The sequence below is a fragment of the Sarcophilus harrisii genome, chromosome 1 (genome assembly GCF_902635505.1).
Source record: "Sarcophilus harrisii chromosome 1, mSarHar1.11, whole genome shotgun sequence".
NCBI classification, from domain to species: Eukaryota; Metazoa; Chordata; class Mammalia; order Dasyuromorphia; family Dasyuridae; genus Sarcophilus; species Sarcophilus harrisii.
Genome location: NC_045426.1, coordinates 458516288 through 458643326, shown reverse-complemented (window position 1 = coordinate 458643326; position 127039 = coordinate 458516288). Strand labels below are relative to the sequence as shown.

At 34.9% G+C, this 127039-nt stretch overlaps 2 protein-coding genes and 1 non-coding gene across 4 annotated transcripts; 1 reads left to right on the top strand and 2 right to left on the bottom strand.

Moving 5' to 3' along the window:
• Window positions 1-20842: 20842 nt before the first annotated feature.
• LOC111719023 lies at window positions 20843-20912 on the top strand. Its single transcript, XR_002769340.1, has one exon. It is a non-coding gene; the product is annotated as a small nucleolar RNA U2-30 (small nucleolar RNA).
• Window positions 20913-40393: 19481 nt separating this feature from the next.
• Window positions 40394-80385, bottom strand: GGH (gamma-glutamyl hydrolase). Of its 2 annotated transcripts, XM_023495993.2 has the most exons (10): window positions 80336-80385; window positions 61838-62085; window positions 59265-59379; window positions 52008-52058; window positions 48534-48618; window positions 46950-47088; window positions 46305-46411; window positions 46115-46205; window positions 42465-42602; window positions 40394-40588 (listed from the first exon to the last, which is right to left on the bottom strand). In XM_023495993.2, exons 2-10 carry the CDS (start codon window positions 61938-61940, stop codon window positions 40467-40469), a joined length of 951 nt encoding a protein of 316 aa, XP_023351761.1. In that variant the 5' UTR covers window positions 61941-62085; window positions 80336-80385; the 3' UTR covers window positions 40394-40466. The 2 variants fall into 2 exon arrangements, with proteins under 2 accessions (XP_023351761.1, XP_023351762.1); XM_023495994.2 differs by lacking the exons at window positions 61838-62085; window positions 80336-80385 and adding an exon at window positions 60670-60858 and having other exon boundaries at window positions 40400-40588.
• On the bottom strand, window positions 80331-121064 carry TTPA (alpha tocopherol transfer protein). Its single transcript, XM_003759744.4, has 5 exons — window positions 120159-121064; window positions 95292-95445; window positions 84450-84643; window positions 82825-82935; window positions 80331-80575 (listed from the first exon to the last, which is right to left on the bottom strand). Exons 1-5 carry the CDS (start codon window positions 120363-120365, stop codon window positions 80402-80404), a joined length of 840 nt encoding a protein of 279 aa, XP_003759792.1. The 5' UTR covers window positions 120366-121064; the 3' UTR covers window positions 80331-80401.
• Between the last annotated feature and the right edge of the window lie 5975 nt (window positions 121065-127039).

Here is a 127039-nt window from a genome sequence, read left to right as displayed (position 1 = left end):
AGAAATTGAGAAGGAACATAACAGGAAGCATTCTAAACCTGTAAATGGTGAATATTTGAATATACCAAATTATTTTCCTGTTTGCAATTAAGTACTTCATTTAAAATAAATATTGGCCTTGCTCTTCCTTCTTGTCCATATCTTTTGTGGCCAAGAAAATTTCCTGTCTCTGAGCTTGAGCTGGGTAATACTGGGCATATTTTATAATCTTTCTGAGGGAGATCCCCATCTCTGAGTGCAAGTACCCACCTCTTTCCTCATGAGAGTGCATTTCATTAAGACCCTTCCCACTGAGCTAAACCAGGCTTCTGCATTAACTCATTTCATTTTTAACCCTTTTAAATAGTATTTTTTTCCAATTAGATATAAAAACAGTATTCAACATAATCTCTATCAGCCTTAGTTCTTATAAAATGAGGACAATAATACCCATAGTACCAAAATGTCAAAGCATTGTTGTGAAGTTCTTATGAGGCAGTGGACAGAAAGTACTTTGTAAATGTTAAGGCAAATTATAGAGGTTAGCTATCATTTGTCCTACATTTGATACATGCTGTATGACCCTGGACAAGAAACTTTACTTATAAGTACTCTAAGCCAGAACTGGCAAACATTAACAAATTAATAAAAATTCAGTAGAACATAGATAATGTTGACATGCAGTTTTCCAAGGCAATATGCAGCCACAGAGATCTGAAAGTGTGGTTTGATGCTCCCAGTTTCTATTTGATTTGGACACCACTATTCTAAGTAATTGTCTTACACTTTGAGTTACTGAGAAAGTATTGACCTGGCATTGGTACTGGGAGTTTTGTGGGGAATTTCCTATATCAATAAAATCAGTCCCTTTCTCTATCCCTGTCCTATCATTTGTCATAGTCCATTCTTCGACTTTAAGACCAGAAGAAGGGTCAATCAATATAGAAAGTAATAATCTCCTACTTGGCTAGAGTAAGTAAGTTAAGGCATTATGACTTGACTGAAAACACCCAAGGGGCATAAAAGAGGCAGGTATAATGAAGAAAAAGAAATCAGTCAATCCACTGACTTCTTTACCTTGTGGCTAGCATTGATACCTACAAACTAGGTCAGCCGACAGTACCCAGCTCCCCTCATTTCCCCCTTCGCCCTCTCCCTTCACATACACACACACACACACACCCTGTTCCCTTTTATTGGAGAATTCTCACCTTCTAAGAGTGAAGGGAAAAGTGTAGGAAAGGGAAACAACCTGTGATAACAACACAGAGCCTCAGGCTCAGGCCCCAATAAGTCCTCACTCCGTTATTTAGAGTGCTCTGGATTCAGGAATAGTTCAGGAATCAGAGCTGATTCAGGTATGTCACAGGGAAGACATATTTCTGGCCATGGATAGGACGTAAATGAGTGCTGTTAAGCCTTTTAAAGGAACCAAAGTTCCTAAGAGAGTAAACCGGATTAATCCACATTAAAATTTAACTGGAAAATATTTAAACAAAAAATGCAACATAATATATATATATATGTGTGTGTAATATATATGGATGATATGAATTTTGGTGTTTTTCATTTCTATTTGAATTTAACATCACTGATGTGATGCAGATAACATATTGGGCTGAGAAAGACTAGGCCAAAAAAACAAGAAGTATTTCCAAATATTTTTCTTTTTCTTCTCTAAATCTAAATCATCTCTAAAACTTTTCTCTGCTACATTAACATGAGTATCTGGCTAAGAGTAAAATTGATATCCAAACTAACTAGATGACTTGAAGAACTAGAATCCTGCATAGAACCATAGAACTATCTTTTTAATTGAAAGTTCACTTAGTAATCATTTTTGTGGGTAGTGTTCTGGACAAGAGTTAGGAGGAGCTGAGTTAGAATCCTGCCTCTGGCATTTACTAATTGTGTGACAATAAGGTGACATATAGGTGAAGGGGAAGGGAACAAACATTTATGAAGCTTCTATTATTTGCCAGGTGCTTTACAATTTTTGCCTCATTTGATCCTTCCAACAACTTTAGCTGCTCATATTATCCCCATTTTGCAGTTGAGGAAACTGGGGCAGACAGAGGTTAGGATTTTCATAACTAGACAGGATTCTATCCACTGTACCACCTAGCTGCCTATCATGATCTATATGATCATGTAGATAATATAATCATAGATTCATATCCAAAAAGAATCTTATAGCTCATTGGGCAAAATTATCTCTTGTACAAATGAGCAAACAGATCCAGAGAGGTTAAATGATTTGTGCAGCTTATAAGTGCCTGATAAAAAAATCAAAGTTTCAGTTTCCTGATCTTTAAAATTAAAAGTTTGTATCTGATAACATGTGAGTCCATTGCAGCTATTTTATTATTCTTATTTTATAGAAGAGGAAACTAATCCCCAGGAAGGGTAAGTGACCTTCAGAACCAGGAAAGGTCACCCAGTTTTACCAATATTAGATAATTGATCTCCTAATTTCTATTCAAGAGCTCTTTCTAGTATGGCTTAATTAGAATAAATTACCAAATGAAGGATGTTTGATACCATTAAAGAAGTTTACTCTCAACTCTTTATAATCAATACTTTTGCTTCCTGGTTGTCTGATTTTTAGGGGAGAGGGAGAAGAGTCAAAGAGAAAGAGACAAAAACAAAATAGAGAATGATCACTAGACAGAAACTGAGAAATAGAGGGAAAGATAAGATAGATAGAAAGACAGTGTAGTTTGTTGGATCCTGCTATCTTCCTTATAATCCTTAGCAGCATATTTTCTCATCTTTTCCTTCCCCTAGAACAGAAATTAAGCCAGTTCTCATTTCTAGAGTAGTGGAAAGTTGAAACCATAGTTTAAGTGATTTGGTTTAATTTCAAGGTCCTACACATACTAAAATTTTCTGTCAGCTCTAAATCTCACTTTCCTCAACTGTAAAATGGGAATAATACTTGCATGACCTACTTCTCAATGTTATTATCTACAGAGTACTCTGCAAACTCTCATCATACTCTCACGGAGCAATGAGCTATATATAATACAGCAGAAACAAATGCTTTTTTGCTTCATAGCTCTAGAAGTCTTTTGAAACACCCAGTGTGGTATAGTTTATTGTTCTGAAATCTGTTTTGTCCATGCTCATACTTCTCTATGTTAGAATTAAACACAGGCCTCTTCTAACTCCAAATGTATCACTTTTCTGAAAAATAAATCCCTTTAGGCCATCCACAGGCTCCTGCCACAACTTTAAGTCCCCTTATCCCTTCAAACACACACCTTCACGTCTTTTTCCCTATACATTAAGCCTTAAAGGACTAGAGAAGATTTTGTGGTTAGTCTTTCTCCTTCTAGAGATCAACTTCTTTTTATAATAATAATAACATTTATAGAGTGCCTTAAATTTTACAAAATTATTTACACATATTATCTCATTTGATCCTCACAACAATTCTGTGAGGTAGGTGCTATTTTTTGTCCATATTCTGTAAATAAAGAAACTGAGGTTTGGAAATAATAAGTGACTTCCCAGGGTCACAAAATTATTGAGTGTCTGATTCAGGATTTGAACTCAGGTCTTAAAGATACTAGGTCCAACACTTTTTATACTATACCACTTGGCTTATATATTAGTGCTGTTATCTTCATTATTACCATTTGTCCAAGTCCCTTTTTCCTTCCACTGCATGATGATACAACCGTTACCATTAATGACAAGGCTAGTTAAAGAATAATCCTTAATGATACTATATTTTCTATCAGACCAAGATTAGGAGGGAATGGAAGATCAATCACAGAATCACAGCATTTCAGACTTCAAAAGATCCTCAGTCACCATCTAGTCTTAATAAATACCTGGGAAAGCTTCCCTACTACCACATATCCAACAAATGATTATGTAGTAAAGATCACTCTGGGAGCTTGAAGACTACCCAATGAGTAAGAATCCTCTACCTCCAACTGAATCCCAGATACAGTAACTCAATTGTTAGGAAATTCTCCCTAAAATATCACCTAAATTCACCTCTTTACTTCTTCTACCCGTTGTTTCTAGTCCTATCCCTGAGACCAAGTAGAAAATTAATTTCCTTCCATAAAACACTTAATCCTCTGAGCTCTCACTTCCCCTGAGCTTCTTCAACTAAACCCCCTCAATTTCTTCAACTACTTTTCATTTGATGTGAATTCTTGGACCAAACTGATTGCCTATCCCTGGTTGCTCTGCACCTTCTCAATTTCCTTCTAAATTATATCATCTAGATTAAACACCAGATAAGGACAGAGTAAAGAAAAACTATCATTTCTCTATTTCTAAAGACTTTGACTATCAGTATAGCCATGATCTCAAACCTAAATCCTTACAGTTTCCATTCATCCACCAAGGTATTAGCAGGATACAAACGTCCTTAACTTGAGTCCATCTTTGTCCACAACCTATGTCACTTCTCCCAATCTTCCAATCATTTTAATCTTTTGGTCATTATCACAACCAGGGCTTATATAATCAATCTATAATAATAATATCTTAATTTCAATTAATTATATTTTTAATTTATAAAGTACTTTCCTTCCAAATCCCCTATAAGGTAAGAAATTTGAATAGTATTAACCATATTTTTCAACTGAAGAAAAAACAGTGTCTCTAAGAGATCAAGAGATTTGCCCAATAGAGTGCTATGCATGGAGTCAGGAAGACTCATTTTCAGGAGTTCAAATCCTACCTCAGACAATTACTGGTCACTTAAGCCTTTTTAACTCAGTTTCCTCATCTATAAAAGAGAAGGAGAAGGAAATGGCAAATCACTCTATTATCTTTTCCACAAAACCCCAAACGGGGTCATGAGCAGTCAAAAACTACTGAAAAACATTCCTCCCCATCATTGTTCTGAGACTTTTGTTTTTTCCCTCAGATTTCCCATACCAATCTCTCCACAGAAGGCTTTACTCCATATTTTGTTGAGAAAATAGAGGCCATTTCCTATGAGCTTCCTCTTCTCCCTTTCTCTGCATTTGAAAAATCCTTGACATCACCTCCCCCCCATTTTCTCCTTTAGTTTCTGATGATGAGTTAGGTCTTCTCCTCATCTGAAAATAATCTAGGGTTCACGTCACTTTACTGTGTTTAATCCTCACAACTCTGTAAGATATAAAAGGTGCTATTATTAGTCTTATTTTAAAATAAGGAAACTGGTGCTCAGAGAGATTAAATAACTTACCCAGATCACACAGTTAGTGTCTGAATAGGGATTTGAAGCCAAATCTCCTTGACTCTAAATCTAGTATGCTATCTATTTTCATGTTCAGTTATTCCTATTATATAATCCCAATTAGGCTAATAGGAATTATTGGTACTGGTTATTATTGCTTTTTCTATTAATTTCATCTCATTTTATTAATATCTATTGCAGTATGTCCTTCTTAACACCCATGCCTCTTTTGTAAACCATTATATGTTTGTAAGAAAAAGAAAGAAACAAGGAAGGAAAGAAGGAAGGAAGGAAGGAAGGAAGGAAGGAAGGAAGGAAGGAAGGAAGGAAGGAAGGAAGGAAGGAAGGAAAGAAAGAAGGAAGGAAGGAAGGAAGGAAGAAAGAGAAAATTTGTCTCATTCTTAGTTCATTTATTTGGACTATTTGGCCCATATCTTGATTTCCTTGGTATAGGGAACTTCCAATAAGGAAACTCACTGCACCAAATGCAGGTCAGTATGTTCTCTGGGTCTTACAATCTTATAGCATTGCTTGGGGCACCAACAGTTAAGTGACTTGCCTAGGACCACAACCAGTATTTGTTGAAGAAAAATTTGAAATCAGGTCTTCCTCTATTATTATGTCAAGCTTCCCCTCGGAAGTTTTAATAGGTCTTTTGAAGCCATGTTGCCAATTTTTTATGATGTTAAAGAAATGAATGTCTATATTTACTTTGTTATCAGACAAAATAATAATAATAATAATACTTTGCATTTTATGGTACTTTATAGTTTTCAAAAAGTTTTCTCATAAATTATTGAATTTAAACTTTTTAACTTCTCACTAAGGGTGAGAGTAAGCAAAGATTATCATCCCCAATTTACAAGTAAAGAAATTAAGGTATAGGAAAGTTAAAAATGGCTTTACCAGTTAAAAGTAGACTCAACCAATAACCCAGCTTAACTCTTGGTCCAGTAATCTTCCCCCTAGAGCATACTATCAAAGATAATTTAAAATGGCATTGATTCTTTAGGGCATAAGCAAAACTCTGACCCTTACCAGTTTTTGGCAACACAACCTAAATCTCAGGACACCAAAGTTTTAGTTGTTTGTTTTGTTTTTTATTGATAATGGTAAAATTCATCCCCAATTTACAAGTAAAGAAATTAAGGTATAGGAAAGTTAAAAATGGCTTTACCAGTTAAAAGTAGACTCAACCAATAACCCAGCTTAACTCTTGGTCCAGTAATCTTCCCCCTAGAGCATACTATCAAAGATAATTTAAAATGGCATTGATTCTTTAGGGCATAAGCAAAACTCTGACCCTTACCAGTTTTTGGCAACACAACCTAAATCTCAGGACACCAAAGTTTTAGTTGTTTGTTTTGTTTTTTATTGATAATGGTAAAATTAATAACAACTAGTATGAACACTTCAATTAGTTATTTTGGATTGACTATGGATACACCCTGATGGAAAAAGATAGAGAAGCTTTATATGGGGGAACCAAAGCATCTAATTATTCCCTAGAAACTGAAATCTATTGAGTAAACTGTGAAAATCTCTTTATGCTATTAGATTTAAAAAGGCTTAGTTTTAAAAGTTGACATTCATATGTCACATTAATACATATCAGAAAGGGTCGTGAGTTTTGTGGTTATAGCAATGCAGCTGACAGGTTGAACTCCAGAATTGTGTTTCATTTTTTTTCCCTTCATTTCATTCAGGGTCCATCAGCATCCTTGATTTTATTCTGCCTGAATTTCCCAATGCAGAATCTTTAAATGAAACATGGTACAGCATAATAATTCCTACCTCTTGGGGAAATCTAAGATTCCATTTGAGAGATGCTAGAAGCACAGAGCATTATTAGTAACAGAGATTCCTGTTGAATGAATATACATTCATTCTTCTAAGGCAAAGGTTGAAAAATGAAATTGCTACATAACTCAATGGGAATTTACCAGCTAACATTTCAAAATACTTTCAGGATCTTAGGGGGATTGGGGGAAAAACAAAGGTGAAAAGGATTAATATCTTCATCAATTCTTGCTGCAATGTGTCTGGAAAAGAATAATGGGATACAGTCTTCATTCTTTGTTTAGGAAGTGCGGATGAGAATTCCCACAGATATGTCTAGAAGATACCATGGATATCCTCCCATTTGTAGAAAAGTGGTGAAAAAAAAATTGGTGATATATTTGTATCTTCCCGTCCTCTATTTACTTTCATTTTTCACTATATTCTGACAAGCTTGGGTATCTAATATCTTACTCCAAGCATTTTGAAAAACCAAAATCAAAGATTTAAGAGACTATATAGAAGTAACTATAAGAAAAGAAACAAAGCAATTATTAAAAAGCAGACACAAAACCCCTAAAATTTATGAAGAGTTTCATATGCATTGTACCATTTTAGACACAAAATAACCCTGTAAAATATTTAATATTCTAATATTCCTGTTTTATACATGAGGAAACCAAGGTTCAGAGAAGTCTAGTTGACTTGTCTATGGTCTCACAATTTGTAATCAGATCTACTTCACTCCAAGGCAAGTATTTCTTTATGCTGCCTCTCTCATTGATGAGAGGCAAATAATCCTATAGACTTCAATGGACACAATAAGTGATATTGATAACAATGACCCTGAGTCTTGAGGAAAAGATTTATTCATTTACTATGTCTGGCATCCTTTGTTTAACAGTAAGGGGCAGGAAGTAGACCAACCCTGGAGTCCAGATGATTTAAGTTTAAATCCTGTCTCTGACACATGCTGGTTGTGTAACCATGAGCAAGTCAAGTAACTTCTCAGTTTTCCCAGGTAGTTCTGAGAATGTTAGATGTCTCACAATTTGCATTAATGGAGGAAGTTTCCCCAGTGGGAGCTTTCACTGATGAAATCAGAGTTCCAGATTTGAAGGGGAGAGTAAGAGCAGAGAGAAGAGAATTCTCTGTCCCAGGAGCCAGGGGTATATGTTACATATTTTTGAAAGATTTCATTCCCAAAGAGTTATAATTTGCTTGTAAAAGTTTTGAGCTTGGAGGGATAGATCACCAGTAGTCAAATTTAGTTGCATTGCTCTGTCTAAATGAGCTACTTCCTAAGAGTTCTAAATAGCTGAGAGTTTACCATAGCTACACAAGCTGAGAAACAGTTTTTAGAAGGAGGAATTGATTTTCAAATATTGAAATCTGATGCTAGACAATTCTCTGTCACCTTTCACTTGAGTAACCTCCTAGATAAAAACTGATCCTACAATTTAGCATAGCTGTGCTTTGATTACTTACATAGCAGGTACATTTATGTCACAAAGATGTTTTCCTATACAGGAAGGAGGAGAAGATATGGAGAGCTTTTTTCAGAGAGCAATGCTGGGTATTTGCTTTGGCTTTGAAAAGTGTCATAACCCTCTCATCTTATATTCCCTGTAAATAAGATATACTTGATTTCTTTTTCATTTATTCCCTAAGATCACTTGGCAAATGGAAAATTTGTCACGATTAAAAGGAGCCAATTATGTTATATGATATTTAATATTAAATTAAAATTGTCACATTTATCTAAGTGTAAAAGGTAAATACCTCCTCATCCATGGAAAACAATTCTATTCTTTGACTTATCTGCCATCATTTAAAGGGAGTTACAAATCAACAAGTGATATTTGTATGCATATAAGACACCATATAGTAAGGTACAGTTGAGATGATCATTGAAAGATTTGTTTGCTGTCACAACTGCAGAGATATATCAACCCTGCCATCTTATGGAAAAGATCAGGAATACCTGAAATACCAGTAAGAAGAATTGGCATTTGAACACTGGCTCCAAAACCAAGTCCTAAACCTTAACAATTTTATGAGAACAAAGAGCTCACATCCCAACTTACTCTTTGTCCCTATACAACAGAAGTCCTAGTCATTTTCTTGGAGTTGCTCATTCTAGGTTTCAATCAATATTCACAATAAATAACAATGAGCAACAAGTAAACACATTTAATAGTTACTGTGTCAATATTCTATGACATCTATACTAAAATTTAGGGATCCAAAATTAGAAGAAAAGAAAAAAAAGGTAAAAACAGAGTTCCTACCCTCAGTGACATTGTATTCTAATTAAGAGAGACAGCATGTTAATACTTATGTATATATAAGATACAGAAAATAAATTGGAGGCAATCTCAGAGGCATGGTGCTTACATTAAGGAGGACAGGGAATGTTCTGTAAGGGGTGGCATTTAAATGAGACTATGAAGTAAGTCACTGACGGATGGGGGTAGGAAAAAAGCAGAAGCACTTTCCAAGTATAAAGATAGGAGAGTCTGATGGTACACATCTCTGACTTCTGCTGTGGAGGAGATAAGGTTAACAGAGGCCTAGAGCTTGGGATTTCTGAGTTTTAGTAGGCTAAAATGCTTTAAGTGTCTGCACTAAATTCAATAATAAGGAGGGGAAGGAAAGAAGGAAAAGTAAGGAAGAGAAAGGAAGGAAGGAAGGAAGGAAGGAAGGAAGGAAGGAAGGAAGGAAGAAAGAAAGAAAGAAAGAAAGAAAGAAAGAAAGAAAGAAAGAAAGAAAGAAAGAAAGAAAGAAAGAAAGAAAGGAAGGAAGGAAGGAAGGAAGGAAGGAAGGAAGGAAGGAAGGAAGAAAGAAAGAAAGAAAGAAAGAAAGAAAGAAAGAAAGAAAGAAAGGAAGGAAGGAAGGAAGGAAGGAAGGAAGAAAGGAAAGAAGGAAGGAAGGAAGGAAGGAAGGAAGGAAGAAAGAAAGAAAGAAAGAAAGAAAGAAAGAAAGAAAGAAAGAAAGAAAGAAAGAAAGAAAGAAAGAAAGAAAGAAAGGAAGAGGAAGGAAGGAAGGAAGGAAGGAAGGAAGGAAGGAAGAAAGAAAGAAAGAAAGAAAGAAAGAAAGAAAGAAAGAAAGAAAGAAAGAAAGAAAGAAAGAAAGAAAAAAGAGGTATGGAGGGAAGAAGGGAGAGATGGAGAGAAGAAGGAAGGGAGGAAGGAAGGAAATAGTATCTAACCAATGCATTAGGTCCATTCTTTAAAACTCCAGCGTTTTTGAAGCTCTGGCTAAAGGACCAAACACTAATATGTCATTAGGGAATGAGGATTACAGGTGAGACAAGAGCTAGTCAAGGTTATATGTATTCAAATAAAAATCACAAGTCAAATAAATATGAGAGAAAATAAGAAAGGGGAACTAATTTAATGTTACTTAGAATTAATTTGATTCCAGTCCCATGCAGTTATTGGATTTGGGAGCTCACCAGCCTCACCCAATTTTGTATGTTCTTTAGTTTTTGTTGATTAGGCCATTGTGAACAACACATTATTGAAATGGGGACTGAGACATTCTCTAACAAGAGCTGAACCTTACTATTACAGTATATTGGTGACCTTAGATAGAATGGTTTCCTTGCTGCACAGCTCTGCCATCTTATGGAAAAGACCTGAAAGTGCTTGACTATTGTTTACTTCTCAAATTTCTTTTTATTTTTTCTATTAGCAAGCATTTCTTTATATTTCTTTACCTCTTGTTCCCCTCCCCTATGGAAAAAAAAACAACAAAAACAGAATCTCATAACAAATATCCATATGAATCTATTTTTAAATGAAGCTCTAATAATCAAAGAGCATAATAATAAGGATATTTCCTTTGTCTGTTTCTGCCAGTTTTTAATTTCCTTAGGTTAAACCAGCAGAAATTCCAGCAAGTCTATTGATATTTAGAAACTGCCTTATCTTATATGATGCCTGACAAAAATGTTTTTGCTGTTCTGACAGTGGTAACTTGTCAAGTTTCATTAAAAATATGTTGGGGGATGTTGAATGCAGCTCTGGATTTCCATAGTTTTTTAACCATCACATAGTAAGACTATGATGAATCTCCTTTTTTAATATAGATTTGAGACATGTTAGTTCTCTAAGAATTGGAAAAGTCATATTGATTCATTTCTGGAGCAATTTTATGTGACTATGATGGGCTATGGAAAATAATTGTCTTGTTTTCTCTTGTAAACTCATCTAGAATTGTTTGTGCAGTTTCCTTTTTACCTGTGTGTGTATGTGTGTATATATGTATGTGTGTAATACCATGCATATTATACTCACATTCAAATATGACCAGAAAATGCTATGTATGGAAATACTATGTACATATTTTTATGTTTCTATGGACCCATTGATTCTGGGTACAATGGAACACTAAGTTAGAATAATAGAATTATTCTTTTCAACTATGAATAAAACCTACATTGAACTAGAAAGTGGCTGCTGCTGTTTTCAGAATGTTAACACATGCATTATTGCTGTTGTTGTTGCTAGATGAATGGAAAATGTTTTGGGCAGAAAATGAACACAACTCATAGTCAACTACTTAAATAACAGTGGAATGATTTGTATTTTTGATATTTTTCACTACCCTGGGTATTTTCTAAAAATGACCCAGTGTCAAAATAAGTTTTATACATTGGGAAAAGGAGATCCATGATTCCTTTTGTTTGTGAGGATTGTAGGGATTCTCAGTGAGGAAACTCCCTAATTTCCACCTACCAATGCGGATTATCAATTGCTCTCAATCTTGTGATTGTAAAGAATAGTGCTATTCTCTAAGGCATTAAAAGTGCCTGAAGTGACATTAATGTGTTACAGGTGAAATTTGAATCCTGGTCTTATCGACAGCATGCACTAGCTCTCTTATTCACTATTATCATTTTGGGTTTTTTATATGTTATTAGTAATAATCATAAATTAGTATAGTAATATTTTATATTTATAAAGGATTTTAAAATTTACATAGTTTTCCTCACAAAAGCTCTGGCAGAGGAAGCTCCTCCATTTTAAAAATAAGAAGAACAAGGGACAGAAAGGTGATGTTCAAGAAAGAACTGGAATCTAGGCTTCTTGGATCCAACATAAACATATGATTCCTTCATAATCTAGGTTTCAAGAAATCAAGAAACCAAGTTAGTATTTTCCACCACCATAAGAACTATGCTAATAAGATCCAAGATCCAAAAGTCAAATTCTAGACAGTGACTCATATGATTTGGAGCTGAAAGGAATCTAAGAGGACAAATGTTTTATCTAGAGCCTCTGAAAACTGACTTTCAAAAGATCTTCTGAAATATCAGCATTTCAAAATCAAATTTCAAAATGGCTAAATGAAAAATAGCTTATAGGTTGTGCTGTTTTTCCCAAATATTTTTATTTGAAATCTGAATGCAATTTTTTGTATATGCTAAATAACAATAAAATGAGAGAGATTGGTAAAGATGAAAAATTAGTAAAATATCTTTATTTGAATTGAAAGAAAAGTTTTAAAAGAAATAAATATTTCTTTACAAAATATTTAATACCAACAATTAATCAAAATCCCTAAGTATATACTGGACAATTCTATAACTATTTAGAAGATATAATGCTAATATGAGTAACCTGAACATATTCTCCTTGCACAAGCATAGATACAGATCGGAACAACCGCTTACACTTAACCAAACAAATAACTATAACCACATACTAGTACCCTACTACACACTTTGTTAACCCAACCCAGGCGTGCATATAAAGGAAAGATTAAAAGGAATAAAAGGAACTCGGCAAGCATGAGCCCCGCCTGTTTACCAAAAACATCACCTCTAGCATTTACCAGTATGTTTTCTAAAAAATGTTTTACTCTGAGTCAAAATAAGTTTATTTGTTTTTTATTTTTATATTGAGAAAGGGAGATTCATGATTCCTTTAGTTTATGGGGATTGTCAGTGAGGAAATTCCCTAACTCCCCTCTACAGTAAATATACAGAATAAGATAATTAATATATGTGTGTATATTTACTTTTCAGTATATACCCAGTAGATTTTATCTGTTTTCTAAGTACCACTCTAACTAATTAAAAAAGGCCTGTCACCTATAGTCTATATACTAGATGATGAATTCTTTGGCCATTGCCACCCATGAAAAGACAGAAATTCAGAATGCTTCTAACTCCCGTATAGGTCCCTTCCATTTCCATAGTTTTTGGTGGCAAAGCAATAGAAAGGGGAGTAAAGGATGCTACAAAGTGCCAAAAAATGAGAGAGCAGAAACCTATTTTATGAGTAGATCTTGGTGGGGGGTGGGAGGGTGCAGAGGAGGGGGTGCAGTTTGAACTGATCAGACCAGAATATCCCAAATGAAATTACTTTGAAGGCTTTTTCAGCCTGAATTTGAATGGAAATCTGGCTATCAATGAAGGTGATTTGCCTTAGAAATGGCTCAGCCTGAGAAATCTCTCACAGACTCCACTGGACCCTGGAAAGGTCAAAAATCAAAAAGGGGACAGAATTTCAGAGTGTTAATTTTATAGGTCAAAAGGGAACACAGTTTCACACCCCCATCAATTAGAATTAAGAGGGAGTGAAAGAAGAAGATGGGATTTAAGTTGAAACTTAAAGGAAACTGGGAAACTCAACAGGCAGAGTTGAGAAGGAAGAGCTTCTAAGGACGAGAAACAGCTAGAGAAAATGCCCAGAGCCAAGGGATGGAGTATCTTTTTATATAAGAGCCATAAGATTAATGTCACTGGATTGAATAGTACTTGATGACAAGTGATCTAGATTAGAATACAGTAAAGGAGACTGAAAAGAAGCAGTCAATTAGGTAGAAGGAGAATCAGCAGAAAGTGGTATCCAGAAAACCTAGAGAAGAAGGTGATAATATTTGAGTTTACCCACATCTGAAACTAGTGGTTCTAAGAGGTAGATCTTAAGAGGGAAAGCATGGCAGGCTTGAAAGGAAGAACAATTGTAGGAGATGAGAAATAACAAGTTGGGCAGTTGAAATGCTTTGCGAACAGAAACTATTGTATTTATTGTATTTGTATTCTAATCACCTAACACAATAAGTGGAAAGTAGTAGGTGTTTAATATATGTTGATTGTTTGATTTGGCTAGAGAGAGTGATTTGTTATTGAGTGTGATAAAGTTTCCTCCAAGGTTAAGGGACTGGATGCCTTGTCTCAGTTACAGTCAGCTGTGCAAAGGAGGCCCCTTGGGTATCTACTTTGCTTGAAGGAACACCCTGCCCTGTTAGCATTTGATAGCTCAGGCTTTCTTACCTCATAGTTTTCAAAACTTCTTTGTTCTTCATCTTCAGGAAGAAAACTGCCATGCATTCTTAGAAACCATGTGTGTGAGCTCCAAACCCCAGGCAATGGGGAAAGGAGCCAGAGGTTTAGGGTTGAGTTAGAGCTTGAGTTAAGGAACAAAAAGAGACTGTTCCTAGCTTGTATATGTGTCTCTCTTAAACTATGCTTTGTGTGTCAAAGACTGCACATCTTTCTCATAAGAAATATTTTTCCTGCACCCATACTTGGACTCCTGATTGTATTAGTGGTCCATTCCCCATTACTGAGCCATTCCCTGTTATGCTACAGTCTCCTTGAACTGTTCTACCTCAGTTTCCCTGCATTAGTTTCCCTAATTATCCTGTTTCAATCAGATAAGGTTTTATTACCCTTTACTCTAGCAGGCTCTAAAAACTCTTTAGCCCAGTTTTTTTTTTTTAACTTACAAATTAGTACATCAGGTTAAAAAGTTTAAAATCACAAGCAAATTTTCAAATAATCAATTCCCAAATTTCTTCATCATTGTTCTTAAAACTTAACAGAGCTTTTAAATTAACAAAACAGACAAATCACACAGAACACAGAACACACATCACATGGAACACAGAACATAAATCACACAGACTACAGTTACAACATTAAACAAATATCTAACACATACAGACTAATTTATTTCAGCTTGAGATTCTTTCTTCCCTGAATCCAAATGAAGCTTCTTATGCTCCAGTTTGGTACGTTTTTCTGCCTTCACAGAGAATAACCAGAGATAACCAGAACCAAGATTTTGTCTGGAGACAACTAGAATCAGAACCAGACCCAGATGGTGTCAGAACACCCAGCCAGATTTATACTCTAGAATACCCAGAGTTGTCTTCGAACCAGGTGTGTCTTTGAAGACACTCAGAGGATATCTTCCAGTATCCCAGAATAATACCTTTCTCAGAATTAGATGCCAGTCGGCATTTTATTATTCTGAGAATATAGATGCTAGCATGAACAGAACAGATAAACAGATCAGATGTCCTAAAACAGACATGTAAACTTACTCTCCTATGGACTAAACAATCGATGTCCACCATAAATGTGGTTGTGGCTGGAGAACTGCTCTCTTCCTGGAGGCTCTGGAGAAATCCAGAGAACTAACCTTTCCCAAGAAAAAAGCCCAGATCCTCAACCACCCCAGGCCTAAGGTGGAGACCCAGAAGTCTCTAATCTCTAATTCAGTTCTCAGTTTCTATTATCTAGATGGGACCTCCAAATGTAATGCTGGAGAAACAGAGGCAAGATAGAGATTAGAGAGTTTTTTAATATTTTATTAATTGGAGAGTTTAATTGATTGACTGGATAAGACTCTTGTCTCAAAATAACCAGTTGCAAATGTGAGAATTCCAGGTTTTTTAATAGGACTCTTGAAACAAAGGAGGAAGAAAAGAGTGGGAAGTTTCAGGACCATAAATTTGGTTCTAGCAGGATGGGAGGAAAACTAGGAAGCCAGAGTCAGGATGTCTGAATAAACAGAAGTAAAGGTGTCAATGAGATATCCGAGATAGTCTTATCTTTTGGAATGTTTAGAGGAAGTAGTGCCATAAATTCTTGATGACAGAAGGAATTAGGAGCCAGGAAATCTGAATTCCCCCTTATCTTGAGTCTCACATTAACAATTTATAAGCTTAGAGCAAGTGGCCCTCAGTCTTAATGAACCAGAGGGAGGTTTTGCAACTAAGGGGATTGAGGCAGAACACTTAAGGAAACTGAGGCAGGACAATTAGGGAAATTAATGCAGGGAAACTGAGGTAGAACAGTTCAAGGAGACTGTGGCATAACATCCCCAATTGACATCATCCGCTCAATTTCCTTTTTTTTTTCTGTGAATATGTTTTATACATATAGATCATTTTTCCTTTTTTAAAAATTTCTTTTGGTATTCATGCCAAATTGTGGTGTTGTTAGGTCAAAAAGTATGCCTGAATTTATAGCCCTTTGGGTACAGATCATTACCATCCCATACCTTATCAATCTGGAAAATTAAACGTGTGTGTGAGGAGATTTAAATGCCTGAGGAGTTTTTATTTTATTTTAGGGATGATGGGAAACCACTGAAACTTCTTGAACAGAGAAGTCGCATGTGAAGACTTGTATTTTAGGAATCTGTGGAGACAGATTAGAAAGAAGCAGTCCATATATATGACCACAGTATAATGACAACTCTCAAGAGGGGAAAATAAAACTCAATCTTTTAGATGAGTCTCTAGAAGAAAGAACCTTAACACAGAGTGAAAAGATAAGACGTGAGAGATAGAGATAGAGACAAGTTGATCAGGGACCTAGCAAATAACAGAATGACTAGAGAAGTGATAGAGAATATTTATATATTTAATTCTTTTTCCCAGTTTCATTCAAAACAAAAGGAAAATTTCTACATTTGTTTCTAAAATTTTTGAGTTCTAGGTTCTCTCCCTTATCTGCACCTACAATTAAGAAACCACTTGTGTGTGAATGTTATGGAATATTATTGTTCTGTAAGAAATGACCAGCAGGATGATTTCAGAAAGGCCTGGAGAGATTTACATGAACTGATGCTGAGTGAAATCAATGCTATTTGAGTGGTCTAGATCCCTGATGGTCTAGAAGTTAGTGGCTATAAGAGAGTTATCAAGAATCCCCTTTAAATTAGCTGCAGGTTCTAGGAGTGAAAGAATTCACTCATTCCTGAATATTAGTTGCAAAATGAAAGTTTATTGTTAGATAGAAATTAGTTTAACCAGAGACTGACTTCTATAGTGGCAGATCTATGGAAAATGGAGTTTTGTACTGAGAATGCAGTTCTCAGTGGACAGAAAGTCCTGGAAGCTGAATAAGCTATCAAGGTCCATCTGCAAAGACTTTAGTTGATGGATGCTTATTATATTGACTATCTTAGTGGGGGTTGGGAAGCCCGAGCTGGGCGGCCCAAACAAGTCAGAATGGGGGCTGGGGCAATTGGAGCAGATCAGAACCAGTTGCGGCTAGGAGACCCTAAGTTGGCTCAGATCCAGTGGGGACTGGGACAAGCCGGGATCTCCTATTGGAATTCAAAGGGATGCTTTGTGACCAGGATTTGTGAGTCAAAGGCTCTGGCATCCAGGAAAGACAACTTTGTCTGGGGAGGATATGCCTCAGCCAGGAGGGGCTGGGAATCTGAAAGGAATCACAGATCAATAGGAAATAGTTTTTTAAAGGGACCCCAACCCTCTTCAAAATGAGCAGGACCAGGAAGTCATCATATACTTCAACAACAATACCATATGATGATCAATTCTGATGGACATGGCCCTCTTCAACAATGAGATGAATCAAATAAATTCCATTTGTTCAATAACGAATAGAACCAGCTACACTCAGTGAAAGAACTTTGGGAAATGAATATGAACCACTGCATAGCATTCCCAATCCCTCTATATTTGTCTGCCTGAATTTTTGATTTCCTTCACAGGTTAATTGTACATTATTTCAAAGTCTGATTCTTCTTGTGCAACAAAATAACTATGGATATGTATACATATATTGTATTTAACATATACTTTAACATATTTAACATGCATTGGTTAACCTGCCTTCTGGGAGAGGGGGTAGGGGAAGGAGGGGAAAAATTGGAACAAAAGGTTTGGAATTATCAATGCTGAAAAATTACCCATGCATATATCTTGGAAATAAAAAGCTATAATAAAAAAAAAAGAAACCACTTGTGAAATTAGGCAAAACATTTCCATAAAAGTCAAGTTGTGGGGAAAAAAAAAACCACAGATCTCCCACCCTAATGAAAATAAAAACCCTCAAGAAAAATTAAGTTTAAAAAGAGAGAGAAAGAGAGAATGCTTCAGTCTATATTCAGCCACAATTAGTTCCTTCTCTGGATGGACAGGATTTTTCATCCTAAGTCCTTCAGAGTAGTCATAACTGATTGTACTACTGAGAATAGCAAAGTTATTCATAGATGGTCATTCTGTAACATTGCTATTACTTTGTATATAGTATATTTCACTTCACTTGAGCTCATGGAAGACTTTCCAGGTTTGTTTTCTTCTTGAGAGCATCCTGCTCATCATTTCCCATAGAACAATAATATTGTATCATAGACACTCACCATAAACACACATATTACTGAGCCATTCCCCAATTGATGGGCATTCCCTCAATTTCCTTTACTTTTTTTATTTCCCTGAGAAGAGAACTGCTATGAATAAGTTTTGTACATAAAGATCATTTTTCTTTTTTTAAAAAAATCTCTTTTGGTATTCATGCCAAATAATGGTGTTTCTAGGTTAAAAAAATATGCATGAATTTATAACCTTTTGGTTATATCATTAATCATATCATTAAATCATTTATCAATTGGGGTATGATTCTTATTTTTTTAGAAATTGACTCAATTCCCTCTATGTTTGAAAAACAAGGTCTTATCAAAGAAATCTGATTCAAAATTCTTTTTACAATTACTATTACTAACTATTTCTCCCCATTAGTTCTCTCCTTTCACCCTATCCCTCCTCAAAAGTGTTTTGATATTGACCATTCCCTCCCCCAATATGCCCTCTCTTTTATCCCCCCCCCCCCCCCCCCCCCCGTCCATTTCCCTCCTATTTTCCTGTAGGATAAGATAGATTTCTATATCCCTATTGAGTATGTATGTTATTTCCTCTTTGAGCCAAATAACAGAGAGCAAAAGTATCAATAGCAGCTAGATATAGAAGCAAAAAAATTTGGTATATTGTGCAGATAACCATACTAGATGGTACAGCAAATGCCTCAGCCTAGACTTCTGACAATGCTGATCTATAATATCACTGCTGCCATTTTGGCTGACTTTGCTGCTTTTCTTTTTATCCCCAATGTTTATAATAGTGTCTACAAGGTATTTAATAGGTGATTGTTCATTTGACCTGATTTTTGAATCTCTTTCCTTAACCCTCATTTGTCTTGACCTTGATTGTCCTCCTTCCTCTTTGAAACCAAGAAATACGTAAGATCTCTGATCAGTACAATGATCAACATTATTCCATAGAAATGATGGAAAAGCATGCTTCCTATTCTCTGACACAGAGACAATGACTTAATATACAGAATAATACATAACATTTTTTGAAATGGCCAGAATGAGAATTTGTTTTCCTTGATTATACATATTTGTTATAAGGGTTTTGTTTTTCTTCTTTTTTTAATTGAAGGAAAGAAAATAAAACCTTATTAATTGAAAAATAAAGTTTAATTTAAAAAATAACAAATAGCAGTCATCAAACTATGGAAAGTGATCTGGAAACAGGTGGGACTATATCCTTTGAAAAGTCAAGCTCAGCTTCTTATATATACTTGATACATGTTCAAATTCAGACTAATAAACAGGAAAAAAAGGGGGGAGGGGGAAGAGGGTGAATACTCAAAATAAAAAAAACCCAAATCATTTTGATGCTAATCAAGACCATTAAATGTACCATTTAGATGTTAAATATTGAAATGAGGTTGCACAGATACCATGTAATTGCACCTGTGATATACTAATCCAACATAGTAATATAGCAAATAGCATGATCAGAAATTTTGAGAAATTACACAGGCTTTCCAACATGAGCACATTGCCATACTTAGTGGTATCAAGTGAAATGGCTCTTTAAGCAGCTGCTTAATAACAGCAGGGGTCAATGAATCTGAAGGAAAAGACAGATGGCTTATGGACATCTGAGAGAATTTTAATATTAACCAAATAAATGAAGATTGGAGGGGAGTGTCAAAGGCATATCCTTTTGAATGCTTAATCATGCAAAATAGATATTCCAAATGTTTATTTCCTATAATCTTTTGCAATTTGTGCAGAATGGCATTAGCCAGGAAGCAATGGCTTGAAATAAGTTAGAAGCAGCCTAAAAGAAAATAGCCTGTGAAATAGCCAGGATTCCTACAAACATTGAAAATATTGTTATTATTAAGTCATTTTTAGTCATGTCTGATCCTTCATGGCCCTATTTGGGATTTTCTTGGCAAAGATCCCAAAGTGGTTAGCCATTTACTTTTCCAGCTCATTTTACAGGTGAGGAAACTAAGGCAAACAAGGTTAGTTAACTTGCCCATGGTCATACAATTTGTAAGTGTCTGAGGCTAGATTTGAACTCAGTAACTTTTCATCTCTTTATCTACTACACTCACAGCTAACTATTCTACTTTTGCAGGAGACAGATTCTGCATGTTGGATACATCACTAAGCAAAGGGTATGAAAGGATTCATTTAAAAGTAAAAAGCAGGGGTCTTAATATATCTCTCTTTATTGCTATATTAGAACATCATTTCTATCATGTTCCATGATGCTAGCAGCCATATTTCTCTCCTTCCTATATTATACATCAAGAAATATTGAAAGAATAAGGCCTAAAAATAGCTAAATATGAGCATCATAAGACCTTTTTCTTTGTGGGACATGATCTGGATGTGTGTCTAAGAAGCAATAGAAGTTAAAATGATTTGTGAGAAGGTATGTGAGTGAGAATGTAGGTAAGGGTACAAGTGAGAATGTGACATGAGTGAGGACATGTGTGTGTATGTGTGTGTGTAAAGGTTACTCTATTTTGTGCAATGATGAAAACACCTTTTCAGCTGACCTTTTAATTGTGAAGGTTTCTACACTTGAATTGAGCACAGAAGAAAAGAAAAAAGAATAAGTCTTTACTCTATATAACCACTTCCAATTGTTAGAAATTTCTTAACTATTTTATCTGTCAAAATTCCCCCACAAATTTTATTTTTAAATACAGAAATGGAAGTAACAGTGTTTAGGCATTAGCTTCCTAACTCCCTTTAATTTTTCTAAAATTGATTATATAAGAAGGAAATCTAAGGCAATAGAACCTGGTTGTCACATAAAAAGAAAAAAAGGAAGGTAACAAGTATTTATTAAGCTCCAGTTATGTGTTAGGCATTGTGCTAAAAACTCTACAAATATTATCTCAGTTGATCCTCACAACAGCTTGGGAGTTAACAGTTATTATTAATCCCATTTTACACTTGAGGAAATTGAGGGACAGTAAATTGTCCATTGTCAGAGTCTGAATTCAGATTTGAACTCTGGTTTCCATGACTCCAGACCCTGTGGTCTATCCAGGGTCTAGCTATCTCCAGACAGCATAGACTATATCCATTATTTCCAGTTGGCTTGTCATACTTTGAGAATAGCGTTTTTTCTATCTTAAAGATGTTTTAATCACTGCTCCTTTAATTTTTAAGTTGTTGGGGTTTCTAATATAAGTATTTAGTCCAGGGCATAAAAAGTAACAAAGTAATTGAAGGTTCCTTTATATATTTCATACAATGTCCATTCTTTACAAGCTCAGCACTGTGGCTATAATAAAACATTATCAAAATCAGTTCCTTCATCTAAAAAATGATGAGGCTTAAGAAAATCAAGAAGGAAAGTTAACAGGTCATCTAGTATAATGTTCCCATTTTGCAGCTGGAAAAACTGAAACCCAGAGAGATAAAATGATTTGCTTATGATCACAGAGTGTGGAAGAAGTGGAGCAAGAATTTGAACTTAGGTCCTTTAACTACAAATCCAATGCACTTTCTCCGGTCCCACGTTGATGGTTAATTTCCCTTTATCTATGATCCTTGTATTCTCCTTGATATAAAAATTGGAAAGGGCTCAGAGAATTCACAGAAGGACTGGAAATATTTCAATAGATGGAAAAACTTGCAAGATGGCCAGTAGCAAATGCATATTGCAAATGTTCCCTTTGTTATCTTATGAAAGAGGGAAAAGTCACGTTTCAACATATGTGTAATTAGTTTATTGTTATTTTTTTCAATTTATTATTTGCTCCTTAAGGGAAAAGACAATATTTTGCCTCTTTTTGTATTATCATCACTTAGTGTAGTTTCTAGCATACAGTAGATGTGTAATAAAGTTGACTAATTCTTATCTATAGAAGACAGAACTAAGGCAGTTGGTGGCAATTACAGGGAAGTTCATTTTAATTTATTATGAAGAACCATTTAATAATTAAAGTTGCATGAAAATAGAATGAGCTGTTTCTTGAGCCTGTCACTAGAAATATTCAAGCAAAGGTTGAATGACTACTTTTTCAGTCATTTTTCAGAATTTACCCACGAGTCTGAGTTTAAATAGGTGACCTATCACGTTCTGTCTAGTAAGCATCTAGGATTTTTTGTTGTATATTGAAAATGTTTAACTCAAAGGTGATTAAATGAATATTCCCAATCACATGATGTTGCAAAATTGAAATTATCATGAAATTTGCATTTCTATTATGAAATACAAGACAGAGCTTAAATTACATTCATTTCAAATCATTCATGAAGTCTACAGAAAAAAAGGAAATTCATCAATCATAATTCATAGCCATCTTCTAGAATCAAAAATGTAAAAAAAAAATTATGTAATTCAGTAAACTAATAAGATTCCAAGAATTCCAGTGGTCCAAATTAGAAATGACAAAAAATAAGATAGCATTGTCACAACATTTTAGTTCTTATTTTAATTCATTTTTATAACATAATTGACAAAGCTGAACTTAAAAATACTTGCCTATGAAGGGGGAAAAGCATCAAGCAAATTACATGCAGAAAAACTTAAAACATCACTGAAAAAATAACACAGTCATTCCTGACACTATTTAAAAGATTTTTTAAAATATTCAGCAGAAGAGATTGTGAAACTCGAACACAATAATTTAATTATACATATCACCATCTGCTTGATTTCTTATTAACATAGTGTCCTTTCTTTCTGAAAATGAAATCATTACACTGAAAGTGCAAAACATATGGCAAAAAATAGTATAAGTAATCTTATTCTATCATCACTGGTTTTCTAAACTACTATTTTTAAATACTACAATCAATGTGGAAATAGTAAGAATTCTTGGTCTAGTTAAACTAAAGAAAACTTGACTTCAAATTTCACCATTCATTCTTCCTAACTGCAGGATTCTAGCAAAGTAAATCATTTAACCTTTGGTGCCTCAAGCAACTTCTTGAGTTTTCTATATTATAGAGGGGCTGAAATTTGCATGTTGGGAAGAGGGAATTCCCACACTGGAAACTGTAATACCATCCTTTAAACAGTTTAGATAGCTGCTGTTTCAGCTAGTTGTTCCTTTGCCAGTATCTAGAGGTCAAACATAATATCAGTTTGAAAAAATAACATTTATTTTAATTGATAAAATATTTACATATGAAAGGAGGCTTTATATGTGATATATTCCCAGTTTTTAAAAAAAAAAAATAACTATTTTCAGAGGCATCCAATTTGGCTTAAGGCAATCACATTTAATTAGCAAAAGTTAAAAATGCCTGTATCCTGGAACTACTTCCATTAACTTAAATGAAAATGGCATTCAAAGTGTTATGAATTTTTAGTATACTGTTTACATTAAAAAAACAAAAACAAATAAAGACCAGTGTACAGCATTATTAGAAACTGGAAAGTAGATAATATTGTCCCCCCTTAGAGTTGTAAAATTCTTTTTTTACTATTTTCTTAGAGCATTAGAGGAAATTTTTGCACATTAGGGTATAAATAGAAATGATCTAACACATAATCAGCATGTCAAACATGACTATGTCAACAAATCATGTCAAATTTACCTCATTTACTTTTCTAAAAACATAATTTGACTGGTAGACTAAGAAAGTGTTATAGACTAATTTACTTGGCCAAGGTACACTTTGGGGCTTAAAATACATTGATGGACTGAGGGAGGATTATGGAAAGATGGTAGAACAGGTTGGAAAATTCCCAAGCTCTCCAGACTTACCCCACAAACAAAATAAACTTGTGGTTCGGGGTATCATAGGGCAGTGAAAAACAAAGATTTGGGACAGAATAGGGCTCCTCCTGGGACAATGGAAGAAAATAGAAAGAAAAATCCTAAAATGCAAGTTGGCCAGTGTGAAGTGTAAACACCTCCAGGCTACTTCTGCTAAGGAGCCATGGGGAGTTACAAGAAGGAGTCCTGAGGGTAGCTAAATTCAGGTAACCTCAGTTGGAACCATAGGAACTTTCCTCTCTCAGACAGCCTGAGGAGTCAGAAGTCTAAGTCTATGAAAATTGAGGGAATCTGCTGAGATGAGGCCCAGAGAAGAAACCAGCACACTCGGTGAGAAAGAAATGTGCTAGGAGAAAGGAAAAGGGAGAAGTGAATACTATAAGTTATCCAGCATAAAAAAGAGGCAAGAAAAAGCTTTTATAGTGAAGGGGAACAGGGAGAAGACAGAGTGAGCGAACCTTACTCTCATCAAAATTGACTCAAAGAGGAAATAACATACACACTCAGTATGGATATAGAAATCTATCTTATCCTACAGGAAAATAGAAGAATGGGATATGGAGGGGTGCATTATAAAATAGAGGGCATATTGGGGGAGGGAGTGGTCAATAGCAAAACACTTTTGAGGACAAATAGCATGAAAGCAGAGAGAGCATAGAATAAATGAGAGGAAATGCAGTGAGCAATAGTAATTATAAAAAGAATTTTGAAGCAAGTTTCTCTGATAAGGCTATAGAGGGCCAGGAGGTAATACTCTATTCCAGGTTTTGAGTCTTACAATAACTTGGCTCACAAAACTCCCTTACTGAAATAGCAAATTCTAACAAAATGTAAACACTACTCTTTGGATTAAAAGCTAAACCTTTTAATTTAGGACAGGAAAGAATGTCCACAAGGAGACTAAAACTATTTGGGAGAAAGATACCTGAGATAATGGTATAATAAACTTCACTCTGATGCATATGTCAACTATTTACATCTCTGTCTATGTAAGCAAGATCTGGGGCTTAAGGGGGTTTAATCACTTATATCATAATAGACTTTGTTAGGCTATAGGAATTTTAAAAGAGTGTATTTTGTATCAAACCTATGAGCATTTGTCTTTCTAATCAATAAACTTCAAAGAGTTCATAATCAGTACTTCTCTGCCTGGCCTCAGTATGTTGTCACATCCTTCATCTCACTACAGGAGCTGGACTCCAACATAAGGCCTCATTTCTCAAACATAAAGGGAACTTTAATAGAACATTTATAAAAAAAATTAATAAGAGTTATGCCCCAATTGATAATCAAAAGATATGCTCTATGCCCAAATGTGCTATAAATTCATGTATAATCTTTGATCAAATAATACAACTACAAGGCATAAATACTAAAAGAGATTTAAAAAGAAAAGAAAAAGGGAAAAAGATCTACATGTGCAAAAATATTTGTAACATCTCTCAGGCAAAAATTGGAAATTGAGGGAATGTCTATCAATTGGGGAATGACTGACTAAATTATGGTGTGTGATTGTCATAGAATATATTATTTTATGGGAAATGATGAGCAGGATGCTCTCAGAAAAACCCAGGAAGTCCTCCATGAACTCAAGCAAAGTGAAATGTATTGTATTATGTATTATCCCAGTAATGTTCTGGGATGACCAGAATATCAATGACTTTGATTTTCTCAGCAGTACAATGATCTATGACTATTCTTAAGGACTTATGATGAAAAAATCTTATCCATACCCAGAGACCAAACTGATTTTATCTATATATATATATATAGATTGTAGCACATTCTCTCTCTCTCTCTCTCTCTCTCTCTCTCTCTCTCTCTCTCTCTCTCTTTTCCTCATTTTATTTTTCTTGAGGTTTTTCTTTTTTATTCTAGTGGGAGACCTATGTTTTCTTTCATAACATGGCTTTTTGTGGAAATGTTTTATATAATTTCACATGTGGTTTCTTAATAGGGAATGGGAATGGGGATAAGGGAGAGAACCTGGAACTCAAAAGTTTTTTAAAATGTTAAAAAGTAAATGTGACTGGGAGAAAGTATTAAATAAACACTTTTTTAGAAAATAAGATGATTTAATGCAATCTCAATAGACTTGTTATGGAAAATGCCATCCACATCCAAAGAGAGAACTATGATAACTGAATGTTGATCAAAGCAGAGTATTTTTACCTTTTGTTGTTGTTGTTGTTGTTTTCTGTTTGCTTCGTTTTTTCCTTTTTTTGTCTTTTTTTTTCCCTTTGGGGGGGTTTCTAATATCTTTAGAAGAATTCTACATATTTAACTTACAAAAGAATTGCAAAAGATTTATCAACAGCTATAAAGCAAGACCACAGGTCCTGGAATATCAGCAATCAAAAGAACTAGGCCTGAGACAAAAAACTATATTCAACAAAACAAAGTATAATATTGAATGGGGAAAAATGGACATTCAATGAACTGTCAGATTCTTAGGATTTTATTTCAAACAAATCTGAACTCAAGAGAAAATTGATACTAATTCTAAAAAACTATTCATATCAGAAATGAGTTAAAAAGGGAACTATATATATATATATAACTTTTGGAGGATATTATACCTTTCTTGGTATCAAGAAAGGTATAATATCCTCCAAAAGTTATAAAGAAATAAGGGGGAAGGGAATAGGATGAAGGTGGGTATAGAAGGGTAAGTAAATCAATGGAAGTAGAATAAGGTGTGTAGGTTAATGGAAAAGAGATAAAGGGGGAAGGAAAGGACATAGGATAAAGTGGGGTACAGAAGAGTGTTTAGATTAACAGGAGTAGGATAAGATGTAAATAGGAATGGGATAAAGAGGGAGGAAAAAACTGGGGGAAAGAAGTTAAGGGAGGGATCTATGATGGAGGGAAAAGGGAGGAAGACAAGTAACAGCACGGCAAGTCGATAGGTACAAGTAAAATAAAAGACTTAGTAAAGTTAGAAAATAAGAGATATATAAAGACATACTATTAATGATCAGGAGTAGAATTTACTAGGGAGAAAAGAGTTTTGCAATTGTGTTCATATAGCTCCTGGGTTTGGTTTAACAAGAAGACTCCCAAATATTTAATATTGTATGCTTTTTAAATGGACTTTCTTTTTCTATCTTCTTACTGGATTTTCTTGGCAATTTATAAAACTGCTGATAACTTATGTGTATCTATTTTATATTGTGCACTTGTGCTAAAGTTATTTCTTTCAAGTAGTTTTTTAGTTGATTCTTAGAATATCATAAGATCATCTGCAAAGAGGGATAGTTTTGTTTCTTCACATTCCCTATCTTAAGATCATAAATAAGATCAGTTCTGGGTACCACTTTTTAAAAGGGAGATTGACAAACTGTAATAAGTCTTGATGAGAGTGACCAAGATGGTGAAGGTCAATTCTTCACGCCAAAGAGTAACATTATGCCATGAGTCCTCCCTCAGAAATCCATAAACTGTGGTATATAAGGAATTACTAAATAAATTTGAATTCTGCTAGAGCAGAAAAAAATTTTAAATGGAGAGAACATGATAATTGTCAAATATTTAAATGTGAAAGAAATATCACAGTTTTTTTTGAAAACTAATAAATGATAGCAAGAGAAAGGCTTGCTTATGGGCAATACTATCCTTATAATTAGCTAGTTTTTATTCTTCAGAATTAGTTTTATGTTGAATGTACTCTGTATCTAAAGATGATAAAATGATATGTTGTGGAAATCAATTTTTGAAAAAATTAAAGATAGTTTTATTGATTCTGATTTCAGATTACTTTTACGAATGAACACAATAATTTAGAGAGGGAGAATCACATGCATTCTTGATGCTTAAAGGACTCAGTACTGAGATAAAAGGACTACCGGAATAATCAGTGTTAACCAAATTTCACTGTCTTGGTCTCTAACCATGGATATCTGGTACCACACAAAACAGAGACAAGTCTTAGAAATCAAATAGCATTTAATTAATTGCTTTCAGAGAGGAATATAGTTTGCAAACTGGACATTCTCCTGGGCAGAAGACCTCTTCCTGTTGCAAAAAAGGCAGAGATTTTATACACAGATTATAAATGAGAAGGAAAACCGTTTCAGGATCCATGAAAGGCCCATGAATCCAGGACAATAAGAGTGTTCTCTAATCCTGTGAGAACAGTTTGTAAGTGATTGTTTCAAATCATGGGGATTGTTATATAGTGGAGGAACAGGATCAGAGTTCTGTGACAAGAACAAGTTCAACAATCTTTGAATCAGTTTGCTTAACATACATAGTAGGGTGTTGTCAAGAATTGATTGATCATTTCAAGTTGCATTGAAAGATTCTGACTCCTAAGCTAGAAAAGGCAGTTCTGAAAAACTAAATTATTAGTATATTTATTACATAAATTATCTTGATAATTATGAAAAATCTTAATAATTTTTCATTATCAGTGACTGTATCTAACACTGCCCCTTGCATTTTAAAAGAAAACCAATGTTTGATAAAATTTATATTTCATCTTAAAACATTTTAAAAATGTGATAAAACTAAGGCTAGTCTGAAGGATTTATGATGAAAAAACACTATCCATATCCAGAGAAAGAACTGATTGTGTCTGAATATAGAGTGAAGCATACTTCTTTTTTTTTTACATAATTTTCCTTAAGTGTTTGGCTTGGAGGTTTTTTGTTATTGTTGTTTTGTTTTTTTTTGGCAGGGGGAGGAGAGTTATGTTTTCTTTCACAACTTGGCTTTTATGGAAATGTTTTGCATATTCTCTTGTGCCTTCTCAATGGGGTGGGAAGAATGGGGAAGGGAAGGGGAGACAGAGAATCTGGAACTCAAACTTTTAAAAAAATAAATGTCAAAATTTGTTTTACATGTAAGTGGGGAAAACAAAATATTAAATAAAAAAGTGTGATAGAAGAAAAACTGGATTTTATTATTTGACTTCAGATTTCAACATGTGTGGGACAAGACCACTGGCTCAAATAAGTCAAATAAATTAAGGAGATTTCTCAAGGCAAAAACAGAAAGGAATTTTATTATGATCTCACGAGAAAGGGCGTCTCCCTCCCAACAAGTACCCATACAAGGAGTGGCAAGGCCCAGTTCACAGGCAAGAATTATATAAGGGCCTGAGCTAACACTTCCTATAGGCTAGGTCTTTGTCCTCATTAGTCAGGACAAATGAGCTCACATTCTAAGTCATAAATGAGGAAAAACTTTCAGCCCAATCATATCTTTAGGATTTCCTATAGTACCAAGATGGCCCCAAATTAGTCTCATAAAGAAAAGTTCCCACTCCTTGTAAACCACATGATTTCTGGAGAAAGAAACCTGGCGCTGGGGCACAGTCTACCTTCACTCAATTTTTAAACTGTCTCCATCTTGTGAGACAGCTTTCTTAGTTCACTTCATTCAAACACATCATTTTTATACTTAAGGTATAACAATGTACCTTCTTCCCATTGTAGAGTCCCTTGACTGTGGATGTGGAACATTATTAGCGCTGTCAGTCATGCATGATTTATAGGCAATTTCTGAGGAACTGGTTTTTTTTTCCTCTTTTTTTATTCTTCACTGTAAAGACTGCTCTCTAAAAAGGAGTAAACTGGGAAATGAAGATATCATTAAAAGATATAAATAAAAATTTAAAACATAAAGTTTAACATTTTAAAGTTAAAAATAAAAATAAATAAATAGATTGGTCTTTTTCTCAACAGATAATTGTTGTCCAATAAAGATATATTGGTTGTTTAATTATCTACCCTATTTGAATGAACTATTGTCATCCTTTCAAGTGACAATATTCTGAGCAAATATATTCTCCTTTCTTTGACTTCAAGCTACTTTTTTAGTGGTTCTACATATTTCATATGGTTCTACATTTAGGGTTTAGTGGTTCTACATATTCTGAGGTTGCCAAACTGATCATCTTGCATTCTGCAAATAGGACACTTTCTCTCCTATCTTTAGAACTTTTGCATTGGAATGCTTGGAATGTACTTGTTCCTCTACTTTAAATACAACTGGAAATGTCCAGGTACTTGATTTTATAAGAATTCCCATCTCCACCACTCAATGAGATACTCTAGAACTGAGTCGGATATCTGTGAAAACCTTTTTGTATATTCATAGTAGTTCAGACCAAACACTAATTCATAGCTATGCTGCTTTTTAACAACCAGATGGTTTAATATTCCCATAGTTGGTTTTTGCCAGAGATGAGGCGGTTTAACAGTTTGCTGACATTATCTTCCTTTGCCAGCATTCAGTGAGAAAGGGAAATATTGATGGAAAGCAGATCATGGCGTAGAAAAAGTTGGTCTTTAATATGGAAATATGTATTACATGTCAGTACATATATAACTTACTATTTTAGGGAGCAAGGAGAAAAGAGCAAAGGAAAACAATTTGGAACACAAATCAGTTTTTTAAATGAAATGTTAAAAATTGTCTTTACAAGTAATTGGAAAAAATTAAATATTATTAATAAAAGAAAAGTAAAGAAAAAAGTTGATCTTTTTCCTTTCTCATTTTCTGCAAGAAGAAATGCCTTGACCTTAGCTGTTGCATTAGGAGACATAGGACACCTGCATCAAGCAATTTAGGATTCTATAACTTAGAGGACACACATCCAGTCTTATTCTTGTTTATTTTTTTAAAATTGTCTCCCTATCTCACCCAGGCTAGAGTGAGGAACTACTGGGGGGCTTGCTCTTACCAATGACTGACTCTGGTGCTTTAACCTACACTGTTTCCTGTACCAGTTTATCCCTCCTTGGGCAATCTAGTGGTCCCTGACTCCTGGGATTCACAATATTGATTTCCAAAATTAGTTCAGACACAAAATTGCCCCAAACTATTGCAGCTCAGAACTCTAGAGGTCACGAAGGTCCTCCAGTCTTACTATATACAGCTCACTTTACTTGCTATGAGAACATCATAGGACAGTCTTATATCTTGAATTACATACAGGTGTATACCAGTATTCCCTTCCAGTGTGTTTCTTCATATATTTTTATGCAACCAATTTGCATTAAAATAACTTCTTGTTAGAATCCTTACAAAGTGATAAGTCAGTTGCCTAATTACTATTAAATGTTTTTTAAACTTTTGACAGTCTATTAAAAATTACATTATTTCTAAACTGTTGAATAAAAAATAAAACCTTTAAACAATAAACTGGTTCTCTTCTGACACCTACTGTTGCTTATATACTACTACAGTGTAACTCCCATTCATGTAAAAACCATCTTTATAATGAAAATGTAACTTTTAATAAAGAAATTCTTTACTTTAAAGGGATTTTGCCATAATAGGTTTCATGTCAAATATTATAAAAAAGCTCCTTCCTATGTCTCATGAGATCAAGATGATTTTCTCTTTTCATTTCTTCCACATGAGAGTATTCTTAAAGTGTAAATACATATTATACCAGAAATGACACAAAAACACAATATGTAAGTCATCAAGAGTGAATTAACCTCATTCTCTAGTCTCAGGTCACCATTCTAAAATCAATAAGCCATATGTGCACAATCACTCATTTCCAACTAGTCTAACCTTCTATTCACTAGACACAATTGGGAAAAAGCAGAATGAATTAGAGAAACTCTGCAGGCAATAAGTTCCATAATTCCTCCAGGCCACAAATAATGATTAACTTGCAGTAGCTTCTATAGGAAGCTTCTATCAGGTTAAGTCTACCCCATCAAAAGTGTGATAATGGATACTGACAAACATCTCATCCTTTATTTGTTTGTTCTTTCCTGATTTTTCTCATTCCATATAGATATATATATAAATTCACTCACATACTCAGATCTCATTTAGAACTATTCTAGAATGTTTTGGGCATCGGAGAAGAAGGTAGGAATGAACTTGAAGTTCTAGACCAGTTTAAATCTACCTAACCCTCCTTGCAATGGATAGGACTCCTTTCACAAGTTAATCTAATTTTTATTAATGGATTTTTTTTTGATAGGTCCCTTTAAACCACTTCTGTGAACACATCTTCCTTGGAGCAGCAATTGAACAATCTATACAAATGTAAAGCACTTACTATATACAGCTCACTTTACTTGCTATGAGAGCATCATAGGACAGTTTGACTTGTGATTCTGTACCCTCCACCATCTCCTCTTCCTTGTAGCTTTCATATGTTTCTCTATTGATTCCTTCCCCTTTGCATTACTTCTAGGTACTATATTTCAGAAAGGCCATTAGCCAACTGAGGTACATCTAAAAAATTAAAAGGATGGTGAGACTGAGCACAGAACTGGCATTATTTACCCTGAAGAAATATCCTAAGGATCATACCAGTTAACCTCAAATACTTGCAGGGCTGTTATATGAAAAGGGGATTAGACCATTCTGTTTGATCCCAGAAGACAGAATTAGGATCAAGGAATGGTAGCTAAGAAGATGTTAACATTCATCTTCATTTCCCCCAAAAAGAAACAAGGAAAGGAAAAAAGTACATACATAGATGCACTGTTGATAAACTTAAATAGGTATAGTTCTGGAAAGCCATTTGGAATTATATAAAAAATTATATATCCTTTGGCCCAGCTATTTTCCTGCAGCTCTTTATACCCAAAAGAGAGCAAAGAAAGAAAAAGTCCTTTAGCTATGAAATGATTTTATAGCAGATTTTTTTTTTTAGAAAAACAAAAAAGGGTAACTAAAGAAATGTAACTCAATTGAGGAATGGTTGAATAACCTATAGTCTATGAATGTAAAGTATACCATTGTTCTATTCAAAAAGACATGGAAAGACTTAAGTAACAAGAGTTGTCATCATACCTGTAAAGGAGGTAATATAAACATCTCTAGCCTTTTTCTCTCCCCATCCTTCTCCAAATCCTATCAAAAGGGGAAACAAGATACTGGGACTAAAAGTTTGACTACTCTGTTCTCTTCAGAGAGAAGAGATACCAGACTAGAATTATATTTATCTGCTCTCTGAAATTCAAGGTAACATCTATTCACTATTTCATTAATGGGGAGAAGGGCTCAAGTTTAAATTCCATATGTCAATATCATAATGAACACACACAGAAGATAGACAAGAAATTAATTTATTCAATTTATTCACAAAAGAGAAATCAGAGAAAGTATACATAGGAGAATATATACCAGACAATACAAAATAAAGGAGTGTTTCCATTTTGAGAGAGATAATTCAATTCAACCCAAAAAAAATAGTCTCAGATCTCAGCCAAATGAAAATCTCCCAAAGTCTGTAATCTCTAGAGTCTCCATCTCATGTGAGTTTCTTCTCAGTTTTTTCCTTAAGTAATCTGAAGTGGGGCATGTTATCTTCCATCTTCTGCCTCAGAAATGGAAGCCAGAAGGACCTGAGGAATTGTAGACCCTGAAGAGACTTGAAGAGACTCGAAATAGAACTAATACTTAAAAGACTAGAACTCTCCTATCTCTAGATCTCACCAACTCCACCCCAAACCTTAAGTAGGCATGGAGCATTGATGGAAAGTCCTATAACAATGGGCTGTGGGGCTTGTGTAACACTTGTATGAACCAAGGCAGAATGAAGTAAGCAAAACCCAAAGAACAAGTTATATTATATAAGAAGTATACATACATACATATATATGTATATATAAAACATCACATTTTTTAAATGAACAATTTTAAGGACATTTACAAACTCATGAAAAATGAAATGATCAAAAACAAGAGAATGATTTATACAACAATCTGATACTGTAAAAACAAACAGCATTGAAAACTACAAAATCTATGATGATTATTCTAGAGGATTAGTGATGAAACACAACTCTGAAGGGTATAAAAACTCTGATCAATGAATGCAATGAGCAATCATGATTCCAGAGGGCCAGTGTGGGAATGTGGGGTCTGCCTTCTAACAGTGATGTGATAAATTCAAGGTGCAAAATGAGAAATCGATTTTTAGACATGGACAATGAAAGAATGTGCTTTGACTATGCAAGTTTATTATCAGGATTTTGTTTTATTGTTTTTTTTTTTTTTCCAATGAAGGTAAGGAATGGAAATGAAAACATAAGCTTGCTAATTTTTTTAAAAAAGTCAAAAGAAGTATGTGCCAAAATGTTTGTGGCAGCCCTGTTTGTAGTGACTAGAAGCTGGAAAATGAATGGATGCCTATCAATTGGAGAATGGTTGAGTAAATTGTGGTATATGAATGTTATGGAATATTATTGTTCTGTAAGAAATGACCAGCAGGATGAATACAGAGAGGATTGGCGAGACTTACATGAACTGATGCTAAGTGAAATGAGCAGAACCAAGAGATCATTATATACCTCAACAACGATACTGTATGAAGATGTAATCTGATGGAAGTGGATTTCTTCGACAAAGAGAAGATCTAACTCAGTTTCAATTGATCAAGGATGGACAGAAGCAGCTACACCCAAAGAAAGAACACTAGGAAATGAATGTAAACTGCTTGCATTTTTGTTCTTCTTCCTGGGTTATTTATACCTTCTAAATCCAATTCTCCCTGAGCAACAAGAGAACTGTTCGGTTCTGCACATATATATTGTATCTAAGATCTACTGTAACCTATTTAACATGTATAGGACTGCTTGCCATCTCGGGGAGGGGGTGGAAGGAGGGAGGGGAAAAATCGGAACAGAAGTGAGTGCAAGGGATAATGTTGTAAAAAATTACCCTGGCATGGGTTCTGTCAATAAAAAGTTATTTTAAAAAAAGTCAAAAGAAATAAAATTGCAAACACGACTAACTTTTCATCTGTGCCTAGGTCCAAGCCATTCTCTAACACAGAGAATGTTCTCAACGAATGTATTTTGAATGGAAAGGAAAAGATATTTTGAGGAAATAAACTTTACCTTGACATTGTTTTTTCCCTATAGCTACCATATTTCTTCCTCCATTTACCTGTAACTAGATTTTTCAAATAATTATCTTTCTTTCATTTCCTTATTGCCTATTCACTCTTTGAATGTTTGCAGTCTGGATTCCAGGTTTATTATCCTCTTGTAACAACTCTCTCACAGGTAACTAGTGGCCTCCTAACCACCAAATATAATAGGCCACAAACATTTTTGTACATGTGGGTCCTTTCTCCTCTTTTATGATTTCCTTGGGATACAGAGCCAAAAGTGGAATTGCTAGATCAAAGGGTATGTATAATTTTATAGCCTGTTGGGCAAGAACATCATATTTACAGGGAGTGGTGGGTGGGGTTGGATTTAAATGATGAAGGTCTGAATTAAAGAAGTAGCTGTAGAAGGGAAGAGAATGGGATGAATATCAAAAGTGTTGTGGAGGTAGAAATGACCAGAAGATGAGGAATGAGAAGCCTATTATATTTGGTGGAAACCGAGTGGATGCTCATCAACTGGGGAATGGTGAGTAAGTTATGATATATGAAAATAATAGAATATTATTATTCTATAAAAATGGTGAATAAGTTGATTTTAGAAAGGTCTGGAAAGATTTACATAAATTAATACTGAGCAAAACAAGCAGAACCAGGAAAACATTGTACACAGCAATAGCAAGAGTATGTGATAATCAATTATTATGGACTTGCTTCTTCTCAGCAGTTGTGTTCCAAAGCAATTCCAATAAACTTTGGATGGAAAATGCCATCCAAAAATAGAGAGAAAAATAAAATAAAATAAAGTGATTTTCTTAAAGTGTATCTCTGACCATGTGTCCATCTTACTTAACAGACTTCAGTGGTAGCCTATCACTCCTAGGATTTTACACAAATTCCTACTGGATATTTGAAGCTCTTCATAATCTGGCCTTTAATTTCCCTAAACTTATTATATATTACTTTGTTTCACACACTTTATATTTCAACCAAACTGACCTTCTGACAAGTTCTCATCTCCCACATCAATGCCTTTGCACTGTCTAGCCTCCATGCCTGGATAGCGTTTTCTCCTCACCTGTACCCTGTAGAATTCCTGATTCCCTTGGAGATTCAATGCAAGCATCACTTTGTGCATAAAGCCTTTCCTCATCTGCCCAAGTTGCTAACGTTTCCCTTACCTCAGGAACTTTCTCTCTTTTCTATATATACTTACATAGATATATTAAACATAGGTTCCTTGAGGGCAAGGAACCTTGTATTTTCATACCCAGCATAGTTTCTGGACATAGGAAACACTTCATAATTGCTTGTTATTTGATCTCTCCCAAAAGTGCTTTTTTCCACCATGACTCAGCTGCTTTCTCACCCTTGAAGTTACTTCTGCAATGCTGGCCCCCCCTTTCCCATTAGTGTGTTCCTTCCAGAGCCACCATTTTGCGAGTAGGCCCAAAATGGCCTTTCTCCATTTCTCTCATGCCTGTGCTTCTGATTTTCTCTAGACTTTATACCACCATTTCCCAGTAGGTATGTTCCCCACACAGATTTTTAGCCCTCTTTTCTGTGCTATCTTCTGCCACTAGAATGTAAGTTCCTTAAGGGAAGAGACTGTAATTCTTTTTCCATATATTTATCTTTCAGGCAAAAAGCACAAAGTTAGTGCTCAATGAATGCTTGCCTGTTACTTTCCTGACTCTGAAATCCTATTGTCATCATTATCTATTCTTTTTTTTTTTTTTTTTTTTTTTTGGCACTTATTTAACTACTTAGGTGTCCAATTTCTCTAATTAGACTCCTTCAAAAAAAAGAGATGTTATATATTTCATCTCTCTCTCTCTCTCACACACACACACACACACACATATACACACACACACTGAACTGAACACAAAACTACTCACAAAGATTCTTAATAAATATCTGTTTAATGAATGTATTCACATTAGGGACAGTATTATTGGCTTAAAAGAAAAACACAGCTTTGGCACTTTTTATTATGAATGTTACATATTCATTAATTTCCAATTAATCAAGATTTACCAAATAAAACCAAAAGAAAATACTTTGTTTTAAAACAAAAATATTGATTACTTACAAATCTATTACATTCCATGTGCACAATGTATATTATGTTGCAAAGTTTTTACAACTTTGAATGTTACAGGTACATTACCTATGTATATTGTAGGCACACCAAGTTAGCAGTTCTCAAATTTCTGTCAAGGATATCCCCTTTTATTCCTTATAACCTAAGGCTGATGGTTCCTTCTTTCATGCTGCAAACAAGTGCTCTGCATTCAGAATTTCTCTTTCAATGTCTACCCTTTACCACAAACTATCCTCTCCTAACAAAACCTCCTGATTATGAGCATTAACAGAAAGTGAAACCTCATGGGAATCTCTTGTATTTAATATGTTGATTTGTTTTGCTTACTTGTATTTCTTCACTGGGAGGAAGGGTTCTATTTAGAAAGTGAGATTTACTTCACTTAAAACAAAAAGAAAGAAAATGAAACTCAGATACTGGCAATTCTTACATGTAAGATACCATGTGACATTAGCAGCTAGATCCTAACAATTTAGGAACTTAATGATAATATTACAAGAAAAACTGGGAAGCGATTTTAAACAGGCACTATCTGATCTAACATAGCTCTACATCTTGGAGAAAAAGTGTTTAATATATAGTTGGTCCATCAATCCACATATTTTTTATGTGACATTGTATTAAACATACAAAAGATTCAAATGATAACCTAGGATAGCTATCCTCAAGTAGTTTACAGGCAAATTGGGGGTATATGTCAAACCAATTCAAAAAGCAAAGAAATGGTGCAGGGTTCACATAGTAAATCCCAAATGAGGGGCAGAAAAAAATGAGTTGAGAGGGAGAGATCACTGTCATCTGAGATGCTCAAAGGGAAGTTTCATGGAGGAGATGAGACTTAGTAGAAGGACAGTGTTAGGCCGAGCAGAGAGAATGATATTCATAACCTCTCCATAAGGTAAACAGGTTAGGAAATCCTTATTACCATATAAGATTGGGAGAGTGAAACACAAAGGAAGTTAATAATTTGATGATTACCTCAATTTAGTGTCAGAGCTAGTTCTATTTTTCAGTTTGCTCAATTCCCACTCAACTACTTTTTCTCTTGAAAAAAATAAAAAGAGTTCATAGTTCACTTATTCACCTAAGCTTTTAATATCCTATTATAAACGAATGGTTTAAAAAAGAAAAAAGACAAGCAGGTAGGCCTCCCAAAAATATCTCACTGACCCAAGCAGTGGTAACAAACATTAATGTGTCCTGGAACTTACTATTTTATCAGGGAAAGAAGAACAGCTGGACTTCAAGACTTAGACCTTGACAGAAGCTTGGAGAACAGAGAATGTAAAGTATTAAATCACAAATAGTTGCATTTCAGATCAGACCCTTGTGCAATGAGACCAGATAATAAATTAAATGAGTGTCTTCTTAGGCTTTTTATTATAAGAAATTCAATGATATTCTGTATTTCCATTTTAAAAATTTTCTAAGACACTCAGCTGATTACTATCATTAATTAATATGTATACACACACATACATCTTCAAAAAATAGAACTATTAGCAGCAGCATGAATTAAAATGTTTGGAAACACACTTCTTTTAGAAAGAATAAATGATCTGTTCCTTTAGGAAAGATTTGTTACATTGTTTATAGTTATTTCAATAAAAACATTTGACTGAGCCAGTGTTCTTCAAGGCAAATGCTACATGCCAGAAATTCACCTTCGACATTAAAACCTATTATTATATATACACATTGATAAACACTAATCATCCATAAGACTAAAGATAAACTAATTTATGTTTAAAGCTTGAATTATCCTATCCAGATATTAAATCACCTGTGACATCTTATAGATTTTTCTCCTTTGTTCATAAGAATAAAAATCCTTTTCAAAATTTTGGTTAAACCCTATTTTTTGCTAATTTGCAGAAAGCAAGAAGAATTTCCCCTCTCCATAATGGCATTTCACATATGCTAATACAATACATTAAAGTATAATCTAGAAGCCTAATCACATTGGTTCAATAGAAGCAAAAGATAAAAACTATAATCAACAATTATCCTTGATAATAGAAGTAGGAAAAGGACATTAAGATCTCCTCAGCTAGTCTATCTATAATCCTACAATTTGAATTCATGAATTTTTTGTTCTTCCCATAAAAATACTAACTAGTTAAATCATTAGTTTGAATTTACAAGAGAAGATGGTACATTTCAAGAAATCAGCAATAACTTTTTTTTTGTTTGCTATCAAAATGACTACTCAAGAAGCAAGTAGGTGGTACAGTGGATAATGCACCAGCCCTGATGTCAGGAGGACCTGAGTTCAAATCTGATCTCAGATACTTAACACTTCTTAGCTTTGTGATGCTGGAAAGTCACTTAACCCCAATGGCCTCAGCAAAAAAAAAAAAAAAAAAAAAAAAAGAAGAAGAAGAAGAAGGAAAATGACTACTTGATTTTTTATTATCTGGACTATAACATGTTAATAAAAAATTGAGAGGAAAAATCAGGCTCATGATTTCCTAGGCAGTATGCTGGCACATCTGCTCTATTTAAAAGTTTATATCATCCTTACATGAAAATGTGTTTGCATGACTACACATGTATAACATACGTCAGATTGCTTATCTTTTTAAAGTGGGGAGGGAGGAAGAGAAAAAGAAAATTTAGAACTCAAAATTGGAAAAAAAAATGTTTAAATTATTTTTACATGTAATTGTAAATGTAACGTAAATGTAAATATAAAATATTAAAATAATTTTCTAAAGGAAAAATAAAAGCCGAAATCATCAGGGTAGCTAAGTGACACATTGGATAGAGCACCAGAAATTCCTGAGTTCAAATTTGTCCTTGAATAACTTACTAGCCTCCAAAAAAAAAAAGTCTAAGTCATCTATAAACTATTAAATTCTAAGTTTTGCACCTTCTTTCCCAGTGGGAAATGTGGTATCTGGTCAAAAGTATTATATGAAATGCAAAGTATCTCATCTAAAATCACTCTAAAAAATTTGATACTATCATTGATTTCCATGATATGTCAAGCACTTACTTGCCTAATTTAAAATTCCTTCCATTTTGCTTAAGTATCAATATTAAAAAAAAAAAAACAGAAAACTTGATTTTGCCAACAAAGTACTGTTCTTCTTAGTAAGACAAATTATATTTAAAGCTTTAATTATTATTAAATTAAAAGATTAAATCACATGATATTTTAGAATTTCTCCTTCATGAAAGGAAAAAAACTTATCTACATTTTCACTAATACATAATTTTTTTTCCTAATTTGCAAAAGGCAAGAATACTGCCATCTCCTTAAATGTAATGGAGTTTTACATCTGCTGATTCAGTACAGTCAAGTATGATCTCATCACATTGAATGGAAACCCAGAAAAAGTCTACAAAGCCAAAAAACAAGATAACATAACAGAAGAAGAAAAAAATAATCTGGCTCCCTTACTGTCATTGACATGAATAACAATAGTTTAATGACTCCATAAACAAATCACTGTGGTTCTACAAAATTTTCCAAGGACATTCAATCAAAAAAATAGCACTGCTGAAATAAAGATGTATTCCCAGTGAAAACAGGGGTGTAATTATAAATCAATGCCTTAGCTTCTTCGGCTTCACTTGCAAAATGGTGATGGCTTTTTCGAGCTAAAAATTATACCAAAAAAAAAAAATAATATGCACAGAGAACATGTCAATTATTAATATAACTTTTAAAAAGCTATCTTATCCCACAATGTTTCTTGCAATGTTTGTCCTTAAAAGAAAGTTAGCATATCTAGGAGTATACTGGCACCAGTTCAAACTAGTTTGAGAGAGACATTTGTTAAATTTTCAGTACAAGCTTTATACTTTGGAAATCAGCAAACACTAAGAATCAGGACTTGAATTAGAATTTACTTCATTGTCTAGATCTAAGGAAATTAAAGTTAAATGTTAAAGTTGATTAAACTTAAAAGGTGTGTCATGATTGTATTTTTTTCAGCATCAACTGTTGAATTTTTACCAGTACATTGTCAAGCATATCACTTCTCAACTGGAAAAAAATTTGTTAACTTTCCCAATAAAAGAGTTCCTTATTTTTTTTTCTCTCATCTATTGATTTCTGTTTATTACATATCTATAGAGTAGCTGGTTTTTCTTGGCTCTAGTGCAAGTTTGTTTTTCATTACCATTAAGAAAAACACAAGAGTATAAGAATTTTAATTCTTTTATCAAGAAGTAATGTAATTTGAAAACAAGTAAACTAGTCTATCCTAAGTACTTGCTAAATAACCTTCACTATGCTCTTTCATATTTATTAACAATGAAGTCTTTCTTTGATAACCACATTATCTATACCACTTACTCTGGAGTAATACACTTTTTTTAAGAGTTGGCTTTTTGTATTAAAACAACTTTCAATTCATCTTAGCACAATTCTAGATACAACAGAGCTAAGTACAATTAATTCTTATACTTGGTGAATAAGCAGAATTATTGATGGAAAATCTAAAGTAGCTTTGTACACAGTGTACAAGAGAATGTAAAAACATAATCACCTAATTGCACCCCAAAATACCATCATCATTTACAATTATATACACAGCTCCAGAGGAGGTTGAAAAACCACTTCATATTAATTTTCTCTAAGTCAGAGGTTCTTAGGCTGGATCTCACAAGTCACTTGAAATTATATAGGGGAGAAAAATACAGCTTCATTTCTATTTAATTAGTTTCCTTTGTAAATCTATATTTTTTATGTATTTAAAAACATTATTCTGAGAGCAGATCTATAGATTTCACCAGACTATCAAAGGGGAAGTATACTCAAAATAGGTTTAAAAAACTCTTCTCTAGGGCCTTCTGGGAAAGATTCCTAAAGTCTTATACCAGCATCTGCATCTGAATTAAACTTATGTAATGCCTTAAAAGAATAATATTCAGTTTTTCAGAGGGCCCACTAAAGTTCTAAATCTTATTCAAATAAGGACAGTTAAAAAGTATGTGTATAGTTCTAGCATCCCTTGTACCTCTAAATCCTATACTCATATGTAAGGAACAAACAAAACAGGACTCAAAATCAAGGAATTAGCTAAACTTGGAAAATAATTTAATGCCATTTAGCAAAAAGAATTTTGCTACTTTTATTAGCATGTCTACTCCTCAAATATAGAACTTTTGCATTACTCAACTGTTCCTCCAGATTTTTTCTACTTAGCTCATTTCCAAAAATTCAATATTTCTTAAAAGGAAGCATTTGATCCAGTGATGCTGATAAATATTTAATGGCTAGCTCTCTAAAGAAAAAAAAAAAGACTATTAGAAAATTTTCTCCATCATTTCCTTAAGTTTAGACAATTAAGCAAACAATAAATCAAGCCCTGATTTACAGCTTGGCCAATTTCCAAGGTATAAAAGCTCACTCTGAAAATTTAACAATCATTTCTCTTAACCTGTTCTAAACTAGTTCCAGCACATTCCTGATTCTACCTGAAATATAAATTTCCATAAATATAGAATGACAAAACTAATGTTTTCTTACCTTCATTTACAAAGAAATATGCCATGTGGAATGAACTTCTTATAGCTGGTGGTGAATGGACTATGCCTGTTAAATTCTTCCATTCAAAAGCACTCTTCTCTGGATGCCACTGGACAGCATAAATGGGGTAATTATATGCTAGATTTAAAAAAGAAAATCATATAATTGGAAGTAACCGCATTAAGAGACTGTCTACATTAATCTTAAATTTAATTTCTAAAAGTCATTATTTTACATATGCCTACAGTAAATGAAGTCTTATTCCAATCGAGGCTTCATGGTATCATGAAGGTGACTGTAGAAGGCCAGTAAGTGCTGGGGACTGTCAAATTTAGAAGGTTTTCAAACTCAAGTTTAGAGTCAAATGATCTGTCTTGCCCTCTGAAGGTCATCCTAGTAAAATTTGAAGTGGCTCATTATGGCAATTGCTATGGCTACGATTGGCTACCAATACCAAGTATTTTTAGGGCTACAGCAATTCAAAGAAGTCTACTAAAGAATGGGAGAAAATGCATACACTACTTGGATCTTTCAAAGTGTTAAAGAAGCATACTTTAATACATAAAACAGAATGCCTGCAATCATCTGACGTACTACATTTTGAAAGTTTCAGCTAAATAAAAGGCCACCTGATATTACCAATAAAATAATTTATTAAAATGCAACTTTTTACAATATATTTAGTATGGTGCTCCTTTACTGATAAGCAAAGTACAGATAAACTCTAATTGTTAGGTTATATCTTAATATGAGAGCTAATCATTTATTTCGTTCAATCTATACAAACACATTTTATTGCTCTTCACTGTCTACTTTTGTATCTTTTCAGCTACTTACATAAAAATAAAGTATATAAATTGGAATCATGAAGCTGTAAGTTTAAAATCACCTCTGACACTAGTTGTGTAAGACAAAGGACTTAATCCCGAAATCTCAGTTTCTTCTTTTGAAGAATAAGGAGGTTAAACTTGATAATCTCTTAAATTATCTTTCAGCTCTACATTTATAATTCTCTTAAGTCAAATCAAAGGAATAAATTTTACTAATCATCTATTACTTGCAAAGTGCTGTGCTAGACACTCTTGGTAACTTCTTTCTAACTGGCTTATCACAGCTTAAATAATATTAACTAATTATATGTATACATACATATATGTGTGTGTGTGTGTGTATTTATATATACACGTATGTGTATTAGATTGGGGGAAAGAAAGAAAGACAGAGAGAGATAAAGGAAGGCTACAGAGAGAGAAAGATGAAAAGGAGAGGGGGGAGAGAGAGAAAGAGAGAAAGGGAGAGAGAATAAAAGGGAGAAAGGGAGAGAAAAAAGAAAGTGAGAGAGAAAGAAATGGAGAGGGAGAAAAGAGAAAAAGAGAGAATTACCGATCTGAACTCAAGATGTCCTAAAGACACTTTAAATTCAGAATGCCTAAAATTGAACTCAGTATTTTCCTCTTAAGTTTCTTATTATTATCAAAAGGACCATCCTCCCAATCACCCAGGCTGACAATCTTGGGGTCATCCTCGATTCCTCACTCTCTCTCACCTCCCCTATATTTCATAGTTAATCCTAACTTTAATATCTCTCTAATCTGCCTTCTTCTCTTCTCTGACACTGCCACTTCCCTATCACTTTACATCTGAAGTATTGCAATACTCTGTTTGGTTTACCTGCCTCAAGTCTCCCCCTACCCCAATCATCTTCCACTTAGCTCACCAAAGTGATCTTACTAAAGCACAGATATGACCATGTCACATATATATCATTTCATTCAATAAACTCCAGTAGCTACCTATTACCTCCTATTTAAAATACCAAATCCTCTGCTTGACTTTTAAAGCTATTCATAACTGTATCTCCCATCTTCCTAATCTACTTACACCTTCCTCATCTTTATATATTCTGCAATTCAGTGACAGTGACACTGGCCTAGAAGTTATGCTAGACCCAAATCTAAGTGAAAACCCAAATGCTTTGCATGAGCATTTGCACCTCAGAAATCAGCACTCACTACAAATCAAGGTTTGATTTATTCTTTTGTCAGTTGTCTAGACTTAAGAAAGTATTGATAATGCAGACTGAACTTAAAAGTGTATACTATATACATACATTTCCTCCCTAGCCTGGTTATTAAACATTTACCAGCACACCCTGCAATGCTTTATAAACACACTGCCTGTGTTCAGTTGGAGTCTAATAGGAAGTTCAGGGAAAAAAGTTATTTCCAGGTTGGAGATCTGATAATTGGAAGTTAATAATAATAATTAGCATTTTCATAGTATTTTAAGGTTTACAAAATTCTGTGCATCCAAGATCTTATTTGAGCTTCATACCATTCATACATTGGCTTCCTTGATGTTTCTAGAACCAAAAACTCTTATCTTCCAACTCTTTGCATTTTCACCATCTGTCCATCTCCACCTCTCTCCATCCTCCCCATCCTTGATTCCACCTCCTGGCTTCCCTGGTTTTATTTAAATACCAGATAAAATTTAACCTTCTACAAGAAGTCTTTCCCCTAATGCTAGCAATGCTAGTTCCTTCCCAACTACAGATATCTTGTTTGTACATGTTGTCTGTGTTTTCCTTTCACTGTATTCCCAGTGCTTGGCACAGTGCCTGAAATACAGTAAATGTTTGTTTTTGACTGTTATTCAGAGAAAGTTCAAAGTCCTATACCCTAGTTATGGAAACTTCAATACTTATATCTTCTTAATATAATTATTTCCTCTACTGATTCACCCCAATGATGGTTCTTTCCCACCTAATAATAATGAACTTTCTAACAATAAGCTTTTCCAAACTTGGATTAATAATCATAAAACAAATATTTAATCCATCACTGGGCCTGTACTTGAAGCCTTTGCAAATGGTAGGCCTGCCAAAACTTGCCATCCACTGGTACAGCCTTTAAGAATCCAGGCTAAAATGAGGTTTCAGAGTAGGCTTTTGTGTTAAGAGTTCATAAATAAATAACATAATTGAAGTATATGTATTACATTCTTAAATTAACTGAGATGCACCTGCTTCCTATGTCATCCTACTCTATCCCACTCTCTCTAAGACAAGAAAAATAAGTATAAAAATGAGGTTAACATACTTCTTTACCTGGCACTATCCAAAGGCACAGACATCAAAATGTTCATCCATTTTATTCCTTCTTTTCTATTTCTCTTAATCAGCTATTTTTTTCTCTATTCACCCTTAGTCTTCATTCCTTTCTCTTTCTCTCTCCTTTCCCCTCCTTCTAGTTCTCTCTCTTCTTAATCCCCTTCTTCTGTCCCATATTTTCATTCTCTCTGTCTCTTGTCTGTCTGCCTCTCTCTCTCTCTCTCTCTCTGTGTGTGTGTGTGTGTGTGTGTGTGTGTCTCTCTCTCTCATCACTCCTTTTAAAGACTGAGTCAAGTAAATGACTATGAAAGATAAGACAATGAGAGAAATATCAAACACAAGCTCTTCTCTCACCCCAAGGCAGGGTCCTACCTCATCTTTCACTTCTTTTGTACTTCTAAAAGTGACAAGTCTATTTTTCAGGCTTCAATATCCATGACCAATATAGAATAATGTTGGCCAACTATTAAAAATATCAAGTGAAATAAAGTATATGTGTTAAGTGTAAAATAAAGTGAAATAAAATGCATATGCATACCTTCCATTGTGGAGATAAATTCGATGCCATCATATGTATTTGTAGATAAAACCTTGTAAAATTCATTTAGCTTCTTATTCATAGTAAAATTCTATGACATAAAGATTTTTTTCGATTACAATTTGTTTTTTACTATAGTTGTGATTAAACTCATTATCTTTATTCTTAAAAAAAAAAAAAAATTGAGTACCTTCAAGGAAAGGCTCCACTTATGAAAATTTGAAGTTAGGGGTTCTGTTGCTAAGGCTTCTAACAAGTCCTTAGAGATATTCTGAAACAACCTACTATCAGCTACAGCTGAAAAAAAAAAAAAGATAAATTAATAAAACTTATTGGTTTTGTGTTCAAACCAGAGATGGCATTATTGAAATATGGTTGGTGTGAATAAATAATTGACTAAATACTAATATTCATATGTTAAAATAAAAGACAAAATGTGTCAAATATAAAAATCTAATTGAAGGTGGGCATTATGGGGCAATGCACAGACAATATGTTATATTCTTGTCATTGATTCTTTACTCAATAGATCCCAATATTAAAATTAGTATCAATTTGAGAGCTTAAAAAATTTGGCAATATTAAAAAGAGGTCCTCACATCTGAAAATGTTGCGATCTATTGTAGTAGATCATACTCCCCTTTTGTAAACAAGGATTTTTAAAACTTCTAAAGACCTTCAGACAATTTTTCCAATATTTGTCTATAAAAAATAATTTACCACCTTATTCATGTAACATGTGACCAGAGTAAAAAAGGATGCTTTTGATAATTTTTGCTTAATGATTTTAGCAAATAATTGCATATGGGAAAATCTTTAACAACAGAAAACCTACCTTTAGTAAAATTTAACGGCAAAGCAATTCCACTAGTGTTGGTCAAAGTGAGTAATAGTTCCCCACTGGTCAAGACAGTAAGCTCTTCAAATCCAAGGCACGTTCCCCAAATAGGAAAGTAATCTCCTTCTTTATTAGCCTTTATGTAGAGAACAAAAAAAGAAACTAAACTTACGTACTGACCTCAATAGCAATAAAACAAGATGTCTTCCAAGATGATTTCTAAAACTCATCTTTTCTCTAAAGCTTATACTGCAGTCTGTGACCCATGGACCCCTGAAAAGCTACAAGGAGGCCAGCCCACTGTATAAATCAGTGTAATAAATAATCAAACATATCTTCTAAAGACAGAGTAAACAATATGGCATAATATATAAACATATTAGTTTTCAGATGCCACTTAATTGTTATGATTCACAGTAAAATGTAAATCATTTAAAATGTTTAATTCAGAGGTGCTTTTAGGAAGTAATCTAGTAATCAGTTGATATAAATACTATAACATGTGAAGATCCACAAATATATTTACATTAAAAAAAGAATCTTCATACTTGAAAAGGTTGATTATCACCAGTCAAAAGTCTCTACATAAGCATATTTTACACATAAAATCACAAGTCTTCAGGCCTCTCATTTAAAAAAAAAGTTACTTGAAGGCCAGTTAATGAAAGTTTTATTGAATATAAATCTGAATATTCACAAGAGAAAAATCAAAGTTAATTATTTACTTTACTAAATGATTATCATTTTGTAATCCTTTAATAGTAATTTTTTTTTGTAAGCCTTTAAATTTTGTAAGGATTTTTGTATCCATTTTGTAATCCTTTAAATAGTAATTTTTTCTACTCCATTTTAAATTATTGCACTTGTAAAAAAAATTCAAGTTCACTCATGGATATTCATTCAATAAATTACTAAGCATCTAAAACATGTAAAGTGCTATGGGATTTAGACATATATATGTGTGTGTGTGTGTGTGTGTGTGTATTTATATATAAATAATTCGGGACTTTAAGCAGCTTGTAAGGGAAAGAGACACACGTACAATATAAGTCAGGAAAAGCTAAGCACTCCATAAGAATGATAAATAATTTCATGGAAGAGATAAAAATTGAGCTGAGCTTTAAAGAATGGGCAGGATTTGGTTAAAAAGAGATGAGGGCTGAAAAGAATATATTTCTGCAGAAAACAATAGCATGAGAGAATACACTGAGAGAGAGAAATGTACATGAAGCTCAAGCAAAAACACACACAACTATTTGGCTAAAGCATGGGGTTTATAGAAATACTAAAAACTAAATTTGGAAAGAGAAAGTTAGGGACAGAGTATAAAAAGATTGAATGTTAAGTCTAAGGAAGTTAAAATAAACCCAGATAACAATAATAAGACACTGGATATTTTAGAAGAAATAAGTAACAGGATCAAAGAAGTATTTCAACAGAATAATCTGGAAATGGCATATAAAATCCATTTGGGGATGGTGAGAGGAGATGTCAAAAAGACAGAGGCAGAAATACCAATGGAGGGAAGATTAAAGGTTGGGACTATTATAATCTGGAAATGAAAGAACAATTGAAGATTACCTTCAGGGCCTTCTCATAAAATAGTTGGGCTACATGGCTATATTTTGAAGTCTGAAGATTGACAGCTCCACCAGGGAAAAGTATCCTGAAACCCAATATCAAATGTTTGATTTTGGTTTTTTACCCCCCACAAAATATAGACAATTTACTTATTTAATAAAACATATAGTAAGAATAAACATCTGGAATGAAGGAAATATTAAATTACAAATTAAGTATAGTTAAAATCCCAGTGTAGCAAAGTTTGTATGAAAATGAAGACATAGATATTATTTAATTTTATAATTACTATTCAGAAACAATAGCAATTTTTTTTATTACCATAGATGTCAAGCTGGAACTAACTTCAGAATTTACCAAATATAACCCCCTTATTTTACAAATCAGGAAACTGAGGCCAGAGAGATTAACTGATTTATCAAATGTCATACATATATCTGAGGTAGAATTCAATTCCAAATATTCCACACTCTAGGGCTCCATCTACTGTTTCACATTGCCTCTTAATAAAAAATTTCTTTGATTATTAAAGAAACTTATTCATATAAGAGCCACAATGACATATCCATTTCTTTATCCATGAAAGCAGACTGGGTCTTTTAAATACTTTGATAAAAAGATAGCAGGTATAATAAATATTTTCATGGGAATGGGTGGCAATTCAGAATTAGAAAAATGTGAAAATCTAAAAGTTCAAAAACCATGACAAATTAAATGATTGTCTTCAACTGAAGCTTAGTAGATTCTGCTCCAATCTTTTATTTTAAATCTATGTAGTGTGTTTTTCAATTTTATGTGTATTTCTTCCAAATAACATATTGTTGGATTTTAGTTTCTAATCCATTCTGATATTCTCTTCCATTTTATGAGTGAGCTCATCCCATTCATATTCACAGTTAAGATTACAACTGTATTTTCCATCTTTTTCTTTTTCTAATTTGCTGAGACAACTGGAGTTAAGTGACTTGTCCAGGCCTGGGTCACACTGCCAGGAAGTGTTAAGTGTATGAGGTCACATTTGAACTCTTTCACACTTATAAATTTTTCCTTTTTTCTGTCTCCTCTTTAAAAGTCTATGCTTCTTATCTTTACCTTTCTTAAGATACCTTTCCCTCTTATTCTCCATCCTCTTGTTTCTCTAAACCTTTTTTTCTCCTACTATGCACATATATGTTCTTTTCTTCTTGAACCAGTTCAAATTAGAGTGAGATTCACATGTAGCTCATTCTCCATTTACCATTGCCATTTTCTAAGTTTTTTTTTCTTCTTAGTGGATTTCAGACAGTTTGATTCTTAAATTTTTTCTCCTAGATCTATTTTCCAAATCAATTGCTTTTGTGATTAGATATTTCATATTTCCTTCATTTTTTTAGTCTGTTAATTGTTTTCATTATTTGTTGTATCTCATGAATTCATTAGTTTCCATTGAATCACAAATTTTAAGGAATTTGCTTTAGTTAATGCTTTATATCTCTTTTACCAAGCTATCTTCCCTTTTTTATTTTAATAACTTTCTCAGTTATCTCTTGTTTATTTTTTTTCCAATTTTTCCCTCTACTACTCTTTCTTGGTTTTTTAAAATCATTACTTTCCCCAATTCTTGTTAAGCTTGTATCCAACCTGCATTTTTCTTCGAGTTTTTGCTAGTACATAATCCATACATTATCAACTTTGTCATCTCCAGGAAATATTTATGAAAATGATTTACATGTGTATTAAAAATATTCTTCATGAAATATTAGAAGGGAACAGATGAATAATTTTCTAAAGCAAAACTAGTTTTTATAGTCACAGGGCTAAAATTATAAAGGATGTAAGGTCTCATGATATTTGTTTGTTTATCTTTAAGAGATTAGAACTTGAAGAGATTAGCAAGTCAATTGTCTGGGCCTCAGTTTCTTGATCTATCAAATGAGGTGGCTCTTCTGTCTCTAAATCGATGATCCTATATTCCTACTATGTACTCCATCCAAGTTTATATGCCACTGACAATACCTGGCAAAAAAAACAAAAACAAAAACAAAACCATAGATAAATCCCAGCTATAAATTTCTGTCTCCATTACCCATATTTGAGCAGACAAAGAGAAAAGGGTGATAGTGGTCCAAGAAATGGGAAGGTTGGGACTATGACTGACTTCCATTCCTTACTTACCAATCCTGACTGATATTGTGAGAAGATAGAATCTATGAAGATATAATCTTGAGCCTGCTTCAAATAGTTCAGATCCCTCCCAGATAGGAAACTGACAACTTAGAGCAATAGTTAACATGCAAAGTCTTTGAGAATTTTAAAAGTGAGGAACATAGAAAAAATTAAGTCCTTTAAGGAAGGAACTGCCTTCAATATATTAAGAAAGTCAAAGAGTTTTGTATAAAAATGATTTAATTATAAATGAGTTTTGATAAAGGAAAAGGGAAAGGAAGTTAACCCAATAATAGGAAGGAACAGGAAATAATCATTTGAGATCTTCCCTCAGGATGGTAAGGCAGATCTCTTAGAGGGACTAAATAAATAAAAGGAGATAAACATCAGTATAAGGAAACCAGGTTACCAATGATTTTTAAGTGATGCAGATACCAGAAGAAAAATCTATGAAGGCTTTACATACTTAAGCCACAAATATCTCATTGAGAGGCCTGATATGTAGTAGATTAAGTACATTTCAAAGTCTAGAAGCCCTCTATATAGATAAAAAGAAAGGAAAAATTTTCTCATGGAAAGAAAAGTCAAAATTTAAATATTGATTGTTAGTAATTAAGTTTAATAAAAGATGGCACTATTTTGTATTTATATTCTATTAAATCCAGTTATATATCTTGATTTAATTTGTTTAAAAATTATAATTTATGGCAACAGTATATTATTAACAAATAGCTATATCTGTAAAGATGAGACTAATAAACTGAATCATTCACATGTTATTTTCAGTTATATCTGAATAATGGTATCAGGTGTTGTAATGAGAAGTATGATATTTAAGATAAAAAAAGTCAAATTCTATGGAATTTATCTTGCATCTAAGTCTATCATGTGCTAATTTTACAATGCAATTAAAAAATATTATCATTACCTTCTTCCGGGAATCCTCCAAAGCAAGAAAAAGAACATTATTAAATAGCCTTCTAGACATATCAATGAAATAACAAGCACACCATGGAGACATATGTGATTTTGCTACTATCAAAAACTCTTTCCCTTTATCAATGCAAATCAGAAGCTTCTCTGCAACTTTTAATTTTAGTAAGTTGCCGAGAGCACTAAGAGGTTCACACAGACATTCTGTTGCAGAAATAGAACTGGAAATGATCTGAGGCCAGATCTCTAATTATTATACCATGTTATTCCTAAGAAACCCCTAAAGGATTACAGCTGTGTATGTGCATTATACACATATGCCTCTACTTATGCAATAATTATTTCATATATAGTAAGTCTTTAGGTATATATGCTACATGCAAGTCTGTAACTTACCCATTGATAGAATGGAAGAGATTATCGTATTCTTCATCTGATTGTGTTAACCTGAAAGCAACACCAAAAATAATGATAGGGTAAATTTGTTTGAAAACTTAATGTTATAGTTATATACTTAAAATAATGCCTTTTTAAAGATCAAAGTAGCATCTCTGTGTGTGTGTACATACATAAATACATACATACACATATAATTTTTATAACTCAGTGAACTTATAATTATAATGAAATTAATAACTTACATGAATACAATAAAATGCATATTTATATGTGTGCGTATATATATATATACGCACATATATACATATAATTTTATTCACTTCTCAGGAGATAGAATATTGGAATTAGAGTCATGAAGGTTAAATTCAAATCCAGTTTCTGATACTTACTAGTTATGTAGTCATGAGCAAGTCATTTAACTATGTTACAGGTAACTCCCTAGAATTAATCTAACAAATCACAGACAAGATGTGACCTGCATTGGAAGACTCCCCATACTAGGCTTTTCCTATTTCAATGAAATCACACATACATACATACACACACACATCAAATCACAAATCCTTTGGGTATTCACATAGCTTCACAAAAACCATACGAGGCAAATAAATAACACCAATTATTCTTATGCCCATTTTATAGATGAGCAAGGTGTTTATTAACCCCTCCCTACTTGCAGAGTTCTGAAAGTTTTCTTTTCTTATCTAAGCCAATATCATATCTGCTGCATTCTTATCTGTGTATTCACTCATGCAAATTTTTATGAATACTGATGTTAATATCTGTTAAGTATTGTAAAAAACATGAATAGTATAATTTGATGGAAAAGCAATGAACTTGGACTCAGGAAGTCTGAGTTCAAATCCTAAGTGAAATTTACCAGCTATGTGATCTATGATGAGTCATTTCATTTCTCTGAGACACAGTTTCCCCATATGTAAAATGAAGCTAATAATGCTCCTCCAATCTCTTATGTAAGGTTATTGTGCAGAGTGTTTTAACTAGTTTAAAGAATGTTTTATTATTATTAGAAATTTCCTGTGTACATTGTTGCATATGATTTATTGTGATATTAAAAAAGTTTCCCAGGGCAGCTAGATGGCACAGTGGATAGAGCACCAGCCCTGAAGTCAGGAAGACCTGAGTTCAAATCTGGCCTCAGACACTTAACACTTTCTAGCTGTAAGATCCTGGGCAAGTCACTTAACCCCAACTGCCTCAAGAGAAAAAACAAAGTTTCCCTAGTATGGAAAGGTAGAGAGGCTATCCACAATAATTTATAAGGACAGCTAGGAAGCACAGTGGATAGAGTACTGTGTGACCATAGGCAAGTCACTTAACTTGTTTGTCTGTTTCCTCAATTGTAAAATGCAGACAATGGCAGCATTTATTTCCCAGAGTTACTGTGAGAATCAAATAAGATAATTATAAAGCACTTAACACAGTATTTGATACATAGTATCAAAAATATAAATGCTAACATTTATGCTATTATTATTAAGTGTTTCTCACCCATCAGGCTACCAACCTGCTAGGAATACCAAAGCAAAAACATGGTCTCTGCCCTCAAGAAGCTCATATTCTAACTGGAGAGACAAATGCAAACAACTATATACTTTTAAGATTTATATTAAATAAATAAAAGCCAATATTAGAGGAAAGGTACTAGCAGTGGGAAGGACCAACAGACGTTACCTGCAGAAAATGTGGTTTGACAGAAACTAGTAAGTTGTGCTGAGGAGGGAAAGAAAGCATTATAGTAATGAGGGACAGCCATGAAAAGGCACAGAATCAGGGATGGGAGAGTCATGCTCAAGGTATGGCAAGAAGGCAGTCATTGCTGGATCTTAAAGTATGTAGAGGGAAGTAAAGTGTTTGAGAGTAACATAAACATTGTGTGAAAAAAGAAAGCTGGTAGAGTTTAGTGACCATGAGATCTAGGGAAAGGACATAGTAAAAAATTTATTTTGACAGAAAACGCAAGGACCAAGTGATAGTCTTACCAGACACCAAACTAGTTGGGAGTATGGACCCATTTGTCCAGGAAATATGCCAACCTGTAAAGTCAAATTACTTTGAATAACATTTGTATGTCCTATAAATTCAACTAATTTACTCTTTAAGTGTTGTTTTATTTAACTATCTCTCCTTTGACTGCTAGTTAAAAAGAAAAGAAAAAACAAACAAACAAACAAACAAACAAAAAAAGCCAACCTTTCTTTTAGGAAGAGATAAAGGAAAAGAAGTGGTGAGATTGGGTTAGGCAAAGATTGGTGACAATAGCAGAAAAATACAGATCTATCCTGGGCAAGTCACTTAACTCCAACTGTCTCAGCCAAACAAACAAACAAACAGATCTTCCTACAAGTTTGATGCATGAGTCAAGGTCAAGGCCAGAGTGCAGAAAAGGAAAGGGAAATCCAGATAGGGCTAACATTATACTTCAAGGGAACTCTTGCCTGCTTACAGTCCCAGTTCTTCACAAGTCACCTCAATAAGAAAGAAGCTTGAGATCGATTCACCAGCAGTGATGTCTGCTAGCTGATGAAAAAGTCAAATAAGTCAAGGATATCCCACACTTTCAAACAGATAATGACTGAATCCAGAGTTTTGTTAAGATTACATATCATCATATTTAACACAGTGGAACGTGATCTTCTTAAAGGCAAGATCTGCTTGTTTTTTATTTGTGACCCTAGTTTTAAACAGGTCTCAGAAGTTGAGAATAATACGCACCTTTTTTTTTCATTCAGTCAGTCTGCTTGAGTCTAAAGTCAACCCAAACTTATTGTGCTGCTTCCCCTATATACTTTTAATAAGTTCTATTGATTTTCCCCCAGAACATCTCTTAAACTGATTCATCACTTCACACCTGAATTATTACAAAAATCTTCAATTTAACTCCCCCAACTTCAACTTCTGTCTACTTCAATCCATCTTTATATACTAGTATCCATGATTCTCCTGACTCCTCATCCCATATTTTTCTCGTACATTATGTTGCCCAACATTTAGAAAGTAGATGTGCATGTTCATTGAGCACGTGAATAAATTACCCCAGTCTTGTAAATATTTAAGCACACTAATAAACTTGGGTTAATTTTAACTATACAGGATTCTGTGAGTGGACTGCATGTATTTTTCCAGATTTCTGTTGAGATATTATAGAATAAATATATGTGTGTGCATGTTTCTTTAATAAAGAAAGCCCACTCTGCAGAAACAAAAGATTGTGGAAATTATTTTATCCTATATCCCAGTGTAAAGTAACGATATAGAATTGTTTATGTCACTAAATTCCAGGGCAAATATCACAAGCAGCTAGAGAACTTGCTTCAGACTATTCATATCAGAGAGAAAAGGTCAAAGATGAGAAAGAGCTTTTATGGTCAGAACTTGAAAACAAGTAAGAGAAATGTTTCTTAAAGACTGAAGTCTAGAGAGGCAAACTTGAATATAGGATATTTACTCTGGGGAGAATACATGGGATCTTCACTCTTCAGACTTCAGCCTGGCCTTTCCTTCCATTCAGAATTCTGTTTTCTGTTTAGCAAAGCTGTGGGTAATTATCTCAGAATTTCAAGGTGTTCCTTCCCTTCTCCCTCCCCTAATCACTAATAAGGTATAGATAACAGTAATGATAAAACAGGGTCTGACACATAGTCAATTGATTGTGCTGAGCCACAATTGTGTGAGTGTTTATATTAGCTTTGATACACCATATTTTTCTAACCATACCACATTTACCACAAATGGACCACTTACCTGGCAACAGATAATATATACTAGAATGCACATGTAGCTGTTATTTCAATACTTTTTCACCATGATTTTTCATCTTCTGTTCCTTGTTTATTTTTACTATATTTGCTGACCTTCAGGTCACTCTTTGTCTAATGTTTAAATTATAAGACAATGAAATTTTTAGGACATTTTGAAAGTTTGTGGAGATGAGATTTGTAATTAAGACTGTTCCACTATGCTCAAAAAGTTATCAAATTGTGCATACCCTTTGATCCACCAGTGTTACTACTGGGCTTATATCCCAAAGAGATCATAAAGAAGGGAAAGGGACCTGTATGTGCATGAATGTTTGTGGCAGCTCTGTTTGTAGTGGCCAGAAACTGGAAACTATAGATCCCATCAATTAGAATGGCTGAATAAATTGTGGTATATGAATATTATGGAATATTTTGTTTGGTAAGAAAGAAACAGGATGATTTAGGGCCTAGAGAAATTACCGAACTGATGCTGAGGAACGGTGAAACCAGGGATCATTATAACTTCAACAACAATATATATGATGATCAATTCTGATGGACCTGGCCATCCTCCAAAATGGATGAACCAAATCAGTTCCAATGGAGCAGTAATGAACTGAACCACTACAGCCAGTGAAAGAATTCGGGGAGATGACTAAGAACCATTACATTAATTCCCAATCCCTATATTTTTGCCTGCCGGCATTTTGGATTTCCTACACAGGCTAATTGTACAATATTTCAGAGTCTGATTCTTTTTGTACAGCAAAATAACGGTTTGGACATGTATACTTGTTTTGTATTTAATGTATACTTTAATATATTTAACATCTACTGGTCATCCCCATCTAGGGGGGTGGGAAAGGAGGAAAAATTGGAACAAAGGGTTGGCAATTTCAAGCTGTAAAATTACCCATGCATATAACTTGTAAATGAAAAGCTATTTAAAAAAAAAAAAAAAAAAAAAAAGACTGTTCCAGAAAGTTTTCAGCATATGTCATCAAAGATAAGAAACACATTGAGATCCCAGGCCAAACAGTGGACACCCATTCTTGGTCTTACTCCACCCTTTCCAATGAGCTTCAGATTGCTGAGTCATGGATCAGAATTTTCCCTTCAAGAGTTTCTTTTTAGCTTCCAGGTTTCACATTCATATGTACATTTATGTGTCATAATAATACATATACAATATATGTAGAATATAGTATCTCCTCTCCTCATAATGGCAACTTATGTATAAATCCTTTTAAAAAAAAATATTAAGCACCAAACTGAAAAGTTTTTGTACAAACAAAACTAATGCAGACAAGATTAGAAGGGAAGCAATAAACTGGGAAAATATTTTTTAAGTCAAAGGTTATAAAAACCTCATTTCCAAAAATAAAAATTAACTTTTATAAAAAATCAAGCCATTCTACAATTGAAAAATGGTCAAAGGATATGAACAGACAACTCAGATGAAAAATTGAAACTTTTCTAGTCATAAAAAGATGTCAAGTCATTATTAATCAGAGAAATCAAATTAAAGACAACCTAAGATACCACTACACACCTGTCAATTTAAGATGACAGGAAAAATAATGTGATTGTTTGGAGGGGATGCGGAAAAACTGGGACATTGATGCATTGTTTGGAGTTTGGAACGAATCCAACCATTTTGGAAGTAGTTTGGAACTATCTCAAAAGTTATCAAACTTGCATACCTTTGTCCAAAAAGGTTACTACTGGGATTATATCCCGAGATTATAAGAAGGAAAGGGACCTGTATGGCACGAATGTTTGTAGTTTTGTAGTGGCTAAAAATTGGGAAACGAATGGATGTCCATCAGTTGGAGAATGGTTAATAAATTGTGGTATATGAAAATTTGGAATAACTGTTCTGTAAAAATGACCAACAGGATAATTTAGAAAGGCCTGGAGACTTACATGAACGTGCTGAGTAAATGGCAGGACCAGGAGATCATTATATCTTAACAACAATACTATATGATGACCAGTTCTGATGGATCAGGCCCTCCTCAACAGATCAACCAAATCATTTCTAATGGACGTAATGAATGAACTAGCTATGCCCAGAAAAAGAACTCTGGGAGATGACTAAAACCATTACGAATTAATCCCTTATTTTCACACCCATTTTGATTTCCTTCACAAGCTAATTGTACAATATTTCAAGTCTGATTCTTTTCCAAGCAAAATGTTTTGGTCAGGTATACTTTTGTATCTAATTTATATTTTTAATATATTTAAATTACTAGTCATCCTGCCATCTAGGGAGGGGTGGGGAGGTAAGAGGTGAAAATTGGAACAAGAGGTTTGGCAATTTTAATGAAAAAGTTACCCATGTATATATCCTGTAAATAAAGGCTATTTTAAAAATAATATATATATATATATATATATATATATATATATATATATATATATTAAGCAAAGACATCAATAAAACTACTATTAACCTGAAAGAGGATTATTAAACAAAATATATCAGAAAAATTTGGAAGGAATGATTAAAAGCAAAGGGTAGGTAAAAGTATCTGGGTAGGAAGGTAACAAAAAAAATGCTAAACTATATCATAATTATGAAACAAAATCTACTCTTCATTTTCAATGGCAAAGATAAGATATATTACTTTAACTCTCCTCAGGAGAGCATTTCTCAAAAAATGATATAAAAATAATACAACATAATATGTTTGGAATGTAATATATAACACAGGGGAATATATGTTAAATTAGTATAATATTCTGGGAGATTCCAGAACATTTTAGACCAATGAGGCAAATTAAATATAAGAGAACCTTTTCTATAGGGAAATTATTCTTTAATTCTTTAATATAATATCCTTTAGCCCTAGCAAGTCAATGGAACCACAAGGTCAGTTTCATCTTAGGAGGGTCTGTCATAAATCTGATTTAGAGCTGTAGAGAATTTTACAGATGAAGAAACTAAGGCACAGAGAGGTCAAGTGACTTGTCCAACTTCACGCTGCTTGACATAAACTATTCCATAATCAGCTGGGACACAGCCATGTCTACTAGTAGACAAAGCTAGAGTCATTTGAAAAAATCCCATGTAAATTTCCTTTACCATCCTTTCAATGAATGACTTCTTTGTTCTCATATGAATGTTTTTAAGTAGCTTCTTTTGTTTCATTTCAAATGAATTGTTTATATAAAACTCAAGTTACTTTTTAATATTTGTGTTTCTTATGATAATATTTTACTTTTCTATATCCTCTATGTGTGTGCCCTACCTAACCATTTCTGTTACTTGCACACTATTTTTGGAAGCTAAAAAAATCATGTTAAAGAATGTAGGCCATTATGTTCATAGTCAAAATGATACATCATAATAGTGGAATAGAAAAATAAAATCCTCAAACTGACACATTCTAGTCACAAGAGTAAAGTTACCATTACATGATGACTTTAATTTTTAGAAGTGTAGCATTTTCTATATAGATGGTATAAAGTTGTCAAAAAACTCTACCTGATTGGCACAATCCTTGCACCTGCAGACTCCAGATATTTTATATATGAAGCAGCAATGTAATATTTTCCATGGTGTTTCAAATTTTTCATGTGGTTAGCTTGTGCCAATATTCCTACAGGTATTCCAAAAGAAAAAAAAAAAAAAGTTATTTCAAACAACAGTCTGTTTTGCTAAAGCAACTCAGTTTTGTTTACTTGTTTTTATTTACAAATCCCATTGCTATTTTTATTCAAAGAACTAAGTACACAGAGTCTCAATTATGCCAAATAGGTAAATTCAAGGAAAGGCCTACCAGAAATTACATAAATGGTCTGAGCAGTGTTTCAGAAATCAACAGTAAGAGTACTAATTCTTAATGAAGTGAGGTCCAAATTTATCTAAGAGCTATTCAACATCATTATCTTTACAGAATCATAAGGATGAAAGTGGTCAGAAAGATCACCTAGTTCAATTTCAATTTATGAATAAAATCTGAGGCCTTGAGACGGGTAGTAACTAGCCCAAGCCTACACACTGCTGCTTTGACCACAAAGAAAGAATCATGAGAACAGATTTAGAGAAGGAAGAAACCTTACAGATTGAATCCAATCTCACCATTTGACAGATGGGGAAGATGAGGAAGCTGAGTGCCAGAAAAGTAAAGCAAACAGTCTCACAGAGCAAACATCTGAAAAGGATTTGACTCAGTTTTCTGCCTCTAAGCCCAGTGTCATCCACCCTATTGGGAAAGCTCCTGTTCTACTCCCTTTACTTGAAAAATCAGTCAATGCTCTCTACTAAGGGAACACATTAGTGTCATCCAGCCCTAATTCTCCACTAGTTATTAGGCCTCTCTAACAACTTTGGCAAACAGATCAAAATTCTAAACCAGATTGGCTAGGTTTGAGGAGCTGGAGAAAGTGGAAGAAAGCAAGTTGGTCTGAATTCCTGTTCATTTAGTCTAGTAAGTTTATGGCTCTGCTTGCACAGTATAAGAGATGGCTCAAGGGATTATTGGCTTCTGATATCTCTAGGAAGTTCCCTTAATATCAATGAACACATCTTTCTTTTGAGGTTCTACAGGCTGCTTCAAATGAAGCCAGAGCTACTTCAATAGTCATCTTAGATATATTACTTTCTATATATATAACTATATATATAACTTCTATACCCAGCCTAGCCAGAAAATTCTAGTGTCAGGAACTCTTATATTACATTTAATGTCCAGAACGACAAAGCAGAAAGTAAAGATTCTGATGACCACAATGAACATTGATGACAACCTTGTCAATAACTATGAAGTTTCTGCTGTGCCCACAGTGCTAACCATTAAGAATCACCAACACGATTTTTAATAGTGATAACAGTGGAAAATGCTCTAGCCCTTAGCTTTAAGAGTTCAAAGTCCACCTCTGGAGCTTACTATTTTCATAACCTGGACAAGTTCCAAACTTCTTGAGTTTCAACTGCTTCATCTGTAAAAAAAAAACCCAACATGACTCTTGAGCTGTGTATTCAGATCATAAGAGTCCAGTTTCCAAGTCACAAGATGCATCAGAGAATGATAAATTTCTAGACAAAAGAGAACTTGAGAGTCATCAGTCCCAAACCCTTCATTTTACAGATGAATAAATCAAAGTCAATTTAATTATTATTTAATTAAATTGAAAATTTTATAACTGATTCTATTTATAACTTCAATTCAAATTATGTAACTTCAATTATACTCAAAATTTCAATTATGAAGTTAAATGACTTGTCTCAGGTCAAACAGTTAGCAAGTGGCAGGGCTAGTGTTTGAATCCCTAAAGAAGTAGTACAACTACTTCCTCGTCACAAGACATATATATTCAGTAAAATTAGGAAAACGAAGTTTTCTGACATTTTCTAAAGCCAACAGTATGCAAAGGAAAATGTACTTTTGACCACTAAAGTCAGGAGTGCAAAGGCTATATTCATGATTTTCAAATTTCGGACTTCTCAAGCCTCAATCACTTCATCAGTAAAACAAGAGGGTGGGACCAGAGGGCCCTTGAAAGATCCTTCCAGTGCCGGATCCGTGACCGGCCGCAAAGCCTCACACAAAACCGCTGCTTGCAATATCAGCCAAGGTTATCACTTATGAGGATGCTTGCAGGACCAACGTGACTGTAGAGAAAGATAATAACCATCTCCTACGTGACACTCTAGACCCATTCCAGAGGGAGCGAACAGGGAATAAATATATTCCGTGTTTCAGCTGGGACACAGACACGTCTACTCTCAAGGGCGCTGCTCCTAGGGTGGTGAATTAAGGAGTGGGAGGGGCTGTGGGTGGGGCAGTAACTGTTCCTTCCAAATTGCAATCTCACACACTCAACACCTGGGGGGGGGGGAGGGGAAGGGAAGGGGGGGGGGAGGGGAAGGGAAGGGGGGGGGGAGGGGAAGGAGCTGGGTGATCTCTAGGATGTCCTTGGGCTGGGGCGCTCAGTCCCGTGAGGCTCCTAGCATTCTCCTTTCTCCGGACCCTTAAGGATGCGCCCCCGTCCCCCGCACATGCATATATATATACACACACCACGCGCGCCCCCCCCAGCGCCCCCTCCTCTTACCAATGATCGGTCTCTCGTTGATGCCCTCCCCGGGCAGCTCGCCCACAGCGCAGCAGAGGAGGACAGCTCCCAGCGCGCATATCCGCAGCCAAGGGCTCCCCATCGCGCTACCTCCTCCCCGCTAGAGGCTTCTTCCCCTGGACTGGCGAGAGAATGAGCTCCGAGCCCAGGGAGCGTCCGCAGATGCTCGGGATCCCTTCTACTGTGGGCGGAGGCTCACATCGGAAGCTTTTTCAACCGCCAAGAAACTAGAGGGAGGGAGAATTGCCCCGTGGGAAATGTAGTCCCGAGGACGCTGCAGCATCTTGACTCCCCGAGGCAGAGATAATAACTGACAGCTGTCTAGTTATTATCAAAAACAATGATCTAGTCTGCTTCTGTCTCTGTCTGCCTTCCTCTCCGTCTCCGTCTCCCCTCTCTCTTCCTCTCTGTCTCCTCCTGTCTGTCTGTTTCTGTCTCTCTGCTTGGAAAGGCCAAATTTGAGAATATAGATGGTACTACCCAAAAAAGAAATCCTCAATTTGTGATTGTCTCTCGGGGAGTCTTTCTCCTTTGCCCTGAAAAGATTTGACAGGAAGAGAATGCAGGATTCCCTGTCTATACGATGCAAAAGCTTAATAAGCCTTAGATAAGAGAGGAATCTTTGATCTAAAACTTAAATAAAATGTGAGAGAAGGTCCATTTTCCAAGTCCAAAGTGACAAGAATCATCCTAGAACTCAGCTGGGTGAATGGAAGTATACTCACATTGCTAATATCTCAGAAACTATAGAATAGTATATTTTGAAATAATATGTATATTTTAAATAATATTATATACAAGTATATTTTAAATAATATTAGCATTTATACTCTGGATTTTTTTATGATTTGAAAAGCACTCTACAGATATTGAGTCAAACATAAGTTAAATACACCTATAAAATGTAACAAGTTAGTCTAAGGAGCAGTCTACCTGTTAAGTCTAAATTAGCCTAGGGATCAATCTATTAGATATATACACTTTCCTTATCACTGTCTGATACTTCCGATCCTGTGTCTGAGCTAGTAGATAGTATGGGCTGACCCCATCAGTATCATTATAGATTTGTCTGGCTATACCTGGGTAGTATATCTCTCACCAACTCTACTCTTTTTCTCCCTCTTAATAGTAGTTTATTTTTTGTAAAGCTAGTTTTCAACATTCACTTTTATAAGATTCTGAATTCCCAATTTTTTCTCCCTTCCTCACCTCTCCCCTCCCCAAGATAGCAAGCAATCTGAGAGAGATGATACATATATACAATCATATTCAACATATTTTCACATTGGGCATGTTATGAAAGAATCAGAACAAAGAAAACCACAAGAAATAAAAAAAATAACAAAAAAGTAAAAGTAGTTTGCTTCAATCTGCATTCAGACTCCACAATTCTTCTCGATGTGGACAGCATTTTCCATCATGAGTCCTTTGGAAGCATCTTGAATCATTGATTTCCTGAGAAGAACTAAGCCTACAGTCATACAATGTTGCTGTTATTGTGTTCTCCTGGTTCTGCTTACATAGCATCAGTTCATGTAAGTCAGGTTTTTCTGAAAGTCCACCTGCTCATAATTTCTTATAGCACAACAGCATTCCATGGCATTCATATAGTGTTATGGGCCAGAACTTGAAACAAGGTGTTAACTCACTAGAGTTGATAGAAGCAATGCTTAGGTAATTGGTTCACACATTAGAGTTCACAAGTTTGGGAGATTCACAAGTCAGAAACCCACAATCCCACTCTCTCGGAGGAGGAGTCAACCTTTGGGTTCATACCTTTAAGAGATCATTTATAAGGAGCTCCTGGAGTCAGTTGGGAGATGAAGCAGCCAGGAGTCGGAGTTGAGCTAGAGGCAGAGGCAGAGGCAAAAGACTAATTTTTGTATTTGTACATTTGTATACATGTATACAAATGTGTACATTTGTACAAGAGCAACAAGAGCTCTTGGAACCAAAGAAAGCTAATTGGTTTATTTAGGAAGAGACAATAAAAGACTGAACTTTTATCAGCTGGCTGCGTTTGAGGTGACTATTACACAGAACTGACTGAAACTAAGGCTGCCTCTAGAAACCTCCCCAAGAAACCTGCTCAAAGAGAACCATCATATTCTAGAAAAGAAGGAAACACCACAATATATAGCACAACTTGTTCAGTCATTCCCTATTTCATGGGCATCCCCTCAATTTCCAATTCTTTGCCATTACAAAAAAAAAAAAAACTGCTATAGATATTTTTGGACATGTGGGTCCTTTTCTCTTTTTATTATCTCTTTGGAATACAGACCTACTAGTGTTATTATTGAATCAAAGAGTATGCACAGTTTGATTGCCCTTTGGGTATAGCTCCAAATTGCTCTCCATAATGATTGAGTCAATTCATAACTCCACCAACAATGCACCAGTGTTTCAATTTTCCCACATCTTCAATATTTATCATTTTCTTTTTCTGTCATATTAGCCAGTCTGATAGGTGTGAGATGGGGCTTTGGAATCATTTTAATTTCCATTTCTCTAGTCAATAATGATTTAAAGCATTTTTTTCATATGACTATAGATAGGTATAATTTCTTCATCTGAAAACTGCCTGTTCATATCCTTTGACCATTTATCAATTGGAGAATGACTAAATTCTCTATATATTTTAGAAATGAGGTTTTTATTAGAAACACTGACTGTTAAAATTAATTTCCAGCTTTCTGCTTTCCTTCTAATCTTGTTGAATCAGCTTTGCACAAAACCCTTTTAATTTAATGTAATTAAAATTAAATTATCCATTTTACATTTCATAATGCTCTCTATTTCTTGTTTGTTTATAAATTCTTTCTTTTTTTGTATAGATCTGACAGGTAAACTATTCATTGCTCTCCTAATTTGCTTATATTCATTTACTTTATGCCTAAATCATGTACCCATTTTTATCACAATATGTCAAATATATCAATATATATCACAATTTCAGTGGGGAAAGTTGAGATGTGAAAGGGATAACTGTAGAACAAAGTATTTGGAACTGTTCCTCTCTTAATTCTGGTACCTTCCCTCTGTTAACTATTTCCTATTTATCCCTTAGGTAGCTTATTTTGTAATATACTTATTTGTCTCATGTCTATCCTATTAGATTATAAATTCTCTGGAGGCCAGGACTATTTTTGCTGTTTTTGTAAACTTAGTAATTGGCAAAATGCCTCACATGAAAAGAAATATGGTGTGAGAAGACTATAAGGTAAAAAAGACACAAATTAGGAAGGGCTTTCAAAGCCCTTCATAAAAGAGGATTTACATTTTGATCCTGAAGGTATGAGGAGACACTAGATTTATCTGACTGTCTCTTTAGGAAGATCAAATAAGAGTCAGAGAGAAAGAGACATGGCATTGCACAAAAAAGGACAGCCAGTAAAAATATCCAATAAGGATACAATGTCACTGTACCAGAGTGTGTGGGGAGTGGTATAATTTTATTAGTATTTTTGTGTAAGGCCCTATACTAGTATAGACACAAAAATCAAATATAAAATAGTCCCTGATGATGTGCACCATAAAATCAGCTTATTCTCTCCCTTTTTCATGAAATGTTAAAATGTTTATCCTGGGAACTTAGTTCCCCAAACTGTCTTATTACTATAGAGAAGGCAATCATAATATGCCCCGGATGCTTTGTGAATTTGTCATTATTTCAAATTAGGAATTGCTACCCTGATTCATCACCTAACATCATTGATTAAGGCTAGGTAACAATTGCGAAAAAGAATCTCTTCTTTCACCCAGTCAAAAAAAAAAAAAAAAAATCTAAGGAAATAAATAAATCTTGGAGGAGAAAACCCTTAGGTTTTTGCCCAAAGCAGAAATGACTGCAATTTACATTCAATCTGAATCACTCAGGACCCAAACAATGACCAAATGGGGCTGGAATCTGTGGGGCCAATCAATGAGAATCAGAGTGGTTTTGGTTTATGCTGTAGTCCTTAAGAAAGAAATCTAGTCAGTAAATCCTTAGATATCTTGGGAGGATTCAGAGGTCTAATAGAAAATAAAATAACTTTTAAGAGCAATTGTAGGAAAGGGTATGATCCTTGTCCCGACAGAGGGAGAGAAGGAAGGTGGGAAGGCACTGAATGGAAGCAGCTTCAGTTAAACTGACATCTGTTGAAGACCTTGAATTAAAGAGGCCAAAGGGGGCAGTTAGGTGACTAAGTGGACAGAGCACCAGCTCTGAAAGTAGGAGGATTTGAGTTCAAATTTGACCTCAGACACTTAATACTTCCCGGCTGTGGGACCCTGGGCAAGTCACTTAACCCTAATTGCTTCAAGGGAAAAAAAAAGGCAAGGTTTCCCATTGCATCTAGTCTAGCACCATATCTGGTTGTCCTGATCTATCTCCAGCTACTGGATCCAGGTAGCTCTGAAAGTAATCTTACATAATCCTCTCTCACTTAAAACCAACTCACTTGTATGTCATGTCATCATCTCTTTGAAGTCATGGTCTTCTTGGAGAAGGACAAAAAAACAACATCTAACATCAAAAAACTTATTTTCTCTTTCTTCAGGAATAGCAATGGGAAGAGAGAGGAATGGCTAGGATGCAATATATACAATATACAAGATATATATGATACACACACACACACACACACACACACAAGATAATTGGAGGAAGAGGGAGATAAAACCAAGAAATGGGGGAATCAGACAAGGATTCCCATAGTTGACAAAAGAACTGAACTTGAGAGAAGTGAGACTCTTCTTGTTTAATCATTTTTAAGCTGTATTTGACTCTTTGTGACCCTATTTGGGTTTTTATAGGCAAAGATACTGGATCATTTTGTAGATAAGAAAACTAAGGTAAACAGGATCAAGTGACTTGCATAGGGTCACACAGCTAATAAGTATTTAAGACCAAATTTGAACTCAGGTCTTCCTGACTTCAGGCCTGGCACACTATCCACTGTGCCATATAGCTGCCCCATCACTGGTGGAAATTTTTGAAAAGAGTGATTTCCAGCATGGGGAACAGACTGATCAAAGGCATAAATAGGTGGAAGATGGAATTTTGAGTTTGTACAACAGTTTGTACAAATAGGCCAATTTGTCTGCATTATAGAAGCACTTTACATGCATCATCTCAGTTTATTTTTCATAGCACTAGAAGATAGGTGCTACTCTTATACTCATTTTATTGATAAGGAGAATGACCCAAGTAAAGATTGAGTTACTTGCCCAGGGTCCCTTACCTACAAAGATTCTGAGACTGGATCAGAAGGGAGTTGTACTAATAGCTCTGAGTAAAGCTCTCATATGGAGACATGGCAGGCAATGTCAGCTTTAAAACAAATTATGGATTTCTTCTTTTATTTTTTTAACAGTATTTTACTTTTTCTAATTACATGTAAAGACAAATTTTAACATTCATTTTTTTTTTAAATTTTGAGTTCCAAATTTTCTTCCTTCCACCTCTCATCTCTCCCTTTCCTAAGACATTAAGCAATTTGATAAAGATTATACATGCACAGTGTATATTTTAATTATTTAATTTAATTAATTAAATATTTTACATGTAAAATGTATTTTCATATCGTTATGAATTTCAATAGGTAGAGATGAGGTAGAAGTGAATTCGAGACATTGTAGCAAGGCAAATAAGCAGGAGAGATAAGTGTGATGAGACCAGTTGGACTGGAATGTAGAGTACATGAAATAGGATGATATGAAATGAATCTATAAAGCTAGATCAGAACCAGATTGTGAAGGGTTTTAAATACCAAATAGGAATTTGTATTTTTATCTGGACAGAGAGGCCTCAAGCTTCTTGAGCAAGGGTGTGACATGATAATGGATATTCAAGGAAGACTAGCACTTCTGGTGTAAGGGCTTGTCAAACCCTTTTCTGGGCTGCTCATGCACCTTTGCATGTCTGTCTGGCATCCAGTTCTCACCTGGGGCTCTAAGAAGCTGTAACATGAGTGACCACACCCTGGTAAAACCAGGTAAAACTCAAGAAATGAGCTGAACCGAGCTGAATGTAATCAATAAGCCTCAAACCCATTAGTGTCTACCCCAAGTATGTGAAGGCTTCTCCCATGAGGTATGAGTACCCCATATACTGGCAGACTAAATCCATAATGAAGCTTGTAAAACTAACTAATGGGAATGAATGGCAGAGAACAATTTGTTTCAAAGGCCACGGAGGCAGCTGAAGCAGGTGCTATAGATCACTTGGAGCTTGGTCAGAAAACAAAGAGACTAAGGTGCCTCTTGGACCATTGCCAGTCATCCTGATTTTTGTCTTGCCATCAGACTTTGATGACTGAAAAAGGGAGTGAGGTTGATGACTGTGCAACTTAGTCTCATTTAAATCCAATTCATGAGTGAGTGAAGACATCACATTGGTTCTTTTCAAAATGAAGGATGAACAACAAAAGTGGATAAAAGAGAATAATAATATGAAATAACCCTGGAAAGGGTTTTAAAAAACCAGTTTCCTATTAACGGGAACTGTCCAAGAGCTGAATGGTCTTGACAGGTAGTGACTTCTACATTGCTACTGAAGGTCATTGGAAACTGGCTAATTTCTAGTTGGTGGAAATTACGGTCAGAATTCATGAAGGGCATTGACTAGCTAGATGGCTTCAGATTCTATTGCTTCTAATTCTATTACTGTATTTCACAGAAAATACTCTTTGTAAACCTTAAAGAGCTCTATAAATGAGTCATTTTCATATTCCTTATCTCCTTCCCTGATCATTCTTCTCAAAGTCTGAAAGAGCCTCCTCCCTAAGATTTATATCATAATTCTTTCTGAATAATAGGATAGGGCACTTCCCTTGGTTAAATCCCAGGGTAGTCAATCACTTCAGAAGTTTTAAACAAGCTGAGAGATCCATTTAATTAATTAATCTTTTGTGCTACTCACCTAAATAAAGGGAAAGGGTTTTGACCTGGAGAGTATATTATTCCTTTTTTTTCTCTATTCAATAGTATTTTATTTTTTCAATTATTTGTAACAATTGATTTCAACAATTATTTTTGTAAGATTTTAAGTTCCAATTTTTTTCTTCCTCCCTCTTTTATTTTTCCCTCATCCCCAAACAGCAAGCATTTTGATATAGGTTATACAGGTACATATATTATTTTTAAATTTTCAATTGAACTAAAAAGAAGCTTTCCAATATGGTTCAACAATTTATATAGTTTTTCTCTCTTATTTCCTTCTCATTTGTTTGTTTTTCCTATCCAGATTAAGATACAGTTTAAAATATTCCCTTCTACCTCATCCATCTTCTTACTTTGAGATATGTATTGATCAATTGATTTAGATCTATATATCTAAATATATAGATTTATCATAGTTTCCAAACTCAATAGATTTTCTTTTTCACTTAGGGAATCAGCAGAGATGCTGGAGAGTGTTGAGAAAAAGATATGTTGAGTACACACAATGTATTGCTACAATCCTTATAATTTTCTAGTACTTGATCCTCATGACCCTTCATAAAGATTTTCACAATGAAGAAATGAATTAAGCATCATGAGTGGTAGATATGAAATAGTTTTGGTAAAGCAAAAGTCCCCTGTGACTTTTTGGGGGAAACCATGGGGGTGAACTCTGAAACTCTCCTCTGACAGACTCCCACCCTTCAGGGCGGTTAAAGGATTTCATTAAGATTACCCCAGGACTACTGTCAGTAGCTGGAACTCCTAGTTACTGAGTGGCTTGAAATTTCCAAGATAAGTACTTTCTTTTCAACTGGAAATCTAGGTTAGGGGCAGTGACAACATTGAAAGAATCTCATTCAATGGCAGCCTTACCTCCAGACTGCCAATAAAAAGACAACTCTAAACCCCAAATCTTTGTAGAAGCACTCTTCTTGGCAAAGCTGCCTGCCAGGACTCTTGCCTGCTGTGAAGAGACTCTCTTCTCAATTACAGCCTTTTGTTATTTCTCTGCCAGGACCTCTTGCGCCATTGAGGAATCTGACTTCCTAGCAAAGCTGACTTCTCAATGCCAATAAACTTCCCTTTTGCCATTCAGTCTTTATAGGTTCATGAATTCTTTCATGTTATACCTGTGCATCTTTGACCAGAAAGGATTCCCACAACTCTTTGCACAGCCACTAATCACATCATTTTTAAAAATTATTTTAAAAGAGCTTAATAGAAATTCAGTTCATGACAACCATCTATCACAGGTTACAAAGTTTTTCTATTCACTCCGAGAGACACTAAATAAATGCTTATTGCTTATTTTGTGGGCAATTAAAAAACTATCATAATCATTTAGACAAGATGTTATGAAAACCTGAAATATAGTGGTGGTCATGTGAAGGAATGTATATACAAGAAATTCTGTAATGGAACTAGAATGAACAAGAGAGCTAGTATGAATGAAGAGGTACCAGATTTCCTAAGGAAACTTGGCTTTCCTAAGAACTTCTTAAGAATTGGCCCAGGTTGAAAACAAAGCAGGCCAGAACTTCTGTACTGATCAGTGATGGAGAAGGCTGGTTAGTGACTGCTGTACTTCTAGCCTGGGTAAGATAGGAAGGGAAGAAAGAGAGAAAGGGAAGAAGGAAGGAAGGGGATGGGAGTGGGGGAAGGAAAATGTAGGTTAGGAAAAATTATGTTAAATCATGAAGTGAGGAGAGTTTGAAGGGAAAGGATAACACTTGAGCATTACTCTTCTCTAAACTGCTCAAAATACACATATATACACAGAGACACACTTAAAATACACGCAAAATTGGGTATAGAAATACATTGTATTTAACAGAAAAATAGGAAAGAAAGAGTGGGGAAGAAAGAATTAAAGGAAGGGCAGATTAAGCAAAATAAACTCTAGCAATACACATACATATTTATGGTTGTTTTTGAGGAAGCAAAGAATGAGAGACTGAGAAAGTGCCCCTAAATTGGGGAACAGATGAACAAGTTATGGTATTTAAATGTGATGGAATGCTATTGTATCACATTGTTGTCACAGTAATGACCATCAATCAGGCCAGAGAACTAATGATAAAACATGTCATCCATCTCTTGGTAGAGAGATAAAGAACTCAGAATGTAGAATAAAACATTTTTTTGGACACAGCCAAAGTAGAAATGTGTTATTGATTGACAACATGTTTATAATGGATCTTGTTTTTCCTGTGTTATCAAATTTGGGGAGAGAGGGGGAGAAGCTTGAGATGGAAAGGTGATGAGGCAAATTTTAACTGATTAAAACAGTTTTTTCCCAAGGAGATGAATGGACAAAGAATGATGTAACAGAAAGGAGAATTTCCTACTTTTGTGTTTTATATAAGCATTAGTAGCACTTTTATATGGGAGTATATAAATCTATGTCACAGCTCTATCAGCACTCGATGTTAGCTAACATCAAATGTTCCATTTATGGGGTGTGTTGCCTGAGGTGGTTGCAAGATTTAAGGAAGTTATATTAAATGTCAGAGGGGAGTGTCTTTGCATGTATAAAGGTTAAGGGTATGTGGTTGATGGGAACAGAGAGAAGACAGGATGATGATATCAGGACAAGGTCGGGCCTGTAGCTACTTAATTTTTCCAAATGTTGTTTCTGTTGCCTTCATCCTTGGACTTGGAACAGCCAGTGTCTAGTTTCCCTTTTAAGGAGAAAGACAATCCCAGAACAATAAATCCAGGACAAACCATGAGGGCAGACAAGTATTAGTGAAGATTGTTAACCCTTAGATCTCAGCTATGTGATGCCTGACTAGGTGATGTACAAGAATGGCAAAATTAGCTATGTAAGTGAAGCTGAAGGCCTATTCAAGTAAATAACTTTTAACACCCACCTTTAATTAGGCAGAGTGCACAATACATGCTATTGCAACAGCTTCCTAAATGAACTGACTTCCTGAAAATCCATCCTCTACACAACTGCCAAATTAATCTTTCTAAAGTACACTTTGATCCTGTTCTTTTTATTTATTTCAAACTAAATACAAAATGAGGGGAGAAAATTTAAAAAGACAGAAAAGAAAAATTAAAAAATAAACAAAACAAAACAAAAAAAAACCAAAAGCAAAACACTGTCATGTGCCCAGCAGAATATCATGGAGGATTCAAAATATGTAACAAGTTTCCATTTCAAGAAAGCATATATAATAATCATTGATTCCTTGTGGGTTATTCTTTTGTTCTCTGCTATGTACTTTTTATTTTATTCTTTTTTTCCCCTTTCATTTCCCCTACCTCCCCCAAGCAGGCTACAATTAAGCATGGACACACACACACATATATATTCACACTCAGACAGTACATGTATCTATATATACACACATATATGTGTGTATTTATACATATGTAAACATGCATCTAAAACTTTTAATATGGCTGATATATAATGTAGATTTCTCTTTTGATCGAATCTTTGAGTCTCATTTTGTCTGACATTAGTGATTAATAGCCCTACCTTTTATTTCCCTCTAATAAATTCTACTACTGATCTTGTTATAGTGTATGTTATCTCTTACCATCTCAGCTGACCTTCTACTTTAATTCTATTCCTTACCTTGCCTAGCTATTACTTAATCTCTCCCCACCCATGAATCCCTCCCTTCTCTTCTCCTCCCACCTTTTTTCCCTCCATCTTTAACCCATTCTTATTAATCTAGGAATTATCTAAATTTAAATTACTAAATCTACAGATTTAATCCCGCCTCTAAACACCTTTCTGTGCCCCACTTCATCCCATGCTACATAAGGTAATTAGGATCAAGTGACTTGCCTTTATTCATACAGCTAGTGAGTGTTAAGTGGTCTGAGGTCAAACTTGAACTCAGATCCTCCTGACTCCAGAGCTGGTGCTTTATCCAGCCATGCCATTTAGATACCTCTTTTCAGCAATCTCTAGTTTCCTCAGGAGAAAATGCAGTTTTCATTGAGGCATTTAAATCTCTTTACAACCTGATTTCCAGCTTATCTTTGAAGATTATTCCACATATTAAATTTCTTCTTATGTAGTTCTATATTCGAATCAAACAGAATTACTTGCTTTTTTGTGTTCTACATTACATCTCCTGTACAGATTATCCCTAATTTTTTTTTTTTTTGCTGAGGCAATTGGGGTTAAGTGACTTGCCCTTAGTCACTTGCTTCATGATTCATGAATATAAATAGGATAATTATTGCCTTATTAGATATAAAATGCTTTGTGAAATCATCAGGAAAATAAAATTCTGCATTTTATTATCCATGGAATAGATTGCCTTAGATATTAGTGACCTCTCTGTCATTAGAAGTCTTTAAGCAGATGTTGTTTCAACACTTGATAATGATGTTGAAATCAAGTTTCATGATTAAGCTAGGAAGTGTTAAGTGTCTGAGGTCAAATTTGAACTCGGGTCCTCTTGACTTTAGGGGTGGTGCTCTATTCCAGTGCACCACTTAGCTGCCCTCCCTCCCTAATTCTTTTAATACCCTTTCCTGACCTCTATCTCTTAGAATTCCCAGTATCCATCACTGCTCAGCTCATCTGCATCTTACAAGAAGCATTTGGGGATTCCCCTTAAGTGTTAGTGCTGTCTCCCTTCTCAAGTCATGCAATAATTTTTAGAATTATATTGATTATATTTGGTTTTGTATCAGTCATTTCCTGATCATAATATTGCGTCACATACCACATCCTTAACCATTGTTCCCCAACTATCTGATAAGAAGGAGTTCTATTTTACCATTCATTCTCTGGATCAAGGAAGTGAATCAGAATTTGTTTGCCCTTTATTATTGTTTTCCTTGAGTGTCATTACATTTTTTGTAGTTGTGTATATTGTTCTACTGATTCTATTAATTTCACTTTATTCCAATTCATAAAAGTTCTTCTGAAACCCTCATTATTTTTATTATTATTATAATTATTATTTTGGTATTGGTAAGAAATACTAATTCACAATCCACAATGCTCAGCTGTTCCATAAATTGGTTCCCAAATTTTTTTTCTTACCACAAATAGTGGTGCTATAAATATTCTGGCATATATTTGCTTTTCTTTCTATATTTGACCTTCTCAGATTAAATGATAGTATGACCATGTCAAAGGAACAGAATATAAAAATTTGTAAAAATAAAAACCTTAAAATATTAGGATTTTTAGTATAATAAAAGATCTAAAACAAGGCTAGGTCAAGCTAAAAGGACAAAGAATACATATGTTTTGATGTTTCTCCAGCTTTTTTTGGCATAGTGCTAGTTTTGGATTAATAATAAACACCAAGAAAACACAGATTTTTCTACAACCAGTACCATATTATCCATACATGGAACCACTACTTACAGCAAATGAAGAAGTTTTGAATACTGTAGACAGGTTCACTTACCTTGGAATACTTTGCAGGAATGTGTACATTGATGAGGAGGTTGATGCATGCATTGCCAGAGCTAGCTCAGTGTTTGGATGCTCGAAGGAAAGTGTGGAAGAGAGGGGGTATTAGAGAGCTTACTAAACTGAAGGTCTACAGATTTGTAGGCAAACACTAAATGAGGTCCACACAAGAACTCTATATTTTTTGACAAGAGAGTTGTTCAAATTAATAAAAACAATCCAGTACTAGAATTTATTTAGAAGATTAGGAAAAGGTTGATTTGAGGAGGAAAGAGAATAAGTTATATTTTGTACATGTCAAATTTGAAATTCTAGGAATCTTAAGAAAAGAAAAGATTGAAACTGACACTGATTTGGGGAAGAGGGGACTTGAAGGAATTAATTAGGAACTGAAAAGGATTATTTTACTGCCAAGAGAGCCCATTGAGATTCTATAACATAAATTTTCTATGGCTCCAATAAACACAATTTGATATCATGTGATAGTAGGAAGATGGTGAAAGAAATCCAGGTTTGGGTTTAGCAAAGCATTAACAGTAACAAAAAAAGATGAAAAGAAATTTGAGAGTAGAGAATTGACTTTGGAATGCATTGAGGAGTATGGTGGTAAAGAGAATTTCTTCAGTGGTAGTTCCCTTTATCAACAGAGTCATAGGTCTAGAACCACACTCCTCACCCCCTCAAAAAAAATTCTGCTTAGTCTTATATGAAAAATACTTTATAATCTCTAAATATATACAAACTGAGCATGAGGAAAAGTGGAATTTTGCCTTGCAGTAAGAGAAAAATAATTACCTTGTGTAATGCCGGAAAAACAGAGGCAAGATAGAGATTAGAGAATTTTTAATATTTTATCTAAAAGGGAGAGCTTTACTGGGACCAAATGGATTCATGGTTTGGTCACAGTACTGAATGAGACTATGGTCTCCAAGAACACAGCAACGAGTGTTGGGTATAAAGATTCTTTTATAGGGTAACAAGAATCATAACATAATGGGGGGAGGCACCTGGGTTGGGGATAACATAATGGGGGAAGACATGGGAGAGGGAGAGGCACCTGATATTCTAATTAATTGAAATGGGGAGAGGCATCTGATATACTAATTAATTGGGATGGGGAAAGGCACCTGATTGATATTCTAATAATGTGTAAGATATAAGATCTTTATCCTATCAAACATTCTGATGATTAAGACGGAAAAGTGGTGTTGCAGGATTGAGCATTACAATTAGGAACTGAGGCAGAACAATTCAGGGAACCTGAGTCAGGACAATTAGGGAAACTGGATCAGAACAATAAAAGGGAACTGTGGTACAACACTTGGACCTAAAATTTTGCTGGGAATAATATATTTTTGCTTAGTCATGCTTCTTGATTTTGTAGGCAGAAAAACTATTTCTGCAAAAAAAAAAAAAAAAAAAAAAAAGCCTTATACATACATTTAAAGAAAAAAAAAAAAAAAACAGTATACCATACCTTACATGAAATATATTTATTTCCCCATGAACAATATCATTAAAACAAATAAAAAATTAACTTTTGTAAAGTTCAGTAACAGATTCAATATTTAACATGATTATCTTTTAAAGGCACTCTTTGCACAATCATAGAAAAATAACAGATAAGTAGACAGTGTTTTTATTGTAGCCTGTCTACTCAACTTAAAAATTCTCTTCATTTCAAAGTGCTCTTTTATTCTTCAGGGTACTCTCATCTTTTAGAACCAATTTCCCATCATAAAGAAAGCCCTTCACATAGATGTGTTTTAATCTGAAGAAATACCCATTGAAGAATTATTATTTAACCACACTACCAAAGAACTAGATTAAAATGTTTCAGTCATATAGAAACAAACATCATTCACTTATTCTAAACATTCCAGCAAAGGACTATAAGAAAATAACTTATATGTTCCTTGTATATTAGAAAGAAAATAGAAGAAATGGGATAGAGGGCAACTTCCTAATAATAAACAAGGCTAAATATATTTTTGAAAGGGATTAATTACATTCCTACCAAATAATAGGCTCTCCTATCACCGCCTGGATTTGCTTAGTTTAATGAAATTATGAGCAATGTGCATAAACTATGTGTGGGGTTACTCAAGACAAACAAGTCATACTGGTGGTTGTTTATCCTTCTGCCTCAAATGGGATCATGACATCAGAAAGGTAATACTATGACATTCAAAGGAACTAGATTTAAGGAAAAAAGGGCTGGGTGAGTCATGGCCTTACTTTCTCTTATGGAGCCATCTGGGTCCAGTGACAAAATCTAGATCAGGAAGACTGCAGATGGCCCTGGATATGATGGGAAATCTTGACCTTCTTATGTTTTTAACATGTCTCAGTTTGACTAAAATAATAATGCCTAAACAGTGATTAAGGCTAAGTTAGACATAAGGCAGAAAAGGGCTTCTGTTACCTATTCAAATTGTGTGTGTGTGTGTGTGTGTGAGATCAGTTTGGAAGGGAGAGACTCTCAGGGTTTCTGGCCAAAAGAGTTCAGAGAAAAGATGACTGATTGGAGAAGAAAATGGCAAACCGCTCTGGTAACTTTGCCAAGAATATTGTCCAGGCAGTTTTTAAAATGATAAAAGATAATGAAAATGAAATTGGAAGATGAGCCTCTCAGGGCATAAGGTATCCAATATGAGACTGAGGAAGAATTGAGCACAAGGACAAATACTCTAGAAAGAATGAAGCAACTGGGCCAAAGTTTAAAAGAAGTTCAGCTTTGCACGTGTTTGGTGATAAAAAAAAAGTTCGATGCTACAAAGATTAATATTGCATTGTGCAATAGGCTGAAGCTCAAAGTTGATGCACTGAGGTCCCAATCACATGAGGCTAAATAGTAATTGGACCATACTCTATTAATATACATGCTTGGATAAAGAATGGCCCCCGCCCACTCTTTGTGCAAGTCCTGATGTGTTGTATAGGAAATGATGATTTTGGTGGGTGGAGGCAGAGGGGCAGGAAGAGAAGCTGGGAGAGATTGCTGGCTGGCTTCCTGTTGAAGCTGCACATATTGTGATCATGAACCCCCCTTCACCTCCGATCCTTCTTCACCTCTACTGAGAATAAAGATTGAAGATTTTCCCTTAACCTGAATTCCTGACTCCGGCTGATTTTAAAATATGCGATCATCACAGCATTGGAAACTGTGATGTAAGGTCTATGAACAAGATAAGCTAGATATGGTCAAACAGGAGATGGAAAGATTAAAAATCAATATCTTGGGGACATATGAATTCAAATGAATGGGAATGGGTAAATTTAATTCAAGTGATCATTACCTATACATTAATGTAAGCAAGAATCCTTTAGAAGAAATGGAATAGTCCTCATAGTAAAATGATGAAAAAAGCAATACTAGGGTGAGGTATAATCTCAAAAATGATAGAAAGATATCTCTTCAAATCCAAGAAAAACCACTGAACATCACAAGAATACAAGTCTCTGTTCCAACCATTGATGCTAAAGAGACCAAAGTTGCTCAGTTCTATGAAAATCCATAACATCTTCTAGAAATAATGCCAAAAAAAGACATGATATTCATTATAGGGCATTGGAATTGTAAAGTAGGAAATCAAAAGATAATTGAAATAATGGATTGGCTTAGCCCTGAAGCACAAAATGAAGCAGGGCAAAGACTAATACACTTTTGTCAAGATAACTCAATGGAGATAGCAAATAATTTTTTTTCAACAACCCAATAGGTTATTGTACACATGAACATTATCAGATAGTCTATAATGAAATTAGATTCACTATACTTTTCAACTAAAGGTGGAAAAAAGGTCCATGTAGTCAGTTAAAACAAGACCTGGTGCTGATTGTGGTTCAGAATATAAGCTTCTTATTAAAAAATTTAGACATAAATTGCAAAAAAAAAAAAAAAGGGGGGGGAACCATCAGACTGTAAAGGTATGACCTAAGTAATTCTCTTATAAATATGAAATGTAGGTGATGAATATATTTAAGGGATTTGATTCTGCTACTAAAGTGCCTAAAGAACTATGGACAGAGCTTCACAATATTATATAGGAGGCAACAACAACAACAACAAAAATCCCTCCAAAAGAAAAGCAAAATAGATGTTTGATGAAGCCTTAGAAAAAGTTGAGCAAAGAAGAAAACCAAAAGAGTAAGAAGAAAGAAAAAGATATACCCAACTGAGTGCAGAATTCCAGAGAATAGCAAAGAGTGATTTTCTTAAATGAGCAATGAAAGAAACAGAAGAAAGTAAAAGAATGGGAAAGACAAGCAAGAGATCTCTTTAGCAAAATTAGAGATAACAACAGAACACTTCATTCAAAAATGGTCGTGGTAAAAGGCAAAAATAGTAGAGATTTAACAGAAGTAGAAGAAATTTTGAAGAGGTGGCAAGAATGAAGCAATTGGGTCACTCTAGTACTTTTGCCAAGAAAATCTCATAGGCAATTTTAAAATGATAAAAGATAATGAAATCAGAAGGTGATTTCTTCTGATTTTTGAAGTGAAATCTGAAGCTTTCAGAATTTTCAATTCTGATGCTAGAAACGACTTTTGAGAGTCCCTTGGACAGCAAGAAGATCAAATCTGTGAATACTAAAAGAAATTAATTCATATTATTTATTAAAATAGTACTGAAGCTGAAACTTAAGTACTTTGGCCACACAGTGAGAGAGCTGGACTCATTGGGAAAAATTCTAATGCTAGGAAAGATTGAAGACAAAAGGAGGAAGGAGACAGCAGAGAATGAGATGGATCAATAATGAACATAAGCTTGGATGGACTTCCATACTCTGATTTTATGAAAAGACATCTCCAAAACCCAAAGAAAGCTCCAAAATTTTCAAATTAAAGATACAAATAAGTAAAAAAATACCAAATATAGAACTTTATATTATAGATTGAAATTTATATTAAATAAGAGGGCTGAGTTGTTCTCTTCTTTTGAGGTATTCTTGCACAGCAGGAATGGTGGAAATAGTACATCTTAATTACCTGAAATTATTTTTCAGAAGCCTGATTAACATTTCTAGAGCTTTCTAATCTAATTGCTCAATTGCTACAATTAAAAAAAAAACACTAAAAATTCTATTTAAGTGGCATTTCTATGATCACAAGATTTACAGTAAAACTGAAAAAAAAAAAGGCTTTGGAATTGTGGGCTAAGCTCTTAATTTCACAACTGGTAAGAGTTCAGATCTGAACTTAGATCTTCTGATTCCACATGCAATGCTTGTGCCCCCACTATGCCAAACTGCTCCCCAATTATAATAAAACAATATGATCACTTCCTCTATTGTTTAATATTACTTTTATAATAATATCGTACTTTTGTTAAGACTAATTTATATAAGAGAAATGGACACTATTTCCAAATTCTTGTGCTTCTGTATTAACTAAAAATATTAACTCATCCAAAAGTCAAAATTAATTAAAGCCTGATGCAGGTAGGGACACACACACACACACACACACACACACACACACAATTAGCTATACATGAAACATTTCCACTTTTTTTCTTTTTCATTAGCAATGTGAACAGCTCCACATAAGTTCATAAATGATGTGAATGAGTATATAACATTCTGTCATGCTTCAGCTAAAGTGTTTCAATGTGCAACACATCTGAAATACAATTTCCCTGAGATGAATTCCTCCTTTCATTTCCTTATCTTTCTGGGCTGAGGAAATAACTTCACACATCAAAAGTCAGATTCCAAACTTAGTTGGATTTCTACAACCAAACTATTTGGACTGTACTCTCATAGGTTAGTTTGTCATTACTTTTTTCCTATTGTTGAACTTCTTTATAAATTCTGTGGAATTGGGATTTGATTTTATGTTGTTTCAGTAACTACAGGAATATTTCTTTGAAGTATATTCCAACGACGTATTTGCCTGCAATAAAGATCAGCCTTGTCACATCTAACATTGACATAACTTACTCAAGAATAATGTGCAATAATTTCTCTTAATATTTCCTGAGGTCTAACAATTATGTAATTTTCTAAAAATTAATAGAAAATTCAGTTTAAAAAATTCAAAAATGGACATTACTATCTGTCTTCACTAAAAAAACTTTCACATTCTAAACTTCACATTTTCAAAAACTGCATTTGGTAGAAATTATTATTTCAAATAATTACCATGAAGAAATTCCCCAGGATTTGAATTAGTAAAGCCTCTCCTATAGTTTCTCTTAAGATACGGTATTATTGAACATCTTGAGAAATGCTAAGAAGATAATCTTCAGAGTTCATTATAAAATCTCTCCACTCTTGGCAAAGGTCCTCCATGGAACATGTTTCACCACCATACTCTAGGGGTAGAATATCTGGAAAATGCTGGGATAAGCTTTCTTTATAATTGCTTCCATGCATATGAATCTGAAAGAAACAGTAGTTTTAGAAAATGTCTTTCTCCTCTTTTTTCAACATATAAGAAATACATAAACGCCTATTTCCATCTGAAAGTCTACAATGTAGGACAAGAATGCTTTAACATTGAAATATATGAAATTGAGTTTGGATATCATATTATATTAAGGAATGCATCTTTACTCATTTTCTATTTTTTTAAAATATATATCAGTATCAATACAGAATGTTACAACACTCAATTTTGAACCTACTTTGACTCTGACATCAATCTTTACTGAAGCTAAGTTTGAAACACATGAACATTCATTAGTAATACCAACTCTGGAATTCCTACAACCATTTTCAAGGTTATAATTTGGGGGAAAGGGAATAGATAGGTTGAGGAGGAACCTTTTCCCTTCTAAAAAAAAAAAAAAAAGAAAAGATACTCTAAAATTCAACATTTTCTGAATTTCACTTTCTGATATACAAGTGATTCTTAGCAAAGTAACTATTGAAGGATGATCATAAATAATTGTAATCATGCAAGTTCATGCAAATAGTATGCACACATTTTAGCTATATTGTGCGGAAAATAATGTTTTTGTACCTTTAATCCTTAGAGTCAATTAGAAAGGAAGAGAAAAATATCATCACTGGTTAAAAATCTGAAATCCCTCAATTTTATAAATCTTCAAAATTCATCTTGGGTATTAAAAATATTATTATGAAAGAACTGAAAATCCAATGCCAGGTTAATTTAATTGTAAGAATAATCTTCTCCTCAAATCTCAAACATATTGACCAGTTCTCTGTGTTCTTAAATCATTTTTAAATATTAAAAATCAGATTGATTGGTAGAAGTTGGCTCAGGAAGGCCTAAGAAAACTAACAGGGATATTGTTGAATGACTCAGAGACAGAAAACTAGTTGTTATTTTTCCTTCCTATTTTGAGTCTTTCATAGCAGTTTTTACCCACTGGGATATTTTCTTTGATTAACCATCTTTTGGGGGCTTTTATTCTGCTCAGCTTTAGCTCATTAAGACTATATAATGATCTTCAGGTATATAAAAAATTACAAATATGATAGTAAATAATTACTTCCCAGTTCCCCCCCCCCCAAAAAAAAAATATATATATATATATATATAATTTCAGAAAGAAGGATTTTAGGAAATTACAATGAATATTTTTAAACATCGAAATGCTGAGTATCCTATAAGACATCACCTTCCAATGTTATGGCAGTTAAATTCCAATTTAACATCTGAACATAGGACAGCATAATATTAAGTTATATTACTATACATCTTTCTAGTGCAATGGGAAGAATAGAACTGAATTCTTTCAGAAAGAAAGAATAGGACTTGGCTTGGAATTCAGCTTTGCTCTTACTTGCCACTAACTAATAGCAAATTACTTAATTATCCTGCACCTCATTTTCCTCATCAGTAAAAGGAGGAAGTAGTACTAAATAATTTCTGGTTTTAGTTCCAAAACAATGTAATTATGATTGCAAAGGTATTTTAGAGGTTTTTTAAAAGCAGCTATGACCACTAAGAATTTTTTGGATATTGAACTGCCTAATCATGTAGGAATCCAGGCTTTCCTATCACTAACCATTTTGACTGTATTTTGGCCTTCTTTGACCTCCTCACCTTTGAACTCTGCCCTGGAGACAATGGCCTTTGATAAGGTGAAATTTCACCTTATCTTCCCTGGAATCAGGCCTCTTTATCACTTTAAAAAAATTTTAAACCAGATCACTGACTTTTTTTAGTGACCAGATAACTAATTTTTTTAAGTTTATGACAAAGATTTTTCTCAATTTTTTTCTTCTAATTTTCTACAATCAGTATATTTAATTCTATTTTTGTCTGTTTGTTGAACTGCTAAGATTTTCCTTCTTTTCTGCAAATGAGACAGATATAACTCATCACTGCCTTCTAATGTTTATGAAAAATCAACATTAGCTGACTTCAATATATTTATTAATTATAAAACTGATAGCTATATAAAATGTCAATGTTTACAATGTTTACAAAGCACTTTCTACATATCATCTCATTCTGGAATTTACAACAAATCTGATTTTTACAGCAAAGATGTTATATTAGTTACCCTCATTTTATGGATAAATACACCAAATCTGAGGGAGTTGTTAAGTGACTTCAGTTTCAACACAGTATAATCTAGGTGCCTAAAATCCTTACAGAGACTATGAAAAACCATAACTTGCATATCACCAAAAAAAAATTCTAAAATATTACTCACCCGTTGCTTAATTTTTTCAGTCAGAAAAGGTTTAATCAGAGAAAAGACAGTATGGAAGATTATAGGCTCATTTATCAAATGGATACCACGAACTTTTAAGGGAAAAGAGTCCTTTAAAAAAAATTTAAATGCGTCAGCAAAAAAGCAAAAAATAAATATTAACACAATTTTATTACAAATAAGTTACAAGTGAAGTATGGTTTTAGTAAATACATTATATCCAAAGCCAAATCAGAGCTACAATTTTTTTTAAAAAAGGTTCATTCATTATAAAAGTTTGATTTACAGATAAAAATAAGCAAATACACAGGCAAGGAATTAAGAGTATCCAGTTCAACTTGGGGGGGAATCATAAAATCTACATGGATAAGTAATAAAACTTCCCCTCACACCAATTATATACACAGCTTATAATTAGTTTGGACAAAGTTTGTCATTACTCATTTTGGACATTGGCATGAACGGGGCAGGCAAGTAATGCAGTAAAAAGAACCCAGGGCCTAGGGTCGGAAAAACTGAATTCAAATTTGGTCTCAGACATTTACTAGTTGTGTGATCCTGAACTAGTCATTTATTCTTTTTTTGCTCTCATTATTTTGTCTTAATCCACTGGAGAAGGAAATGGTAAACCACTCTAGTATCTTTAGCAAGAAACCCCCATAGGCAGAAGTCTATGCAGTTATGTAGAATTAGACCAACTGAAAAACTGAATAACAATAATTAAATAAAGTATTAGCACCAGATTTTCAAATCTGACATACATATGCACATACTTTATAATATGTATCCCTCAAATCAGCTTTTGACTTTTTTTTTTTAGAGAGGCAATTGGGTTAAGTGATTTGTCTAGGGTCACACATATAGTAAGTGTTAAGTGTCTGAGGCTGGATTTGAACTTAAATCCTCTTGATTTCAAGGATGGTACTCCATCCACTGCACCATGTAATTGCCCCAATCTACTAATTCCACAAATATTCAGTGCCTCTTGTGCCAATGTGCTAGGTTCCAAATATGAAAGAAATGATCCTGTCCATAGCCTACTAAACAGTTTTTCTTAAAGTTATGATGTTTGAGTTATTATGTGCATCTTTGTATATGTTGATTTCTTTTGATTTTACAGAATCATCCATTGTTTTCTTGGGACTCATTTATATGGCACAAAATTTACAAACCTTAATGAAGTAAGTGTAAGAATATTTTAAAGATCCAGGGGGTGAAAGCTCATAGTCTGGGCTTTTGTGCTACACATAAGCTTCAGTTAAGGTCAAGACAAATGACTTGATTGAATATATTGCACCAATGGTTAAAGCTTCCCAATTCACTTTATTTCACTTCATTATATATGAAATAATTACTAGATAGAGTAAGCAGATTCTGAAAAAAAAAGGCCATTTTTTATTTGTTTGGATCAATATAGCGTAGTGACTAGAGTAAACCTAACCTCTTTAAGTCTGGGTTTTCCTATCTGTAAAATAGAGATAATAGTAACTATAGTATTCATTTACTTTTCTTAAAAGAGGCCATTTTTAAACTTGCCTTCTACTAAATTCAGCCCAAGGTTAGTCACAAATGTCACTAAATGTGAAATCCAATACCTAAAATTTAAAATTTTGGATTAAACTTACTGTTAGCACAGCAGCAATCTTCTTGGAAACAGATGGACTGATTTGAAAGGCATGAGAAAACTGCCATCCTTCCAGATCAAAGATAGCTTTAATTCCATTCCGTTGTGTATCTACTTCCTTAACAATGAGCTCTGATGTGATAAGACTTACACGAAATACATCATAAGCTGTGAAAACTTTTGGGTCCCAATGTGCTGAAAATAAAACATATATGATAGAACTAAGGAGGTCTTAAATCACACGCCAAAAAGATGTTGAACAAGTTTTTCAAAGACAACTACCAAGAAAAGATGCAGGCAGAAAGGATAAGCTAAAATAAGCACAAAGATGATAAGCCTATGCAAGGTATCTTATGTTACTAACACTGGCCTCCTTTTGTTCCTCAGACAAAACATTCCCTCTCCTAGCTCCAGGCATTGGCCCTGGCTATTCCAAATCCTTGGAATGTTTTCCCCTCTTTTTCTGTCTTCCTGCTTCTTTCAAATCCTAGAAAAAAATCCCATTTTCTGAAATAAACATTTCCCAGTCCTCCTTATTGCTAGTGCCTTTTCACTGATAATTCTCACCAATTTATTCTGGCCAGATCTTGTTATATATAGCTCTTTTCACGTTGTCCTTCCCCTTTAAACTTTGAACTCTTTGAGAATAGAGACTGTTTTTGAATTTCTTTTTCTCCCCCGTATTTAGCACAATGCCTAGCACATAGCAGGCACTTAAATATTTACTGACAGACTAATTTGTGAATAGCTTAGCAGGATTCATGGGTAAGGTTCCATAGAGGAGTGGAGCATATTGCATCAACAGCGGACCACAGGAATAGTACCTTTATTTCAATCCTGAAGATATTTCATAAATGTCAGCTCAAGCTCGCAGGCTTTTGCACTTAAAAGAAAGCTAAGTTATTAGCAAGTAAAAATTTCAATAATAATAGAAAAACCAATTTACCTTCTAATACTATCCTTCAGATTGTAAGGAACATATTTACTGCAACAATGGCAAAGGTGAAAAGGACTAGATGAATAGAAGTTAGCATACTGTGCCTGGGTAATGTTTTAGTTGAGATCCCTGATTTGAATCTCCAGATTCCCTGGTGACCTCAGGAAAACACTCCTGGTACACACACACACCTAATACATACAGAGCTGGTAGTGAAGGTAAGTATAGCATGAGGTAAAATCAAAATACTCAACCTTGAGGGCTGCAGGCATAGAGTTAATAGTCTGTAGGAGAATTTTGGTACATCATTTAAAAAAACATCCCTTCACATTTGGCCCATTAAAATGTTCTGAAACAGGTTTTAGTGCCTTTACCTAGGGATTATCTCCTATTTACTCTGTATCTCATATGTATATTTATTTACCCATTGCCTTTCCTATTAGAATGTGAGCTCCCTGAAGAGAGTGTTTATTTTCCTCCTTCTTTGCATTCCCAGCACTTAGCACAGTGCTTGGCTCATAATGAACACTTAATTTGTGTGTTTTAATTACTTTTCTTCTGATTCTTCCTTCAATCAAAAATGTTTTTTTTTTTTGTGGAAGATACTGTTCCCCATTTGTTTTCTACCCTAATAAGATAAGAAAAAGAAAATTTTTCTTTCACGTATTCTTTTGTTAGAATTTGCTTCAACATTTCAAAGATCAATAATTTTGTGAAAAAACTTACAAAAGTTGGTAGATGGTCTTCAGACACTGTAATAGCCATCATTCTGTGATAAACATCTCTAAACATAATGTAACCAAAGTCTATCACCAGGTCTGTCCCTGCAGCATATCTAGCTGGCTAGGTCCTCTTCAACTGTCTTCCATGGACAGATCCTTCAAGAATCCAGGTTCTTTCCACACTACGTTGAAGTATAATTTTTTAGGTATATATTCCATCTACAGAATTTCAGATTTGGAAAAGTCCTTAAAAACCACAAATGCTCACTCTCCCATGAACAAAAGCCCTATTTACAGAAAAAGTATTCACATAGTAACATGCATGGTCAGGGTACATATGTGAAGTAGAAACTCATGCCTCATAATACAGCTCATGCTGAAAAAAATAAAAAATCCCCACTACAACATACCCACCTGTGCTTGAAGACCTTCAATGAGGGGGGACACATTCTTTCCTGAGGCAGCATCTACCACTTCTGGATAGGTCTAATTTTAGGAATTTTTCTTTTTATAATCAAACTTTAGTTTGTTTCTTTGCAATTTCCACTCATTGATCCTATTTCTGCCCTGTAGTGCCAAACAAAACAAATATAATCCTTCCACAGGATAGCCTTTCAAATGTATTTCATAAACAGCTATCATGTTTCCCTCCCTCCCTCCTCCCAAACTTTTCTTTTCCCAGGCTAATACTCAGCTCCTTTGACCAATCTTCATATGACATGACTTAGGATCCTTTAATATTCTGAATTTTTGTTAGTTTGTCAATGTTCTTCCTAAAATTTGATACCCAGAATTAAACCCCAAACTCTAGATGTGCTTCTGACTAAGTCAGAATACAGTGGGTCTATCTTCTCCTTATTCTTGGAATCTACACCTCTCTAAATGGCACAGTAGATAGAGTACTAGGCAGGGAGTCAGAACCTTCTTGTGTTCAAATTTGGCCTCAGATACTTACTAGCTGTGTGACCCTGGGCAAATCACTTAACCTCAGTTTTCTTATATGTGAAATGAGCTGGAAAAGAAAATGGTAAACCTATCTAGTATTTCTGCCAAGAAAACCCCAAATGGGGACATAAAGAATCAGACACAACTGAACAACAGATCCCAAGATCACACACAGTCCGTTGTTAATTCCTATAGAATTAATTCCTAGATCTCCAGGTGAATTGGTGTCTAGACATATTTTCCCCATACTGAAAATCTAAATCTGATTTGTCAAACCCAGGTATAAAGTTTTACATTTTTGACAATTAATTTCCATTTTAGTCAGAGTAGAGTAATATAGATTGAGATCTGGAAAGGTTCTGAGAAGCCATCTGAGTGAACTTCCTCATTTTACAGATGAGGAAACTGAGGGGAAGGTAGATGACACAGAAGATAGAGCAGTGGCCCTGAAGTCAGGAGCTGAGTTCAAATCCAGCCTCAGACACTTAACCCTGGGCAAGTCATTTAACCCCAATTGCTTTGCCCCCCAAAAAAAAGAAAGAAAGAAAAAGGCATCATAAATGAGGCAACTAAGGTTCAGGGAGATTAAGCAACTTGCTTATTAAGGATTCAGTCACCATAACAATTGAACCCAGAACTTGATTCCAGTTAGTACCTTTTCCATTATTCCATTCTGCCTCAAGATTCAGTCCAACATTCAAGGTTGTTCAAATCTTATCAGACCTTAATTCTGTCATCAAATATTAGTTACCCCTTTCAGATTTCTGTTACCACATTTGATAAACATAATATCTTTATTATGTATTTTTATATTATGTAATAATTTATTTAAGACATTGAAAAAAAGTTTAAAAGCACAAATCCCTTGGGCATTCCATTAGAGAACTCTTGCAAGTCAATGTAAAAGCAGCGATGGTTATTCTTTGAGTTCAAGCAATATGGTGACTGTGAGGCAGTTAGATGGGCCTGGAATCAAGAAGACTTAAGTTCAAATTTGGCCTCAGATACTTATTAGCTGTGTGACCCTGAGCAAGTAACCAAACCTCTATTTTCCTTATTCCCCTGCAGAAGGAAATGGCAAATCACTCTAGTTATCTTTGCCAAGAAAATCCCACATACCCTATTGTGTGCTATGGTCCATGGGGTCATAAAGAGTCAGACATGACTAAACAACAAATTTGGTGATTGAACTATCATTTAGTTCACTTCCTAAAATTCTTTCATAAAAAGATTATGAGAAAACTTCATAAAATATTTTAGTAAAATCAATATATGGAAAATAAAAATGCATACATGATATTCCTCTGTCAGTTCTGTCAAAAAAAGGAAATAAGGTGAACATTGCATGATCTGTTCTTGATGAGGACATGCTACCTCTTTATTATTACTATTTAACTTTGTAGACATTAATTAACCATCTCTAAATGAACACATTTTCTAGAATTTTGCCAAGAATCAAAGTAAAACACCTTGGCTTGTAATTTTCGGCTTCTGGTCTTTTGAAGAGAGTAAGACAGACAAACAGACAGGCAGAGACAGAGAGAAACAGAAATAGAGAGAGAGAAAGAATGAGAGAGAGAGAGAGAGAGAGAGAGAGAGAGAGAGAGAGAGAGAGAGAAGCCATTAAAACAGTATTTGAACTTTTCTAGTCCTTCAAGTGCCTCTCTATTTTTCAGTAACTTTAAAATATCACCAAGGCTAGTTCATCAATCACAGTCACCATTTCTTTTAGTACCTGAAGATGTAGTTCATCTGGGCCAAGTGATCTGAACTCATCAAGGTCAAGTAGGTGCTCTCTTATGATCTTATTCATCTTGGACATCAACTCCCTATCAGCCCCCAAAATGCTTTTTTCCTTCCTTTCTAGTCCAAAGGTCCTTTTCCTTGGCAGAGAAAACAGAAGTAATTATAAGAACTGGGCAGGTCTGCTTTTTCTCTGTTGTTAAATTAAAGATATCATCTACCCCTGGAAGTAGCCCAATCCTTTCTTTGAACTTCTTTTCTCCAAGATATCTTTAACACCTGTGAGCAATTCCCCTCTTCCAAACTCATGGGTGGTGCACTAGGCAATGGCTATCAATTTCAAGATAAAGCTCATATCTGTATCCTTAAAAAATTGCTTGGGAGCCCACATTAATGTGTTTACATATAATAGCCACAAGACAAACTTAAGTCAAGGAGAAGTTATTGAACAAAATGTCCTGGTTAAAAAAAAAAAAAGGTAGCAATAGATTATCTTATAAACCTGGGGTGCATTTTCCCATGAAGAAAAACAATTTCTGTGGGAAGAGGTTACCCAAGTGTAACATGCATTTTCAAGGTATGCATATGAAGGAACAACCCATGCTTCAAATGTTAGCCCACTGATATTTTCTAGTGATTTCATCATGCTTCCAGATGCTGGCAAGGACCTGCCTGGTTGGATGCTGCTGTGCTGGATGTTAGACCAAGAGTCTCATCTCTCCCTGCCCTACCCCCACTCTTCCATTTCTTTCAGCTTCTGGCTCTCTCCATTTAAGGAAAAAATCTGCCCAACTGTAACGTCTTAGCTTAAAGTCTATAGGATTCTCTCCTCCCTCTCCTCCCCCCTCCGTGTTCTTCTAGAAAGGGTAGAAACACTTGTGTGGAAACTAGTGCACAATTTCTCTAGCCTTCTTCCCACAGAGCTTTGGCGACTGAAACTTCTCATCTGCCCAGTAAAAGACTGCCAGCCCCAAGCTCCAAGCTCTTAGAACCAAGAACAGGGCTCTAGAAGGGAGTCAATATCATTCTTTTATTTAGACTTCTTTCTTGGCAAAGGCTTTGAGTCTTTATCAGACATCACCCTGGTTAAGGGTGAGCAATCAATCTATCCCTATTCCAAAAGCGGATCGATACATAAAGCAAGGGCCACTAGATGGGCAATATTGCAGCGTGCCCAACGAAATCAGGAAGACTGCACTTTGGGAAAGCAAATGGGACCTCAGACACTAGCTGTGTGACACCGTGCTCGTCACTTAACCCTGCTTTTCTCAGTTTCCTCATCTGTTAATAAGAGCTGGGAGAGAAAAGGGCAAATAGCTGCAGTATCTTTGCCAAATGTGACTCCAAATAGGGTCACAAATGGTAGCACACGACTGAACAACAAGAATATCCAATAGGGAATGGTGATTTTTCTCAATACCACCAGCCAGTTTGGGGATCAAGGTCTTCCTAGTTGTTATATTCTAAGTCTCTTTCTTCCATCCATATTATTGAGTGATCAAGAAAAGCAATACCAACTAAGCCTAAGGGGCAAGTCTGGTTCCATCACACTAATTGATGTTTTGATATAGCTGCAGCCAGATAGAACACAGAGTATGCATTTACATAGCTTAAGCTTTATATTTATATACATTAAAGCTATTATATTTATATATAAATATATATAAAAGCTATTATATTTATATACATAGTTTTAATATCCCATCTTCTATATGAGATTTTTGAAAATCTATATTCTATTGTTCTGTATACATGCCAGACTCTTTAGCTAAAAGAAGTGTTTGTCTTTGAAATTCCTACCTGCTAATAGTCTAGAATTCTTTCCATTGTCTTTTATTTAATTTTTCCTTTGGATCCTTTGAAATCTATTCTCCCCAAATCTCAAATACATAGCAAATTATGCCCAGTTTTCCTCTCTTTTATCACAAATTCTCAGACACAGCAGTCCCATTCTTTCCCATTCCAGTTCCATTGTTGTCTTTCATCCTTGAAGAAGACCAAAATGTTATCACTATGTTAGAGTCGAGTTTCAGTATGTCTGACTGTGGCTGAGCACATCAATACAACTTGGAATACCCTGCCACAGGGTATAGTCCCTATGGACATGTGGGCTGGCTTCTTTAGCTTTGCACATCCCTCACGTGTCTTCTGAGCTAATTCAATTCTGCTTTGCTCATAAAGCGCCTTCTCTGATGAGGGCACACCATGGAGGGCGGTCCTATGTATCCCATGTCATACGATCAATTCTCAAGTTCTTGAGAGACTGTGGGAGTGTCTTTGTGTTACTCTTTCTGACCACCTTGTGAGCGTCTGCCCTGGGAGTTGTTCATAAAATAATCTTTTTTGGCAAGCATACATTTGGCCAGCTCAACGGAGTTGTGCTTCCTACACTAGAGCTGAAATACTTTTCAGTTGAGTTCAAGATGGTTTCTTATTCTGCTGGGTGATCTTCAGAATGTTTCTAAGACAATTCAAATGGAGGTAATTCAGTTTCCTGACATGATGCTGGTATATAAGCATCCAAGTCTCACAGATATATAACAATGAAGTCAGTACAACAGCTCTGTAGAACTTTATTTTAATAGTCAATCTAATACTTCTCCTGTCCCACATTTCAATCTATTATCAATGTGGACATCCCTAGAAAATATACTGCCAGGGTAAATGAACTTATCCACAACATTCAAATTTTCCCCATTGGCTGTAATTGATGGTTCTACATATGGATGGTGTGATGCTGGATGATGGAGGACCCGTGTTTTCTTGGTATTATTAGGCCAAAATTAGCACAAACAACAGAGAATTGATCCAAATTTTGTTGTATCTCAGCTTCAGAGGCTGTATTGGGTGCACAATCATCTGCAAACAAAAATATCAGCACCAAAACTCCCTCCTCTTTAGTTTTGGTTTGTAGCCTTTCCAAGTTGAAGAATTTATCACCAAAGGAGTAGTTAATTTTGAAGCTAGATAGTGCTTGAAATCAGGAAGATTTGAATTCAAAACTGTCTTCAAACACTTACTAGTTGTGTGATCCTAGACAAGGTCACTTAACCCCTATTTGCCTCAATTCCTCATCTGTAAAATGGGGCACACTGGGGAAGGAAATGGAAAACTACTTTAGCATCTTTGTCAAGAAAACTCCACAGACAAAAGTCTATGGCTTCACATAGACATGACTTAACAACATCTTGTGAAAACTGAAATGATCATTAAGGCAACTCAACAAGCTACTCTGCTTTTGATAGAAACAGAATTTCAACACATATATTGAGTAAATTAAATCCTTTATTACTATTATATCGTATTTCAATAACAAGTTTATGGTCAACTGCATAAATACCTAGCTTGTTACCCTTTTTTTCCCAGATGTTCTATAATATACTCTTAAGACAAAATGAAATATTCCATTGATCTTCATCCAAAGGCTTTTCACCATCCTTATGATTTCTGATTCCTGAATTTCCTCATATGATTATTTTTCATTAATACATACACAATACTATTCCATTCTCCTCTACTTTTTTTTTTAACCTAATCCTGTTTACTTTAAATAAGATACACTCATCCAGAACCAAATTGTAGTCATGGGTTTCATCCCACCAAGTCTTATTGATGTTTATGAAGTCAAATACAATTGCTTGTGTTCAGATATCAAAGTCACCTTTATTTGCATGTAGATCTTTAAGGCCATGAATTTTGCTACTCACTATTTCTTGGTCTTATATTTGCCCTTGTGAAATTCTGGGTGCTTCAATATCTTTTCTCCCTTCTTTGTATCTACACTTTATAAGATATAGCTTGGAAGAGATAAAACAAAAAGCAGTTTAGTCCTTCCCCCTTAACCATTTTAGCTTAAAGCTCCTTTGATGAGATTTACAAGATACCAGACAAATATGTTCTTTTATTTTTCAAGATAATACTTAAAGGCTTTATTCTTAATAGCATACATTAGAGAATAGATGCCAGTAACATAACCTTGGTAATCCTCTGTTCAATGTATATTATAATTCATTGGAATAGGAATTTTTCTGAGGGGCATTACATTTATTTAACATTTTATTAATAATGAATAGTTGAGCCACTTATGACAGAGCTACAGGGAAACAGATCAAAATTCTTTAGCATGGGTCTTTGTGAACATATGTTCAGAAAATAAAAACTGTGCAAATAGTTAAAAAATTAGAGAACCATGATTTCAAAGTCTATTCATGTTAAGAATAGAATGGATAAAAGGAAATGTTTTACTTAAAAAAAAAATTACTAACAGACATTGCTAAATGCTGATTATATACAAAGCAATAAATATGTTCTAATAAAGGTAACCCTGAAAAGTAGTGGAAAAATGAAGGGGAATATGAAAGTCTCCCACATATGTGCAAGCAAAATATATTCTTAGTAGCCTTTGTCAGGTATACACCATCTCTAGCTAGGAGTCTGTTAGTCCAAATTTTAAGCCTTATCCTGAAACCAAATCCATTCCCAGACACCAACTTCTTAAAGCTGACAGTATCTGTGAATTTACCTTACCAGTTTCCTCCTCTTCAAGAAGAGACTCAATTTATGTTTTTTTTTCCTTTTTTCAAATGTATTCTTCCCTTCTTCCTCTCTTCTATTCTGTGGCAGATTAGAATTTTCTACCTCTCTTGATACCTTTACTTATTTCTTTTTATAACAAAGGGTTTTTTTTTCCTTTTAGAAACTCTTCACTGTCACTGATTATTTGGAAGATGTAAAGACATTCCATGATCCAAAAAAGTTCCTTGAGTCACTTCTTAAAAGAAAGGGATGGATTCAAGGTATAGAATAGGGTCAAAGTGCTTGGACTGCATTGCATGTATAAGATGGCATTTAATTATCAACTCATGTGAATTAATCATATAATGTGATTACCTAAAAAACTAATGGAATCTTACACTGACTTAAAAGTCTCACTGTATACCATAAAAGTCAGATACCTGAAATATTGTACTCAGTTCTGAATACCAACAAGAAAGGAGCTGCAATGCTTTAGAAGTAATGGTTATGATGCTGAGGCAATATGAAGCCTTATCATATGAGAATGGGTTAAACAAATTAGGGGCATTTAACCTAGGGAACAAACTTCAGAGACACATGATAGCTCCCTTCCAAGTATTTGAAGTGCTTTTACCAGGCAAAAAAGGGGAGAATCGATTATTTCTGACTCATTCAAAAGGGAAAACTAGGACCAATGAGTAAATAGAAACTGCAACGTTGAACATTTTAGTTCAATTTAAGAAAGGATTTCTTAACAAGTGACTTTGAAAATGAGATATGCTATTTCATAAAATAATAAGTACCCTATCACTGGTGGTACTGAAGTAGAAGTTGGGTGATTAATTTTCGGGGTTGATACAAGAATTATTTTTATTGCCCTAGAATGAAATGTGGACCATAAAGGTAATTGGTAAACTCCTTTCCAATTCTAGGATTTTCTGAGTTAGACCTTCAGAGGGAGCCTCAAGAAAAGTGAAGGTAAATTCTGTCTTCCCAGTTTGGTTTCAACTATGCACAACTATTAGGAAAAAGAAAGCCAGTTATAAGGTACCAACCTACACATCACAAGAAATGATAAAGGTTTTTCCCATAAATTTCTTTTGGCCTTTGAACTGTCAGAAGGGAGAAGAAATAGAAGAGAAAAAGGGAGAAAAGGGGGAAAAAAAGGAGGGGGAAGGAGAGGGGATGAGGGGATGAGAAGAGAAAAAGAAGGGAAGGAGCGAGAGGAGAGAAACAAAGACAGATAGCAAAGGCAAGCAGTAAAAAGAAAAATGAAATAGAGAATAGGAAAAGCAGATGAAGTAAAGATAAAGAGTATAAGATTGTAGATTTAGAGCTGGAAAGAGTTGTAGAAGCCATCTATCCCAATCCTTCATTTTACAGATGAAGAAACTGAGCCCCAGAGAAGTGAAACATGTTGCTTGAGATCAAAGATGTAGTAAGTAGTACTGCAAGGATTTGAATACAGGTCCAATTTGAGGAATTTAGCCAAGGTGTATGTTGTGAGAACTCTTAAAAGTGCCACTAAAAAACACTGTGGGTTTAACCCACATGGGTTACCCCCTATACCAATGCACTTCCCAAAGCCGTCCACTACTTTGTTCTTTGCCTCTAAAAATTATATTCTAAATATTCTGTTATTGTTTGATTTCTTATTAACTACTTGTAAACTTCTAGATGTCTGCTTCTACCTTTTCTTTCATCTTCTTTCTTAGGACCTTTTATATCTCCTCCTCTTTTATTTTTCCTTCTTTCCTCTATATGTCTTAAAATTGATGCTGTTTATGGTGGGTAACATTGAAAGTTGAAATCACAGGTTCTTGACCTATTGACATAATGATGAAAGCAGCCTTTATATTCTCAATTTTCAGAATCATAGTGAATTTCTGAATCCCTGTTAATATTATAAGACTAAAGGCAAGATGCTCTTTTATGCTTTCAGAAAAAATTAATGTTGATGATGTTCTATTTTATTACTTACCAATTCTATAAATAAGAACTCTGCTTCCAGTTGGGTCCCTGGATCTCAGGACCCCATGGTAACCAGAATTCAAAAGGCCAAGGATAGTTGTAGGACGGAGATCTGCAGTTATTTCAGGACATTCCTCTCTCCATTTGTGATAGTTTTTCATTAACTGAAAAGAAAGTGTACCTTCAGATGACCTTTAGTAAATAGAAAATACTTAGAAAATTTTGAAAAAGGTAAGAATTATGCAATAAGATATCTGTTTCTGTTGTGCAATAGTTAGCACATAAGCCTTTGAAACAAGTTATTTCTTTTGCTCTTTTGTTTTTTGGATATTATGCCAGCAGAGGGCAAGCTTCAACAGGTTCTGTTGAGTTGGAAAAGTGTGTACAAGCCTGAGACACTTCCTTTTTTTGTCTGTTGCTTGAATGGAAACATCACCTGAAAGTGAAAAAAAAAACAACCAATCTGCTAAAGCATGAAGGGATTGGGAAAGACAATGGGAGAGGGTTTATCCATATCTTTAAAATCACAGATCTTTTGAAATAGTAATAAGGTATTATTCTAAGAGTATTTTCTCCTTGGCAGAATATAAGAAACAAAAGCAAAATGAATTTTTAAAAGCCTTCAAAAATTTCATAAATTTTGTCAAAAGGATACTGTGATAAATATATATCTATTACTTCTTTCTTACTAGTAACATATTTTGTTAAATAAATTAAAACATATATACAGTAAGATTTTGTTGCTGAGGAACAAAATGTCCTATATTTTAAACTGCTGTGAATTAGGTATTTGATTTGTTTAATCTCCTAATAACTAACCTAAGCTTGTCTGAAAGCCAAATAAAAGCTGATTTTATTTTCATTCTTACAGAGGGAAAAATGAACCTTCTAAGGTAGTAACAAAAACACCAAAGAATGGCTACATTTCCTTTTTTTCTCTGTTCCCTAAACATATGCATAACATTCTCAATTCCAATCTCAGAAATACAAAATAAAACCCAAACCCAAACCAAAACACACTTCCTCAGCCCAGTCCAATTAAGTCCCATGAAAAACTTTAAGTATAATATCCTTGGATGGAGACTTTTGAAATTAGAGTTCAGAAAAATATTTCTCTAGCAGGTATCTAACTTTCCTCATTAACTGCCTCCCCCCTCCTCTATCCCTAATAAATTCAACAGCATGGTAAATAACCTCTAGCTAATCCAAATGAGTAAGTAATCAATAGAATTTTCTTTGTAAAGGGCTAAATCTGTTATTTGAGCTTACAATAATTAGTCTTAGTAAACTTTTAAGGGATTTAAAAATATTGCTGGTAATGAATGCCTACCAAAATCTTTTATTTCCTCCTCAAACTTTGATAAGAAACAATACATGAGTAAACATGACACTGTGATGTTTGGCAAAAGGGAAAAAAAAAAGTTCAAGCACAGCTGGACAAGAGACTCAGAAGTCTAGCAGACAAAGTAATCCTAAGAGTATAAAGCTTTAAAAAGCCTTTCAATCAATTGTGTAATAATAAAGATGTGATTTTACATGGAATATGATTTAAATTTGCTAATTCCCCTCTGATATCCTCATTGTGGATGCCTTTTATGTTCATATAGATTATTCTGATAAACAACAACAAAAAAAAAAACCTCAACAACTTTATATAAATAATGTGACAGAATTGTTCGAGTCAGTTAATTAGGTACTGCTGTCAATGACTGATCAATCAGTAAACATTTATTACAAGTCTGCTATCTATCAGTCACTGTGCTAAGTGCTGGAAGGCACAAAAAGAGATTAGACAATCCCTGCCCTTAAGAAGCTCACAAACTAATTTAAATCATATCCTATGTAAAAGTCACAACTTTATCTTTACACTGTTATGCCACAGTTTCCTTTAATTGTTCTGTCTCAGTTCCCTGAATTGTTCTGCCTCAGTCCCCGTGATGGCAACTCTCTTCCTTACCATTAGGACTGACATAAATTAGGGCTGGGACCCCTGTCCATTAGCATTCCATAGAGCTATAAAATGCAAATGGTTTACTTAGAGATAGGTAGGGATATCTCCTATCTCAGACTCAGTGGTTCCTACATCCTCCCCAACTTATCAGAATTTATGATCCTTCCTTACCCCTAACCTGTCAGAGCTGAATTGATGATCCATTCCTGGAAGTTCCCACTCAGCAGTGCTCTCCCCCAACCTGCTTTGTTCCCCTTACTGCTGGAGTCCTATAAGAATCCCTGGAATCCATCATTCGCTGCTGGATGCTTTGAGACATGAGTCTAATTCACCTACTGAGGGGTAACATGGATCCTGTTTTGACCCTAGCTCAATCTCTCCCTCTAAATAAAATATTTAATACATTGCTGCACTCACTATACATTCATATGATTTCTAACTTTAAGCTAACCTAATAAGCATTGCTATTTACCCTGAGTATCTCCCCTCCCATCCAACTCACATATGCCTTTGTCCTTTGAAGAACAAAGACAATTAAATAAGCTAACTTATAACACGAGAGACAACAGAAATAAAGAAATAAATTAATGAATTAACAAACAAGTAACACAGTTAAAGAAAGACACATTTAGAGTCTATTGGGGCAGAGGATACAACAGAAGAATAGCAATTAAATTATGAAAATAATTATTAAATTTCCATCAAACATGCTGCCCCTTTCTGTTTTCTTTATTTCTGTGAGTAGTACATTTCATTTTGCTTCCCAGGTTCATAACTTTAGGGTTATCTTTGATTCTTCTTTCTATTTTTCCTTTCCTATCAGTTAACAGACTGTGCTGACTTGATCTCTATATTTCACCTGAATGGCATCTTTCACCTCCATCTGCTTGTTTCTATTCCTATCTGTCTGTTTCTATTCCTATCTGTCTCTATTTAGTATCCTCAATAACACATGCTTATATTATTGCAGTAGCTCCATAAATAATTTTCTTGCCCCAGTATTTCTCCATAATTGTCAAATAAATATTACTCAGGAATAGATTTGATTCTACTATTTGAGATCTTTGTTCCTTGAATAAAAGTCACATTCCTTAATTTAGTATTGAAATCTCTCCACAAATCTGACATTACCTTTCTAGCTTTATCTTACTTTATTCCCTTCCATAAACTCTAACCTCTAACTAAAATGCACTACTTGCAGATACATAATTCCTATGTTTAAAATGTTCCATAAGAGTGAAACGTTTCCCATTGCAAATCTTTGTTTATTAGAAATACATTCTCCATCAGGCTGTACTGCTCTAGATTTCTCCTTCTTTCGGGTAGATATATGCCTAAAGCAGAAAAAACATTTTTAATCATTTTTCTTTGACATGAATCAATGTTAAAATTAGATGTAACCTGTGTTTCATCACACTCTTTATCCTGGAATTTCACACCATCCCTGGAATTCGGACCTTGTTGGTACATTCTGCTCCTGCTGTTCCTTTCTCTTATTGGAAAATGAAAGATTTTCTAAGAACCTCCATTGAAGAAGGGTTGTTTAAGACAGTCTCTTCATTTCCTACAAAGCTGCAATCCTCTGGCATTCTCCATCATGTCATACTACATATATATAGTAAACATTTAATAAGTGATTGTGGATTGATTGATAGAACCAAGGAAAATGAACATGATTTTTAAAATGGCATGGTACTCTACAGCTATAAATCCTGAAATGAGTTAAGATTTAGATAACAGCTAAGAACAATCACCTATAGAAGAAAAAGGTTTTTAAAATGACTTGCCCAAGATCCTATAGATAATTATAAGAAGAGACAGGATTTGACCCCCAGTTAAATTACTTCAACTCCAGTTTTGTTTTGTTCTCTCTCCACCAATGTTCTTGCCAAAATGTGGGACTCAAACATTGAAGTATTTTATGAAATTAAAGTCTAAAAAATTGATAAAAATGCAAATTAAAAGAACCCTAAAGTATCATCTTACCCCCAGAAAATGAACAAAAATGTCAAAAACTGCAGAAAATTTCAGAATAGAAGTGCAAGGGACTAAGGGAACAGAATGTTGCATATATCAGCAAATATAGTCACTGAAATCAGTTGTAACTAAACTTTTTTTTTTTTTTAATGAAAGGTTTTAATGGGGAAAAGGAGAGGAACCTCAGAGTAGTTAATGTATAGAAATGACTAAACCTATAGCATGCAAACATATGTAAACATAAAGGCAGCCATAATATTTATTTTTAAAAAACAGGAATGGGAAGGATTCTGGGAAGATGGTGGAATAGATCAGCTCTCCAGATTTCCCCCATAAACAGAACAAATTTGCGCCTTGGGACAAACACAAAATGGTGAAAAACCAAGAATTGGAACAGAACAAGGATCTTCCTGGAAAACCAAAGAAAGCCCTCAGGCCAAACCTGTATGAAGTGCAAACACCTCTAGGCTAGTTCTCCAGAAACACCAAGTGGGGCCCTCAGGGGATAGCTGGGTTTGGGGAGAGCCTCAGCAGGAACCACAGAAACTTTTACTTCTTGGACTGCTTGTAGAATCAGGGGTCTGAAATTGGGAAAACTGAGGGAACCTCAGCTGATGAAGAATGCTGAGCCCAGCTGTGCTGCTGAGATGCAGCCCTGGGCAAGAAGGAGCCAGCACACCTGAAAGTACAGAGGCAGTGGGACAGGGACGGGCCTAGCTGTGGGCACCTGGGTGGGGGGGGGACTCTTGGTTTGGGGTCCCAGGTCAGAGGGAGAGCTGAAGAAAGAACTAAAGCTAGAGGCACCATCTTCCCAGCCCTTGATTAGAGATGCTTACACTAAAGATTCTCATTAAAAGAAAGAGAGAGACAGAGAGAGAGAGAGAGAGAGAGAGAGAGAGAGAGAGAGAGAGAACCCAGCAAAGAAGAAAGAATCCCACCACAGAAGCTTACTCTAAGAGTAGAAAAGACCTGTGTTTATCTTCAGAGGAAGACACTGAAGTTAAAAAAAAAAAAAAAAAAAAGCTTCTTCTACCTAAAAAAATAATGTTAAAAGGCTTCCTGACCAAAAAGAATTTATAGATCATCTCTCAAATCAAAAGTAAATATAACAAAACTATAAAGATCAAATAGGACTTAGAATGAAACAATATGAGAAGATATCCCCAATCCATCTGCTTTGTGGAGGTGGGAGGTCCACAGATTTTACATTGCACATGTTTTTAGACATTTTCAGTGTTTGCTTTTTTTCATCCATCTTCAAGATATATTAATTGTCATATGGATGTGATGGCTCTCTGCGGGAAAGGGGAGGAAAGGAAGAAGGAGGCATATATGGAATGCTACAATGATGTAAGAAGCAAAATAATAATAGCTTACTTTAAAATATTAGCAGAGAGAGGAAGGAGAGACCTATCGCAGGTATGGTTAGGAGAAAAAAAATTTTTATTTAATTTTTTTTTTTTTGTTTTAATCAGTCCAAATTCACCTTCCTGCCCTCCCATGAGAATCCTCTTCCCCTCAACTAAAAAAATTGTACTATCAAACTCCTACCTCTCTTACAAGAGGCAGGCAGCACACTTTATCACTAGTCCTCTGCAATTTGATTGGTCATTACAGTAAGAGTTCAGTATAATAATATTCCATCATGTCCATATACCAAACCCTATTGATCCCTTTTCCAATTACAGGAATTCCCTCAGATTCTCCTTTTTTACAATCTCCTCCCTTTTTCTTTCCATCCCCTTCTAAATGAAATGTATCCCTGTGAGATTCAAGTGTTGGCTACTCCAGCCCACCTGCTCTTCCTTATTTGTATAGATGTCTACTTGTATACCTAGATTAAAATTTTCACTAACTTTCCTTTCCCTTCTTTCATAGTGTATTCCTCTACTTTTTATCTCTTTTTATTCTTGTCTTAAGATCATCTAAACATAACAGAATCAACAACAGGCATTATCTAATTGGATTCCCTCTAAGACTCCTAATATGATAGAGTCCAAGGGAACATACATACCATCTCTCCATATTTAAATATAATCGGTCTATCCTTGTTTAGTTTTTTATCATTTTGCATTCAAGTTTACCTTTTTATGTTTTTTTTTCTCCACTCCTGTGTTTATTCTCCAAAGCTCTAGTCTTTATGTCAGGAATGCGTAGAAGTCCTCTTTTTCATTAAAGATCCAATTTCCTCCCAGTAGCATTACACTTAATTTTGTTGTCTTAGTTATTCTTGGCTGTAAACCCATATCCTTTGAAGAATGAAATATATTCCGAGTTCTCTGCTCTTTATCATGGTGGTTGCTAAATCATATGTGATACTCCTTGGAGCTCCTTCACCTTGAATTCTTCCCGGAAGAAACTTCCTGAAGTTTTTTTTCTTTTCTTTGACCTGAAACTTTGCATTTTGGCTATGATGTTCCTAGGAATTTTTATTTTAGGAGTTCTTTCTTCCTTTCTTGTTTTTTTCTTTTTTCTCCCTTCCTTCCTTCCTTTCTTTCTTTTTCTGTCTGTCTTCCTTCTTTCCTTTTTTTTAGGATCATAAATTGGCATTTGTTATTTAAGTCTAAGAACAGATTAGAAGTTGGGGGAGTTGGGGGACACATTCAAAACAAAGAGTGAAAGATGGAAGGAGAGAAAGGAGAAGAAAGGGAAGCAGAATCTCTCATTTGCATATGCTCCAGGCAAAGTAGATCCTGATTTCTGAGCCTGGATCTGGGACACACAATGAATCAGCGCGTGATAAAGTAGAATTCTCGGGGCACAGTTTTAGGAAAACATCAAGGAATGGCCAAAGTTACATATCCAACCAAAGGTGGAACTCCTATTCTCCTTGGATCAACAGCACTGCTGCCTTTTATGGAAGTGAAGCATAGAAGTTTACTAAGTTCCACCCCACGCATTTCAGCCCTTATGAAACATTCTTTTTGTTAAAGTCTTTGTGAGAAAGAATTCTTTCATCACCTCTCTAACATCTTGTACTTTGCTTCTAAATTCTTTGAATATACATTCAACTTGAAGGCTGCCTAGCTGCCACTTGCTCCTCAGTTAGTGATCTCATCCAGATATGGCTAAAATGTTGCATATTTCTTAGTTGTCTTTAAGGTTTCTACTTATATTTAGTATAATATCTTTTATTTCTAGGTACTTCAATCTAGTCAACTCGTTCATATTTTTCAGAAGTTTATTATCATCATTGGTACATGGCCATCTCCACCACTGCATCATCTAGGGTAGGGAACAGAGGGAGGAGAGAGGATAGAAGGATGGATGATGAAAAATGAAAAGGGAAAGGGGAAGAGAGAGAAGGGAAAGGTGAAGACTCTGAAAAGCAGAACTCAAGCATGGGGTTTCTTTCAGAGAGTTGGGGGGGTGTTTCTTTCTATTTCCATTTTGTCCTCTGATTTGGATAGTTTTCTAAGATTTATTGAAGTAAGATGTGTAGGCTCTTGTTGCTGTTAACATGTTCAGATAATTCAATGATTCTTAATTTTCTTCTCACTGCTTTTCAGGTCAGTTATTTTTGCTATTCTGTCTTACATTTTCTTCTTTTTTTCCAGCTTCTTAGATTTATCTTAATATTTCTTGTTGCTTCATATAGTCATCGGCTTCTATTTGGTCCATTCTGATTTTCAAAGAGTTTGTTTCTTAGGCAACATTTTCTACCAAATCTGGTACCAAACTATTAATTTTCTTCCCAATTCTTTCTTCCATACCACTTATTTCTTTTCAAATTTTTTTCCTTAAGCATTCTTATTTATATTTTTTTTCTTAAACTCTTCATCTTTTCTAAGAATTCTCAGAATTTTTTGTTTTTGTTTTTTTTTTTTTTTTTTCTCATAGGCTTTATTTGGAGAGATTTTTGGAATCATTTTTTTACCTGAGTTTGTCTTAAGCTTCCCTACTACCAAAATAGCTCAGCATAGTTGGATTCTCTTTTGCTTACCCATTATTCTAGTCTACTTCTTGACTTCAGATTTGATGTTGATGCTGGATTCAATATCTAATAGGGTCTGAAACAAAAACAAAACATTTATTACTTTCCAAATGGAGACATTTGAGAGCCTGTTTCCAGGAGAGTTGAGATGGTATGTAATGGAAGTTCCTTGTCAAGACTGTAGAAAACAAACATGGTGGAAGTGGTTCAGGTCTACTGATCATGTGGATCATCTCTTTTGATTGACCGCAGTTGCAGAATTTAATTTGAAGAAGCTTCCAAAATGCCACCATAGTAATTCCATCTCTGAGCACAACACCAGCTCCTGACTTCAGGTATTTCTCATTCATGCTATTCCTGGGATGACCTTCCTCTTTATCTCTTCCCTTTGGATTCCTTCAGCTCTCAGTCAAAGTCCCACTTTCTCTAGGAAGCTTTACACATCTCATGCCCTTCCCTCTGAGAGGATTCCCAATGTGTCCTACATGTAGTTTGTATAGTTGTGTGTATGTTTTCTCCTTTATTAGTTTGTAAGTTCTCTGAGAGTAAGAATTGTCCTTTGTCTTTCTATGTATCCTCAATACTTGTCATTTGTTCTTTGTTCAGGACTTAGTAAAATCCCTAGTGCGTACTCTCTACCAACTGTTCTTAGTGTTTGTTCTTCATTTGGGGGGAAGATCAATGACATCACAGGGTGATGATATGATTTATGTGGGCATTGGACTTAAGTGAGGCTGAGTTGCCCAGTCATCAGCCTCATTCTCCCTTCCAGCATCATCAAAGTCAAATGACAGGACCAAAGTCAAGATGCCTGATGATGGCCTGGGACGCAGTGGATGACCTTGGCATTTTCAGAGTCTAACCAAGCTCCCAGTGCACCTGGGTCAGCTGCCTTCGTGGTCATTGGAACCAAGTGTGCTCCATCCATTCCACTGGAAGAAGTCTTCACATGCTGGGGGGGGGCACCCCCCTAAGTCACCAATTGGTTTGTGGCCCATCCGTTATCTGGTTTACTGCATCTACCCAGATGGTTTTACCCGAGTGTGGCTACTGCATCTTGGAACCACAGGTGAGAGGTGAGTACCAGATGGACACAAAAAGGTGGATAAGCAGCCCTGAAAAGGGTTTAGCAAGCCCTCACACTGAGGCACTAACTCTCCCTGAACACTCATACACCCCAGACTGTCCTTAGTAAATGCTAGTTCACTAGCTTTCTTTGGGTAGATCTGAATGTCAGTGTAAATTGAGAAAATGAGCTAGCTGAGAAAATAACAGATACTTGTCAAGTATGGGAAAAAATAGTGTTATCATACCCATTTTATCTGTTTCATTGACCTTTATTCAGGCTTTCACTTCTTCTCACCTGGCCTATTCTAATCACTGACTGTTCTTCCAAGCCTCAGTCCCAGGGTAGAACTGCCAAAGATAAGTGGACTAACTTCTCAGGAACAAGTCTATCCTCACTCTAATCTATCAGCCACTCAATTGTCAGTGATCTTCCTTAAGTGCCCATCTGATTGTGTACCTTCCTATGCAATAAACCTCAGTGGCTGCTTATCATTTCCAGGATCAAAGATAAAATCCTATGTTTATTATTCATAACCTGGCCCTTCCCCAACTCCCTCTTCATCTCTATTTCTCCCATTTCCCTCTTTTCCTTCCAGCCAACAAACATCTTCTACAGAAAGCCATTCCCAATCTTCCTTAATTCTGTCTTCTTTCTGTTAATTATTTCCAGTTTATACTGTATATAGCTTGTTCATACATAGTTATCTACATTTTGTCTTTTCTATTAGACATAGCTCCTTCAAAGCAGGACTGTTTTTGCCTCCTTCTGCCCTCTCTCTATGTCTCTCTCTGTGTCTGTCTCTGTCTCTGTCTGTCTGTCTGTCTCTTTCTCCCTCCCTCCCTCCATCCTTCCCTCCCTCCATCTTTCCCTCTCTCCTTCCCTTCCTTTCTCCCTTCCTCCCTGTCTCTCTGTCTCTCTCTCTCTCGTATCTTCATTGCTTAGCACAATATTTGGCATATATTATATTTTTCATTAATATTTGATTGTCTGAAAATGATGATGTTTGCAGGGGAAGGAGAAGTTTTAAGGGATAGGAAATAGAGCCATAGGGAAGTCAACTGGCATGATTTTTCCAGAAGGATTGATAGTAATAATTTGATTACTATATCTAGAGCAAAAGGTATAAAGGGTAAAAATTGGATATGTACATGGTTTTAGGAAAGATGGTCTTTGTGGATAGTTAATGTGAAATAAGTTTTAACTTGAAGGCCTGCTAGATAAATTTTCATTTAATCAGTCATCATTCAAGATGACACAGATCCTACGTGGAAGGGCCAAAAAGGGATAAACATTCAGGGAGTAAGACTATAGATTTTAGAAATTTGTTTCCTGGTATTACTTCAAGTTGGAAGAAGTAAAACAGGTAATAAGATGACCTAGAAAAATGTCTGCAAGACCTGGACAGGAAGATATAACAGACTAGATAATTTCAAAGCCTTAAAGTTACTTCTAGCTCTAAACAGTGATCCTACAGCATGGATGCATCAAAATAACTCCAGTTATTTTGGAAACTAGAGAAAAATAAAATGAATACTAACCAATTAACATCAATTGATTAGCATTGATTAAGCAACTACTATGTGCCAGACACAGTATTTAGGATTAAAAAATAAAACAGATGTTACTCTCAAGAAAACCGTTTTTAAATCACAGTATTCCATTTAATGAGAAATTATCCTTAGTCCCAAATTATGCAAGTTAAATGAGTTAATATATTCTATAATGATGCTATGAAACTTAATGAGGGGGAATAGTGACATCTTTCAAGGCATTATGTGTCTGGCAGCTTCTTTGGAGCACCATAGCATGAAGTGCTTTGTATAAAAAGTTATTCCCTTAGTCAGCACAAATGTTTTATATATATATATTTCTTATGGTGTTCAGTTGTGTCCAACTCTCTCCAATCCCATTTAGGACTTTCTTGACAAAGATATTAGAGTGGTTTGCTATTTCCTTCTCTTCCTCATTTTACAGATGAAGAAACAGCAATTAAGTGACTGACCCAGGGCCATACAGCTAGTAAGGATGAATTTGAAGTCAGGAAGATGAGTCTTCTTAATTGCAGCTCTCAAGTGCTATCCAATGTGCTGCTTAGCTGTCCTCCTTATGGAGCAGAAATAAAATAGGTTCCCATTTATTGTTTGGAGATGTAAGGTATAGCCAGGGGTATTCAGGGAGAACTAGCACCTCTGGTATGAGGGCTTGCCAAGTCTTTTTTAGGACTGTTTATCCATTTTTAGTATCTATTTGGCACTCAACTTCCAAGAAACTGTAGCAGGCTCAAGAGCCAGCTTAGCAAACAGGCTAAACCAGATTGAGGGAGAGAGGCTGGTCTCAGACTCTTTGGTGAGATGGGGGGTTGTCTATCTGAAGTAGATGAAGACTCCTCTACTGAATGGGAGGATGGGGACACTCTGTTCCAGCGACCTTGAAGGCAGCTAAAGTGAGTACCATGGAATTTTTAGAGTTTAATCAGACTCTGAAGATGCCAAGGTTATGCACTGCATCTAGGGCCACTGCCAGCTGTCCTGACTTTTATCCTGCCACTGGACTTTGATGGCTCTGGAAGACAGAGCAAGAGTGATGGTTTTGTGCAACTCTGCTTCAATTCACACGTAAGACATCACTAGTCCTCATCAAAAAGGAAGGATAAACAACAACCAGGAATAGCCTGGATGAATAGATGGATCAACAACATTTATCTTACCCTTTGAGGTTTCAAGAGAGAGATGTCAAGTTAAGAAGAATGGAGGAGGGAAGATAAAAGAGCTCCTGTCAAATGGCCTTAATCTTCTCAATTGTCTCAGCTTGAAATAGAATCCTTTTTCAAGGATATAATCTCCAATTACAACATTTGTTTTTAGGTGAAAATTCAGTCTGCTTTGTTACAAGGTAAATCCATTCTATCAAATAATGTCCTTTAATTTTTCAAAGTGAAAAGTGGAGATTGGACAAAAGAATGACCAAGAGCAAAAGATTTAATACAGAATTAGAAAGAAAGTCAGAGTACTTCCATCAGCCTTTTCCCAAAATATTAAGTGCATAGAACATGCTGTTGCTGGTACCTTCTGCACATGGAAAAGCCTAGTTTTGAATATGTTTTCTTTTCCAGTAATTATAGATATAAAGGTCTGGTTCAAGCAACTAAATTATTAACCACTACTGAGCAACTTTCAATGAGCAGGCACAAAGCGGGAGAAATATTGGCATTGCATGAATGTCCTTTATTGTGAAGCCTCTTTGCTGCAATGAAAAATGAGTGAACAGTTACTTAAAATGTCATTTTGTTTTAGTTATTTATCCTTTGTAAAGAAGTATATTCCCATACTTTCCTGTAAAATCACTCAAATATAACAAAAAGTCTAATTTATTTAAATAGAAGATTTCTAGCTAAGGAGGAATAATTAGGTTCTATGAGAAAACATTGAAGAAACTAGAGTTTTTTTGCTGGAAAAAAAGCAGGGCAGGGATATTACTTAATCATCAAGCTTGGGAGGGGCTATGTAAATAATGGTTAGCAGATGCTTTCTATGTAGCCTGTATAAAATTTGTTTCAAATTGTGGTGAAGAATAATTAATTAATAAAACTTTATCAGTTCAACAAATGATATTTTAATTTAACTAATACTTTAAAAATCTTCAAGCAATCAACATGTTCTTATTACTTACTAAGTTCTTATTACTTACTTCCCTGAGATAGGGAAATGAAAAGAAAAGAAAAACAAAATTGTTTTCAAACTTTCACCCTTTCCCTTTTCCTCTCCTTCACAGGAAAGGAAAGAAAGCCATTCAAAAGCTTTGATTCAATTCCAATTTTGTTTGCAATAGTACTTGCATCAAATTAACCAATTGCTTCCTGGAAGATATGGTGCAACAACAACAGTATTCTTATGTCCCATTTTTATTCATATCTTTGTATTCATGAAATAAATCATGCAGAAAGTGTAACATGGAATTTTTTGTTGTTGAGGCATTTTAGTTGTGTCAAATTCTTTGTGACTTCATTTGGAGTTCTGAGCAAAGATATTGGAATGGTTTGACATTTCTCCAGCTTTTACAGATGAGGAAACTGAGGCAAAAAGAATTAAGTGACTTGTCCAGGATCACAGAGCTAGTAAGTGAACTGACAAAGTTTGGAACTCACAAAGACAAGTCTTCCTGACTCCAGGCTTGATGTTCCAGTTATTTGGAGTCAGAACCTGGATTTAAAATTCCAGGTCCAATGTATACTTATTTTGTATTTAATTTATATTTTAATATATTTAACATGTATTGGTCATCCTGCCATCTAGGGGGGGGTGGGGAAGGAGGGGAAAAATTGGAACAAAAGGTTGGCAATTGTTAATGCTGTAAAATTATCCATGCATATAACTTGTAAATAAAAAGCTATTAAAATTTTAAAAATAAAATAAAATTCCAGGTCCACTATTTGCTATCAATATAATCTTGATCAACTCATTTAATTACTCTGGGCTTTGCTTTTCTTCCTTTGTAAAATGGAAGGGGGCTGAAAGGGAAGGTGTCAACTAGATGTCCTTTAAATCTATTCCTCACCCTGTATTTGCATGGAAAAAAGTGACAATCTTTTTTGTTGTTGAAGTTGTAGGCAAGGAGAGTCTTCCTTCAAGTTACTATTTCCTTTCCTATAATTTTTCTTTATGACCACCTAGAAATGTAGATCAATGAGCTTATAATATATATATATATATATATATATATATATATATATATATATATATATATATATTTAAATGAATGCCAAAAGGACATGGAATGATCCCACACATTTAAATCCTGGTACTGCTACTTACTACCTATATGACCTTAGATAAGTTATTATTTATCTCTTCTGTGCTCCAGTTTCTTCATAACAGTTATTTAAAAGACCTTTAAGGATTCTCCCAGTTCAAAGTCTATGATCAGATGATCTGCCCCTACTTTGATGTCATTTTTTGCTGATATGTGGTTCCAAGAGCCATCTTTTCTCTTTCATACATCTTTAATCAATCTCTCTCAATTGGCTCCTTCTTTTGCTTGGATAGCTCTAATCCTAAAAAAATTCTTAAGCCTTCAATTACCTCTTCTGTCTCATCTAACTATTATTTCATCTCTCTCCTCCTCTTCACAAACAAATATCTTCATAAAGTTGCCTGTATTATGTCCTTCAATATCTTCACAATCCACATACTGCTTATCTTTACTCAACCAGGCTTTAACCCCTTCCATTCCATTCTATTAAATTTGCTTTTTCAAAAGTCATTAATGAACAGTTAACTCACCAGTTCTTAAACAATTATCACCAATCCCCTCCCCCTCATCCTCTTTGGCCTTTCTGGAACACTTAATATTGTTGGATTTTTATGTTTTTGTTTTTGATTTTTTTTTTTTGTCAGCCAGTGATTTAATAGTGCATAGAGTGCCAGTCCTGGAGGCAGGAAGATCAGATTTCAAATATATACTTAGACAAGTATTAGCTATGTATAATCCTAAGAAAGTCCTTGATCTCTGTCTGCCTCAATTTCCAAAACTGTAAAGTGGGGATAAGAATAATACCTCCCTTGCAAAGTTGATTTGAGGATAATATGAGATATTTAGGAAAAATGCTTAGCATAGTGCCATGATAGGTGCTATATAAATGTTTATTCCTGTCCCTTGACAACTATTTCCTCATGCATACTCTTTTTCTCCTTTGGCTTTAGAGACAATATATTCTCCTGTTCTCCTAACTTTTACTTTTCACTACACTATACACTATATAGTCCTGTTTGTCAAAAATGTGCTACTAGTCTTCTATTCTCTTTCTCGTCTTTCTTCAGACTCTCTTCTATAACAATCTAATTTCTTAGGCTTGGCCTATCAGCAATTTGGGATTTCCCTAGATCACCCCTATTATACAGATACACATAGATACATACAAACATATAAATAAATGAGTGACCTTTTTTAAAGGCACAGACTCACATTTACAATTACCCATAGGACAATTCAACCTTGATATCTGACAGGTATCTCAAATTCAAAATGTTTAAATTCCAAATTTATTTGTATTTCCCAGAAACCTGCTTTTTCTTTATAGATTTCCTATTTCCTTAAATGGTATCAGAATCCACATAATTTAATTAAAACATCATTAATTAAATGCATACCCACAGCAGACATTAGAAGTTAGATGTTTCAAATGAAAAGATTAAGTAATCCCTGGACTCAAAAACTTTACATTCATCCCAGGGATGGATGTGATGTAGGGTATAATATTACACAAAGAGTAAATACAACATATTTTAAGAAAGGAGAGAGCTCTAACTATGAATGAACTTAAAAGAAATTAATAACTATGTTAATAAATTGGTTTTCTTTGTAATCTTATATATTTCACTTTATTCCTTTAAAAAACCTTATTCTGAGGAGTCCATAGGTTTCACCAGATAGTCAGAGGTGTTCACAACACAACACAACAAGGTTAAAATCCTTGGTCTAGGGGTATAAGGACAGTAACTATTGCAGTGCTCTTGTAAAGATTTGGCATGGACATGAGAATTGGTCCAAGCCTGGTTATGTAGCAGACATGTACAGGAAATGATTTGGAGTATCAAGCTGATAGGTAAAATATCTATTCAGTAGTTTTTCAGACAACTTTGCTTAGTCTGCTGGTTCAATAATCAGCCTCCCAAAAGAATCTAACTAATTATGGAAAATTACTAAACCTGTTTTAAATTAATAGCCTGCCATATTCCTGCCTCATATTTTACACTGACTAGCCTTCTTCCTTTCCTTTTTGTGAGGAAACCCCAGACATGCACCATAATCTCAGTGGGTTGACCCCACTTCTCCATAGTTAACCTTCCTTCAGCATAACATATCTTTGTGATAGACACTAATGGATCTGAACCAAGAATTAACTGGCAGAATGAAAAGGAAATAAAAAAGAAACAGAAAAGAGAAAATCAAGCCATAAGAAAAATAATAATCAAATTTTAACACAAATATTATCAAAGGATAGATGATACTACAAAGAAAAAAAGTATGTCTATGTTCTATGTAAATTTTTTTACCTTCTTACAAATACATTTGCAAAAACACTTTTTTCATTTATCATATCTACAAACTTCTGGAAATATTTGTAGGGCATATACTAGAGAAAAAATATTAAATTAATCGTCTTTCAGATGGGATATAAAATGATTGGCTGGAATGACGGAACTGAATTTACTTAATGAGAATCTTCATTACTCAGATGGAATATTCCTTCTTACATGACCCATTTATAAGGATTTCAGTCCTTTCCCTTCTCTTCTTCTCCCTCCTCTGTCCACATAAGATATCATACCTTATTTGTGGATACTTTGCTTAAAGGAATGTAAATTTTGATTGACAAAACCTAGAAAGATATCTTCGGGTTTTCAGGCTAACATGACTTAAACCCAAATCATTCTGACTTTCATTGATTGGCCCAATAGGTCCCAGCCTAAGCCCAGCTTGGTCACAGTTTGGACCTTGATGGCTCAGAGTGAATGAAAACAGCAACTATTTCTGTTTTGCCAAAAATTCTGAAAATCTTCCCCTCCTAGATTGAGAAAGATTTTTTTTTTTTAAAACTAGGTAAAAGAGGCCATTCTTTGCCTCATTTCTTTTTTTTTTTTTTTTTTTTTTTTTTTATTTAATAGTCTTTAATTTACAGGATATATACATGGGTAACTTTACAGCATTAACAATTGCCAAACCTCTTTTTGCCTCATTTCTTACCTAGCTTTAATCAATGAATGAGCCTTGTCTCAGTCTAAGTGAGACCTGTTAAAAATGTGAGCTTAAAAAGGCCAAGATTTCCCACTGGATCTTAAGCTACCTCCAGGAATCCTGATCTCTATCTTGCCACTGGACCCAGATGACTACAAAGGAGAAACTAAGTCCATGACTTGCACTGCTCTCCCTTACTTAAATCCAATTCACTTGAAAGTCATGGCATCACTTTCCTGATGTCATGATCCTCTTTGAAAAAGAAAGACAAACAGCACTAATGATTTGAGACCTCCAGCTCTTGATCCACTTTTCCTATTGTTGGCCTGAAATGGACAAAAGACTGGCTCCCTCATCCCTGGGTCAAGGGGCCTTAGGCTTATAGGAAAATGTTGCTTAAACTAAATTAAGGGAAGTGTTATGTTCAGACAGAATGCTTGCCTGACAATAGCAGACATCCTGTAAGCTCCCCAGCTTCTGGAGCGAGAAGTCAAGTCACTGTGGTAACAGCAAGGCAGAACAAGAATTGCTTATAAGCCTGTCTCTATTTGGGTTGGAGGAGGTACTCTACTGAGAGTCCATCACGGCCCTGGCCAATAAATAAACAATAAATGATTTCTAAATTGCAAACACCTTGGCTGTCCTGAATTTTATTGCCTGGGTTATTTCATTTGGAGCTTCCCACCGAGATAAGCCTTTGGCTCAGTCTGATAGCCAGTTCCTCTCCCTGGAGGGCGAAAGAGGTTATGGATCCTAGGGGGTGGCCACCAAGAGATGTTCTTCGGCCCCAGTTTCCAGAAATCTCTTTCTGTGGACCAGGAGAGTGAGACCCAAATTTTTGAATTCAGTTCAAAATTGGCACAGAACATCCTAAAAGCCAGTCCTGGTTAATAAGATTTTGAGGGGCCCCTGCAGCTGCCTAACTATCCTGCAGCCAACTGTCTGGTCTGGTGAGCATTGCTGCATCTGTAGCAAGGCGGGTAAGCTGGACATAGCGCTAAAGCCCCCTTGCCAACCTCCATGGGACACGTGTGATGGTCACGGGTGTCTAAATCTGGACATATCTGGTCTGATCTGATTCTGAGCACCTTTTTGGAGTACTCTTCTAGTTGTATGTGTTCTGTGTGATCTGTCTGTTTTGTTAATTTAAGAGCTCTGTTAAATTTGGAATTGATCCTTTGAAAATATGCTTGTGATTTTAAACTTTTTAACCTATTGTACTAATTTGTAAGTAAATGGAACTTGGCCATTTTAAACTGACAGGAAAGTTTTTCCCTTAAAGCAGTTTTCAAAGCCTGCTAGAGTAGAGGGCAATAAAACCTTATCTTATTGAAACTCAGGAAGAAAAAAAAATTGATTAGGAACTTTGGGATGATTCTGAAAATTGTGAGAAATAATTTTGCTATTGCCTTTGCATGCTAGATCTGTTTATTCTGAGGATAAGATCTTGGAATTTGTTTAAATATTGATACCTTTATTACTTAGAAAAAAAGAGAAAAAAGCAGCCTGATTTAGTTAAAGAGCAATATAATTCAAGCTCTGCCTGAACAAATAAGAGAGATGCTAATTGTGGTCAGACAAACACTCAGGCAGAGGAAAAAAAAAAGTTTTATAAAAAGTTTGATTTGATTGAGTTTAAATGTTAACATTGTAAGTTATGTTTTATGGAGTTATCTAGCTATTCACTATATTGTGAAAAAAGTTTTGAAGAGAACTGGAAAGAAGAATGCAGGTGATTTAGGAAGGATTGGTTTGTAAGAACAATTAAAGGTTTGCATGATTTTAGGAAGTAAGAGAAAGGTTTTTGGCAGCAGGAAGAAGAGGTGGGAGAGAGAGAACCGGAAGAGGATCTTTTGTCTTCAAAGATAGATTCGACTCACCCCCCCCCCCCCCCCCACTGCTTCCTGTTACTTTAGCAATGGAGCACCTAATTAGGAAAGTTATTGGAGGTTGTTTAAGTATGTAGTATGAAAGAAGGAGAAAGTTGGGAATCTGGTAGACTTGGGAAGAAACTGATGGGCTACGTCTTGAGAAGGATTCCTGTGTAAGAAATTGAGTGGGGAACCTGAGGAAATTTTTGTCCAGGAGTGCAGGAGTGGGGAAAGGGTGGCCACATGGAATCCTCTCCTCCCCTCACCCACCTAAGTGTGCTCCAGCCTTTTTTGTTTTTTAAAATCAAGTCACTGCCATTGCAACAAACTGATTTAAAGGGACAGGCTTACTTTTAGGTTAATTGACTAAATATTTGTTTCTTGATACATAATGGTTTTCTTGTTTGAGGAATATGGTCATAAATGTGATCCATACTTTGGTAGGATTATTTCTAAAAGTTTAAAGAATCTTTCAGATTCTCTTATGTGGTATTTGGACATTCTGTATAAGTTTTAAATTGATTGTATTGGGTCATCCTGAGGTTATTTAAAGGGCCTCTGAAAATAATAGGTTCTCTTTGTCCTTTTGAAAATGTTTCTGTTATGGACAATATGCAATTTGGGATATTTTTCTATGTATTGGGTATTTTAAAAGCAAACTGATTTGTATGTATAATGTTCACTTATGAAACATCTAGTTGGATAATTGTTTAAGTTGAACTTATTGGGACAAATTTCTTACTGTTATCACTATAAGGTTATGGTAAATATCTGTTTAGGATTTATCTGAAATTTGATTAATGGAACCTGTTATTGGAGGTAAAATTTCTTGGGTTTATAGTTAGTTAATGCTTTATGGGAGTTTTAAAGCTCCACTCTCTGACAGTTAGCTAGTGGGACAATTTATTGGAATAAAACTGGGTTTAAAGCTATTTTATCCTGTATGTGCTGAAGGTTGAATTTTGACTGCTTATGTTATGCTATAATTAAGTTCTTGCAATTTTTCCTCCCGTAACTGAGCTCTATGGTAATGGTCAATAGGATTGTTAATGTAATTCAATTATGTCATACCTTGCTGTTTTCAGTCTGATTATATGTAATCATCGTATCCTAAATGCTTAGGCAAATAAGTATATACACTGGTCATCTGTCTGCTATTGGATATTTGTGGGGTTTTTTTGGGGGGGGTTCTAAATGATAAGAGGACAATTAACAGTGGTCTGTGAGACCTAACTGCTATTAAGACTTGAGACTACAGCTGGTGCCTGTTCTGTAAAGCAGTCATCTCTTCACAAGGAAGCTGATAGCTCTTCACATTTTGCAACAGTCTTGTGAACCAGTCTTTTTATTTCACAGTGTTCTAACCTTTTGTTGTTGGATTTGTGTCAAATCATGGATATTGACTTGCTTCTGGGCCTTTGACCAGCTTTGATTGTCAGCACAGCATACCTACCCTCTGCATGGAATGAGAGCTTCTGACCATTTCTCAGCCTGCAGCAGTTTTTAAATGAAACCATGGACCCTGCTTCTAGTGAACTTTGGACTGATATGGAGGACTTTGGGAATGGTTGATGAATGACTGTTAAACCTAGCCTGGGCCATCTATTATTGTATATTTAAGATTTGGGATGGGATTTGTTAAAACTGTGTAACTATTAATGTTATGTTTGAGGGATGTTTAGGAGGGATTTTAGGATTTTGCTACTGTTCTAGTCTGTTATGTATAGGAATTTTGATTCACTGTTGGGATTTATATGTGGAATGGTCATTTGATAATTCCTTTCCATGAAAAAAAAAAAGGGAGGAAGAGACAGAACATTGGGGAAACTGGTATGTTTTTCTAAAAATACTTGAAAGAATAGGAATCTCTTATTCTGTCAGAATTGCCCTGGTGGACTCAGTTCTTGGGATTATTTTTTTTAAGAAACAACCAGAAATCAGACACCTGTCTTGGGACTGGCAGTTTCTCTGATCTGTTTTTCCAGTCCTATAACCTCAGTTCATTAATTAGTATTTCAGCGATCTCAAAGGACCTTGTAGTTTGATATCAAGCATCTATAAGTTTGGGGTTTGCCTGCCTTGATGATCTAACTGTGCATAATCTGCTCTGCAATCTGATCCTTTCTGCAGCCCTGTCTGTAGTCTCACCCTTCTTCCATGGAGAGGGTTGCCCCTTTAAATGGGCCTTGAGCCCTTGAGCCCAGCTGTTCTATAAGCAGAGGCTGAATTAAAAGCACAAATGACTGCAGACCACCTAACTCACAATGAACTGTCTATCTCAAACTGGATTTTCTGGCTGAGATGATACCCCAACTGCAGAGGACCTGACATGCTTGCAACAGGGAAACTTTGTACTGGTCTGGGGTTATCAGGGAGAGATTTGTCCTTGCTTTGTTGTTGTTGTTGTTGTTGTTGTTGTTTTCTAGTTTTATTTTGGTTTATTTGCTTCACATAGGATTCAGAAGAGAAAGAGTGTGGAATGTTGTGCCACAGTCCTCTTTAATTGTCCTGAGTCAGTTTCCCTAATTGGTTCTGCCTCAGTTTCCCTAAATTGTTCTGCCTCAGTTTCCTTAACTGTTCTGCCCCAGTCCCCTTAATTGCAAAACCCCCCTCTGGTTCATTGAAGACTGAGGGACACTTGCTCTAAGGTTATAAATTGTTAATGTGAGACTCAATCTAAGGGAGAGTTCAGACTTCCTGGCAGATTGTACAATGTCTCCCACAACCCTGTCAAAACCAGATTGATAGTCTGTTCCCACTCTCGATGTTCTTACCCCGCCCCTGCCTTGGTCTACCCCTGTATTTGAGCCATGGGTATATATATGTCATTGAGAACTCACATTCACTACTAGATACTTTGAGAATAGACTCCTGTCCAGTCAATCAAATTCTCCCATTGATGGAATGTTGGGAGCTCTCTGATCTCTATCTTGCCTCAGTTTCTCCAGCCTTACATTTGCCTTCTTAGCTCTCAGATTGATGTAGACTCTAGAGAGTCTCATCACCCATTTAGAAAAATCAGTGGACTCCCTAGTGGGGGTTGTCAAGTTGGTCAGGGGTCATTACAAAATTACTCGCCTCCTTGCGTAAGCAGTTGGATGACCTGGAGGCAAGTTGTAAGGCTTCAATGTCCTGGTATCAGTCACTGTAATTGCAGGTCCAGTCCTCTTGTTCCTTCTCCTCCTCCTCATAGCTCCCTGCATAATTAAGTGCCTCACCTCTTATGACTTATTCCCCATTGGCCTCAGATAAGTCACAACTATGAACATAAAAAGAGGGGAGGGAAATGAACAAAAGATTGCCTCCCTCATTCCTGGGTAAAGCGGCCTCAGGCTTATAGGAAAATGTTGCTTAAACTAAATTAAGGTAAGTGTTATGTTCAGACAGAATACTTGCCTAACAATGTCAGACATCCTGTAAGCTCCCCAAGATGCCCCTTCTCAAGCAAGAAGTAGAGTCACTGTTGTAAATGCAAGGCAGAACAAGAATTGCTTATAAGCCTGTCTCTATTTGGGTTGGAGGTGGTACTCTACTGAGAGACCATCCCGGCCCTGGCTGGTAAATAAACAATAAATGATTTCTAAATTTCAAACACCTTGGCTTTCCTGAATTTTATTGCCTGGGCTATTTCAGGCCATTTATTTAAAAAAAAAAAGAAAAAGAAAAAAGCAAGTATGGTAAAAGTAATGGGCCTTTTCAGAACTCTGTTCTCTCTTAAATTTATATCTCTGATTTCTGCCAACTTTTAACTTGAAATTCGCTGCTTTGCTATAACTATACAAGATAAAACTCAAGTATTCACTTTTTCTCTCCTAAGATGTGAGAAAACTTTCCCTAAAAGGACTTTAGGAAAACAAGAGTAGGTCAGAAAATTTCAAGCTCTCCAGATAACCCCACAAAGAAGACAAAATAGCACCTCAGAGTGAATGTAGGGGGTAAAAATAAATAAGAATTGGGACAGAACAGTACTAAGATGGGGCAACCAGAAAAAATGCCAGAATAGAGATTTGTGTGTGATAATACCTGAAAATACCTCCAGTCTAGGTCTACTAAAACAAGAAGCCACAAACTCTGGGGCTAGCTAGGTTGGGAGGTAGCCATTAGCCCTAGCCACAAGAATTTTTACCTTCTGGACAGTGTAGGGAGTTGGGTGTCTATGTAGGAAAAAAAGTAAGGGAACCTCTGCCAGCAAGGGATTCAAGGTCTAGCTGTGATGCTGAGATGTGGCCCTGGGGTAAGTACAGAAGCAGTGGCACAAGGTACTAGATGATTATGGACACTTACAGGAGAAGGAAGTTCTTGGTTTCAGTTCCAGGCCAGAGGGGAGAATTGAAGGAGAACCTGAGGCCAGAGGCACTCTAGAACTAGAGATGATTGTAAGCACAAATCGATATAAATAAAAAAAAATTTAAATGAGCAGAAGAAGGAGAAAGAACTCAATAGAAACTTATTATAGGAATGGAGAAGACTGGGGTTTGTCTTTAGGAGGAGGATACTGAAGCAGAAAAAGCCTTTCTTATCCAAAGAGCAATGTCAAATGATTACCTGCCCCAAAAGAATTCATGAAAGAACTCAAAAAAAAGACTTCTAAAAAAATGAGAAAATTTGAGGGAAAAATTTTTTTAAACCAAGAACAATAAAAAAAAGATTATTAAAATAAAATCTATCAACAAAAAGGAGATTCAGAATCTTAAGGAAGAAAAGGCTCCCTTAAAAATTAGAATTGGGCAAAGGAAAGCCAGAAAAGTTATAAGATACCAAGAAATAATAAAACAAAATAAAAAGAATGAAAAAATAGAAGATAATGTGAGACTCTCATAAGAAAAACGACTGACCTGGATAACAGATCAAAAAGAGAAAATATAAAAAGTCAGACAATTTGAAAACTACAATCAGAAAAAGAATCTTGATATAATAATATACGAAATAATTAAAGAAAATTGTCCTGAAGTGTTAAAACAAGAGGGAAAAGTCAAAATAAGAAAAACAAACAAACCACTAATCACAACTTGAAACCCTATAAAGAAAACTTATGGGAACATTGTAGCTAAATTCCAAAACCCCAGATCAAGGAAAAAATATTAAAAGCACCAAGAAAAAACAATTCAAATATACCAGGGCCATAATTAGAATCACACATTAAAAGACTGTAGGTCTTGGAACACTATATCTCAAAGAGCAAAAGAACTGGGATTGGTTGTAGCCAAAAATATTACAAAGTAAATGCATATGAATGTATATGTGTATATATGTATATGATTATGGATATCTCTATGTGTGTGTAGATCTAGCTGTGTATGTACATGTACATACGTTTGCATGTATAAATTCATATGTATTTGTATATACACTTAATTGTATATAATTATATTCAATTGTATATTTAATTGTATATAATTATATATACAATTATAAACTTAATTGTATATAAGGTATAATTGTAGCCTTCTTGGGGAAGACAGATAAAGGGGAAAAAAGAATAAAGTATAAAGTGCACAGCAGAGAAGAAACCTACAAGGAATCAAAGAAAAAACAGACAGCTCTGATGTGTAGTATTTATTATATAAGCTTTCTTAAAATGAAAATTTATTGCTTTCTATTTTGAATCCTCTCTGCTGTGCACACGGCAATGTCTTTTTTCCCCCTTTTCCTACTTTGTATGTAAAATTAAAATGAATGAATGAATAAAGCTTTCCCCCAAATTTCCTTGTAGACACAATTCTTTTTAAGAAGTCCCAGCCTAGGCACATTACCGGTTTCAAGAGCCAATATCATTGCTGTTGGGCAAAAAAATAAATAAATAAATAAAATTAAATTCTCACGTTAGCATTATCTAGAACCACTGGAAGAGTCTTCTCTCTTGAGTAAGGATTCTTAACTGGAGATTCTTGTAAAACTTGTGGATAAATTTCAGGAGGGTATTTGAGCAAAAAAAAAAAAAAAAAAAAAGTCTTTATGTTCAATAATCTCTAACTGAAATATAGCATTTTCTTCGGTTAAAAACATGATTCTGAGAAAAGGCTTCTCCAAATAGCCAAAAAGTTCATGGCGCGCGCGCGCACACATACACACACAAATAAGAGCCACTAAAAAATTCCTCCTGGGACTGCAAGAGAGATAAGAGATCAGATAAGAGAGAAATACTCTTTCCCCACAAATGCCCTCGGAGAAAACTCTTCCCCCAGTATCTCCCGACCCATTTCAAATTCCGCCTCTTCCCCAGGCCAAGGCATTCAAAGGATTCAGACCCCGCGTTCACCGCAGCAAGCATCTAGGAGGAAGTCTATCTCTAGGACGAAATCACTTTCCTCTAGTCCCTGCCGGTCTCGTTAGTGTCTTACCTTCCAGGCCAGATCCAGGTCAAAATCCCTGGCGCGAAGAAACCTCAGCAAGAAAGCATCAGTGAGGGGCAATGGCCAGTTCTGGCCGTCGTCCGCTTCAGCTCGCTGACGGAGCTCGCTGATGCCAGATTGCAGTAGCGGAGAGGAATCTGGGAGGTCGTTAAGAAACTTCCCGCTGAGACCCTGCTGGGGCCGTTCCAGAGCCATGCTTGCTGCGTCTACGGCTGCTGCTCAGCTCTTGGCCCAGAGGGGCAGGACGTAGAGCAAAGAATGTCCAGTCACTGGAAACTGCGGCTGCAAATTTAGGGACGAGAAGGGCGGCGGGTGCCGCAGCCTTTGCGGCCAATCCATCACCTGCTCCTCCTTCAGTAGCCACTGCCAATACCGACAACCCACCCTCAGAGCCTCTGGCGGGGCCCACGTTGCCCTTGCATAACTGGGTCGCTTGGAGGGAGCTTGGATTTTCTTTACCCTTCCGGTGCCAGACCGGGAGTGCCCCAGCTCCAGGGTCTTTGTCCAGCCTCTCACTGGAAATCGCTGGCTGTTTGTTGCGCTGGTTTCCACCCACTTGAATTCATTGAGAAACTTGATTTCAATGGGAACATTCTCTTCTATGTCTTGTTTTTGCTAAAGAAATTACAAGGATTCCGAGACTAAGTGCATGCGTTGATAGTTCCTTCACTAATCCAAAAGAAAATGGTTAAAAAGTTTTAATAGCTTTGCTGGTCTGGACTCCAGTAGAAAGAAATAAGTCATTTTAAAATATCAATAGTAAGGCTACAGGATTATAGGATTTAGAATTGGAAGAAATATTAGAGATAATCCGTCCAACCCTTTCTTTTACAAATTAGGGAACTGAGATTCAGACTGAAGAGAATGGGTTTTGTCCAAAGTCACACAGTGCTAGAAAAGTGCTATTCTCAGGTTACTCTAAAATGGAATTCTGACTCCATCAGTTCGACTTTTGAAAATGAAAACAAAATTGTAGACTGTTTCCTTGAGATTATTTTAAGGATCTGTTTTTAAATGTTAATCAATATAGTTTGGATTTGTAAGTTTATTTACAGAAAAAAAAACAAAAAAACTGTGCCAAAATAAAGTTTAAATTCCAGGGTCTCTTATGCAATGCTTGTTTATGTATTTTTCTCAATTGTGCTATCTTGTGTTCACCCTGGTGAATTGTTGGAATGGCCCCATTTGAGGTTTTCTTAGCAAAGAACATTTCTTTCTCTATCTTTTACAGATGAGGAAACTAAAGCAAAAAGAGCTAATTTGACTTGCCCAGAATCACACAGCTAGTGTTTGAAGCCAGATTTGAACTGAAAAGATGTCTTCTTGAGTCCAGGCCCAGCATTCTACACAAGGTACCACTGAACAAATAGATAATAGTTATATCAGAAGTTACCTGAAAGGAGATGAAACTTGGTGGGGAATGTGGGTGGAAGGAAAGGGGGGTGGAGGTGGGGAAGGGAGAAAGTGACTTCAGAACTCATAATGAAAATCTAGAATGATATTTCTGGAACTGGTGGCCTTAGGAAATGAGTTTACAAAAGGTAAACAAAGTAAATATTCAAAAGATAGTCTATAATTTGCTTTTAGAGCTACTTTGTATCTTAAACTTTAATAATAATTTAACTTTGGTTATTAGATTAATATAGAACAGTGGTCAGTTTATCTCCCCAATTTCAAGTTAATAAACCCCCCCCCCCAAACAATTTAGATGCCATCTCTTTTTGGCAGTTTAGTAAAAAAGTTTCTTTTGCTCAAATTTGAGTCTTAGTCAATAGCTCATTACCCAAATTCATAAGCTAACTATCAGACCACTTTCCCAAGTGTTTCCATAAGAAAAAAAAAACGTATTGTTATGTTTAAGAATGTTTGTTGTTATTTAATTTGTTTTTTATGGTTTTTGTTTATATTTAAAAATGCTTATTGTCCATATTGTGATGAAATTGCATGGACAACCTAAAGAGCTCAACCATCTTTATCTTGGACAGCCAGAACAACAAAGTGAATTCAAAATGGAGAAGGAAAGTAGATTGTAAATCACTTCTCAAACAAACAAAAAGTGGTATGACATAAAATGCTCCTTTTGAAAAATGCTTTCAAACTTTCATTGGAGACAGAAAACTCATCTTTATAGTACTGATATTTTATCACTGTTGTTATATCATAGAATATTATTACACATCCTGAAGTTCATCTCCAACATGTTGAGTGTACTCCTTGTGAATTTATGGGAGTACATGGGCAAGAGTTGCACAAGATGAGCAGTTATGGCTGTCTTATAATCTGCATCATTAAAGAGAAATTCCAAACGATGGGATTCATTTGAGCACAAATTTTATTTTAAAGTATAGGTTGATAAGGGTGGCTAAGTGGTGCAGTGGTGGAGCACAGCCCTGAAGTCAGGAAGACCTGAGTTCAAATCTGGTCGTAGACACAACACTTCCTAGCTGTGTGACCCTGGGCAAGTCACTTAACCCTAACTGCCTCAGCAAAAAGTAATAATAAAAAAATTCCTTGTAATGGGAAGTTTAAGAAGCCCCAGAATAGGTTATTTTATTAAAATAACCTATTCTGGGGCTTCTTAAACTTCTTCCACTCACTATTCTTATCACCTGAGAAATTTTTAAGCAACTGTGTTGTGAATCTGAGCAGCATTTGTGCATGCTCAGCATAAAATGTTCAAGTTGTGTGTTCAGAAACAACTCTTAAATGAAGCCTTGAGATGCAAGATGGGCAAGCACTGCCAGAAAGTGCTGCCTCAGATTCACGACCTGTTTGATTTTGACTTAATTTTCAGTTGTTGCATTCAGAAACCTTTCACTGTTGTCAAGTTTTTAGCATCCCTCCCATATTCAGGGGATGTGATCCTTATTTTAAGAAACTTTGACTTATTCTATATGTCTGCGGCTGCCAAGAATGTTCTTTAGAAATCCCCTCCATCCTCACAAGGGTCACCCACTTAGCCTCCACTTACAAAACTTCCTCTAATGGGAAACTCAGTGCAAGACAACAATCCATTCACACTTATTTTGTATTCCTGTTTCTATCAAATTGAAGTCTACCATTCTACATCTTCTGCCTCATTGTTCCTATTTTTGCTATTCAGGACCCCCACAAAAAACAAACAAACAAAAAAAATATAATCTAATCCCTCTTCCAATAGCAACCTTCAAATATTTGAAGATAGTTATCATATTCCTAAGTCTTCTCTTTGCCAGACTAACCATTTTAGATGTTTACATCTAAGGCTTTACATTTAACTATTAAATTAAATTTTATTAAATTATATGTTCATCTCTGTTAAGAGCAATAATGATGTTTATTTAACACATTAGCTATTTCTTCTCCTTGCAACGCTGATGAAGATGAGGATAAATCTAAAATCTAAGCTTTTATCCATATTTTAGGTACTGCACAGGAGACTTTCTTCTATGTAAAATTAAACCATGAATAACTATTTAGATCCAGCCAGCCAACTGATTCCAAAAACCCACCCAATTACACTATTGTCTAGCACACTTCTTACTTTTTAACCCTCACAAACTTTGTCAACTATTTGCTTAAGATCTAGTGGGTTTTATTTCTTGAATTATCTTGAGCTACTGGTATAAGACACAAAGAGGACAAGGATCAGTATTATCTTCAAAACTAGAAGCTGTCAATATATTAATTTCTTCCACCAATAAAGAGAATGAGCCATCTATAACTTGATAGGTAAGACTAAGAAATTGGCTAAAGTACATAGAGTTTAAGTGATTTGTCCTGGATGATATAGCTAATAAGTTTCAAGGATGCATATAAACCTATATTTTCCAAACCCCAAGCCCAGCAATTTATCAGTAGGCCAGAATATTTCAACATCAATTTAGTAAATCTGCCCAAAAAAGGGACATATGGTTAGTTTTGGAACTACCTTTTCTTGAAGAAGTCATTCTGATTAATATTTTTATTATTTTTGTCAGAGTGTTAATGATGTTGAAAAACACAGGAAAAAATTTTGGATTTTCAGGCCTAATCTCTCCTGTTACCAGTTGTCTCTGCTGTAAATAATTTCCTTCTATTTGATACTCCATCCCTTTTCTGAAGTCTGTAAGAAAACTTTCATTCTGGAGATTTCCTTCTAGTATTTATTCTTACCAACTGGAACATCTTTATCTTTGACAAGAAGTCTGAGAGACAAATTGGTTCTACTAGTTCGTTGCCTACTGCCTATAACTTTGTAACATATTTTTCATTCTTAAAAACAAAAACAAAAAACTTAACTAGACCCTGCCTTCTCCTTAAGTATCATCCATATAATATAGTTAATCCTTTCTCAGCCAAACTCTTAGAAAAAGCTACCACTCATTGTCTCTACTTCATTTCTTATTCCTCGGCCCTATGCAATCTGTCTTTTGATCCCATCACTCAGTTTAAACTACTCTCTCCAAAGTTACCAATGATCTCTTAATTATGAAATCTGACAGTCTTTTCTTAAACCTCATTCTTCTCAATATATACTTTATACTGCTGACCATCTTATTCTCCTAAACTGGGGTCTATGAACTTCTTGTTGTTGTTTTAATATTGGTGACTATATTTCCATACAATTTGATTCCTTTGTAATACATTTTCTTTTGTTAATTTAAAAATATTATTTTTTAGAAGAGTTCTGTAGGCTTCCTTAGATTTCATTAAAAGGTTAAGAACTCTGTTCCTTCATTGTCATGATACTGCTGTCTCCTGGTTCTCCAGTCACTTGCCTAGTCCCCTTTTCTTACTCTCTTTTGTGGACTCCACATCCACACTCACTACTTATGAGTGCACCCTGGTCCTTCCTCTCTCTACTCTTACATTTGCTAATTTCATCATCTACCAAAAGTTTAATTGTCACTTTTATGCAGATGACTTACACTTCCACAAATTCAGTCAAAGTCTTTTTTTCTGTATTCATCAAATGCTTAGAAATTGAAAAGTGAATGTTTCAGAGACATTTTGAATTTAATATGTCTAAAACAGTACTCATTATTTCCCTCCATTAGCCCTCCCCTTTACTAAACTTCTCTATTATTATCAAGGGGACCAACCCTCTTCTGGGCTCCCAGGATTGTAACTTCAGCATCATCCTCACTTCTTCACTCTCCCTCAATGTCCACCAATTGCAAAGTTCTGTTGATTTTACCTACACATCATTATCTACACATTACCTATACACAACCCTTCATTCTACTCACCCAGCTACCTACCTACTTTACTTCAGAATCCCACCTGGATTATTTCATAATTGGTTTCCCTGGCTCAAGTCTCTCCTCATTCCAAACAACATTCTATATGGCTGTAAAAGTGACTTCCCTGAATCATAATTCTGACTATGTTACTTGTCTGCTCAATTAATTAGTTACTTTTTACAGTAAAATATGAACCATTTTCTTTGGCTTTTTAAAACCTTCAAAATTTAACTTTAGCATCTTTCCAATCTCATTAAACTTATTCTTCCATTTTTGCTCTACAGTCTGGCTAAAATACATATCCACACCTACATGCATTGTGCATGTATAATGCATGTATGTATATGCATGCTGTTGTGACCATACATACGTATAGATGTGTATGGATACATATACATACACATTGTGTGACTGTGTACCTATGTATGTATAAACAAATTACACATATGTAAGTATGGCTACATACCTAATGTCTCCCTTGATAGAATGGAAAAGGTTCCAAGATAACAAGGATTAAAATTATACCAAATGGTATTACTAGAAGCAATGACTAATAGGCAGATTTAGGCCTGATTTAAAAACAAAACAAAACACTAAATTAAAAATGTAAAAATATACAACTACTTAATAATTAGTTCTGTCCCAAAATGGAATGAGCTATTGGGGCTCATTCTTTTCTATCATTGTCTGGGAACAGCTTCTCTTTCAACTAAAGGTCTTAAGATATGAAGCTATGGATATAACAAAGTTCAAAGAGGTGGGAAGGAATTTTAACTTTTTTTTTTTTTGTCATGGAGCCTTAGGCAGTCTGGTGAAGAGGGATCCCTTCAAAAAATTTTTAAAAGGTATGCATTAATGTAGAGGGTTGGAACTCTGGAGAAGTATACTTAAAACAAGGTGTTAACTCAGTGGAATTAATGAGACAATGGTTATCTAATTTATATATACTTAGTACTTAGAATGGTGATGTAATTGTTCTCTAATTCACACATATCCAGTATGCTGTAATGATGTAATTGTAATAGGGTATATAAGAGCTAAGAAGGACTGGAAGAGAGACATTCTATCTTTGACCAGCTTCATGGTTGCTCTCAAGCCTCCTCAACTAAGATCAAGACTGGGCCAGAATAAAGAATCTAGACTCTATTCTTGATCATTCTTGTGGTGTCTATCCTGCTGAGACCAAGGCCCGTCTGAAGAACCTCCAGAAAGCTAGCCTGAACATTACACATTAATTAACATAAATTTAAAAATGAAAGCAATTATACTGAAATATAATTTTGGGGTCATTTTTAGAAGAATTCTCTTATCACAGGTTAAAAATTTCTGATATAGCCCTGATATATCTGGTTAGATATAGATTGGACTAAATAGCTACTGACTCCCCTTACTACTCTGTGATTTTGTGCTTCTGCTGCCTTTTACTGCCTAGTTCTTACACATTTTCTTCTATGAATGATTGTCCTTTTTACTGTTATTCTTTTCCTTAGGTCATACTTGCTCCACTTTTCCATACTGTTCCACAAAACCAATCACAACAATGACTATTAAGTACTTATTATATGCCAAGCACTGTACCAAATCCTAGGGCCACAAAGCTCAAAATATATCCCTATTTGCTCCCTTGGGCTTCTAATTAAACAACTTATGCATGTACATAGGAAA

Excerpts from the sequence above, each read along its gene's own strand:
- GGH (XM_023495993.2), bottom strand. The coding sequence starts at position 61,940 with ATGGGGAGCCCTTGGCTGCGGATATGCGCGCTGGGAGCTGTCCTCCTC. Across the intron at positions 48,619-52,007 it reads CTCTTCCATTCTATCAATGG|GATACTTTTCCCTGGTGGAG; the intron begins GTAAGTTACAGA and ends ATTGGGTTTCAG. Across the intron at positions 42,603-46,114 it reads ATTTATCTCCACAATGGAAG|CATATAATTACCCCATTTAT; the intron begins GTATGCATATGC and ends TTTTAAATCTAG.
- TTPA (XM_003759744.4), bottom strand. The coding sequence starts at position 120,365 with ATGGCTCTGGAACGGCCCCAGCAGGGTCTCAGCGGGAAGTTTCTTAAC. Across the intron at positions 84,644-95,291 it reads AGTTCTTATTTATAGAATTG|CACATTGGGACCCAAAAGTT; the intron begins GTAAGTAATAAA and ends TTTTATTTTCAG. Across the intron at positions 82,936-84,449 it reads AGATTGCTGCTGTGCTAACA|GACTCTTTTCCCTTAAAAGT; the intron begins GTAAGTTTAATC and ends TTTTTTTTAAAG.